This window comes from Podarcis erhardii (assembly GCF_964252035.2).
Source record: "Podarcis erhardii genome assembly, chromosome: 14".
In the NCBI taxonomy this organism is placed as follows: Eukaryota; Metazoa; Chordata; class Lepidosauria; order Squamata; family Lacertidae; genus Podarcis; species Podarcis erhardii.
Window position 1 is genome coordinate 10029934 of NC_138503.1, and position 140455 is coordinate 10170388.

Consider the following 140455-nt stretch of genomic DNA (forward strand, 5'->3'; position numbering starts at 1 on the left):
AGCATCCCTACATGAAGAAAACTAGCACATCAGGGAGATAAATTCTAGCTTAGCCTTCTCACTGCTTGCTTTCCGTGTACAGGGATTTTTTTCTTTTTTTAAAGGAGGAACATTTGCCTGAAGTACTGTCGGGGGGGGGGGGATAAAAAATTGTCCAGTAGAAGAAGAGTTTGGATTTGACATCCCGCTTTATCACTACTCGAAGGAGTCTCAAAGCGGCTAACGTTCTCCTTTCCCTTCCTCCCCCACAACAAACACTCTGTGAGGTGAGTGAGGCTGAGAGACTTCAAAGAAGTGTGACTGGCCCAAGGTCAACCAGCAGCTGCATGTTGAGGAGCGGGGAAGCGAACCCAGTTCACCAGATTACGAGTCTACCGCTCTTAACTACTACACCACACTGGCTCTCACAATTTAATTTAATTTAATTTAATTTAATTTAATTATTAAAAGTAGCATATTTAGTTTATTTTTTCCGACTGCATCAGACCAACACGGCTACCTACCAGAATCTGTTCTAGGCACTGCAGAGGATACTGATAAACAGAGCATGTCCAGAGGTGGGCAAGAAAGATGGCTAGAGGCCTGGAGACCAAGTCCTTCAAGGAAAGTTCAAAGGAGTTGGGCATCTCTAGCTGGAGAAGAGACAATTAAGATAGCCATCTTCAAATACTGTACTGGTTTAGAGTACTGGGCTGGGGCCTGGGAGACCAGGGTTCAAATTCCCTACTCAGCCGTGAAGTTCACTGAGTGACCTCGGGCCAGTCACAATCTCTCAACCTATCCTACCTCACGGTTGTTGTGAGGATTAAAATGGAGAGGAGGAGAACTGTGTGTGCCACCTTGCGCTGCAGAGAGGAAGTGAGAGATAGTCATGTAAAATAATAGAATCACAGAATTGTAAAGTTGGAAGGGGCCACAAGGGTCTTCTAATCCCACGCCCTGCAATACAGGGATCTTTTGCCCAATGTGGGGCTCAAATCCACGACCCTGAGTGTAAGAGTCTCATGCTCTACCAGCTGAGCTATCCACAATAATAATAATAATAATAATGGCAGAAGGCTGAACTAGTTGATTTTGAGGTTCCTTATACTGTAATTCCTTATGATTCTACCATTCAAGATTCAAGTTTATGAGCCCTTATGTGCAAGCTGAAGTAATACTTCCCCAACACAAATTCACCATTTCAGAGAGAATTGCTCATCATGTATACCTGAAGGGCATTTTACCTCTTGGTGATCAAGAGCTACAGATCATCTTCAAACCACATGGTCCCCCCATTCCCTTCACAAATTCGACCAACTTCTCTAATCCCAGAGCTTCAAGGATCATTACAGGGCACTGCCAGGCACACTCAATGGGAAGCAAGTTACCCCCTTCTTGTTGCTGCATTTGAAAGCAGGGCTCCCTGAATTTCTCAAGTCTGACTCCTCCGACTGATGAGCGAGATGAACAGAGGCCAAGCTGTTCCAACTGATTCCATCTGCTCAGAATGACAAAGCTGGCTTCCCATCTTTGAGAACAGGCCGGCCTTTGCAGTTTTTAACGAGAGAAACAGGCATGCACTGAGAAGGTGGGTGGACTTCTACAGGGATGCTTAAAAATAGCAGAGTTTAAAAACCCTTGCTGCTTCCCCCCTGCCCCACCAACACATACATTAACCCATTTCACAGAACCAACACAGGAGCAGGAAATATGCTCTTGTGAAGCAGGAGGAGGAAATTGCAGGTGATGGAGGTGAGGGGAGAAAAGGAAGTAAAAAGCTTCAAGAAGGGAGGAAAAGCTCATCACCACTCTGAACGAGTTTTGAAAGCATTCTTCTTTGGTGGTCTCTAATCCTACGGGATTAACCCACTTTTATTAGCTCTAACACAACAGAGGAAGAAGTTGCTGCAGGTAGCCAAAAAGAATGGCTGCCCATACAATAACTCCATTCTGGAGGACCCACCAAAATTAAGGTGAAAAGAATGTACCAAAAGTCTACATTAAGTTCTGAAGGCAGACAAGACTCCTTTAAGTGTCTCTGATTCAGTGGAACTGCCAACCTTTAATAAACCCTGAATGCACACACACACACTTGTGAGGCCGAACAGTAATGATCTAGCGACAGAGAACACAGCAAGGTAAGATGCAGGGGCAGAGGAAGGCATAAACATACTTCACAGCCACTTGAACCCCAGGGAATATCACATTCTCTTATTCAAAGCACACAATCCCATAAAGCAAACAAACAATAGCCCTGTTCAAGCAGCATGGGTACCAACCCACTTAATGAGCAAGGGGGTGAATATGGTGAACCCATCTCCCAAAAACTCCATCCTTATCCACTCAGTCCCTACATTCTTCCTGCGTTGACCTGGGAAGATCAGGAGGAGCCAAATGCAAGTAGAAGTCACCCACCAGACCTTTCCAGCTCAACATGAAAAGGTTGGGAACCGTGGGGAGGAGGGGCAGGGTCCATGGGGGGCATCGGGAGCAGGGCCTGCACACATGACCCTCTGCCTCCTACCTGGGTTATATTTCCTGTTCAGGTGTAGCACTGTATTTCATCATGGGAAGGACCATGAGTGTGGCAGAACACCTGCTTAGCATGCAGAAGGTCCCAGGTTGAACCCCCAGCATCTCCCAGTAGGGCTGGGAGAGACCCCTAGCTGATACCTTGGAGACTGGGAGTGGCTGCCAGTCAGTGTGGGCTATACTGAGCCAGTGAACCAATGGCCTGACTTGGTATGAACCAGCTTCCTATGTTCTGATGTTGGATATGATGGGGAAGAGGGTGTGTTGGCCAAGGAAACCAGAATGAGTTGCCATATTATTGGTTATTTTATTTTTATTAATTAAATTTACATGCTGCCCTTCCTCCATAGATCTCAGGGTGAGTTAAAATACAAGATAAAGTGAAAGTCTGCTCAGGATGAAGTAGAGGCTTCCATGTTCCGAAAAGCGTTTGTCTGTGTGTGGTGGCTCTTCACACAAGACAGCCTGTTGTAGACAAGCTTCACGTTAATTCCTATACAGAAGCACCTTCTGTGCCTGCATGTTTTTTTAAAAAAAACAAAAATCGATAAAGCAGCCTTGCGGCTCTGTGGAAACACTGATACAAATCAATGAAAATACAATTACTGGATGCTGGGCCTTCTGGCACCACCAGACAATTCAGAAACATTAGGAATTGTACTACAATGTTTCGGCCAAGGAAAGAAAAAACTCCATTCTTTATATTTAGTTGAGAATTGCCATGTATCAGTGAGCCAATGGAATTTGGAACGTTGTTCATAGAAGAAGAGGAGTTTGGATTTGATATCCCGCTTTATCACTACCCGAAGGAGTCTCAAAGCAGCTAACATTCTCCTTTCCCTTCCTCCCCCACAACAAACACTCTGTGAGGTGAGTGGGGCTGAGAGACTTCAGAGAAGTGTGACTAGCCCAAGGTCACCCAGCAGCTGCATGTGGAGGAGCGGAGACGCGAACCCGGTTCACCAGATTACGAGTCTACCGCTCTTAACCACTACACCACACTGGCTCTCATAGAATTGTAGTGTTTGAAGGATGCCAAGGGCCCTCTAGTCCAATCCCCTGCAATGTAGGAATCACTGCTAAAGCATCCATGACTGATGGCCATCCAACCTCTGCCTAAAAACCTCCAAGGAAGGACAGTCTACAACCTCCTGCGGGAGACCAGTCACACAGCTCTTGCTGTCAGAAAGTTTTTCTTGATGTGTAGTCGGAATTTCCTTTCATGTAACTTGAATCCAATTGTTTAAGTCCTGCCCACCAGAGCAGGAGAAAACAAGCTTGCTCCATCTTCCACGCAATAGTTCTTCAGATATTTGAATATGGCTATCATATCTCCTCTCAGTCTCCGTAAAATTATGAGGTCATGGAACCAATTGCCTGGTTGGGGGGAGGCTCTCGCTGACCAGAGGTCTTCGAGCACAAGTTGAACAACCACCAGTTGGCAATGCTCTACATCTGGGTTTGTGGCATCAAGCAGGGGCTTGAATTATATGGCCCACACAACAGGGGTGGGGAACCTCAGGCCTTTTGGCCCTTCCCCCAGGCAACACCCCTCACTTGACCCTGTTACTTACACACACACACACACACACACACACACACACACACTTTTCATGATTTTGCCTGGCTGGAATGTGTCATGAGCTCTGATTGAACTCTTGCTTGTCTAGATGGAAGGCAGAGAGAAACTAGCCTGCTATACAAAAGTAACACAGGCGTTCATAGCTCCACTTGGTTTTGCCTCTGGCCCTGCACACCTCCAGCACATGGCCCTCGAAAGCTTGTCCAGAAGGGAACAAGATCCTCTCCATAATTCTAGGTATGGGGCTTCTGGGGTTGGGGGCATGTTTGGAATGTGGTTCACACTGAACACAGAGGTCTGCTCCAGTTCAAACAGGGCAGCTCTACAGCACTGCTCATAACTTTGTTTTTTAAGTCACACACTAGCACTGCCTTCCTATCGATACATCGGAAGAGTAAATGGACTTGTTTATAATACCGCACGTTAAGGTAAGTGGTAACCTCTGGTGGATCAGCATGGAATGAAAAGGTTGAGCTCTGGTTTTGAGAGTGGAGAGAGAGTGTGAAAAAAGAGCAGGGTTTAAACGCTAAAAAGCCAGCAATGCCCTACGTCAGAAACATGCAGCCCCCCCCCCCTGGTGTTGGATTACTACGCCCATCATCTCTGACCATGCTGGCCAGGGCTGATGGGAGTTGGAGACCTTAACACCCAAAGGGTCACAGGCTCCCTAACCCTGTTCTATACAGTATAAGTTGCAAATAGCTGAGACAGAATGAACCCGACAAAGTTCTTGCAACAGGCAGCTATTGTGAACTGGGTTATTCATGAAACCCCCAGAGTGTCCCTTTAGTAGCTCTTGAATGTTTGGGCTCTCCACGCTCACCCCGGCTGATGCAGCTATAATATCATCTACCACCACAGTAAAATTTAAAAACCACCACTGTACATAGTTTCACAAAAGGGGGAGGGAGACCAGCACACACATGTACAGTCACTACAGCACGGCACAATAGTCCTGCATGTCAACGCAACAGCTTCTTCAGATTGGGGGGAGTGGGAGAGAGAGAACAAATTATCTCCAAGGACAATTATCCTAGAACAAAGTCAAAGGGTGGAGGAAGAATAACAATTTTGACATGCCTCCATCCCATCAAGGAGGCTATTATACAGCCAACCCTCCTATACAGTGGAATTTACATACACAGAGAAACACACACGCTCTCCTCCAGTTCTTCCTGCCCACTTCAAGTCACAACCCTCTCAGGTTCACATCTCACTCGGGAAGTTCTAGTTGGGTGGGGAAGGTCACACCTCACATGTCATTGGGGTAGTTATAGTTAGGAGTGGCCGAATACTGCGTCTCGTGTGGCATCATGGCTCCCTGGGCAGCACCGACCGCCACGTTCTGAGCTGCCTGCTGCACGTGGGGGTTCTTCCAGGCTCCCGTCGTCCACTCCTCTTGCGCTTTGCTGATACTCCCACCGCTTCCCCGGTAAAATTTATGGACCTGGAATGGGGGAAAGAAAAACAGGGTCGTTCATCACCTTTTTCAGTTGAGCCTTGGAAGGACAAACAAAGGAGTCAAGCTCACAGTTGTTTCTTTGGGGAAATCATGTAGCCATCTAACATCAGAAGAGCTCTGCGCGGTCAGGCCAAGGGCCCCTCTAGTTCAGCATCCTGCTTTCACCAGACCCCCATGGGAAGCCTGCAAGCAGGACCTGAGTGCAACAGCACTCTCCCCACTTCTGAATCCAAGCTACTAGTATTCTGAGTACCCATTGATAAGCCTTTATTCTCCATGAAACTGTGTAATACTCTTTTAATTCAAGTTGGTGATCATCCATAGTTTAACTGTGCACCATGTGAAAAAGTTCTTTCTTTTATCCGACCTGAATCTTGCTGGTGGCTGCCCAAGATTCTCCAAGTACGTGGACAGATACTTCTGAGGCACACATTAAATATATAGGTGTGAGATGCACACAGAAAAAAATGTAAAAGCAGCTTCTTGGTGACTGATATACACCAATCAAAATCCATGCATACTGCACGTCACTTGTGTGAACACAGTCATGTCAACTCTGGCCTTTGGAAACAGAAGGATCAGCCAACAGGAGTCTCCTGGGCATTCTCAGCCAATAGAGTGTGAGATATATCTATGTAGCATCCCCATGCAAAACCTTTCCCACATCTTACCATACTGAGGGCAATGAAGGAGAAGACAGACATGGCTGTGAACATGATGGTGGGGATGAGCATCACGACAGCCGACCCCACGTTCGTCCCAAAGAAAGATATTGCTGCAATCCAGCCACTGCAGAGAAACAATGAGAGTAAGAGGAAAGATTGTGAGGAAGCTATGGAGCTGCTACTGCCACCACTCAGAACCACTCCTTTGAGTCATAACCTGGAGAAAGGTCATAGTGCAGCGGCAGAGAGCCTGCTTTGCATGCAGAAGGTCCCAGGTTCCAAGCTCAGAAGGTGGCCTCTAGGTCGTTATATCAGTTATATTTGCCTTATAGGATTTCTCAGCTAAGGCCAGTTCTTGAGCCAAGCTTATTGGGTAGTTAATATTTTCAGAATCTTGTTCGAGCCCTTTAAGATGAGTTTACCAATGCAGAACAGTGGAAGGAGGAGGAATGGCCTCATCTAGAATTAACTCATTCAGCTCCCTCTTACCCCCCTCCTTTTGGAGAAAATAATGTGTGATTTTGCTCTGTCTCCTTCAGGGTTCTGGGGAGCTGATTAACGAATCTGGCATAATTCCCAGAACTTTGCAGTTCTTTCTAGTAAGTACCATAATAATTATGATTATTCTTCGGCAGTTTGCAGAAGTCAATTATCTCCATATGTGGTGGCCTTGAATTTATGAGTCCGGCGTCAGTGCCATCCAGCAGAAGGGAGCATTTTGGAGACTCTCTGCAGCTGCCACCTGGGCTCGATCATCCAACAGTTCTGATAATCAATATGTTTCTCTTCCTTAATTTATAACTAGTACAGTGGTACCTCGGGTTAAGTACTTAATTCGTTCCAGAGGTCCGTTCTTAACCTGAAACTGTTCTTAACCTGAAGCACCACTTTAGCTAATGGGGCCGCCGGAGCACGATTTCTGTTCTCATCCTGAAGCAAAGTTCTTAACCCAAGGTACTATTTCTGGGTTAGCAGAGTCTGTAACCTGAAGCGTCTGTAACCTGAAGTGTCTGTAACCCAAGGTATCACTGTATCTTGTAAACTTTGGCTCAACCTTGCGTTTGGCACAGTCTAGCAAAGTGCTCCAGCTTCATGCAGCCTCACAGTTTAGGGGAGTTAGAACAATAAAACAATGGGATAAAACAATAAATTAAAACAACAAAACGAAGCACTAAAAGGTATTAAGAAATAAAATGGAAGAGAGGATAAAAACAAATGCTATGGGTTGGTTATAGAGCAGAAACTTGCCTTACAGTTGACCTTAGAGCTCAAAACCCTGCCTCAAGCATTCAGCAGCCACCTTCCCCTCTCCTACACAGCAGGTATGAAGGACAGAAAGGGCATTCAATCCCCGGCATCTCCAGCTAACGAGATCATAGGGCAGTTCCCTATCCCTGATCTAGGCCATACAGTTAATTGCCTAAATATTTATTTTAAGTGGATGGCTGCTCTTGTTAACACCTTAGATGTCCAACTTACCAGACTCCCCAGCCGGGGATCCCGACTGCCTGGATGATGCTGATCACCAGCTGAGCCATGAAGGTGAAGAAGAAAGCCATGAAGCTGAAGGAGCTGTCTGTCCTACAAAAGAAAAGAGCCCATCATTGTTGTTTTCTCCACTGCTGTTACTGACAACCAGTCCAATCACTAGGCAGGTCTCCCACCAGCAGTCAAGACTTAAAAAGAAAGAGAGAGTGCTCTCCCGTACTTTGAAAAGAGACCTGTCACCAAACAAGGTGACCCAGCTAGCATGTAAGCAGCCTCCAGGAAAAGACAGGAGGGAAAGCACCTATTTATTGATGGCTGAACAGAGAAAGGATGACCAAGCTAGCATTAATTTGCAGTGCTAATTTTAAAAAGCTTTCCCCCATTTCTGCATGCCTAAGAACATCGAACACACACTGAAGATGACTAGGACTGCTTGGAAACGGAGAGGACATACTGCCACACTGCCTTTCCTTATAGTGATAGTGATCAGACACATGGCTTAAAGTCATGGGCGGGGGCAAGGATGGATAATAGAAGGAAGGGTGATGTGATTCGCAGGTGAGAACTACAGAAGCAGAAATGTGTGGTAGAAGCTGGAGACCACCATCGGTTATTCTCTGTGCACAGGAGAATAAAACAGCAACTAAGAAATGGGTGGATATGGAAGGGTTACTGAACGCAGTAGCAAAGGGGTGGGAAACCTGTGGCCTTCCAGATGTTGCCGGACTATAATGCCCATCATCCCACACTGTTGATCAGGCTAGATGGAGCTGATGGGAGTTGAGAGTCCAACAGCAAGTGGAAGCCATGGATTTCCCATCTGTGCAGTAGGACCTAGCCAAAAAAACTGAGGAGCACACTGGGGTGGGGCTGGAGAATGAGAGAGAGAGAGAAGCTGTGCCTATCACTTACTTGAAGGCTTTGTAAATGGGTCTAAACCAGCAGACATAGGAGCAAGGCGTAAAGAGAATGAGCCAGAGAATTGCCAGTCCAAAGTTAACTGCTCCACCACCTCCGATCATCCACGCAAGGCAACCAATCAGATTCACTGCCAAGGTGATGCTATTCACTGCAAACACATTTATCGAAAGAGACACACAGAGAGAGGAGCAAAAGTAGCAGATCACACAGCAAGAGCTGGACAAGCTGAGAATGGGAAAGATAAACGAGTTCAGAGCTTCAATGAAGAATAATAAGTGCCGCTTCCACGATTTTCCAGGGGTGTTTCCAGACCATAGCTATTTTCAGGTATGATTCAACCACATGCTGGCAAATTCAGGTTACGCAATTAAAGCTGAGTTAGAGGCCTTGCCCAACAAACCCACTTCTCCAAAATGACAGGAACCTAGCCTCCCAAACCTTTTACAAACCTTTTACAAACAAATCAGTATGAATGTTCTACAAACACACATCGTCTGGAAGTGCCCCTAGTCAGGTTTCTCATGTTCCCTTTGGGAAAGGCAAGGAAGAGAGACAAAGGAGTAGAACAACAAAAAGGAACCAAATAAATCTACCCTCTTAACAGTCAACAACTACCTACACTGTTGTTGTTTTAAATTGTTTTTATTAAATACTTTGAGACTACACTGACGACTGAGTTGGCCCTTGATGGAAACAGAAACCAGGAACAAAGATGAAGGCTGGGACTGGAAAACTGTTTCATGCTGGCCAAAACCTTTTGTCCAGATCTGAAGAATTAAGATTCTATCTGGACTTGGTTCCACACATATGTCTACAAATAATAACCTAGGATTGCCATATTTCAAAGGGTGTAAATCCAGACACAAAAGTTGTTGCCTTGGCCCAGTATACCTGAAGGAGCGTCTCCACCCCCATCGTTCAGCCCGGACACTGAGGTCCAACTCTGAGGGCCTTCTGGCGGTTCCCTCACTGCGAGAAGTGAAGTTACAGGGAACCAGGCAGAGGGCCTTCTTGGTAGTGGCCCCCACCCTGTGGAATGCCGTCCCATCAGATGTCAAGGAAATAAACAACTATCTGACTTTTAGAAGACATCTGAAGGCAGCTCTATTTAGGGAAGTTTTTAATGTCTGATGTCCCTTTTCTTAAATAGCAATTAAATAGCAAATGGCAGAGAGACTATTGACACCACATCACTCCAGTGCTTAAAATCTTGCAGACTGCCCATATGTTACCAGGCCAATGTCAAGTTCTTGTCTTAATTTACAAAACCTTTAACAACTTGAATCCAGGATGCCTTTAGGACCACCTGATGCCTTCAATATCCAGGGTCTTTCAGGGTATATCTGTTGGAGCCAAGGCTAAGATTGGCTCATATCTGCCAGGAGCCCCACATTCCGCATTGTGAGCCTAATTCTGCCTCTCTGGCCAAAAAAAATCTATCAATATTGAAAATAAATTAAAATTTTAAATTCAGATTTGTGGAAAGGGAAATGAAAGAGTGGGTCCCTTACTACTTCTGGTCCATGCTTCCCCACTTACACCCACTGGAATGCTGGCTTGCCCTTTTAACCCTCCAACCTCCACAACTTACACATCCAGAGGTAGTAAAGACGTTTGACTGTGGTTCGGTGTAGGGGTGGGATTTCCTCATCAAAATCCTGGTAAAAGCACGGTTTCAATGGGATGAAATGAGGGAGAGGAGGGAAATTGTTCATTCTTTCTGCAAGAAAAACAGAAGGCAAGTTGTTTCTTTTCCATTTCCCTCCGCAAGTAATATTCAGTATTTAAGCAGGGACGTTTCTGAATGGTTCAACACTTTTGTACACAATGATTGTATACAAAAGCTAGGCACAAAACCATGGCTTGCACTAACCATATTAAACAACAATGGCTTAGCAAAAACAAACCATGGTATTGCCATTATATCTGAACCCAGCATATATCTCTGCCACCCTCATAACAACCCTACTGTGAAAATACTATAGGCAAGGGATGGGCATTCTGTGGTTTCTCATATGTTGCTGAACTAGCATTCACATGGTCCTTGGCCACTGACCATGCTGGGGACAAATGGTGTTGGAGTCCAACAATATATAGAGCGCCAAGTTCCCAAGCCCTGTTATAAGCAAAAAGCAGAGATAGAACAGCTTGCCTTGAGTCACTCAGTGATTTCATATGTTCAGACTGAGGGACTTCCTGGTGTACAGCTGAGACTCTTGAACATTACAGCATTGCAACTTTCAACTAGCCATATTGCAGACCCTCTGAACTTACTTTGTCCATGAGAATGTGAGTGCAAATGTACAGTAGTTTGAAATGTGGTTCAGAAGTGACTGCATTTTTAAAAAAAGTACTGCCCATTCTGCTTCCAAGGACAGTTCCATTAATAATTTAGATACTTCTCTTTTGGTCTGTCCCCCATCCCCAATGTACACTTTACATACAGATAAAGTTAGCAGCCTCCTATGCACCTGTTCTGTGACAAAGATAACACAGAAGCTGATGCCCCAGACAGTGGGGGAGCAGAGAGAAGAGGACATTCTAACAAACCATTACTGGTCGCGATGACTAAATTAATTATTCAGAATCCCCAGACAATGAGCTGTGCGTCTTATTTGTGACAATTTGCTTGAGGTGAACAGGAGCAGTTCAACATGCAATCCTAAGAACATTTGCCTGGAGGTGAACCTGTGGAAAGAGGATTTATTCCTAAGAAGGGCCTGCCCAAGACAATTCAGCACTTTAGATATAAAATCTAAATGGCACTGTTTCATGCCATCACCTCCCAGCAGCAAAAATCCAATAATAAATTAAATGAATGACAATGATATCCCAGGTCTGAGTCAACAGCCCTTCTGCCTAATGGCAGATTTGGCTTAACTTCCAAGAAAATACATTTATGATCAACAGCATAACATATTGATTAGAGGGTAGGGAGGGCAGAGAAATGACAGAGGTCTATAGAACTATGTACAGCGAGAGGAACTGTTTCTCCCTCTCTTGGTGCTCTGGGGTTCGTGGGACTGATAACAGCCACAATAATATAAAAGGCTCATTTGGGTGACTTTCAGGTCAAGGGAGAAGGGCGACTGACATACAGAAAAGGGACCACTAGCATTCCAATGATGAGTGCCATTAAGAAGTCTGGAAGCCTTCCTTATGAAATAAAAATCCAGAGTGTATAATTGGGCTGATTTCCATCTACATCAAGGGTGGGGAACCTCTGGTTCACAGGCTACACCCCCTGGTACACCTGCCAGGGGTACCAGTTTGGCCTCTTCCCCCCTCCGCACCTGACATTATAGGTGATGTTAGGTGTGGGACTGGTATTTATATGGCTTCAAATGAACAGTTGGGAGCTGAAAATGAACTCCTGGTGGTTCCTTTGCTGGAGCAAGGCATGCTTCCACTGCCCCTGAATAGAGGAAGGAGAAGGAAGTGATTTCCACTGAAACACTTGCTAATATGGATAGGCCTTTCTTGTCCATTTTAACAGCATTTCCAATGGAAACTGCTTTCTGCTCCTGAAGCAAGGTTCCACACAGGGCTATTTGAAAGCCCTTTTGCAAGCAGCCCTTGCTGTAACTCTACATCACTGAGGAATTGTGGGTGGCTTCTGCCGTAGACCATTCTACATATCAGTGACAGCCAATGTAGCATCCCCCAGATGTCCTTGGCCTCCGGCTCCCATCAATCCCAGCTAACATGGTCAATGGCCAGGGATGATGGGGAGTCAACAACAATGGGAAGCATATACTCGTGGCAATCTCCTTATCTGAGTGTGGACTCTTGTGCAGTCAGAATAGCACCATCTACACACAAGAGAGAGGCATCAGCAGACTCAGTGGAACCCCAAGGTGTGTGGAAGTACAGACACACACACAAATCTACAAGAAAAGGGGGGGGATGGAGGAAGAGTCCCATAAGCATGCTCTGTGGGAATGGATTGTTGGCTGACTGTTGTGGTGGGGCAGAGGAAGAAGGAAATTGAATATCCTGAAAGAAGGCATGGCCAGCTGGCTGCCTTGAACAACAGGATTCAAGACTGCAACAAAATCTGTGTTTCCTGAAATTAACCAAATAAGAGCACAAAACTTATTACCTGTGCCCTACCTGACACTGCTAAGTATTTGGGGCAACCAGAACAAATAGAGTCAAAGCAAAAGTTGGCTTTTTAATGGCTGCGAGACTATTAATCTCTAAATACTGGAAATATCTGGAGGGCCACTCTATAGAGGCTTAGTATGAAAAGCTATTGGTATTGGCAGTTTCAGAGAAGATTATCTCTCAAGTACAATTATTTGGAGGACAAATCAAAGAAGCCAAGTTTTGCACCATTTGGTCAGGCTTCATTGATTATTTAGCTAAATTGAAAGATCCTAGTGGAATACCAAAATGGTTTGCATTCATATGGGGCCAATAATCTCCACTACGTATTCTTTTCAAAGTCCAGATACCTTTGATGGGTACAAGAAGTTGTGACTGGAGATTTCTGTGAAGCAACAGATGGGCATCTCTAGACTGGTCCCACTTATTGCTGTCTATCTTTGGCCATTGGCAGACCACTGACAGATCAACACTGTGAAAGTGGGAGCTCTGTCCATCAAAAGTTGTTGCTGTGTCAAACACAGGCATCTCAGGAGTACTGATGCCTGTCATCAAGTCTTGACTCACTTCAGCCTCCCAGTGCACCCTGGAACATGGGAATATACAAACTACTGTCCCAGGATAAAAAGTGTTGATCGAATCAGGCTTTGCTTAGAGCATCAATTCCTCACACAATGAAAGCATTTCCTCACACAAGGAAATCTTACTGTCATCTTACCTCCCATGATGTCGCCCAGTCTTTATTCCACAGATAGACAGAAGAACTTGTCACACCACCAATAAAGCTGAAAGAAATCAGGGAACAGTTATGTGGATAGCATCATTATATAGTTTTGCCACCAGATGACACTGGACTTATTTGTATCTGTTTGGAGCCACGCACTTTCTGCTTGTTTGAAAGAAACAATCAAGTACTGGGCTAGCTTTATGACTTGTGTGTGCTCCCAAGACTTCAATGACAACAGATATGATGTCAAAGGAAGAGACTAGGGATAAACATGTCCTTGACATGCAAGCCTTTCCACTTCTGATAGACCAGGCCTAATCATGCAATTTGCTTCCTTTGCTGGCTCAAAATCCAAGGGAACATTTGCAGTGTCTTGGCACCACTCGAAACAAAAGCATCACCACCTCAGTAAACATAAGAACAATGTAAATAAGGGGTGGGGAACTTTTTTTCCAGCTGAGGGCCACGTTACCTTCTGGGCAAGCTTCTTAGAGGCACAGGCCAGTGGTGGACAGGGCCAGACACAAATGTGGGTAGAGAAATGAATGCAAAGTTTATAGTTTGTACACACACTCCTCTCTAGTCTCCAGACAAACAAGAGGCATTATTCGAAGGACATATTCCAACCATGCAAAAACACTTGGGGGGCAAAGGAGGACCATTAAGGGGTACAGCATGGAGAGAATTCCCAGGGAACCAGATATAGAAGCCTGGAAGGCCACATTTATTTCCAAACCATTATATAAAGAGTAAGGCCTTCTTAGCTATTTTAAGCCTGATGTATTTGCCGCCCTGGGCTCCTTTGGGAGAAACAGGCAGGGGGAATATACATTTAACAGTACAATAATAATTGTGCTCATCTTCCTATTCTTTCCCAGTCAATTAGAATCCCTTTCCTAGGTAGATAAATTGGAAATGCACAAGATCTGACTAGCAACTGACAGGCAAAGCTGTTAGAGGCATCCATAGCCAGCGTCCAGCAGAAGCCTGTGTTGCTAAACAAACCAGCTTTAGCCTAAGAAGTTAAAAAAGGTTCGACAATGTAGGACAGACATACTTAGCCTCTGGCTCTTCCTGAGTAACCTATGAGTGACCTACATTGACCCACACTACTCTCTAATCCACAGATGCAGATCTGGACAGGAAGAGCCAGAATAGATCTACAAGGACAGCCAGCTTGACTTTAGTGGCACTACAGTCCCAGACTTTGGCTCATGTTTTCTGAAGGATGTATCCAAAAAATCCAAGCTTCTGCCTTATGACATCCAGATGAAAATACAGCAGAATGCATTGTTCCTCATAGAGGATTATCTCCCTGTTTTCTTGCAGGTATTGGTTTGGTGCATTCCCAAGGACTTAGAGCAGGTGACTCTATAGCTGCATACGCACCATATACTTAAAGCATGTGGCTTCCTCCAGAGAATATTGGGAACTGTAGTTTACCCACATAGAGCCACAATGCCTAGCACTTCCTGAACAAACTACAGTTCCCAGGATTCTTTGTTGGAACTATTGTATGTGCTTTAAATGTATGGTGCACAGACACACCTATGCTAAGCTTAGAGTCTTCTGCACAAGGTCTGCACAAACCAGGATTGCAAACCATGATTTGAATACTCTTTGCAAATCTATTGTTTCATTTGATTCCACTGATACCTCGTCTTTCTTCCAAGGAGCTCAAGGAGGTTACACAGCACTTTCTCCTTCTACAGTGGTACCTCGGGTTAAGTACTTAATTAGTTCCGGAGGTCCATTTTTAACCTGAAACTGTTCTTAACCTGAAGCACCACTTTAGCTAATGGGGTCTCCTGCTGCTGCCACGCTGCCGGAGCACGATTTCTGTTCTCATCCTGAAGCAAAGTTCTTAACCCGAGGTACTATTTCTGGGTTAGCGGAGTCTGTAACCTGAAGCGTATGTAACCTGAGGTACCACTGTATCTGTAGTCTCACAACAACCCTATGAGGTAAGCTAGGCTTAAAGACTGGCCAAAGGTTACCCCAAGCAGCTTCATGGCTAATCAGTTCATGGACATGGTGATAGCTCAGCACCCACCTCCAATTCTGTGTCTTGCGGAAAAATTGAGGTGCTGTGACACCTAAAGGTCCCAGATTGGCCTCCACCGTCTTACTGCCCAATGGCCCAGCTTGCTCCTCTGTAACATGTGCTTTGGGGAGTGCCAGGTCCTCCTCTGAAGAGGATTCGTCCAGTAGGCCGCATGACAGTTAACAATAACTTAAGAGGTACACAAATCAATGCCACTTTGAAAGGTTCGATCCACTATCTTGATTCAAAATAGCATTCAATAGTATTGAAATATATACCAAAAAACCTGCCCCTTGATCTCAGGAACCATCATGCCAAGATTGGTGACTACACCTCAAGAGGTGTCTGAATGTATAGAGAACAGACAGAGGGGCAAACAGCAACTTTCCAAAATATACACCAGAAGAAAAGAAGATACTGTGGGGGAGAGGGGGATGACAGAACCAAAATATGCAAATCCTGTATTTTTTCCATGTATAAGACTCCAAATTAAGGGGACTCCAAATTAAGAAAACACCCCTCAGCACTACCCGTGTATAAGACGAGCCCCAAATTTAAACCTAATTTTTTGGCAAAAAAAACCCTAGTCTTATACACGGAAAAATATGGTACTTATATGTGCTTATCCCATACTAAATGTTTTCAGAACTGGTTCTCAGATTTGAACTTATACATTACATTGATTAGCATGAAAAACCATTTACAGATCTTTCCAAGAACTAATGTTTCCGTTTCATTTATTTACTTAAATGTTTTAATGTCACACCCTACTTTGCAATTAACACTTAAAAACTAATGACAACCATATTAAAGCTAGCACAAAACCATAAGCGAAAACAAAAACAAAATTAGCATTAAGTGGCTTTTTTAAAAAGCCAGAGCAAACAAGGTCTTCTCTTGGTGGCAAAAGGATTTTAAATTCAGTGCCAGGGAAGTTTTCTTGGGGAGAGTGTTCCATAAATGCAACAAGGGAGGCTGTCCCAACCTGATACCAGCCCAGCATTTTGGACTAGAACCCAAGTGATGTGTCTTTTCTGAAAAATGTCAAAGCTGCATAGGGGAATTTTCAGTTTGCAGGAAATGATTCTGAGCAGGGGTGGGAACTGAATCTGACCAGTGGGGCAGATCCCCAGGCCACCTTTAGAAGATGGATTGGGCTGCAGCCCTGTCAATCACCTCCAATCATCTTATTAGGTGACAACTTTAGAGGGACTCACTAACCAACTGATTGGACCCCTTTGAAGATGTGCTAATCAGCTTATTTGGGTTGAGAGAATGCATTCAGTGAGGCTTGCTGTAACCCCGAAGCAGCTGATTGGCAGTTACGGTATGCCCTTTTAATGTCAGCTTACAGGGGTGATTTGTATCAAAATGCTCTTGCAAATGGACATTTTTCCTCCCCAAACTGGCAGTTGTAAAAACTTTCATGTGCTGGGCAGCACCAAGAGTAACTCCCATCAGCTGTGCTAGAAAGTTCCCAGTAGGAAACTCCCTAGTGCAGCCAATCCCAGCAGGTCTCACAGATCAGTGCTGTCAGTGAGTGCCACTCACCAAGAAATGGAATACAGGTGTTAAATCAATTCAAAACAAGACATGATCAGGAGGAAAGTTTAAGTTCCCAATTGCTCATTTGCAGCCAAATATTTACCTGCCCCACACCTGGCATCACATATGTAAGGTCTGGGACAGGTGAGTGTGGTTAGGGGGAAATGGCCTGGGGGATCCAACTGTGACCTTTGCTGGGTATAATTAGGCCAATAGGTTGGAGGTTCCTCAATGCTGCCCGAAGGAATGATCTACTCTAGCATGTCTATTCAAACTGCATTTAGTAAACAAAGCTAAACACTTTGAAACTGCCAAGTTTGTCTAACGAGGTATTTTCACTTAGAATCCATTCACTGTTACTAATACAGTGGTACCTCGGGTTACATAAGCTTCAGGTTACATACGCTTCAGGTTACAGACTCTGCTAACCCAGAAATAATACCTTGGGTTAAGAACTTTCCTTCAGGATGAGAACAGAAATCATGCTCCGGCGGCACAGCAGCAGCAGGAGGCCCCATTGGCTAAAGTGGTACCTCAGGTTAAGAACAGTTTCAGATTAAGAACGGACCTCTGGAACGAATTAAGTACTTAACCTGAGGTACCAAGGAAAAATAAAAGCACTGTGAAATTTTCTTCCCCACATCACTATTAGAACCGATCCCTTTTGACCATTAGCCCCGCTTGCTGCAACTGATGGGTTCAGGAATCCAACAACATATAGAGGACACCAGGTTGGGAAAGGCTGGAATAAATACCAAGCCTTGTGCAAATGGACATTTTCAGAATCTTAAAATGTGAATGATTCAGGCACAGTTATACAAGCTGCATAGGAAAGCTGCCTTATAACAAATCAGTGGCAGGCTCCTGTCCCAAAACATGGATGGCAACGACTCTTAATTGTAAGTGAGGAAGAGATAACTTCTCAGGCTAATAGTGGTAAAGGCTCAGCAGGAAGCAGGGGGTCCAGAGGTCAAGGTTCCAAGATACACAAACAAGGCAAGTGGTTCATAACCAAATGGAAACTACACAGATGTCCCAAGAGTTGACACATCCCTTGTGTCAAGTTATTAAAGAAAGGATGGGGTGAGCTCACTCAGGGGGGACTCTTGTCATACGAGGCTGCTGAGTGTGCATGAATCTGTTCTGAGTGGGTGCATCTAATCCCACCAAGGAAGGGGGTGCCTGGTTCTTGACAACAAAACTATCTCCTGCCCCTCTGCCTCCAACTCTGAAATCAACTCTGGCCATAAGAAGCTGCCTTATGGTGAGTCAGACCAATTGGTCCATCTAGCTCAGTATTGGCTCTCCAGGGTTTCAGGTAAGGAATCTTTCCCAGCCCGACTTAGAGATGCTGGGAATTGATTGAACCTGGGATTTCCTGTATGCAAGACAGGTGGCTACATCCCTTTCCTAAGGAAGTTTCTCCTGGAATTTAGCAAAAGTTGGCTTCCCTGCAATTTCCACTCATTAATTTTATGGATGTTATGGAACGAGAGTTAAGTTTTCTTTCTCATAACTCATAACTTTGTAAACCATAGTCATATTCCACTTAATATTCTTTCTCTTTAAGCTGGAAAGTCTCAACTTGCCTAACTGGAAACATGTTCTGCCATCTTAATCATTTGGATTGTGATTTCTGCACCTCTTCCAGCTCTACAATAGCTACAGCATAGAAACTTCCACATACATTCGCCACCACTCGAAAGTGTAAGACAATAATCTGCAAATGCCCACAAATTCTGCTGTTCTCATATTACAGGTGACAGCAGCCTCTCTGCTTCCAGCCAGGTCACTGGATTGGGAGCAGAGGAAGCTGCATTGAACAGTCAGTCCACTGATCCACTTAGCTCAGTACTGTCCATCCTGACGGTGGCTCTCCAGGGTTTCAGACAGCAGTCTTTCATGGCCCTATCCGGAGATGCCAGGGATTGAACCTCAGGTCATCTAAATGCTCTATGAAGAAGCTATGGCGCTTTGCCTGAGATGGTGCCACCAAGGAAGGACTTTGGGGCAGAAACACGTCCAGGGCCTGTCCAACAGAATAAGCAAGGGGGGTGCAAATGCAGCAGAACTGGTTTACTGTATTTTGAAATAAGTGAAGTAATACATATTGCCACTTAAAGAGCACCCACCCACACCCAAGTCCATTAACTCTAGGGTCTAAAATGCCAGCTGCACCACTGGGAGTAGACCCTATTTTGAGGAATGTGAAGGAACACCTGGTAGCCTTGTGTCAGAGAAATAATAAGAAAAGGCATTTCATTTTCCAGCTGAGAAAGACAGATTCTGCTGCTACCTAATTTCCAAATGCAATACCCCTAGGCTGGGTTTCAAACTGACTGATGCACACTCAACTGCTGTTCATCTCAGGAGGACAAGTAAACATGCAAAGGATTGGACTGAAGAGCTTGTGCATATTTTAGGACTTCAGTCCAACCCAAGCAGATATTTCAGCATTGGTTGGACCCAACACTTTTGACCTTATAAATAATAGAAGTCCCATCTTCATGCAAAACATTATCTGCCATTTGCAGATGAATGGAGCCTGAACATCTACCCTAAGGAGTTTATGGTTGTTCTCTCTCTGAGGGTTGCTCTCTGCTTATTACTATCTCTCTTTCTAATGCAAATAAATGCCCATACTTCTGGGAGATTAAATCTAGTTATAAAACAATGCCATTTTTGTTTTCTTTCTACATATACACAAGTACATTGATTCTCAAGTCAATTTTTGAAGTCCCCAGGAAACAATTGTTTATACTTTTGTGAGAATGGGTCCATCTGAATGACTTTCCCAAAGAAAACATCATCCTACACTAACCTTCCCCAACCTGGTGCCCTGCAAATGTTGCTTGGAAATGGGAGCTATAAGCATAGACCATGCCTAGAAAGTACGGAGATGTAAGTGCAGGTAAGCCTTGTGTTAGAAGTGCCAATGCTTGATTCAACACAAGGCAGCTACGTAGGTTTATTGACTTGTACTAGCTGGCGCGTTCAAGTCCCCCGCTCTGTACTAAATAACACTGTTAGACAGTTACAGTGGTACCTCGGGTTACATACGCTTCAGGTTACATACGCTTCAGGTTACAGACTCCGCTAACCCAGAAATAGTGCTTCAGGTTAAGAACTTTGCTTCAGAATGAGAACAGAAATCGTGCTCCGGTGGCGCGGCGGCAGCAGGAGGCCCCATTAGCTAAAGTGGTGCTTCGGGTTAAGAACAGTTTCAGGTTAAGAACGGACCTCCAGAACAAATTAAGTACTTAACCCGAGGTACCACTATATATCATTAATTATATTTATTTATTTCATAATTTTTGTACACTGCTTGATTGTGACAAACCAAACAAGTCTCAAAGTGGTTTACAAAAAGATAAAAACAAGAAAATCAAGGGGGGGAATACAATACTATAAACAGAAAATTAAAATACTAAAACAGATCAAAATTCACATAAGCATTTCTAAGCATCTGGATAGGCTTGCCTCGAACAACAATATGTTTAGGTTAGCCACAGATCCTAGGCCTCTGTTAGCAAAACGGAAGAATCAGCTTAAAAGAAATGAACCTCGTACTTGAGCAGCCAGATCATAAAGGTGACAAGATTATGTATCAAGTCCCTGGCTTTGGATGCATTTGCAGCCAAGATTCCAAGCGAGAAATGATGCATAAGAGAAGGTTAACACAGGCTGTGTACACACCAGACCTTTAAAGCACATCCGAAGCACACACATCGCAAAGAATCCTGAGAACTGTAGTTTGTTAAGGGTGCTAGGAATTGTAGCACAGTGAAGGGTAAACTACAATCCCCAGGATTCCTGAGGACAGGAGATGTGCTTTGAATGCATTTTAAAGGTATGGTGTAGGATGCTGCCTTATACTGAGGGCTCATCCTGACTTCCTTTTGCACTGTGCTTTCCAGGAACAGGTCCGTGCTTTAAAGCTCTGTATCTGACCAGGGTTTTGTTGTTATTTTTTTGTCCCAACACTTTCCCCAGGGAACCTCACATTTTACCACTGAATCAGACCAAATGGCAATCCACCGAAAATTTGAGTGCTGTTTGCTTCAATTCAGCGCCAAAATGTGAATTGTCCCAAGGAAAACACCAGGACAAAAAAATACCACTTGGACATTGAGCTTTAAAGTCCGGACCTGTGCCTAGAAACAAAAGGGAGTCTGGGTGAGCCCTGAGTCAACCATTGGTCCACCCAGCTCCATATTGCCTATGAGACTGGCAGAGGTTCTCCAAGGTTTCAGGCAGGGATGTCTTCTTCACCTACCTGGAGATGCCAGGGGCTGAACCTGCAAATTTCTGTATGCAAAGCTGAAGCTCTACCACTGAGCTGTGACCCTGGATAATACAGAATCTAGGTGATCTTATACAACTTCCTGCTCAGTTAAAGAATCCAGAGCTGAAGCATCTCCAGCAGATGACTGTTCTGCCTCTGCTTGAAGACCTCCAGCCATGGAGAACACACCTGCCCAGGTCATTGCTTTCATTGGTCAACTGCTCTTACCATCAAGAAGTTCCTCCTAATGTTCAACCAAAATCATTAGATCACACACACACACACACACACACACACACACACTTACTAAGGCCTTCTTAATGCATATAACTCCTCCCCAACACAAACCTGCCCTTAAACTCTCTGACAGCGCCATCCTATTATCTACCTATTGAAAGTAAATCTTGCTTATTTCTGTGGCGTTAACTGGCAGTCAATTGGTTTTGGCATAGTGGAGATGTAACCCACAAAATTTGGAATGTTCAGGGTTAACCGTGGAAGAGGACAACTGCCTTAGGGAAGATGCTGATTGGATGGAGTTCAGCAAAGCCCTTGGTTCTACAATACCATAGCTGAGGTCACTCTGCAAACACATTTTGTCTCTGTTGGAATATCTTTGCACACTCATGCACTCATTGAAGGAGGGGTGGGAAGAGAAGGAACTTACCGTTTTACATAAATATAACCCATATAGAGCAGAACAGTTTACACACACTAACCACAGACACATATCTACCGGAAGGCCTCAAAATGCAGGAACCCGCGCTCCCCACCAGCACCATCAATGTCAACAGCTTGCGGATGGAACCTGCACAGTCTTTTGCCCCTAATCCCTTTTCCCTTTTTGCACGGCGCTCCTGTTGTGGGAGGGAGCGGGGTCCAGTGCATGCATCTTGCAAAGGCTCGGAGAGAAAAGGGAAAGCCAAGAGGTAGCTCCCCTGATCCATGGTCCCCCCCCCCTTTATTTTTTTTGCAAGGGTGGAGTGCGGGGAATGAGGGGAAGAGATGCGCCGGGGAAAGGCTCCATTGCACGTACCCTCTCCAGGAAATCGCACTGAAGGCCACATTGCTCGGCCCCGGGGAAAGATAAGCACAACCCCGTCCCCATGTCCCCGAAGGCACCACGCTAACATAGCGCGGGGAGGGCAGCGGACTGGAAGGAGGAGGAGGCCTCTTTGCCCGGGCGTCCAACGGGCGAGGCCTCCGCCCTTCTCCATCCCCCGCTTTTAGGACTCACCGCTTCGCTGCCCCGGTCCTCGGGCCCCGCCGAACGTCTCCCCCGGATCCTGACCCGCAGCGCCCACCGGCGCCTCCTGCTGCAGCGGCCGCAGCTCTCGCGAGGCTCCTCCGATCCTCCTTCTCCTCCCCCCGCCCCGCACGCACCCAGGGCTGGGTGGCTCCGGCGGATGAGAGAGGGGCGGGGCGGGGCGGAGGCGGAGATGCTGCCGCTGTCCCCGGTGCTGAAACGTCTCTGGGTGCGGCGAGCAGCCGGAGAGGAGGAGCCAGGATGCAAGGCGGAGGAGATGCGAGGCTGCTGGTGCCTACAGTACCAGGAGGAAGACTTCAGGGCCTGCTCAGCGGAATGAGCAAGCCCCCCTCCAAGCAGAAGGGCTGGCTTAGCGCATTCTGACGTGCACATTTATTTATAAAACCATGCCCTCTTGTAAAATATCAGGGTGCAGTACAGCAATATAAGCACATTATTTTTAGAAAACATACACATTAAGATCAGTACAGAACACTCATTAAAATGACCGGCCACTTAAGAAAATGGTGAACTTTAAACAAGGTTTGAATGTTTTAAATGCTGCATACGACTGTCAACATGATATTAAAAATAAAACACCTGTTCAAGAGACACCTGGAAATCAAAAGTGAGGGTGCCTGCCACATCTCTGATGGAAGAGTGTTTGACAACATGGGACCAGCAACACTAAATGCCCAGCTTCTGGTTGAGGCTGGTCAGGACTCTATAACACAAGGGACAACGAACAGCGCTTATCTCTGTTACCAGACTGAGATTTAAGGGTTCATGTGGTCCTTAAGGTATCCTAGACCCAAGTTGTCCCAGGCTTTGTACAGTGACACAAGGGCCTTGAACCCGGCCCAGCTGCCTATGGGCATATGTTGCCATCTAACTGGAAGTCCATGAACTCCATTCAGGCTATCTTCAGAAAGGCTAAACTAAAGCTGAATATCCATTCTTTATCCTGCTTATGTTTTTTATGACTACAGAAACTGAGTCTGTTTTTTTAAAAAACCTGGGGTACATTTAGCAAACAGGCTAATGACAACTATATAGACCATGGGTAGGCAAACTAAGGCCCGGGGGCCAGATCCGGCCCAATCGCCTTCTAAATTTGGCCTGCGGATGGTCCGGGAATCAGTGTGTTTTTACATGAGAAGAATGTGTCCTTTTATTTAAAATGCATCTCTGGGCTGCCTGGTGTTTTTACATGAGTAGAATGTGTGCTTTTGATTAAAATGCATCTCTGGGTTATTTGTGCGGCATAGGAATTATAATTTTTTTCAAAATATAGTCTGGCCCCTCACAAGGTCTGAGGGACAGTGGACCGGCCCCCTGCTGAAAAAGTTTGCTGACCCTTGATGTAGACAGTGTGACAAACTTGAGCAGCACTGATTCCACAGTAAACCTCAATCTGTAAGCACCACATGTGGCAGTGGATCTACAGGATCTGAGACAGAGACATTTTCCCAGCCCTAGTGAAAGGTGCCAAGGTGCAAACTTTTCATACTCTCTAAGTATGTGTTCTACTATCACATTTGGATGTGTTGTCAACTGCGTATCTTTACCTCACAAGCTGGACCAGGAACAAGAACGTAAGAGCCTGCTGGATCAGGCCGCTGGCCCATCTAGTCAACCAGCCTGTTCTCAAAGTGGCCAACCAGATGTATTATAGATGACCTTTGCAAGCAACCAAAGCAGCTTCATTGAAAAGTAGACACACACATCTATGCAGAAGTAGTAATACTGAAACCATTGCTATTTGGCTTAAGTTCTAGTAATAGAACAGAAATCAAACAAATTTTTTGGTAGTTCTGAAATTATAAATTATTTACAGAATTTAACTGTTCAAATTCTAAAGTATCGTGCAGGACAAGACTTTCTAATGTAAAATTGGTAATCCTTTCAGGAGAAAATTCAGAGTAAAGCACATCTGGCAAAATTAAGAATGAGGATCACAAGGAAGAATATTCAGAGGCAGGGTGTGTTTGTTAAATGTTACTTATAACTTCCGTTTTAATTTTGATTTCCGATCAGAGAAAATACTTGTTTCATTTGGAATCCAGTATGCCAAGTAATCAGAGCAGCCAGGAATGAAATCCTGTATTTCTCCAAGGAATTTGTTCATCTCTTTAGCAGAAGGATAACCTGTGAAGTAAAGGTTTAAAAGGTACACATTTCACAATCTCAATATTGTTTTAAAAAACAGAAAGAAATGAGGCAAAACACAGAAAGAAATATTGGAAGGCCTTAAGTAGCTCAATTACAAAGCAATTTTTTTTGTTGGGGAACCCTTGTGTTTCCACTAATGGGACACAATTAGCAGCTTGAGAGAAGGTGATTTAAACAGCACAGAGGAACAGGGAAAGAGTTTTTAAAAAGCCCTCCACTAGCCCAACAATCCAATCCTACACACACCTGCTCTTAAAATAATGAAATTTTCAAAGAGAGACAGAAAATTCAGGGATAACTCTCTAGTGTCATATTCCATTTTGTCCTGATCCCCATATGGGACAGCTGCATATTCCTGCATTGCAGGGGGTTGGACTAGATGATCTGGCTGGGTCCCTTCCAAGTCTACAGTTCTATGATCTGATGTCATAACCCAAGGACAGAAATATGAAGAGAGAGATATATCATTAATTTAAATTGTGTGTATTTGCATGAATAAATGTAATATTATTTTGACTGCAGCTTTTTAAAAACTATTAAAACTGGATGAAAAGGATTGCTTCTGGATTGTAAATCCAATTCAATTTTAATATCTGAAATCAATAAGAAATTCACTTCAGCCCTTTCAGAAACTGTTGGCAAAACAGATGAAATGAAATGAATTGAACCATACTAACTAAACCCACACTTCACAGTTTAAAGGTACACTGAGATCCAGTCTTGTCACTAGAGATGGAGGTTATCTCTCTGGCATGGAGTGCCTTTCACCAGAAATGTCTGGCTTGCCAGCTATGACCACTTCTGGACAGTAATAGTGGTACCTCGGGTTAAGGACTTAATTCGTTCTGGAGGCCTGTTCTTAACCTGAAACTGTTCTTAACCTGAGGTACCACTTTAGCTAATGGGGCCTCTCGCTGCCGCTGCTCTGCCACCGCACAATTTCTATTCTCATCCTGAAAAAAAGTTCTTAACCTGAGGTACTATTTCTGGGTTAGCGGAGTCTGTAACCTGAAGAGCCTGTAACCTGAAGTGTCTGTAACCCGAGGTACCACAGTAATCTGGCTAGAGTGATGATTGGATTATTGCAATGGTTGGATTATTACAATGTGAGTTATGTGGGACCGCCCTTGCAGGAGGTTTGGGAGCTTCAGTTAGTAGAAAATCCACCCACATTACACCAATTCTAAAAAGATTAATTCTTTGCCTTTGCTCCTGGGCCCAATTCAAGATGCTGAACTTTACCTAACTAAACTGAGACCTGAGTTCCTAAAGAGGTAGCTGTCACAAAGGACTCTGGTCTCCTGCCATTTCTCTAAGCCAGGCTGTCCCATATCTCCCACCAGTTCTATTCAAATGCGCTTAAGGATGCATGCCTGTAGTGCAGTTTGTGGAGGGTGCTGGGGATTGTAGCTCTGTGAGCCATTAAGCATAGTTCTCAGAATTCTTTGGGAGAAAGAATGTCCCTTCAATTTGCTTTAAATGTATGGTGTGTACTGTGTACAGAGCCTGTGTCTCTAGGGAAACCAGGGGTTTAAATAGATTTTTAATTTATCTAACTGAGCATGATATAGTTTGCCATTCATTGATGAAGATCAGATTAAAATTTGCTGCTTTTAATCTTTGTTTTGTGTTTTATTGTATTGGCTTTATGCTGTCCTTAAAACTGAGGTCATGTGCATAATACTGTAGTGATAAATCCTAATAGTGATAAATCCTAAACTACGCTTTGTTCTTACCTATCACCATATTGCTTGCTGGATAATCTTGTAGTGGAATATATGCCATCTTCACTGTTTCTACTGTCCCTGGGATTTGATTGTCTTCACTGCAATTTCAGACAGAAATTTTGCTATTATTTACACTTTCAAAAGCCTTTTGTTTTTTACAACAATCAATATAACACCAGAGAAGTCTTTTAATTCCAGATTATTATTTTTGTTTTCCATCAGCTTGCTACTCAAGGGACAAGAATCTGTGCACTGCCCTGAAGAAAGAGATTTACAAGAGCATAAATTTTAACTTGTGCTGCTTTATATTATCTAGACCCAGACTCCAGCTATGGTTCATCAGACATTTATATTAATGAAGCAAACAGGTTGAAACTGTTAAAAGGCATCCTCTCTTCATAAATATTCTTGGAACTGTCAATTCCCTGGAATTACTTTGGTTGGAAGTCATGGGAGCTTCCATATGGGAGCTTACTACTGTGAACAGGTTGTGACTTCATATGGAACATACACTGAAAGCACATAATTTCCCCCAACAAATCCTGGGAACTGTGGTTTGTTAAGAGGGCTTTGAATTGTAGCTCTGATGTGAACTGCAGTTCCTATGAGTATTTTGGGCAGTCACATGCCAATAGATATCACTGGTGTACACAACCAGTGATATATTCTAAATGTGTTGCCAGAAACGGTTTTTTTAACTTACAGGATTTCCCCCAGAATGGGAAAATCAAGATGAAGTGGGGGAGCATACAAGCTGGCATTTTGATGCCAATAACATCTTGCAGACACAGAAAAGCAAAAAACAACAAACCTGCATTCATGAGGAGCACTATTCCAACAAACAAAACCTGTCCAGACGCATCATATGATAAAGTGGAATAAAACCAATATAACTGACTTCTAGTAGAGACTGCCCTGTATGACTTCTAGTATGCACTGCCCTGAGACCTCCAGGCAGTATATAAATTCAATAAATAAATAAAATAATAGGCCAAGGCAATGGAACAAAATGCATTAAGTAACCTGGTGTAGACATCTTTTCTGGCTGTGGGAGCTCATTTGGGCAGACTAACATTCTTTGGTTCAAATTACTTCCCTTCTGTGAGGGGAGCTAATTAATGCTTTCATATTGGGTATCCAAGCTCAACTTAGAGTAGACTCACTGATATTAATAGACTTAAGTTAATCATGTTAATTAATTCCAGTGATGATTAACTCTGGATACAACTCTGGGCATTGTTGATAAAATTACTGTTGGTGGAGTGATAATGATATTGGACATTTCCAGTAAAAAATTAAGAATTGAGAACTAGCTGTGAGAACTGACTTTAGCTAATCGACACTATCACTGAACACATGCCACCACCAGTGTATTTTAGCTACTGCATAAAACTACAGACATCCAACAATATCATCTGATACAAAATATACCTTTTATCCAACCCTCTCTTGGCCTTTGTCTCTTCTTCCACCCTGTGGCACTTTACATCAACAGGTTGACTGGGCTGTGGATATAAAAAAATGGCAGCTCTAAAGGAAGGAGGAAACTACATACCAAGTTCATGCTTTCAGCAAATTTCAGTTATTTCATTTTGGAGTACTATTCCATACTGTACATACAAATGCTGTATGTGAAAATCTAAAATAAAAAAGTTACAGACCAAAACAGATAACTAAATTAAAATCAAAATCATGTAATGTACATTCGATATTCTTCTTACCTGCAACTTCAGAGGGTTGGAAATCTGCTCCCATATAAAGCTGCCATTTTCCCCCCTAATTTCTGTCGGGATTACAAAAGGAAAAGAGAATCAGGCTTTCATTTGATGCAATGTAATGGCCATCACTTAACTAACAATGTTTGCCTTTGAAGTACTTCAAGGACCCATTTTAGTCAGGCAAAAGCACTTGAGGCAAAAGCACTTGAGGCAGGTGCTCAGCTGGGTTGGTGAGGGACCCCATGCCCACACACCCCATGCCCAAGGTTTCCAGCCCTGTCTTAAATAACAAGTTTAATATTGAAATGGGGGGGAAATACTTGTGCCCACACACCTTGCTGCAAGCAGGCAGGTAGAAGGAGGAAGTGCCCTAATGCTGTTGAGTTTTTTGTTTCAGAGTTGACACATGCCGTAAGATAAGAAGAATGAAAAACAGTGACTCTGTCTTCTAGATAATCTAAGCTCTGGTGTATTCTAGAGGAAGAGGAAAGGGGTTACAGAAATGAATATGAAACATCCAAACAATTGTTTTAATTACAGCTTTCAATTAACTCTCAAGCAGGACGAATTCCTCCAAAGATCAGCCAAGGTAGAGAGGATTTGGAGGCATCCTTAAATAGAATTAGTTTGTTTGTTGCTATTTTTTTTGCCACCACAAGGGAGTGCTGCTAGGATATTTTGCCTTGGCAGCAAAATGCCTTAGATCAGGAGTTCCCAAACTGTGGTCCATGAGCTTCATTCAGGTGTTCTGCAGCCTGTATGTGGATTTGTGGTTGGAGACGGCGCATCCAGCACATTAAATATTCATATTGAGTTTTAATTGCATTTGCATTGTTTATTTCCCACACTGTATTTAACAGTTTTCCAGTTTGAAGATAATGGAATTGAAATTGTAATACTATAAAATACATAAAACGATATAGCATCTAGCACAGGCAGCACATGACAATTGCTACAGTAATCCAGAAAAATCATTAAGTGGTCCACTAAAAGCCTCAGCAATTTTCATGTGCTAGTGGGGGGGCGGGAGAGTTTGGGAACCACAGCCTTACATCATCTCCATTCTCAGGTATATAGGCAATATAATCCACAATATATGCATATCCTCCATCCCCAAGCTATTAAATATCTGTGAGATACCTCTTGCATTTCCAATACAGAAGGATATTTTAAAGCTGATTTACATCCCAACACTTCTCCTTCCAGAAATTAAGCAGTAGAAGCAGAAGCTTCTAGTGTACAATGCCCAGACTTCAGACCATGTATGGTATTGATAAAAACTGAGCTATAAAGCCAGCTACAAAATATACCTTTTTGTGTCAGGGTGGGAAGCATCACTGCTGAACAGATAATCAGCAGCATCCTGGTTTGTGATCACTCCTCCTTCAGCAACTGCAGAAAAATGCCACAAGGGAATAATCTTTTTTCTTCAAAATATACTTACTCTTTGAAATATGGGTTTTGAAATTTGCAAACATGCATCCCTTGCATTGAACTGTTGTTGTTTACTAATTATTTATTAAACTTTTTTGAAGATGCAAATTAAAAATGAAGCCAATCAGAATCAAGGGGTGAGTTATTAGCATAACAGGCTTAAGGCAGCTTAATAACGAAACATAATGGTATTCTTAATACTTTCTCCTTTATGTTATCTTTACAGGAATTTCTTTACAGGGCGTTTCTTGACAGAGTCCAAGGTGAAGAGATAACTCAAAAGGTTCATAGCTTATATTGAGGGTTGCAGGGCCGACATTATTCTTTGCACTGGTATAGTCTCTCTTGCCTCCTTGCTAGGAGGGGAGATAACTCGGTTGCAACAGGGGAAAAAAATAATAATAATGGAAGAGGATTGGAAGAAGTTCAAAGAATACCTGCAAAAACATTGTAAAATGTTTGAATGTTAAAATGATGTTTGGATACAAAAATAACATGGCATTAGGAAATTGGCAAAAAGAAATATGCAAAAATGATGTGGAAAAGAAGGGGTAAGACCAGAGTATTATTATGTGGTGATTAAATAAATGATACAAGGGACTAAGTTATAATGAACATGCGATAACAGTGTTTAAAAGAGAAGGAAAGTAAATGCATAATAGGTTGAAATGTACAATATTGAACAAGATTGGAAAAAGGGTAGGAAATTGCTAAAATCGATTGTGTAAAGGAGAACACAGAAAAGGGAGATGTGAGGAAGTCAGGAAAGATGGTAATAGAAATAGTAAATGCAAGTAATAATTTTTTCTTTTTCTTTTATGTTGTGTTGTTTTTGACTTTGTATGTCTTTGATTCCTGTTTTGATTGTTGTTTTTGGTGTATTTTTTCTGATTTTTATTTGTTATGAAAAACTTCAATAAATATTTATTAAAAAAAGAAAAAAAAATGATCTGCCATGCTTTTTTGGCCTCCTGCCTCCATCGATTCATCTCTGACCGATCATAGACTTAGGGGACTCAGTCCCTTGGGCAGCAAAAGCCAACCACCCCTATTTTTTCTATACCAATAGATAGAAAGAAAGATAGATAAATGTTTGCTGTGCTGGAGCTCTCCGTCCCTTCAAAGCTAGCTGCTCCCACCAACCCCTCTCGATCCCATTTCCCATAGAAGCCAAAATAAAATATTTGAGGGAGCTTCCCCCTCCCCGCAAAAAGTATTTGGGCATTGTCATTTCAAATGATGTGAGTGCTCTGTGACATCGGATTGATTTTGCAAGTCAGGGCTTTCTTGCCCCCCCCCCACACAAAAAACCATTTTATTCAGTTTGGCACCCCTGCCTATTCCCTGCCCTCAGTGAAAACACAGAGTATGACTTTCACCCTCAACCTTCTCCTCAGGCTGAGGGATATAAAATCTCCCCTTTTCCTTCCTCAGAGTGTCGTGATTTCCCCTCACCCCAAAGGCCTTGGAGCTCATGGCTGACGCTTTGAGAAAACCAAGCGCTGCAGCCCCTGAACATCCTGATGTGAGGTAAAGGGTGGTCCTTACAGGCCTCCACTTTCCCGCCTTTTTTTTTTGATACAGTGAAACCAAAATCCTGCAGAGCGAAGGAGGGAGGAATATGTCTCCACCCTCTTTCCACAACTACATTTGACCAATATGTGCACTCGTTTTCCACAGTGTAATGAACACAAACGAGAGAAAACCCACAAAAAATATTGCATTTTTCCTCACAAGAGTTCTTGGCGTTTTGCACACAGAGGGTGTCCCAGGCAGTCTCTCCCCCACCCCAATATAGGCTATTTCGATGCTACTGACTTTCCAGCATTCCTGTCAGAATTCAAATCTACCAATTAATCGTGAACAAGGCCAAATCTAGGGTTTGAAGGCCTGTGCGCAAAGTCTCCATTGCTAGGCCCCTACCCTGTTGGTGGGCCTTGCTGGCACAGGTTGCAATAGTGTGAAAGAGGATTTCTGATATATTTTGGCTGCCAGTGCCCGTCTTGGTAGCATAAAGGGCAATAAAACGGGAAGCCTACTTGAAAACATCTTACAAATGGGGTCATGGTGAAATTAGGGACTTGATTTTCCACCGACAGTTATGTACATCTATCACAATAAGGGATGGATGAATCTGCCAGTTTCCCCAGTTTCTCATTTTTCCAATCTTACATTCAATTTTCCACATTTTTGCAGGAAATGTTTTAGGTTTTTTTATTTAAAAAAATCCTTATAGAAATTGATCAGCATTTTTGTGTGACTTTCTCCTTAAAAATAGCACCCTTCAACCCCAGCTAGCCCTGCAGTAGGGTAGTGTAATGAGTGCAAAACCTGTGTAAGCCAGATAATAATGGTCTACAGACACAAACATTTACCCTTTATTAAGACTATTATTTGAACTTTATTCAAGAGCCCAGCAGCACACTGTGAAATTGATATGAGTATTCTTTTTATTGGATTTCATCAAACAAATACAAAAGGACACACCAAAACATTTTTGTTGGGGAACAAGTTTTATCCCAGAGTTATTACTTATTAACCTTTGCTTCTGCTCATTGCCATTTCGAAGCTGAATATTTTTCTAATAAATATACATGTGGACAAATTTGTACATGTGCTAAACTTGTGCTACATTGTGAACTTGAGAGGGTTTTTTAAAAAAATAATAATAATAATTTTAATTTATTGCCTTTCAGGGGAAAAAAATATAATTAATCTCTCCTTACAAGTTTACAATTAGGAGTGGTTAGTGTAAGAATGCCGTAGGCCTCAACTGCGATGCCACTTTTAGGGACCTAGGTGGGATCCTGCTAACTTTTCAGGCATGGCAGGGCTGTGTAGCAGAATTGAAGCTGGACCACAGGAAGGGTCAGGATAGCTACCAGAGCAGGTCCCAATGATAGGGCCAGAGTTAAGTCCCAAAAGAAGTCCAGGGGCACCTGCTGTCCCCTTTCATTGACAATGGGATCTTAGCACCGGATCATGTGAGTTGTCTGTATCTAAATAGCTCAGGGTGAAAGAGATCTATTTTACACATAGTGCTCCTTCTCACCCTGGCTCTATAAGTGAAAAGCAACAAGTCTCAGGGGCTCACTGTTTTGTCCTGCGTCGTTCAGACATGGACAAAGGTATGGGTAGAGTTTCTCTGCAAAATTGTCCATGAAAGTGTAGATGTGAGACATATTGTCTGCATTATAAAAGGATACCTGACCACCCTCATAATCCAAGAACACCCCAATTCTAGAGGGAATTTTGGAGAGGGCCAGAGGTTTTGATTCCATGTCTATAGCTTTAAACTCATTCTTATTCCTTAGCTTTATAAGCCAGTGCCCCTCTTTGGGGGACAGTGGGTAGTTCCCTTTACGGTTAATGCTCTCTCTCACAACCCCCAAGGTCCATTTGGTCTTGTTCCATGTCTCCACTTCCCAGTAGTGTCTCCCAGTGGTGAACCCTTCAGACGCCAGGACAGAAACGCTGCAGTCAAATCTCTCTGGAACGTCCGGCAAAACTAGCTTTGTGTCAGTATGTCTCACGCAGGTCATCCTGTCGGAGAGAACCAAGTTTGGATGTGCGGTTTTGGGGTCCAGAGTCAGGAAGGAAATGTCTGGTGGGATCAAGAAAAACATGACTATTGTAGCATTGGAGACATTTAAGGACAATTGTAAAAGTGTAAATACACCCAATAAATAAGACCCGACTGTCAGAATGTGTTATGCAAAAAAATTGATTCCTCAATATATGATGTTCTCTTTAATGCACCAGCTAAGGTCTTAATTCAACAGCTTTGCTGAAGCTAAGCAAGTCTGGGTTTGGTGAATGTTGAGTTTGGAAACCACTAATAATTCTGTTAAGGCTGTCTTAAGTTCCATAGTGGAAGAAAAATGAGATATAAATACATGGAAAAACATTGAGAAAACTTTTTTCTAGATGTAAAGATATGCAAGTTATTCATGAAAACCTGCATTCCCTGTCCCAACAAAAAAGTAATATAATGTCATTTTAAATTTTGCCACTTTCATTTTAAAGTTTGCAGTCCAAATGCCACTTAACTCACTAATGCTGAACGGCGGTATCTTCAGCTACAGCACCTTTTAGTGTCTATTTATAGACTGTAGGCATTGAGTAACTATATATCTCCAATATTGCTAAAGGAAATAGTTGGATATTTGTGTAATGGTTCAGAAACTTGTTGATGAATGAATAGAGCATTCCATTCACCTCTATTCACTGAAAAGTTGCTTCAGCATCTATATGTAGTGATGAAGCAGAGATTTAAAATGGAGATTAATTCAGCAAAAAATGATGTTCCATGTATACTGGACTCCACAACACTTTTAGAGAAAGGAATTTGCTAGTTCAGGCAGATGCTGGTGATGTAACACTGAAAGCACCTCTTTGAGGTACCGTATTTTTCGCTCTATAAGACGCACCAGACCACAAGACTCATCTAGTTTTTGGAGGAGGAAAAGAAGGGGGGGGGATTCTGGCTTCTGGGATAGCTGCACAGCCTGCATTCGCTTCATAAGACGCACACACGTTTCCCCTTACTTTTTAGGAGGGAAAAAGTGAGTCTTATAGAGCAAAAAATACGGTATCTTCTTTTAGGTTAGAAATTATTGTTCATGTTAACTTTGTTTTGAAGAAACTGATTGGTAGATGTTTGCACTCTCTTAAATTATATTCCTGTGTTGTGGGGGGACTAACAGGAGACAACAACAAATGATCTTGCAAGCCCTTATTGTGGTGAGAAAGAGGAATTAGAACACTTATGTGAAGCTCAGTGACTACCTGTCTTTTCTCTTAAACCATTTTACAGCACGGTCCTATACAAATTTATGGTGCCTTTCCTGCCTTTGACCACAATGCAGTGCCAAATTTTCTAATGCCTTGCTGCATTAGAATTACTCAGAAGTTAGTTCAGTGGGGCTTACTCCCATGTGTGTACAGAGCTGCAGCTTTTGTTTGATTTAAAGATGAGTGAGTGGTACAGGACACAGCTTTACCTGGGCTGAGGATGGATTTCATTTCCTTCCATACGGCATAATGTATGGGCCCTTTGTAGTCCCCTGCATTCAGAGTTCCGATCACCAGTTCACCCAGAGATGAATTTTCTGTTTTCTGTTCCATCCTGCACAAATCATGAATTCACATTCCAGTTAGCAGGAAGCGATACTGCCTGAAAAAAAGGTTCTATAAACAACCACTGTAGTGGTTCATATATCAAAACAAATCTTCATTGCTTAGCCAAAGGCCATCAAAGCATTCAAAAGTATAATGACAATGTGGGATGCACTGTTCAAAATATACTTAAAACATGTTTGTATAAGATAATGCATTACTATATTCAGTATTGTTGACAGTGATTAAAAACTGTAAGAGGCATTGCAGAAATGGCTACAGTAGGACCCTATAAATGAATAAAAATAACAATAACAATAATGGTGCCGCAGTAGTTGGAGCAAGGGAGGAATGGAAAGATAATTTTTCAGCAGCATGTACTAGTATGCTTCATGTTCACATTAAGCCATAATTTGCCTTAAGATACATTTGTGACCAATTAAAATATAAGTTCACTATGTTTCTCATATTCCGAATATTAAATTCAGTTCTCCACATTTCTATAGCAATTTAATATTCTGTCCATCCCCCTGCCCCCTAAAAAAGTTCTTTAAAATTTGCCAGCATTTTTGGGTGCATTTCTCCTACTAAGCACACATTTGTATGGAGTTTTGACAAATGTACATATTTTTGCAATTACTGTAATGGCCCCTAATATAATGCTATTTTGCATGTTATTTTAACTAAAATGTACGTTTAATTTGGATGCAGAACTGCACTGAAAAATTCAGAGTAGTGCAAATTTTGACGGCTAGCTGTGTTTCAGTTCAGAAACTGTTTCATAAAATGTGAAATACTGAGGTAGTTTCTCCTCAAAATGCAAACAAAATCAAATTTCTCTTCCATCCCTACACTCTGACATATGCCAGCAGAAGAGAAGAGCACACGAGCCCAAGTCTCGTACTACCTCATTCCTGTAATATTAAATTATTCTACAGGCAACTCTCAACTTATGTGAGGCTTACGTTCCGGAGATAGCACACAATGCAAAAATTGAGTGTAGTCAAAAGACATTAGGTGCAATGGTGGGGGAAATTGCCAAAGGTTCCCCCCCCCCCCAAAAAAATCACCCACTTTCTACCCACTATGTGTTTCTGTGCCTGGAACCCAAGCCTCAATGTTCAAAAGTTAAATAGGTGTAAGTTATGAGTTACCTGTATAGTGTTATGTCTGAACCAGGCCCTACTCTTCTGTAATATGAAAGATGAAATATAGCCCTTAATTACATATGGTGAAACTTACAATATTTAGTCCTATTTAGCTATTTAGCATCCATGCAAGATACCAAGAACCAAGGTATCAAGAATGCATAGCCTGGTCCCATGGAGAACATCCTGCCACTGGAATATATGCCAACTTTCAAGGTCATGGCTAGTATACTCATTCCTGCTACCCACCCCATCACATTCACATTTGGTACCCACACCTGAATAAGGCTTGTCCCCTGACTGATTAAAGAAAGCCTGCCTTACTGTTTCGATAACACTTGCTCACAGACTTACACTTACTTTTCCATGAAAGCTTTTATTCCCTGTCAGAGGAAAGGAGAGAGAGGGAAAAAAGCAGTTATTTACTAATGGTCTTTGGGACACACTTTCAGCATATGTGGAACCTAGCAAACCCAAACAGGACAGGTGGTTCATTGCGCCGGAAACTAATCGATGCCCCTCACAGCCTGCCTGTCTCCTCTTCCAGAAGGTGTTTCTTTTCTCACAGATGTTCAAGGTGATCTAAAAAGTTGTTTTCACCAAATCTCTTTGCGAGGCTATAAAAACATATTGTTGCTGTATCCCACATTCCCTTCTTCTATTTTCAGCTTCCATTACTAAAGGGGCAAAACAACTCTATGTGGGGACAGGGAGGAAGGAAAGCAGTAGATTAACTGCTGCATCCTAAATCCTACCAGCCAACTAGCGTGAATTTCCTCCTAAATCTTTGCTATATCAGCTCCAGGCTAGCATAGGTATTAAGGCCTGAGTATCAAAGCCTTCTGGCAGCAGGCATTGTGGAGTAGTGAATTGGCACACAACACACACACACACACACACACACACACTCAAGGCCACTGCTCACCTCACTATTAGCTTGGCTGACTGGCTTCCTGCCTCACCTCCATGTAAGAGGGCCCAAATACGATTTGTGCTTTAGCTCATAGAAATTTAGGGCTTCTTCCTGTGCCACAAATTGCTGGACATTTTGCATCTCCCTGGTCAGGACCTTCAGAGCTCAAGTGATGCAGTCAAGGGGAAACACAGGGTAATGCAACTCAGAGCATCATTTCCTGGAGCTGGAAAACTCCCTTTTTTCATTAACATATCCCTTATTACTATGGGCTGTTTCCTTATACTAAGCACACAGTGACTGGGCTAGAAATCTCTGAAATAACCCATGGACAATAACCCAAACAATGCTGTACAGTTAGGTCCAAATTCCTTACTTTCAGGAAGCCAGCAGAATTCTGCTGGTACAGACGGGCCTGGATGCAGACCAGGGTATCCTTAGCGCTCTGTGTTTGGTCTTGGAGTTTGTTTAGATTTGCCTCCATTTCTTGGAGGAGAATTTCACCCTCTTCTTTCAACTGATTGATGTACATTTTCTCCTTGCCATGAAGAAACTGGTGCAGTTTTAGAAATTCCAAGGAAATGTGGTACTGAAATTGCAATCTGTTCTCCTGGAAAAAAATAATTTATCAGACAAAGCAAAGGGTACTCTAGTAGCTGATATAAGTATTTTTATAAATAAGTAAGATCTTCTCTTTTTTTGAAAACTGTTGTCTATTACTGCTTTGTAATATTTCAGTGACCCTTTCGCAGTATTAAGACCCCATCTGGAAGCACACAATTATTAAAATAGCAACATTATTGTTGGGGGGGATTCTCTAGATTTTCTTTTCCTCTTTAATAATAGGCAATCAAGAGCAAATTCGAAGTGCATCGAGTTACAACTCCAGACAAGCTTACTTTTATATCAGGGGTTTGCAGACTTCAGGCGTGTCCAATTTATTTTATTTATTTATTACTAAAATCACATGATCTGTCAACCAGACCTTGTGCAATTAAAGAACAAGGTATCTCTGAGTACATCCTGATATTAGAATTTGTTTTCAGTACCAGAACTGAACAGAGCTCAGTTAGCTTGGGCTAAGTTAGCTTGGGCTAGATTAAAACATAGTTGGGGCCTTTCCCCTCCACTGGGTTTCAAATGGCATTTGCACATCATTGATAATTATAATAATGATGATGGTGATAATTTCATTACATATTGTTAAGTGCCTCAGTATGGCTGGATGTGTTTCTAAGTAGCCTGGTGTCTGTTGACACCATTGGATGGAGAGAAGTTGCAGGCGTCTTGATATTGTTCAAATAAGATTGAAGCTACTTTGGGGGGAAATGCATCAAAACACAAAACTTCTCAAGAAACTACGGAACAGATGTGGATTGTGACTAACAGCATGTGTACATGGTTTCACAAACCAGTGGTGGGAGCACATTGGGTTCAGAGTAAACTGAAGTATGTGCACAGCATTCTAGTTAGTTAGTTAGTTAGCTTCCTTCATTCGATTGATTTAATGTAGGTATGGAAAACACTAGTGACAGGGAGCAGCCGCCGAGACCATATAACACCGGTCTTGAAAGACCTACATTGGCTCCCAGTACGTTTCCGAGCACAGTTCAAAGTGCTGGTGCTGACCTTTAAAGCCCTAAACGGCCTCGGTCCAGTATACCTGAAGGAGCGTCTCCACCCCCATCATTCTACCCGGACACTGAGGTCCAGCACCGAGGGCCTTATGGCGGTTCCCTCACTGCAAGAAGCCAAGTTACAGGGAACCAGGCAGAGGGCCTTCTCAGTAGTGGCACCCTCCCTGTGGAACGCCCTCCCACCAGATGTCAAAGAGAACAACAACTACCAGACTTTTAGAAGACATCTGAAGGCAGCCCTGTTTAGGGAAGCTTTTAATGTTTGATGTATTACAGTATTTTTTGGAAGCCGCCCAGAGTGGCTGGGGAAGCCCAGACAGATGGGTGGGGTATAAATAAATTATTATTATTATTATTATTATTATTATTATTATTATTATCCAGTTTAAAGTGGATTCAGTGCATTCCATGTGTGCCTGTTTTTCACACAATGTTATCCTCATCCAAGGGGCAGCCTATACTTTCCCTAATTATAATTTGAATTTTCCTGAACTATGGATTAAGCAGTGAAGCGGTGGGGTGGAATCTAATATAAAATCTCGTGTTACCCAATTGTGGGTGTACGGCAGTTCACTTTGCGGATGGATGGCCAAGTGGGGCATTTTTTACATGTATGAGATTTTTCTTGGTTGGTCCCATCTATTTCCACAAACCATTATGTCCAATGGTGAGGCACTCCTTAATGGCCTACTACTGGCGTGGCTAGGCTCACATGTACATTTTAAAAATTGCATAGCCTCCAACATTTCTCCGATGAAAATAGGTACGTCCCATTCCATAATGATCATTTTACTATTTATACATCATACATCTTACTGGGTTGCCCCAGCCACTCTAGGTGGCTTTCAACATATAATAAAACAAAATAAAACATTAACCATTAAAACAAAACAAAACAAAAAAAACCCTTCCCTATACAGTATTGCCTTCAGACAGCTCCATACCCTCCAACATTTCTCCAGTGAAAATAGGGACATCCTAAGGAAAAGCGGGACATTTCATGATCAAATCAGATACCGGGACAGCTTCTCTAAATCAAGGATGCCCCTGTTAAAATAGGGACACGGAGGATCTGAAATTGTTTGCCTCTTTTGTGCAAGTCTGGTATATCTGATGACGTGTACCTCAGAAATAAAAAATAGGTCATGCACAGGTAAACAAATACATGAAGGCATGCCCACTATGGTCCTCAGGCTTCCAGAACTCTGGGAGGGTTGGGAAGTGTTAACTGAAAGGAGAAGTCGGAAACTCATAATGCAAACACACCTCATTAAACACCACCCACAAGTGTGGATGGGAAAGCATTCAAACAGAAATCAATTGAAAGAGCTCGTGTGTGGACAAACATGCACCAAAGCTACAAGGAAAAAATCGGATCTGTGAGACCCACGTGTGCATTAACATTCTGGTGTATAGACAAAGTAATTTCACCGCTGCTATTCTTAAACACAAATTAATGCTACTCACTTTATGACTAGAAATCTTCTCCTCCTGAGCATTTTTCAACATCTCGAGTTTCATCATGATGGACCTCAGCTGCATTCTCATCATGAGCAGTTTTTCCTGGAGGGGGATAGGAATAATTCTATAATCCACAGAATAATTCTATAATTATAAAAAAATAATTCAGTCATTCTATATCCAAGGAAGGTGATCAGTCCCATTTAAGTTTGCTAGCCGCATTACCAGAGTTGCATGAAACTTTTCCATGGTGGTCACTGTATTTCACATCTTTCACAAGCATATTACTATATAGATAGGCACAGTGCTTTTTTTCTTTAAAAATGTTTAGGGGTACTCTCTTTTTCCTACTCATATTGAAATAAAAAGGTAAAGGTACCCCTGACCCTCAATGAGGCCAAACTTAGATTCACAAAATGTTTAGAGGTATGTGTACCCCTGTGTACCCCCCAGAAAAAAAAGCACTGGATAGGCATATACTGTAAATATTTGCTTCCTATAACTCTCTGCAACATGCAAGGAGTCCATGACAGAGAGGCAGACATTCCTTGGCAGATGAGTTAATCTGGAAAAGTGTTACTTTTAGTACAGCTAGAAATTTAGAAAATCACTGGCAGAATGCAAGCTGTTATGTTGGCACCATCTGTGTTCTTTTTGAGCTGTGCCAATCAGGAAGTATCTTTGCTTCATGGCTGAGATTCTTTGATGTAATAGTAATGCCATCTGCAACTAAAACCACTTAAATCGCAATACTAAGTAAGCCAACTTCCAAGTACTGTAAATATATGCACAGGATTGGGCAAGACCTGCATTTCCCGTTTTCATGCACTAGAGGGCAGCTTTAACTCACATGTCATCCATTCACCCCCGCAGAAAAAATTGAACTGAAGTCCTAGAAAGTCCTAGAACCACAGGGAGGGGAAGAATCATAGGAAGGGACCACAAGGGCCATCTAGTCCAACCCCTTAACGCAGGAATATTTTCCCCCAACGTGGGAACTCGAACCCTCAACTTCTTCAAGTGTTGTGATAAAGTTCTACAACCCAAAATGGTGTAAAAATATGTGCATATATGGGGAAAGCATACACAAAATTTAGTCAAAATAACATACAAAAATGCATGGTATTAAAGAAAATTGGTTGCAAAAATACATATACTAGACAAAAAATGTGTGTATCCGGAGAAATGTGCACTAAAATGCTGACGAATATTCATTGCAAACTGATGCAGATATATGGCAAACTAAATTTGCAACTGGAATAATCATATTTGACAGATTCATCCACATATAAAAAAAAGAGGAGAAATTCTTTTTAGAAATATTTTAAAATAGAAAAAAAAAATATGTTTTCTGACACAGATGCTGTTTTGCTCATCATCAGGGTGACATGGGTGTTACCCAACATGTGTTTGTGATACTCCACACTATTCTCCACAGGGCAGCCACAGTTGCAGTTGATACATCATCATGAGTGGCAATAGGCTGTCCTGGGTACATGGAATTTTCCTTCTGCACAAAATGCAACCATGGGAAAAGCAGTCCATGAAGCAACTACGGTAATCTGTGCCACTTATGTGTGATAAAGCTAATTGTTTGTTTGTTTTGTAAGGCTCTAAGCTGCATCCAGTTAGCAGAAAAGTCTATTTGAGCTAGAGGCCTGAATGGAAACATTTTAAAATGTTTGTACAGGATCATCTCCATCCATCGTTAAAACATTATCCAACCAGCCAGGAGGTTGTGGGTGCAGGGAGCAGGTGGCCCAAAAGCTGGATCTTTTGAGCTGGGCCCCCAATTTCCTGACGCTTCCACCTTAAAAAACAAAGCAAAAACTTTTAAAACAATGCTTATAGGGGAGCTGAGCATGCTGCAAAGCAAGGTGCTGGTGGGACCTCAACCACCCATCTTCATTTCCCCAGAGGAACACTATACATTCATGAAAATTTGTGTCACAGGTAGGTACTTTTAAGTCCTTAGCAACGCCCAGCTAGCTTTAAAACATATATACACACCTTTGATTTCAATGGACCTGATAAGTAGGTACTTAGGTGTTTCCCTTTGAAACCAGCATAGTTTTAAAAAGCTTGGGTTGTATTTAGCTAAGGGCTTGTCCACACTTACCTTTCCTCCACTCTTTCCAGGTAGGGGCGCATCCACTTTAAAACTCAGTGTTGAGCACCTCTTCTTCTTCTTCTTTTGTTCCTGAGATTTCCCCTCAAAAACCCGCTCATTAAAGCTGAATCAGAGCAAATGGCAACCTGCAGAAATCCTAAATTGCCATTTGCTCCAACTGAGCACCAAAGCGCAGTTTTTCGCTGGGAAATCTGGGGCGAAAATAAAACACTTGACACAGAGCTTTAAAGCACAGAACAGTGCCTGGGGCAAAAAGGTAAGTACAAATCAGCCCAGAGCCCTACTCCGAGTTGACCCACTGAAATTGAGAAATCCAAGTTAGTAGTGTCCATTAACTCCAGTGGACCTGCTCTGAGTAGGACTAGCATTGAATACTGCCACTTGAGTTTGGCTGGATCATTTCCCATGTTTTGATCCGGCCTTGGTAAGATGGTTACCGTATAAATCTGGACAGCATCTGGGATAAGGAGAAACTGGGTGCTTTGCTCTTTGGGCTGTTGAGTTTCTCGGCAGCTGAAGCAGGCTAGCTTTTCTTGCGGCTTCCAGTAGAGGGTGTATGGCTCGCTGTGTTCTATGCACTTCTGTTGCTGGCACCCTACATGAAAGGTCTTAATCCTTTCCGCCATTTTCTCCAGTGTTTTGTTTGCTATGAACTTTCGCTCTGGAACGCTCGCGTGGCATTGTGGACAGAAGACTCCCTTTTTCCCCCATACTGCCTCTAGACAATTTTTGCAGAAGTTATGGCCGCAGGGCAGAATGACAGGCTCCTTAAACAGCTCTAGACATATAGCACAGGATAACTCCTTGGTGAAATCATCTGCATGTATCTCCCAAGAGGTTTCAGAAGAACTGGCGCCGGCAGGTTGGGCTTCTTTTTCAGTTGTAGTAAATGAGGTAGTTGAAGGGTTTTTGCTTGCGGGTGCGGACATTATAGCAGAAAGATATGCCCTAAGGCAGCAGTCAAGATAGGGCCATCCTGTCAGATGAAAAAGGAGTTAAATGAGCTTATCATAAAGCATAATAACCAAGGCTGGGCGGCAGTTATGTGAGGACATCCTGCATTGTGGCAAAACTCTACTCGATGTGAGACCTTTCAGTAGTCTTCCCTCCAAGGGCAATATCATTGCTATTTGTACGTTTCTGAGAACAATTCAAAGTCTTGGGGCTGACCTTTAAAGCTCTAAACAGCCTCGGTCCTGTATACCTGAAGAAGCGTCTCCACCCCCATCGTTCAGCCTGGACACTGAGATCCAGCACCGAGGGCCTTCTGGCGGTTCCCTCATTGCGAGAAGTGAGGTTACAGGGAACAAGCCAGAGGGCCTTTTGGGTAGTGGCGCCCACCCTGTGGAACGCCCTCCCTTCAGATGTGAAGGAAATAAGCAGCTATCTTCTCTTTAAAAGACATCTGAAGGCAGCCCTGTTTAGGGAAGTTTTTAATATTTAATGCTGTATTGTTTTTAACACTTGATTGGAAGCCGCCCAGAGTGGCTGGGGAAACTCAGCCAGATGGGTGGGGTATAAATAATAAATAATAAATTATTATTATTATTATTATTATTATTATTATTATTATTATTTAGTTTGCCATGTGTTACCCAGTTAACTCCAAGTGACTTAAAGCAAAAGGAACAAGACAACTCCTATAGCAGCCACAGGAAGCTTTGGGGCATAGTAATAACAAACCGTATTGTCTTAGTCAATCAAAAGCCTGGGGGGAAATATAAGTCTTTAAATGATGCTGAAAAGATGTCACGAAAGGTACCAGGCACATAGCACCAATAGGGAGTCACAACTGAAAAGACCCTCTTCCTTGTCACCAGTATCCAAGCCTCCCTCAGAGGGGGTCCCTGGAGAAGAACCTCAGAGGAAGGTCTAAGGCAGGCATAAGCAAACTCGGCCCTCCAGATGTTTTATTTTTTTTATAATAATTTTTATTAGTTTTCCAACACAAATTAAAAACAAAACAGCTCACAAAACATAGACAAACAAAACATATAAACATGTATAATTTCAAAATCTCTTTTTCATAAACCTAACTTCCCAGACTTCCCCTTACCTCCCCTTTTCTGCATCCCTGTTTTAAAATTCCTTCAGCAACCCCTCACTTCAGTTAACTAATTACTTATTTTCTTTTTTTACCCTCTTCTCTTACTTAATCAATTACAGCTGTAATTTTATTTTTTCCTTTCCCTTGACATTTTAGCACTCATTAATTTTACAACAATTCTTAAGATATACTTTAAATTTCTTCCAATCTTCTTCCACCGTCTCTTTTCCTTGGTCACGGATTCTGCCAGTCATCTCCGCCAGTCCCATGTAGTCAATCACCTTCGTCTGTCACGAAGGCCCTCCAGATGTTTTGAGACTACAGTTCCCATCATCCCTGACCACTGGTCTTGTTAACTATGGATGATGGGAATTGTAGTCCCAAAACATCTGGAGGACCGAGTTTGCCTATGCCTGGTCAAAGGGTCCAGGTAGGTTTGTATCAGGAGAGATGTTCTAGAAGATACTGGGGTCCTGAGCCGTAAAGAGCTTTCAAGGTCAAAAACAGCAGTTTTAATGGGGCTCGGAAGCATATGGGGAACCAGTGTAGTGTTCACCTTGAGCCTGGTAACGGTCACCGCTAATGCTGCCAGGCAAGTGTGGGGCACAGAGGGTTCGTGGGGCTGCGATGCGCCACCTGCCTGCCTGCCCACGCAGGGGGAAGTCCAGCTGGCAAGTCAATGCAGCCTTTGGTGGGTGCATCCCTCCAACGCTGGGTGGGCGGCCATTCGGCGAGTGGTTCAGGAGCACTGTGGCAAGACCAGGCTGGGCTCTAGGGCCCAGAAGGAGGTCATCGTCTGGGCAGCCCAGGACATCCATCCACATTGCCCAGGCTTGTGGTTTGATTTCACCCTGGAGGCACACTCCATTACCTCTCAAGACAGGTGCCAGCAATAAGGTTACTGCTGCTGGGATGAATATAGCCTCTTCACACAAGGCGTATGGTTAACTCAATACATACACAGAATCGCCAGGAATTCTGTGTTGTTTGGGGAAAATAAAGCTTTTGTCAGTACCAACCTTCTATCTTTCCACACCAAAACCACTTTCCTGCTCTGGATCTCCCTTTCAAAATTACTGACAGATTGAGAGTGGCATTCTATATTAAAATAGCTTCCCATTGCCATCATTTTTCTAAGCGATTTATTCCCAACTCACCTATTTCCCAGAAACAATGCGTTTCAAGGAGCTATTGTTTCTCTTCCACCCTATCTCATTAGACAGCTTTGCCATCCTGGCTGATAACTGCCACTCACCAACTGTTTTCCTCTTCCAGAAGATTCCATCTGTGTTCCAGTGAAATTATTTGCTCTCAGATCCAGCCACCAGGCTCTGCAGATGAGATCAAAGCTTAACTTCCATCAAAACAGGCCTGTTTTTATTATTTCCTCACCGTTGCTGTCCAATTCCTTTATGCTGTATAACCAGAAATATCTCTCACATGGTATCCATAGTCAATAATTACTGATGTATGCTTCTCCATGGTCAATAATTACTGATGTATGCAGAAAAAAATCCACTTTTGCCTTGCATGTGATAAGGTGTTTGAAAAACATATTTATAAACTTGGTAAAATCAGTTGTTTACTATCAGTTTGATTCCTTCTCCACTCTGGAACTGTAGATGTTGGCCCAGAATATGCTTTTGTGGGTTATATGGTGTGTTAAAATGAGTCTTATGACACCTTAAAGGCTAACACATTTATTATGGTATAACATTACATGGTCTACAGTCTAGTTCATCAGATGATTCTGAGTAATAGGCGTATATATACACAAGCACACAGCAATTTCACATTGCAGTCTTCCTTTGATGTTCCTTTGTCCTAGGGTGGCTACATTTAGATCATATAGTGTCTCCTGGAAGGTAGACATGTTCCCCTACTTGCTTTTGAACACTGCCATTTCTGATTTTAGATTTGTGATCTTTCACAGAAGGAATGGTCTGTCATGAACAACTCAGAAGGGCATATAGCTTCTTGCTTGGGGTGTGTTTAGAAACCTGTGTCTGGAATTCAGCCTATTGCAAAAGGTAAAAATCCCATCCATTGCCCATCCCACATTTGCCCCTTCAGGACGATCAAAGTGTTTCTGATTGTCCTGCCTTCTTCTGGAAGAAGAGTTAATCCAGGGGTCAGCAACCTAAGGCCCGTGGGCCACAAGTGGCCCACGAGCCACCCCCAAACCAAGCGGCCTGCTTGGCTAAAGTGGCGCAACACAGCACAGCGACTTGCTTCCGCGGCACCGGAAATTGTGTTTGTGTGTGTGCCGGAAATCACATCTGTGCAGATGCAGATAATCGCAGGCACTCACACACACACACACACCCGTAATCACGGAGGGATCTCCACTGGATTGAACCGGCCCAAGCGAGGTAAACCTTGCCAACCCCTGAGTTAATCCTTTGCTGTCAGCTCCCCTCTTCTACAGGCCAAGAATTACGGTATTTATCATAAGCAGAAAGCAGTGAGACAGTTTGCTTTGTTCTGAGCTCTGCAGTTTGTTTTTAGTTTTGTTTTAATTATTTTTTTTAAAAGTTACAGCTTGTTACATATGGGCAACAAGCATCTTTTACTTATCTTCTTTTTCACAGACTCAAAGAGCTATCTGGGACCCCCCCCCCAAGTCATGCAACGCATTTTGAGACATTGGGATTTGAGTTCTGATACAGATATAATTTGAGGCCTATTTTGTGAAGGGAGTACAGTGTGATTTACAATCTCTCTCCTTATTTTGATTCTTAAAGCTCGCTTTTAACTGCAATTGTGTGATGAGGAGAAATATAACGCTCCTTATGATTAGAACATGTTTGTGAAGATCTGTTGACGGATGTAATCCTGCATTTTGTATGCAATCCTGTTTACACTTACTAGGGATAAGGCCTATTTAACGTAATAGGACTTACTTATGAATAAACATGCATGGAGGCGCCCTGGAAAACCAGTAAATCAAGGCCACCAACTGTTACAAAAGGAAATCTTGGTAGAAGTATTTTATTAAGAGTTTAATAAATGCCAATACTAATAGCATTACAAGTTACATTCCAGACAGGCCAAATGAGAAACTAATTCATAAGCAAAAAAGTGAAATATGTAAGATACTCAGAATAGATCCACTGAAATTAATGGACCAAAGTTACTCAAGTCCAATAACTTTAATGGCTCTATTCAACGTACAACTAGTACGTGATGCAACCCATAAGCCTTTCGACTTGCTTCTTTTTGGAAAGATTCAAATTCCGACAGTATAATGAGAAGGATGGGAAGGATTGTGTCGATGAACACTTTTATTGTGTAAATAATGTTGTCTTGTCTTTTCATCTTTTGATTTTTTTTTTACTTCGTATCTTTGTTATTTTAATTTTTTTCCTTTTCCTCTTTTTTGTTCCTTTAGAAATTTTCTATTCTCTACATAATTTTCTTTTTCTTCATATGTAAAGAGATAGCATGTGTTTGTATGTAAATTTTTAATCAATAAAGAACAATATTTTTAAAAAATTCCTGGAAGATTTCGCTGATAGAAGTATTTGAAAAATCAACAGGTTACTTTTTTTTTATGAAGCCACATTGCAAATCACTGAATGTTACAATAAAGGCATGACTGATCAGATTTCCAAGGCAATCTTCAATTGTCTGCTTGCAGTGGACACACATATATGAAAGCCCACATCATACACTTCAAAGTCTCAAGCACAGCCCATCAGCAGGTCTCATGGTAGAAAACTATCCAGAGAGCTACATAATCAGTAGAAAATCAGGAACAGTGCAGGAAGAATGCTCAAGGAGCAATAAAAGGCTCTTTGGACCTGGAGAGGAAAAACATAAAAACAACATTTATACTGACTCATATGTGGAAAAAAAAATCCAACAGTGGATCAAATGCTGCCAAACTACAATTAACCTCAATGTGGTCTTCAGCAACATTATTGCCTGTTAGTGGCAGGGGAAAGTGGGATATGTAGAAGAGCACTTTGAACAGTGAGAAGTATTGGGAGAGCTAGCTAAGGGCTGAGCTGCAAATCCAGAAATCTCTTGGTTCATCAGGAACTCACTGGGTGGCCTTGACTCCCTCTCCCTTAGTCTCAAGCCCCCCTCCACCCCAATATAGGAGGCAGTACTGATTTCAGAAGGGTTGGGGAGCATGTGGTGTAGTGGCTAGAGTGCTGGACTAGGGTCTGGCAGTTCAGGGTTCAAATTCCCAAATAAGCCAAGAGACTTGCTGGGTGACTTTGGGCTAGGCATTGGGCCTTCTGGTGGTTCCTTCACTGCAAAAAGTGAGGTTACAGGGGACCATGCAGAGGGCCTTCTCGGTAGTGGTGCCCGCTCTGTGGAACGCCCTCCCATCAGATGTCAAGGAAATAAGCAGCTATCTGAGTTTTAGAAGACATCTGAAGGCACCTGTTTAGGGACGTTTTTAATGTTGTATGTTTTATCGTGTTTTTAATATTGTGTTAGGAGATGCCCAGAGAGGCTGGGGAAACCCAGCCAGGTGGGTGGGGTATAAACAATAAATTATCATCATCATCATCCCAGCAGGATAAAATGGGATCAGAGGCAGAGAAGCATGCATGTTACCTTGCATTCCTTGGGTGGGGGGGGGGAGAGGTGGGATATACATGAAATAATAAAATAAAAATGGTACTGGACTTTAGGGGAGAAATTCATCCTTGCATGTATTTGTTTTCCTGTTCTCTTCGTATCATGCCTTTTTGTAGGTCTAGGCTGCTTTGCTGTTCTGTTGCAAACTATAAGGAGTGGCCTTTTTACACAGCGGGAAATGCTAGGTTTCATATACCCCCCCCCCCAAGGGAATGACACAGTGGTTGTAGATGGGGCCATAGGAAGTTCAGCACACATTCAATATAACCCTTGTGGTCGGTACATTTTATGGTTTGCATTCATTTTTAAAAACCAGTCTGTTCCTTATTGCTAAGAGTTATCTGTGTGCAGCTGTACAGTGGTGCCCCGCAAGACGAATGCCTCACTAAACGAAAAACCCGCAAGACGAAAGGGTTTTCCGATTTTTTAGCGGCTTCGCAAGACGAATTTCCCTATGGGCTTGCTTCGCAAGACGAAAGCCCATAGGGAAATCTCCGGGACAGCGGGGAACCCTCCTCCCACCGCAAGCCCCGGGAACAGAGGAGAAGCTGCGTGTCTTCCCCTCTGTTCCCGGACCTGTCCTGAAGGCTTGCGGCGGGAGGAGGGCTTTCCTCCCCACAGCCAACATTCAGAATGCTGTTCTGAATGTTGGCGGTGGGGAGGAAAAACCCTCCTCCCACCGCAAGCCCCGGGAAGAGAGGAGAAGCTGCGCGCCTTCCCCTCTGTTCCCGGACCTGTCCTGAAGGCTTGCGGTGGGAAGAAAAGCCCTTCTCCCGCCTCCAGCCTTCAGAAGAGTTCCCCGCAGGGCTCCCCAAGCTGTGAATGTCTGCCCCACGCGAGGGGCGCTCTTAAGCAGAGTGCCCCTCGTGCGGGGCAGCAGGCTGCTATCCGCAGCTTGGAGAGCCCTGTGGGGAAGTCCGGCAGGGCTCCCCAAGCTGCAGATGTCTGCCCCGCGTGAGGGGCGCTCTGCTTCAGAGCGTCCCTCGCACCGGGCAGCAGGCTGCTATTCGCAGCCTAGGCAGCCCTGCAGGAACTCTTCTGAAGGCTGGCGGCGGGAGAAGGGCTTTTCTTCCCACCGCCAGCCTTCAGAAGGCTGTTCTGAAGCCTGGCAGTGGGGAGAAAAGTCCTCCCCCCCCCCACCAGCCTTCAGAAGAGGTCCGGGGACAGACTGTCCCCGGACCTGGTCTGAAGGCGGTCTCCCTAGGAATGCATTAATTGATTTTCAATGCATTCCTATGGGAAACCGTGCTTCGCAAGACGAAAAACTCGCAAGACGAAAAAACTTGCAGAACGAATTAATTTCGTCTTGCGAGGCACCACTGTATATATAATTAAAATACAGCGGTACCTCTGGTTGCGAACGGGATCTGTTCCAGAGTCCCGTTCGCAACATGAGCAATACGCAACCAGTGTCTGCGCATGCACGTGACGTCATTTTACGTGTCTGTGCATGCGCGAGCAGCGAAACCCAGAAGTAACCCTTTCCGGTACTTCTGGGTTGCAGCAGGACACAACCTGAAAAAAATGTATCATGAAGCAAACGCAACACGAGGTATGACTGTAGTGTAATGTTGGCACACCATAACAGTAAATTATAATTTGTATGATGACGCTATAACCCACCAATGCTGATTTTTTAAAAATAGTTTGCTGCTGCCACACTCCCCAAAAAACCCACCAAAAGTTTCTGGTCATTATCAATACAGTTGCCAGTGAACAAAAAGTTATTTTTAAAGAAATCATTTAAAATCAACACTGAAAGGAGTTGGTTGGTACTGGCATCCATGTTGTGGCATGGCTGACCCAACTCACTGGGAGAAGTGAGGTTACAGGGAACCAGGCAGAGGGCCTTCTCAGTAGTGGTGCCCGCCCTGTGGAATGCCCTCCCAATCAGATGTCCAGGAATATACAGCTATCTGACTTTTAGAAGACATCTGAAGGCAACCCTGTATCGAGAAATTTTTAACGTCTAATGTTTTACCATTTTTTAATGTGCTGTAAGCCACCCAGAGTGACTGGGGAAACTCAGCTAGATGGGCGGGATAGAAATAATAAACTTATTATTAATTTTTTATTAGTAGTAGTAGTAGTAGTAGTAGTATACATGGGCAGGCTGAAAATTATGTGCTGTGGGAAGTACAACAAAATGGTTGCCTGCCATACTCCTCCTTCCTCCTATTGCATAAACAGGAAATGTGGTTGGGGAGGAGGGAGAGAGGGCAGCAGCAGAGGCAGTTGTATCGTGCCTCTCCCCGAGAAAGGACCAAGTCTGAGCTGGAGAGCATGAGATGCAAGGGAAAACTAGCTGCGTACAACCAGTGGTGGGTCAGGATGGGGAGGACAGTAAAGAGGAGTACATATGGTTGGGGGGAATAGAGTCATAGCCATCCTGCTTTGCATGCAGAATTCCCCAGGTTCAACCCCCGACATTTCCTGGCAGGGCTGGAGAAGACCCCTAGAGAACTGGTGCCAGTCAGTGTAAACGATGCTGAGGTAGATGGACCAATGGGATGACTCACTAAAAGGGTGCTTTCAGTTTTGCCCCAAGGGGGTATAATATGTTCAATAGGATATTCATCACAGTGGCTGCTCCCCCTGACCTGAATGCTGATTAAAAGACTTGAGGGTTCGCCCAGCACCTCAGAAGTTAAGAGAGAGGTCTGGGGCTCTGAGGGCTTCCCACATTGTCATTTACTCTGCCCAACAGATTTCAGATTCTCACAGCATTCTAAGGTGTTATGGCACTTCACCTTTCTTTCCTTATGATTGTAGCCAGGGGAAAAAATACTTTAGCAAAAAGCAATTCATTAAAACAACAACAAACAACAACCACAAAAGGTGGCACCCACAGCAAGAGTTCTAACAAATGTGTGCTGAGCTGTGATAGGTTCAGTTTCCTGATATACGTCCAAGACTGACTCTTGAATAAAAGTCAGAAGAGTGGCCCAAAGGGCATCTGCACTGGTGAATATTGTGTTACTCTTCTGTTCCTCCTGAAAAAAGTTGGGCTTTAGGCCCTTTGAGGAAAAAGAGCCATGGGGAAAATACAGAACAGCTATGACTGACTGGGTGCTGGTGGTGTGTGGATGCCTTGTATGAAGGGAAGAAACAAAGCACAGCAATTCCACACTAAGACTCCAATCTGAACTCTTTACTTGAGAGTAAGTCCCACTGAATTCAACAGGAGTTATTTCTGAGTATACATGGTTAGGATTACACTATAAATGCCTAACATGCAAGCACTGAAGAAGCCTTGTGCCCACCCCCAGCTAAAGTTAAGCTTTTGAACCCCCAGCATTTTGAAATAATTATTATATATTAAAATGTGTTGTATTCAGCTTTTTATTTAACTCACCGAGTAGCTACACTGAAATAGCTACGGCTAACTTTGCTCCATGAATTTGAATGGCTCCACTCTTAAGTAAAAGCTAGCTGAATAGAACTATTTTATTAATTTATGAATCACCTTTCATGGGAGTTTCAAGGTGACTAATGGAACAGCTAAAAACAGATTCAAAAGCAATACAATACCCCCTCACACACTACAAAGACATATTTTTAAAGAATGTGAGGAAAGGGGGCAACAATAGTCTTTGATCTCTCCACAAATCCCATCATCGCTCGAAGGCAGAGTTCTGGAAAAAACTGGTATTGCAAATTTGTGGAGAATCTGGCATTACATGGCACCGACTGGCTAGTACCTCAGATGTCACAAACCTACCTACCCTCAATCTCTAGAGCAGTTTGGCCATCTGAAAAAGCTTCCATATTTCCTCAATTCAGACCAACCAACCCCCTCCGACAAATAAATGTCTGGATGGCAATTCAATTTTTAAAAATTAAAATTAAAAAAGGTAAAAAGCCCACTGGAATAGTGAAGTAGGGCAGATGGTGGGCCAAACCAAAGACCGATTCGCTGTCAGGTACATCCATCACAGTAATTGCAGCTGGGAGTAAAAGATATGGCTCAAGAATTAGGTGCAAGTTCCTTTTCATATTATATCTGTTTTCACCCACAGTTTATAACTAGTCCAACACAAAATTGATTGATTTGTCCCTTATGAGAGAAAGGAAAGGTATTTCTTTAAAAAAATAAAAAATCACATTATCATTCATTCACTTTTGTAAAAAGTGATGATTAAATTAAATAATCATCATCTATATCTTACCTTTCCTGCTGAGGGGTCATTTGGTTATTACTCTTGCTCTGTAGAAGAAGAAAACAAGGTAAGTGTCTCTCGGACATAAATTGGTCCAATATTTTATGACAGCGTTAATCTGAAGCGCCTACAAATTTCTTGCAACTTGCTGTAAGATTATGGTCAATGAATGTCTACTGCTCTTGCAAAGGATGACTAGTTGTTCATGACAACTTGTAGCAACGTACAGATGCAAATCTTAGCCTCTGAATGTCATCTGAAGATAGGTGTTTTCTGAAGGGACTACAGATGGTACAGCTGTTCATGTTTCAAGACTTGGCAAGAAAAAGAAAGGGAAGAGAAAGAAGACCACAGTGGCAGATACTCACCCCATTTGACAACTTTTGGTCCAGCAAGGGTGCTGTGTTCCACTCTGCAGGCGACATCTTCCCCATCTGGAGTGACCTCGGCATAGACAAGGCGATTGAAGGCCCAGGTTTTATCAAAAGAAAGGTCAGACTGCTTCACATCTTCAAGTGGCTTCCCGCCCTTCTCAATTGTGATGTTGATTTTGGGAGGGTGGAAGTTGTCCACATAGCAATTCACAATGTTTTTTTTGCCCTTCTCCACAGGATAGCGGGAATAAACTTGTACGTTGGGAGTTCCTGTAGGAATGGGTGAAAGAGGTAAAAAGGCAAGGTTTAGGGATACAGGTTATCATCTGCCATGCTTTATTAGCTGTGCACTCAAGGGCTATATCCGACCTAGGAGATAAATTTCCTACCTGGACATTGCTTCCATACAAGAAGCTGCATGTATACAGTGGTACCTCGGTTTACAGACGCTTCAGGTTACAGACTCCGCTAACCCAGAAATAGTACCTCGGGTTAAGAACTTTGCTTCAGGATGAGAACAGAAATCGTGCTCCGGTGGCGCAGCAGCAGCGGAAGGCCCCATTAGCTAAAGTGGTACTTCAGGTTAAGAACAGTTTCAGGTTAAGAACGGACCTCCAGAACAAATTAAGTTCTTAACCCGAGGTACCACTGTATTTTAAATATTACCTGAAAATGAGCGAGGTCCCAACCAAAGAAGACTGGCAACTTAAGTTGACAGAATATACAACTACAGTGGTACCTCGGGTTACATACGCTTCAGGTTACATACGCTTCAGGTTACAGACTCCGCTAACCCAGAAATAGTGCTTCAGGTTAAGAACTTTGCTTCAGGATGAGAACAGAAATCGTGCTCCGGCGGCGTGGTGGGAGTGGTGCTTCAGGTTAAGAACAGTTTCAGGTTAAGAAGGGACCTCCAGAACGAATTAAGTACTTAACCCGAGGTACCACTGTACTGTCAAGAGACTGAAATAGCCCATGTGCCCATTTTGCTACATACACATAGATCAGAAGCCCACTAGTCTAAGGTGATACCTGGTTTTCAACATCTAAACATCATGGTTTAATGATATATCACTATGTTTGAAAGAAGGGTGGAGAAGTAGAGTCATTGGCTGGCTTAACGGATTTCCCCACATAGTGATTTTTTTGCTGGTGCCTGCTCCTGTGATTTGCTGCCCCCTGCATGTATTTGACTTTCTGTGGATACATACAAGTGTCTTTCTAGCCTTACCTGTCCTGGAGGTGCCATGCATTGAATGTAGAATGTTCAGCATGCAAAGCAGAACTGCCCTGCCGCCCTTCTCCAAACCTGTAAAATCTGTGGTCCTCTAGATTTTGTTGGACTACAACTCCAATCAAGCTGGATCACTAGCCATTGCTAGCTGGGGCTGATGGGAACTGGAGTCCTACAACACATGGAGGGCCACAAGTTGCCTATTCCTGCTCTATGCCATTCATCTTCCCCTACTGGGTTGCAGCCTAAACTAAAAGTGGTTCACAACTGGTAGTATACTCTACCAGTATACTAATATACAATAAAAAGAGGGGGTCCCCAAATGCATGTTTTGGGGCTAAACTAAAGATGTCCTAAAGGTAGATTCCGGGCCTGAAAAACCAGAAGATTACTGCGTAAGTACTAGAAGGGAAATAAAAAGTGAAAGCAACATTTGATCTGCACTCATAAAAGACCAAGATGCCATTTCACTTGCTTTTCTAGCTGCATGTGATAGTAATGAAAACAGAACTGGTCAAAGGCCAATGACTAGTCAGAAAGTCCCTGGAAATGAGCCAGCAAGGGGCAATGGATAAATTATATGTTAATACGCCACCTTGAGTTCCACCACAGAAGAAGTAGCAGATATAAATGTAAGTCTCCACTGTTTAGGTATCTGAAATTAAAGGAACAATCTGGTGTGTGTTTAACTCCTTCCCTGCTGGCCACCTCCGTGCCACTGCCTTTCACTCCCCGCCCTTCCCAGTGTTCCAGATGAATGTTTTACACATCTGGAAACTTAAAAAGCAAAGCAGCTTGGGGCAAGGATTAAGACACACCCCGCCCTCAACCCTAGGCCACAAAGTGCAATGGATCACCCACCCTTCATTTTCAGACAACGGCTTCAACTGCTGAGTGGAAGGACAATTTCAGGGACAAGATTTCTAATTGTCCGTCTACTCTGAGGCAAAAGTGGACCAGGAAGTAGTATCCAGGAACTTGGTCCATTAGTGCAGGGATTTCCATTTGCACAACTTCCCCTCCATTCCCACACTATGGCACACCCTTCCCAAATCCACTGCAGAGGGTTGAAGTAACCCACATAACAGATTTAGTTCAGATCCACAAGCATAAGCGCTTAGGCACACTTCCATTTGTCCCATGCCTATAAAGCACAGATCTGAGCAGTTTTTCCTTTGCCTCGCTGCCTTCCCACTTCCAATCTTTAGTGCTAAATCCAAACAAACCGTGATCTGCAGAAAACTCGACTGCCGTTTGTTCCAATTTGATACTAAAGGTCAGGTTTCCCCGGGGGAAAGCAGTGGTGCAAAATGAGGTGCGGATATACCCTTAATCTTTGTTCTACCAGAACAAGTTACTTAGTGCTGTTAGATACAACCCACCATTATTTTGACATAAAAGCAGCTGCGAGTGTGCTCAATTTTCATCAAAGCAGCAGTGACTAAGGGGGTGTTTTCTGGTCCAAGTGTCCTCTCCTCAAACTACTATTAGCTGTGGCAGAGGCTTCAAAGGGGTGCTGCGATGGGAAAACAATGTCAGGCCAGAGCCTCAATCTAAAGCACTCCTGCACTGGCTGCTTTTAAGTAAAAATGAAAGCACTGGGAGTTCTTGTGGCAGACTTCCTGAGACTTGTGTAGCTTGGCCCTGTGAGTCTCTTTTTAAGTTTTCCACTATTGCCCTGGCAGCATTTCCAGCTTTCAACACAAGCTTATCAAGGGTTTTTTTATGACAGTACTCACTGGTGCAGAGTACGGCCAACTCTCTCTCTCTCTTTTTCTTCGCCCACAGCCGCCATTTTGTGATGGCACCCATGACACTTTTATCAACATAAAAGTACTGGGACTTCATTTTTGATCCCTAAAAGTTCTAAAGCTGACCCTTTGCGCATACATGCGCTGGAAACCCAAAACGGGAAGGAGATTTTCAGGAAAGCAGTAGGGGGAATTGAAATGGCCCCCAAAACAAGGGTTAACACATGTGGGCTTCCTTCTCCTGAGGAATATCGCTGGGGGAAGAGAGCATCATGTAGGTGCTGTCACTATGTGGGGGCGAGATTGGGCACAGAGGGCAGCAGCTTTTGGGGGAGGCGGGTGTTAGCTAGCTCAAATACTCCCCCTTCTTTCCCCTAGGGAGATGGTGAATATGAGCTCTCACTTTCCCACAAAATGGTCATGGGGTATGTGTGTGCATGAATTTACCTGTAAACTGCCTAAATTCACATTTTAGAAATTCTATTCTCTTGAGTTTAACAGCTGTAAAATCCTCTAGTCTGCAGTAAAGGGAGGAGGAGGAAGGGAAGGGAAGGAAGCACTTCAAACATAGCTTACAAAGACGGCACCACATAACAAAAAGTGTTCCTTCTATCAGGATGTTACTGTCTCATTGGAATCAGAAGGTACCTTGAGCTCCAAAAAATCCCACTGAACAGACATACTTCCACCCTTCCTCTTCTCAAGTCAACTCCCATTTTGCACTCTAGAGCTAAGGCAGCATTTGTTGGGGAGCCCTGCACTTGTGGTTTGGGCCGGAAGTGTAACAAAGGAACCAACGATGTTTTAAGAAGTTAGAAGCACAAAGGAAGACGAAAAAAGCTTATCAGGTGCAGGGAAGCCATCATGAGCCTTTGTTGTTTTCTACTGACTCACTCAGGTCAGCTGCTTCCTTCTGCCCCATCAGCTTTGGCAAAACACGGATTAGCCCCCCCCCCCAAAACCCCCACAAAATATCACTCTTAACTCTTTTAATCACCCCAATTACCCAACAGGATGAACTAAAACAACACAACCTATACGTGTTTACTCAGAAGTAAAACAACATAGATCAGTTGGTTAGGGAAAAAGCATACTTAGGTATACAGGCATATATGAAGGTTGTAGGTTCGATCCCTTAAGGGACAACTGAATATGCCTGCATTGCAGGGGGTCGGTCTAGATGATCCTCAGGGTCTCTTATAACTCTATGAAAAGCCCAGTTGTGTTCGAAAGCGCTTGCTTAATCTGATATTTAGGATTACAAACACTAAGGAACACTGTAGCACCTTTAAAAGCTCAGGCGGAAATCCTATACAGGAGTAGGACCACAGTGGGACTTAGGGGGGAAAGCGTAATTAGGTTTGTTCGCCAAGGTCGCCATCCTTATTTCAGAGTAAACACACTTAGAACTGCGGTTTAACAAATTCAGAATAGCACAAGGTTTCTTAGTCGAAAGCCTGCTCGACATATTTCCACGTCTGCCCCTATGGATCTTTTAATTCTTTAGCAGTGCAATGCTACATACGCGCCCACCGCGTATATAATTCAAACCCACCGAGTTTCACGGTGCTAAATTTTGGGCCAGTGGGCACAGGGCGAGGTAACCCGTGTCAAGCTACTCGTGAGAACGCGCGCCTCTTAACCCGTCCACCCCTGGAAGACAGCCGAAGCGGGTTGGGCGGGCTGCAACACAGCCTTACTTACTTGGAGTGGCCTCTAGGATGCCGACCAGGAGCACGAGCGCCAAGCACGACAGCAGGAGAGCCTTCGCCATGGCAAAAAGGGACTCGCAGCGTCCGCTTCGGAGTCTGGAAACTCGGCGACTGAGGCGGCAGAGTTCGGCCGAGGAAACTTCACGCCCAGAAATCGCTCCTCGCTGGCCAATCACAATAACGCACAGGTCACGCATCACTAGTAGCCGGGGAGATGTCTCAGCGCAAGCCGGCTGAAAGGCCGCGGGGACTTTCCAGCACATGCGCACTCCCGCCGATCGCTGATTTTTTTATTTTTTATTTTTTGTATACTGTATTTTACTTTCAGTTTCCGTTGCTTGAAAGGCAGGCCAATTCCGAGAAATGGGAGAAGCGCCGCTGCGGCAACAAGATAACAATTGAACCAGGGCCAGAGTGCAAGATGTTATTATTATTATTATTATTATTATTATTATTAATGTTCCACAGGTTCTGATAAAGCCTGATACCTGTTCAGAACCTGTGGCAAATTAATAATAATAATAATAATAATAATAATAATAATAATAATAATTGGTAGCACAGAGGTGCTGTGATGGGGCTCCCTTTGAGGAAAGGTTGCAACGTTTGAGACTTTTTAGTTTAGAGAAAAAGTAACTACAGTAGTACCTCAGGTTACATACACTTCAGGTTACAGGCTCTGCTAACCCAGAAATATTACCTCGGGTTAAGAACCTTGCTTCAGGATGAGAACAGAAATCGTGCTCCGGCAGTGCGGCAGCAGCGGGAAGCCCCATTAGCTAGGGTGGTATCTGAGGTTAAAAACAGTTTCAGGTTAAGTACGGACCTCCGGAACAAATTAAGTACTTAACCCGAGGTACCACTGTAAAGGGTGACATGATTTGTTGTTATTGTTTAGTTGTGTCCAACTCTTCGTCTTCCACTGCCTCCCACAGTTTGGTCAAATTCATAGCTTCGAAAACACCATCCAACCATCTCGTCCTCTGTCGTCCCCTTCTCCTTGTGCCCTCCATCTTTCCCAACATCAGGGTCTTTTCCAGGGAGTCTTCTCTTCTCATGAGGTGGCCAAAGGATTGGAGCCTCAGCTTCAGGATCTGTCCTTCCAGTGAGCACTCAGGGCTGATTTCCTTCAGAATGGATACGTTTGATCTTGCAGTCCATGGGACTCTCAAGAGTCTCCTCCAGCACCATAATTCAAAAGCCTCAATTCTTCGGCGATCAGCCTTCTTTATGGTCCAGCTCTCACTTCCATACATCACTACTGGGAAAACCATAGCTTTAACTATACCGGGGTAGGCAACCTAAGGGCTGTGGACCTTCTCAATCTGGTCCATGGACGGTCCAGGAATCAGCATGTTTTTTACATGAGTAGAATGTGTGCTTTTATTTAAAATGCATCTCTGGGTTATTTGTGGGGCATAGGAATTTGTTCCTTCCCCCCCCCCAAAAAAATATAGCCTGGCCCCCCACAAGGTCTGAGGAATGGTGGACTAGCCCACGGCTGAAAAAGGTTGCTGACCCCTGAACTATACGGACCTTTGTCGGCAAGGTGACATGATAGAAGTCTATAAAATTACTGTATTCATGGCGTGGATAAAATAGATGTAGATGAACTCATGAACATCTAACGAAAATGAATGTTGGAAGATTCAGGAAAGAGAAAAGAAATTTCTTATCCAACGAAACTGAATGTTGGAAGATTCAGGAAAGAGAAAAGAAATTTCTTATTCATGTAGCACATTGTTAAACTGTGGAACTCACTCCCACAAGATGGTTAGAGGCAGTATTGCTTCTGAATACCAGTAAGAGGAGGATGCTGGACTAGATGAGCCCATTGGCCTGATCCACAAGGCTCTTCTTGTCCTCTTACCGAAGGTGGATGCAATGCAGCTGAAAAAAGGGAGTATGTACAGATGTTGCAAAAATGGCAGGTGGCGAGATTTATATACCACAATAATAATTAAAAAGCTGTTTACATACAATAGCATGAAATATTCATTAAAATAGCAATGAAACCAGACATTCAAAATTGTAAAATTACCAAATACAGATAAAACCAACAGCTTTAAAATATACATACTAAAATATGTCATAGTGGATAGTTCAGTGAATGTGTCGAGCCAGTGCCTAGCAAGTGTGAAAAATGAGAATTCCATAGGGATCATAAGGAATTGAAAAGACAAGCTGCCAATATAATGCCATTAGGCGAATCTATGTTGTGACTGTGTTTTAAATACAGGGTGCAATTCTGCATGCAGCACCACAAAAGCCTGGGAAAGTTTCCAAGCAGGGCAGCCAAAATGTTCCAAGAAACTGGGGCGACTTCCCTGAGGACAGCTTTACTATATTAATAATAAATAAATATTTATACCCCGCCCATCTGGCTGGGTTTCCCCAACCACTCTGGGCAGCTCCCAACAGAATAGTAAAAACACAGTAAAACATCAAACATTAAAAACTTCCCTAAACTAGACTGCCTTCAGATGTCTTCTAAAAGTCAGATAGTTCCTTATTTCCGTGACATTTGATGGCGTTTGACATTTGGCGTTCAACTCTCTTCTTTTGGCACAGGATGCCCTACAGAATCATCGAATGGTAGAGTTGCAAGGGACACCCTGAGGATCATCTAGTCCAGCCCCCTGCAGTGCAAGAAATCTGGGGCTCGAACCTGCAACCTGGATCTTATCAGCTGGTTTGGCTCTCCTTTTATTCCGTACAGGGGCTTTTCGTTTTTGCATTTTTATGTTGCGGACGCAATAAACGACAAGAGTGGGAAGATTTCGCCCGGAGCCAAAAAGATAAATAAGCGATGGTGCCAACCAAGAGGCGAGTTTCGCAAACAGCAACTATAGCGGTATATTTTTAAATGAAGCCCAGCAGCTGCTGCCCCTCCCTTAACGAGGCCGCTTCAAAAAGAGGCAGGAATGGGAGACGCCGTCGAGGGAAACGCGCGTCCCCGATGGCGGAGGGAGGGGAAGCGGCGGCCGGGGCCGCGCAGGATCTGGTAAGCTATTGGTGCCCGAGGGATCTCCGGCCTCTGTTGGCGGCCTGGAGCTCCACCTCCTCCTTGCTTTCTGTGTTTGCAGCTCCTTGAGAGCCGGAGGGAGAGAGTCCCTGCTGGAGCCGCGTTCAGACGTTCCACCACCTGCTCTGCCCTTCCTTCGCCCTCCCTCTCTCGGGAAGCGACACGCGTGTTTCGCCTGGATGCTTAATATTGTTATTATTTCGGGGCAGCGGAAGGCGAAAAGCATCGGGCGGTTTAAGCACGCTTGTTTTAACGAGTTTTTTTTTGGGGGGGTCGGGCGGGATGAGTCCAGTGGGGTTTACACGCGTTGTACACGCGCACGTCGGCATGAGCCTCGCTTGAACACGGAGGTGGGGTAAAGGCTGGAGCTGCAAATCCCAGCGAGGTGTTTCGAGGATGGGGGAGGCCCCTGCTCAGTCACTTCTCTCTAGGACTCACCAGGGTGCTCTTTATTTTTATTTAATAATAATCAATTTTATTTATACCCCGCCCTCCCCAACCAAGACCTCAGGGAGGCTAACACCAGGTATAAAAACAATTGATTAAAAGACAACTTAAAAACAAAACTAAAGTACAACATTCAAATGCAGTCTCAATTCAGTAGAAACTCAAAAACTTTTTGGGGATGAAAACGTCAAATCTTCACCAAGGCCAACTATCTAGACTGGTCCTACGCGGGCCAGAAAAAAGCCACACCACGCAGCCTGATTATTACCTGAAACCAGTGCTCGCTTTCTGGGGGGATGCAGGGGGACGCATACCCCTAAATATTTTGTGGATCTAAGTTTGGCATCATTGAGGGTCAGTATTTCAATATGAGTAGGAAAATGAGAGTACCCCTAAACATTTTGTTTAGAAAAAAAGCACTGCCTGAAACACCGTGTATGGGGGGGTTCCCTTAAAATCCCTGCAGGCTTACTGTAGTAAAAGCCTTCCTGCCACATTCAAATCTGCTAGCTTTTAACAATGCAAGTCTACTCAGAAGCAAGTCAGGTAGAGTTCCGCAGGTGTTCTTGATAGTTGGCTGTACATTCTTGTAGCTTTGGCTTATTTAATTAACAAGATTTGCACGTTGCTTGATGGTAAGAAAACCTGAGCAGTTTACAAAAACACAAAATGAAACACAAGTTCTCAGTAGAAACAGGTCCTTTAAAACATTCAAAAGAACTTTGGCAGGTAACATGCCTATAAACAGTCAAAGGGAACAAGGGTAGGGTTTTCTTGGACTGGCCGCCTTTGGAAATGACCCAAGGCTGTGTAGGAAATGGTAAGGGGTGTGTGTGTGTGTTTAATTAAATAATAAATTTCTATAGCATTCTTCATCCGATGATCACAAGGTGGTTTACAATATAAAAAGTGACCAAGATGGTTTAAAGAGAGAAATTCTGGCTGGGTGGTGGGGTCATAGAAAATGTTATGTTGGTTATTATAACTAGATGTTTGAGAGGAACTAATGCAAACTGAACTTGTATTGCCATATTTCAAAACAGTGAAAATCTAGACAGAAATTTTGTTTTTTGCTTGTTTTATTTTGTTCAAAACTGTGTGTTTTTGATATTTTTGTTTTCCCTTTTTTGGTGTATTATTTGTTTCTTTTTTGTGATATTTACGTTTGTATTAAATTGGAAACCCTAATAAATATTTATTAAAAAAAAAGAAATTTTGTTTTTTGCAAAGTTGTTTAGCTGGGGGGGGGATCCCAAGAGGAGTTGAGCTTTTTTTGGCAAGGTCACAAATTGTTGTTTTGTAGCTATTTTAAGGGGAAATCGTCACTGCTGGCATGGGCTACCATACGTCCAGATTTCCCCGGGCATTTGACCAATACAGTAATTGTGGAGCTTCTGTTTCCCCAAAATCCTCCTCCTTGAGATTAATAAGTCTCAAGCCTCAAGTCAGGGAGGGATACTTAACAGGTGACCTGAGTCTAAATATGGGTGGGTTAGAAACCCAATGTACCGGTACTTGCTGTGTTCACATCACAGTAAACCATAGATAATGATTTACCATGAATGCATAGATGGCTCCTTTCCCACCCTAGTGTGAACAGAGGCAAGAAAAAACAATCTCTAGCTGAATGTTGTGTTGTGTCTGAACAGGAAAATGTTTTAGTTCCAAACTGTGGTGTGAAGCCAGCGTTTCTTACCAATCACGGTTTGTTTGAAGTGAAACAAACCCTGATTCTGTTCTAACACTAAGCCAGGGATTGTGGTTTGTTGATTCTTATAGGAGAGGATGATGCTGGAGCCATTCTTGCATTCATGGTTCATAGTTTACCATGACTGCAGGAACAAGTTGGCTTTGGTTTGTGTACTTAGTTTTGGAAGAGGTTTCGATACTGTCCATCGATTTCTCCCACAAGGGAGTTGACAGCAGGATGAGTCCCTTATTGTTTCTCCATCTCCAACTAGATCCTGGAGGATTACTTTATGACGGAAGAAGAACCTTTGGGTGACAAGACAGCTGAAGAGGAAGAAATTGATCTTTACGTTAACTTGACGTTCACTTCAACAGGTAAGAAAATATTTAAACTGTTCTGGAAATAATAGTATATTCCAACAAAAGCAAAGCCATATTTTCAGTTTTTAAAACTCAAAGTCCCCTCAATGCAATTCAAAAAAGCGACATTTCACTTGAATAAAAAGCTGCATACACCCCACGCATTTAGTGCAACCCCAAATCCTGAAAACTAGTTCATCGCTCGCAGAACTACCATTCCTAGCACCAGGGCCATCTTAAGTATATCCGGCTCTGTGGTGCAAATATCCCTCCGATGCCCCCCCCCCATTTCCTTCGCCCAGCCTCTGCCTCTTCCCTGGCGCCTGTGCCACGGTGGCCACGGCAGGTGGGGGCTCTGGGCGTGGAGCTGCTTCGGTGCAGCATGGCGGAGGCGGGCGAGATCAGCAAGCTGATGCCGGGAGGCGTAGCGTCTAGCCTCCACCTCTTCCCTGGCGCCCTTCAGAACTTGGACGCCCTGGCACCCCACACCACTTGCCTCTATGGGCAAGACGCCCCTGCCTAGCATCTTTAGCAAACTACAGTTCCTACTATCCTTTGGGCGGGGAATATTCTTTAAATGTCTGGTGTGTTCACAACCAAAACAAAATTCCAAAAGAATCTACCAAGAGTGACAATGGCAGTGGTGTGTCTCTTCTAAAGTGTGGGATTTTTTTGGCTGTCTAAGACATGGGTAGGCAAATTAAGGCCCGGGGGCCGGATTCGGGCCAATCGCCTTCTAAATCCGGCCCATGGACAGTCCAGGAATCAATGCGTTTTTACATGAGTAGAATGTGCCCTTTTATTTAAAATGCATCTCTAGGTTATTTGTTGGGCCTGCCTGGTGTTTTTACATGAGTAGAATGTGTCCTTTTATTTAAAATGCATCTCTGGGTTATTTGTGGGGCAAAGGAATTAGTTCAGTTTCCCCTCCCAAAATATAGTCTGGCCCCCCACGAGGTCTGAGGGACAGTGGACCAGCCCCCTGCTGAAAAAGTTTGCTGACCCCTGGTCTAAGGGCCTGCTTCCTGCATTGTAGTTGATTCGCTGTGGCAGGTAAAATGTTGCTGCCCTCTTCCTAAGATCCCTCCTGCTGCTGATCTGTTCCCCTCACTTCTAAAGCTTACCTGGAGCAGACTAGAGGGAAAGTCCTGGAGACAGATGCAGAGCAGGCTCATGTGGATGGATTTGAGGAGGTGATGGTGACTGTTGGGGAAGAGAAATCTGAAGTTACTGAGGCAGAACCCATGCTAGAAGATGCGGCAGAGAATGAAAGCCTTCCCACTGAGCCACAACATGCTTATGATGATCATGATGAAGAAGAAGAGGAGGAAGGGGAAGAGGAGGAGGAAGTAGCAATGGCTGATCAAGATGAGGAACCTGCATTGGAGAAGGATCATAAAAGCAAGGAAGCTGGAGAGCCAAACAACCTGGGAGACCCAGCAGTTATGAGAGCTGTGCGTGGCCAACGTACGTTGGAGGTAAGATAGACTTAAGGTGTGCCACACAAGACTTCTCTTACAGTCTTGCCAGTCTCTTCTGTTCATTTGGTATTTGCAACCAAACGGGCAGAAGGTTTGTTAAAAGGGTTGGATTGTATGACTTGGGGTCCCTAATATGGATAGGGTGAGCATGTGACGTTTAAAGTGTTTTGAGAGTAGGTGTCAGCTGGGGCTGCTGATTAATGATCTATGTAAAATATAAATTGCCCTTTGGGTGTCTTGTACTTTGAGAAAGCTGGATAACTTGAGGACAGCAATATGGAGCCGATTCTGTCATTGTGACTTTTGTTATGTAGGAATTTACTTAGTAACCCAGCCCAGCAGCTATAGAGGGCACCATTTTGAAAATGGCTGGTGTGTTGTTTTCACTGCCACATAGAATGAGCTTACATCCCAGGTGCATAAATCTGTGTCACAAAGAAGTAGTACAGTGGTACCTCAGGTTATGAACTTAATTCATTCCGGAGGTCCGTTCTTAACCCAAAACCATTCTTAACTTGGGGCGTGCTTTCGCGAATGGGGCCGCTGGCGTGCGATTTCCGCTTTCACCCAGGGGCAAAGTTCGCAACCCAAGGTACTACTTCCGGGTTAGCGGAGTTTGTAACCCGAAGCGTTTGTAACCCGAGGTACCATTGTAGTATTGCTATTAATTTATATACCACTTACATGGCAGCATGCAGTTAATCATAAAATCCATACGTAATTAAAATACACCATAAAACACGTCCATTAAAGCATTAAACATCCATATTTAAAATAAACAAAAAAACAAGCCCATTCAAAAATATGCATGTAAAAACAGCTGGATAAAAAAGTTCAAGTTCAGGGCACTGCTTACCTGCCTGAATAGGTGTGTCTTCAAGAGCCAGCAGAATGGCGGTACAAATCGAACCCATCATATTTCTTCTCTAGCTTTATGTGTTCTTGGACGGAAGAGATAGCGGTGGGGAAATGAGTTTTCCTGCCTGGCTCACAGCCAGATAACCCTCCCCATACTGAGAAACTAGAGTTCTGTCTTTTTGAAAGTCCAACCTCCTGCGACTAGTATCAATTGCAGGTAAAAGTCAGATCTTTGTATGTGCTCCTGATATGACAGGCTTTGGCTGCAAAGGGTAATAAGAACTTCAAGTCTTGCCTAAATCTACATCCCCTGGCCTCTGAAACCTTTGCATATTTTTAGAAGTGCTCATAATTAAAGACTAGTCACTTTCTAGTTAAAAATGAGACGAGATGAGGATTTTCAGGCCTCACCAAGTCCCAACTTGCTTCAGTGGCACTCCCAGCCTTTCTCAACCTGTGGGTCCCCAGATGTTGTTGAACTACAACTCCCATCACCCCTAGCTAGCAAGGCCAGAGCTCAGGGATGATGGGAGTTGTAGTCCAACAACATCTGGGGACCCACAGGTTGAGAACCGCTATGTAATATTTTAGATATTCTCTTTAGGCTCATTTTTTGTTTGTTTTGCTTTGCAGAGAGAAGATTCTGCTGTCCTAGATAGCAGAGTTGCCAACGACCTCTCAGATTATCGTACTGATTTCTTGGTAAGACTGCTCCCCGCCCCCCTTTAGGATACAGCCTCTTGTACATTCATTTTATCAGTGTTTTCTGATACATCAGCTGCAGCCATATTGGGATAGCATGGCTACTGTAGTCCATGCACTTTTAACCTCAAGACCGGAGTGTGCTCTCTTGTGGGCCTGATCTGGAAACTCCAGGCAATGCAAAATGCAGTAGCTAGACTGCTGGCGGGTGCAGACAAGTGACAGCCTGTGGCACCTCTGCTAAAACATCTGTATTTTACTGGGTTGGGTTCAAGCTTCTCATACTAATGTACAAATCCCTGAGCATCCTGGGTCCAGGATACCTTAGACTGCCTGAGCCCTGAGATCCAAGCTCGGTCACTGGGATAATCTGATAGAACACATAGTTTTAGCAGCCCAGCTGGCTTCAACTGCGTCATGCTTAACAGCCTATTGCAATCCTTTCAATGTGCTGAAATTGGGTTTGAATTACTCAGTCATTATGATTAATCATAATTGCTTGCTTGCTTCTTTTCCTTGCTCGTTTTGCTTAATTTCATTGAACGAATCTCTCTGATCAAGGGGTAGGCAACCTAAGGCCCAGGGGCCGGATGCGGCCCAATCGCCTTCTCTTTTTTTAAAAAAAACATTTTTATTAATTTTCCAGCCTGTCGTTTGAAATTTGAAATTTTGGCCCAATCACCTTCTCAATCTGGTCCACGGATGGTCTGGGAATCAGCGTATTTTTACATGAGCAAAATGTGTCCTTTTATTTAAAATGCATCTCTGGGTTATTTGTGGGGCATAGGAATTTGTTCATATTTTTTTTTCAAAATATAATCCGGCCCACCACATGGTCTGAAGGACGGTGGACCGGCCCACGGCTGAAAAAGATTACTGACCCCTGCAGTCTGATCCCTTTCAGACAGCTTCAAAACCTTCCATGTGGAATTCTACCCGGAGGAGAGTCCAGTCGCTGTCTATGATGGAGGTAAGGCTCATTCTACACCATTTTTGCCCAGCAAAGGGAATGATATCAGCACTGTCTTTACCACAGAATCAGCTTAGGGTCAAGTCTGAGGTATCCAATGGCATCTTGCCTCTACTCATATTTGATCCTTTGGGACACTCAGCACTGACGTCTCACAACAAATGCCAGTGATATGTAAGAAAGCTTGTACAACCTGAAAAAAGAGACAAGGCATGTACTTCTGTAAACCAATAAAATAATTACTGTAATAAAAATAAATTTTAAAAAGAAAGACAAACTAAAGACCAGCCTTTCTAAGGCTACAAGTTCTTGAAACCAATAAACCAATTAACTCCTGAACCGTATCTCACACCTGTGTAAGCAATTAGGCTTCTCTGGTAGGTTTCTGGAACATTCTCCACTTCCAGTTAACAGAAGCTTACTCACGCAAACAGTTTTCTGCAAAACGAAAGATCAGTCCCCAAACACTTTAGGCCAGTACCTGCTTCCATGTACCGTGTCACTTAAAATCTGAGTTGGGAGTCGCTTCAGAGCATGAACTGAGAGCAAACCAGAAATTCACCAAAAATAGAAATTTCTCTAGCTACTGAGATGGTGCAATGCGCTTCACCACAATATCCATGGGGGATTAATTTTGGATTTAAAGGTGAATCTACCAAACACACTGCTTCTGTAACAATACATGAGGAAAGCACAATCACCCATTGAAATTTAATTCTCTAACCAGGTAATGTGTACAAAACTGTATTTGCTAGGGTAGTGTTTGTTTGTTTGTTTGTTTGTTTGTTTGTTTATACATTACCCCACCCATCTGGCTGGGTTTCCCCAGCCACTCTGGGTGGCTCCCAACAGAATGTTTAAAATGTGATAAAACATCAGACACTAGTGTGCATAAAAATGCATACATGAGTGAAACTAACATGGGAAAATTCAGTTATAATTAGGAAAATTGCTTTGTAAAAGTGTGTATATGGGCATGAGGGCATGAAAATGTATGTTAGAAATTTGCATGAAAGCGCTGATGAATTTTCATGAAGACTTTCTAACAAGCAAATTGTGAACTGCGGGAAGTGGAGAGCTTAACCCAGGAAAAAATGAGAAACCAAAATTGACAGATTTGTCCCATCCCTAACCACAGTATAATTGTATCAAATATTACTGTTGCCTCTTATGCCTCAGGCGTTGGACAGGGCTTCTATGTCCCGGGTCAACCTAGATCTTTTGGCCTCACCGGCGCAGAGAAGCTATCTAGACACATCTGGCCTGGAGCGTTCAGGCTTCCGTGGGAGAACCTTCAAGCCCTCTTCTCAGCGCTTCATGCGACAGGTAAGCTGGCTACATCACCTGACCCTGTCTCACTTCCGCCCCCGATCCTCAAACCCTCGATCTCGCTACTGTCATTCTGTGCTATGCAGAGCTAATTTTCCAATTGCTTGTGTCAGAACGACAAAGCAGTTGTCTGGGTTTACTAGTCTGGAGTAACAGTTCTATACAGTATGCAGAACATGCACCTAAAGCCTAGGGATACCTGAGCTGCTGTAGATATGCCCACGCTGTGGAACAACCTCCCGTCAAGTGCCAAGGAAAGAAACAGCTATCAGACATTTAGAAGACACCTGAAAGCAGCCCTGTATAGGGAAGTTCTTAATGTTTGATGGTTTACTGTGTTTGATGTCATACCGTATTTTTCGTTCTATAAGATGTACCAGACCATAAGACGCACCTAGTTTCTGCAGAAGGAAAAGAAGAAAAAAAATGTTCTGAATCCCAGAAGCCAGAACAGCAAGAGGGATAGCTGCGCAGTGAAAGCAGCAATCCCTCTTGCTGTTCTGGCTTCTGGGATAGCTGTGCAGCCTGCATTTGCTCCATAAGACACACACACATTTCCCCTTACTTTTTAGGAGGAAAAAAGTGAGTCTTATAGAGCAAAAAATATGGTAATTTGTTGAAAGCTGTCCAGAGTGGCTGGGGCAACCCAGTCAGATGAATGGAATAATAATAATAATAATAATAATAATAATAATAATAATAATAATTAATAATAAATATTTTTTAAAATTGTCTTTGCTACTGTCCTGTCTCACAGCAATCTCCCACGATGTCTGGCTCTATGAGATCGCCTTACCTGTTCACTCCACCCCGCAGAACACGGCGTGTACTTGGCCTTAATCAGGTAATGTCATGTGTCGTGTCGCCTGTGTAGGTTGCCAAGTTGTTACCAGGTCAATTTCAAGGTATTACTATTGATAAAGAAAGCCTTGACTGGCTTGGGACCAGTTTACTGGTGGGGTTACCTTAGACAATATGTGCTCACTTGTTCACTTTGATCTACAGAACTTTCACTGTTATAGGTTACATATATTAATTGTTCCACAATTGTAAAAAAGAAAAAAAGGGGGATATTTCAGTGTGGCAGCACCTACACTTTGAAACTCCTGGCTTATTGGCACCTGTTTAAAATTCTTTGTTTAGGCAAACCTGTCCAGATGCATAGGTGTTGATGTGTTTTAATCTATTTTACTATTTTAATCATGTCTTTAACTGCTCTTTATTGATTTTTCTTTTTTAAAAAAATATATTCCTTGTAAATGGCTTTAGAGTTCTTCAACAGTCCAGTGGCATATGAATTTTGTGAAATAGATAAAAACAAATGTGTAGCTTAGCTCCGTTCTCACAGGAAACTATTCCACCTGCACTTCCTCTTTTAAGTTTAGATGTGCCATGACTTGTGATTTCCTTTCACGCAACCCAAGGCACAAGATTGCAGTTAGTATATAATACTAATGGACATCTCACTTCTGAGTGCTGGCCCAGATGTAACCGAAACATCACTACCCACCCATAAGGGCAGAGTTGGTAGACTTTGCAGGGGATCCCAAGGTTTGCAGAAAGAAATATTTAGAAAAACCCCTGGGGTTGGGGAAAACTCAAAATGTGTCGGTGAAGACTGAGCATGCCCAGTGACAGTGGAATGCTGGCTCAGGGCGAGGGATGGAATGGAGTATCCTGGAGCAGGTCATCAGCAGGAGTATCCCACAGGGCAAACATTTTGTTGCAGTTTCCACTTGTTTTCTTTTCTTTTCAAATCATCTTTATTAGTTTTTCAATTAGATACTCCACATACACATATTGTATTACATTTTACATTTATACTTGCTCTTCAGAGCTGACTTCCCTCCTTCCTTCTTCTGGTTTTTTATATCGCATATAATTTTATCGCATTATTTTCTTCCATTTTGTATATTGTTATTCATTTTCCATATTTGTCCATAGTATAAGGTAAAGGTAAAGGGATCCCTGACCATTAGGTCCAGTCACGGACGACTCTGGGGTTGCGGCGCTCATCTCACTTTACTGGCCAAGGGAGCCGGCATACAGCTTCTGGGTCATGTGGCCAGCATGACTAAGCCGCTTCTGGCGAACCAGACCAGCGCACGGAAACGACGTTTACCTTCCCGCCAGAGACCTATTAATGTACTTGCACTTTGACGTGCTTTCGAACTGCTAGGTTGGCAGGAGCAGGGACCGAGCAACGGGAGCTCACCCCGTCATGGGGATTCGAACTGCTGATCTTCTGATTGGCAAGTCCTAGGCTCTGTGGCTTAACCCACAGCGCCACCCGCGTCCCTTGTCCATAGTATATCCATAAACAAATAAGTCCTCGTGTTTATACAATTATTGTTGTCTATATTCATTTACAACTACTGTTAGTTATATTTGTTTCCTTGTTTTCACCTGAGAGCGAAGTACGGATTTCTTTGACCAAATGCTAACTGGCTCCAAACATTTGTCTCAAACCGTATCAAGAGGTTTCAAAGTCATTGGCAAAGAATTCTTGGCATTCAGAGCAGCCCTGTGTTATCTCTCGCCAACAGGGGGACACTTTACATTCACTGGGAGATGGGAGTCCCCACTTCTTCTTCTTCTTCTTCTTCTTATTATTATTATTATTATTATTACTACAGAGAGCGGTATTTTGATGGCAGAGGGCATGGCAAGTCCTCAAGGGTTTTAAAAGGGAGGGTTACGGAAAGCTGATCAGGAAAGGGTCAGTTGCTAATGCTTTACTGTGTATAGGAGGGAATTTCTCCTGAACGGGATTTAACAGTTCAAGTGTAGGTTTTGAAAAGTCAGAATTCACAACTTGTTTCCTGTGTGTCCTGGCCACAGGAAACTGAACATATACAAAGCGGCAGCCAAGTTGTTAAGAACAGTGCTTTTTCTTCCTGGGGGTACGCAGGGGTACGCATACCCCTAAACATTTTGTGAATCTTTGTGCTTTTGTCCATTTACTGTATTTATTTTCCCCGATCTGAACTATAAAATGATGGTTTTCTTGAGTCAAAATGGGAGTACCCCTAAACATTTTTTTTAAAAAAGCACTGGTTAAGAATATATAGATATTTAACTGTAAAGTATCAAGCTAAACCTTAGATATGCAGGCAACGTATGCCTTTTTTTGGTCTCCAGGTAAGAGCAAGTTATTTGCTTGCAAGACTCCTCCTTCCATTAGCTGCTATTAGGATGCAAAGTAGAGAGAATTGTCAAGCAGAGGACTAGAATGCCCCCAAGTGGTTAGATGTGGCCGGGGAGCTGCATTTTCTCAATCGCCAGTTATAGTTGCCTATCAGAAACCACCAGAAGTTGCTTCATGAGCACTGTTAACAGATGTCACATACCCGTAGTTTTCGCTCTATAAGATGCACTAGACCACAAGACGCACCTAGTTTTTGGAGGAGGAAAAGAAGAAAAAAAATATTCTGAATCTCAGAAGCCAGAACAGCAAGAGGGATCGCTGCGCAGTGAAAGCAGCAATCCCTCTTGCTGTTCTGGCTTCTGGGATAGCTGCGCAGCCTGCATTCGCTCCATAAGACGCACACACATTTCCCCTTACTTTTTAGGAGGGAAAAAGTGAGTCTTATAGAGCAAAAAAATACAGTATTTGTTCTGCATCTGTAAGAGAAAGATCTTTAAGTGACAGCATCCGAACTTTGGAACTCCCTGCCTGTTGACATCAGGTTGGCACCTTCACTGTACTTTTTTCCAGCTTCTGCTAAAAACACTTTTGTTTAGGCAAGCCTAGCCTGATATGTAGAATATTAACACATTTAAAAATGTAAAACCAGCGAGAAACTAAAAACAAATGTTTTAAATTGTTGGTTTTTTTATCAATAGTTTTATTGTTTTGGTTTTTTGGTTCAACTGCTTTGACATTTTTTACAATCAAGGGGAATATCAAACTTAATAATAATAAAAATCTCCTTTCCTCCCTCTTCTCTCCAGACATCTGCCTATGCGTCTCCACCTCCATATAGGCCCTTTTTCCCAAATGTCAATAGCCCAAGCTGGGCTATGGCCCATAATCTTGATCCTCCACTCTTCAGTCCAACATCTGGCAACCAGCAGAAGTTCAGGTACAGAAAGCATGGGTGAGATCACCTTGTGTTTGAGAGGATGCAGCCCTTTCAGGAGTCCATCTCCATCTACGGTTTAGTACGTGGGATTAGAGCAGTGGCGTAGCGTGGGGGTGCAGGGGGGGCCAGCCGCACCGGGGACAACATCTGGGGGGGGCGCGCTCGCCGCCTCCAGAGTCGCCGAAGAGCCTCAGGCGCAGGCTGTAGCAGAGCCCCATGTCTCGCGGAACCGACGAGCTGTGCGCGCGTCCGGGCTGAAGGCGTCCGGCAGGCAGCGGCTCTCAGCGCTCCCCGTGCGTCAGGGCCGCGGAGGGCGCGCCAGGCAGCCCCTCCTCACAGCCCCGTCGCCGCCGCCGCTGCTGCTGCAGCTGCTGGGCCATGTTGCATTTTCCTCGCCTCTCTGCCCTCCTCCTCCTCCGGGCAAGCGGCGTCGTTTGGGCGGCAGCGCCAGTGGCAACTCGTCTCAGATCACCTGACCCGCCGTCGTTGCCGTGGCTACCTTACCGTAAATACCCCAGCCCAGGCAGCAGCAAGAAGAAGCTGGCAGCGGTGGCAGATTAGGGGTTAGGGGCGCAAATTACTTGCCTTGCCCCGGGTGCTGACAACCCACGCTACGCTGCTGGATTAGAGTTGTGACGGGGTTATTTTGACTAGCTTGGAGAACTATAATCACAAGAGTTTCTTGGCATGCTCTTGGATCCCTGCTATGACACCTGATTGATTGATTGATTGATTGAGGGCATCCGTGTGTCTCAAGAGACGATGGAGTGCACCTCCGGGTGAGAAGTCAAACCACCGCGTTAGCAGCCCCAAAGTGACCTCTCTGGGATACAAGCTGGACAAGTGGGTATGGAGGTGCTGGGCCACCCAGATGGCAAGACGCCCCTCTTGGGCTTGCTGATGGGGTCCAAAGGAGAGCAGAGCAATACGTTTGGCACCAGCTTGGCTACAGGAGTTGCCGGAAGGAGGTGTACAAGGCGCCATCCAACCATCTATGGGACTCCACTCTGAATTTGAGTATTTATTATTACAGTCACAAACCAGTTCCGGCTCACTTACAATATCAGAAAAATCATAAAACACAACAGGAATACATTGAATTGCAACTGGGTTTAACAGAGACAATTCAGATATAACAGCAGTTAAAAATATACATTAAATCTTGATCACTAAAATATAACCTAAAACTGACCACTGTTAATTTGTGTAGGGTTTTTTCCTTAGCCTTTTCTTCTCCCGAAGATACCCTGCAAGGCAGCGGAGGTTTAAGATCAGAGTTTTCCTTCTAGATGGGCTACCTTCCAAGGTGATTGAGCCCCACCTGCCCCTCACTTCCCTCCAGGGCACAGGCAGATACCTCCTCCTTGACTACTGCACCCCACTTGCTAGTCCCAGGCAGATAGCACAGCCAAGTGCTCAAAAGGCTTTCTAGAATCCCTGGTTCAGCGCAGACTACAGATTTGGAGTGTTGATCGTGATCTGCAGGCTTTGTTTGTCATCTGTTAATTCAAATACAGTGGTACCTCTGGATGCGAACGGGATCTGTTCCGGAGCCCCGTTCACATCCTGAGTAGAGCGTAACCCGCGACTGCGCATCTGCAATTCACCACTTCCGCGCATGCATGTGACATCATTTTGAGCGTCTGTGCAAGCTGTGAAACCCAGAAGTAATGCGCTCCATTACTTCCAGGTCGCCGCGGAGCGCAACTCGAAAATACTTAACCTGAAGCTACTTCAACCCGAAGTATGACTGTAGTATTTGGGGGAAAGAGGACAGCCAGCAAATAAGTTTGATCAGGGTTGTTGCCTTTAATTGAGACTTAACTTTGGAGTAGGGAACTTGGCATGCAGACTAACCTATTGAATATTTGAGAATTGTGGGCAAGATTAGTTGCTGACAAACGATTTATTCCGTACTTGCAATTTGGGATGAGGAGAAAATCAATTCAGTTACCATTTAATGGTGACTTGCTTTAAGTCAGGGGCAGAGGAAGGGTGGTGCAGTGGGGGCACGCCATCCCGGGTGTCACCACTGAGGGGGTGACAAAATGCCGGGCGGCACTCACCGTAGGGCCAGCAGAACGCCCGAGCCATGCGTTTCTCCTGGAAGTGACACAGTGGCTTGGGCGCCCGCAGGCTCCCCGCTGCCCCGAACGGTCCACCCGCTGCCTCCCCCCCCCCAGCTGTAGGGTGGCTGAGTGGGAGGAGGCAGGCAGACTCCTTGGACGCCCCGCGGAGTGTCCTGCCCCAGCTGCCACCGCCCCTGGACGCAGGGCACGCGTACCGCCCAAGGCGCCCAATCGGCTTCTTCCGCCGCTGCTTTAACTCACACTTTCTGCCACAATATGAAAACCAAACACAGCCCATCTTCGAAATAGCAGTTCTCAGTTTTTCAAACTAGTTCTGCAGCCAAGCAATGTGCACAGAAGAATGTATATTGAGATAAAGTGCACATAAAAATAGCATGTTAGTAGTAACAAACACACTATATTAGGGGAAGTTGCTTTGCAAAAATGTATTTAAAAGGTCCTAAAAGCATGGGAGACAGATCCTGGTACCTCACCTTTGTCCTCTGTTTTATTACAGTGTTCCCAGTGCCATGACGCAACTTCACCCCCTGCATCAACGGATCCTGACCCAAAGACAGCGAGGGCAAGAAAGGAGGTAAGTGAGGGCAAATGAAGACAATAGGAACATTGCTACAATCTTTATGTATTTATTTATTACATTTATATGCAACCTTTTTTCCTCCAAGGAGCTCAAAGTGGCATGCACACGTCTCCCCCCTCTCCATTTTATCCTCACAACAACCCTGTGAGGTAGGTTACACGAAGAGGCAATGACTGGCCCAAGGTCACCCAGTGAACTTCATGGCTAGTTTTGAACCCTGCTCTCCTAGGTCCTAGTCTATCACTCTTAACCACTGCGCCCCGCTGGCCCTCATGGGATCGTTTGGTGACTCAGTACAGTACCTATTATAATGGCAAAATTAACTTGTTATATGAAGGAAAGGTAAAGGTAAAGGTAAAGGGACCCCTGACCATTATGTCCAGTCATGGCCGACTCTGGGGTTGCGGTGCTCATCTCACTTTATAGGCCGAGGGAGCCGGCATACAGCTTCCGGGTCATGTGGCCAGCATGACTAAGCCACTTCTGGAAAACCAGAGCAGCGCACGGAAACGCCATTTACCTTCCCGTCAGAGCGGTACCTATTTATCTACTTGCACTTTGACGTGCTTTGGAACTGCTAGGTTGGCAGGAGCAGGGACCGAGCAACGGGAGCTCACCCCATTGCGGGGATTCGAACCGCTGACCTTCTGATCGGCAAGTCCTAGGCTCTGTGGTTTAACCCACAGCGCCACCCGCGTCCCATGAAGGAACGTAATACACATCATTTTTTTGTGTTAAAATGGATTAAGATTGTGGATTACTATAGACAATGTTGGCTATTTTCTGAGGGCTAGTTACAGATTTTCAATGTTTTGATGCGCATTGGAGATAATTTAGTGTTTTTCTTTTCTCCTCTCCTCCCCCCCACCCCAAACTTTTTGGTACGGTATGGAATATTGAATGAAATAACTAAACTGGAAAAATACAATGAAAGCACCAACTTCATTCAGACTTCTAAAACTTAGACAAGCTTCAATTCTGAATTATTGAAGGTATTCAAGTTTGGTGCTGTTACCCTAGATGAGACTGCCAGTTTTCATTTCTTAGTGCAGAAAGTATGGATCTGATGTGTAGAGATTTTTCCTATTCTGATTAGTTCAGGAGGATTCTGTAAGGTTTATTTCTATATGAGAGAAACAGAGAGAAGGTTTCTGATGTTTTGTTTATTTCTCTGGGAAGCTGATTATAGCTGGTTTAAACTGGTTTTGTTATGTTTCTTTCAAGGCCATGCAGACTATAATAATAAGGCCAGCAGGAGCCTGACTTTCACTTTCTCTTTCTCTTTGTTCTGGTGGTCTGTTCTGTATGCTGTTAAGGTTTAAGTCTTATTATAAAGTTTGTAAGTTTTATTTTAAGTGCTGCAACTGGATTTTTATGAACTGTGCCAATCCTGATTGTATTGGATTTGTGACCATTATGCTCATTTGCCTTCAGCAGCACTAAAGCTCTGCTGGATGAAGTACAATTGCCTCTGGTCCATTTTTTGGAAACTCTGCTTCCAGCCCTGACGTGACAGAGCCCTTTTTAAAAGCAGTTCAGAAGAAAGAATACAGTCATACCTTTGTTTTCAAACGGCTTAGTTCTCAAAACATTTTGGCTCCCAAACACCGCAAATCCGGGAGTGAGTATTTTGGTTTGTGAACTATTTCTGGTAGCCGAACATCTGACGGAGCTTCCGATTGGCTTTCAAGAGCTTCCTGCAGCCAATCAGAAGCCGCGCTTTGGTTTTGGAAGTCGAACGGACTTCTGGAACAGATTCCTTTTGACTTCCAAGGTACGACTGTATGTGACCACAGCAAGGCGTTGGTGGCATTCTGGACCAGTGCAGAAGCCTTTTCGTAAGCAAATTTCTTCTTCTCTTAAAGAATTCCCCGTATGAAGCGCCAGCCGCCAAAGGAGGATCCCTATGCTGTGCTCATGACTCCGGTAGAAAAAGAGTGGGTGATAAAGGTGCAAATGTTGCAGCTTCAGAGTGACAACCTTCACAGGGATGACTATTATTACCAGGTAAGTGTTGTTGTTTAGTCATATCCGACTCTTTGTGACCCCCTGGACCAGAGCACGCCAGGCATTCCTGTCTTCCACTGCCTCCCGCAGTTTGGTCAAACTCATGTTAGCAGCTTTGAGAACACTGTCCCACCATCTCGTCCTCTGTCATCCCCTTCTCCTTGTGCCCTCCATCTTTCCCAACATCAGGGTCTTTTCCAGGGAGTCTTCTCTTCTCACGACGTGGCCAAAGTATTGGAGTCTCAGCTTCAGGATCTGTCCTTCCAGTGAGCACTCAGGGCTGATTTCCTTCAGAATGGAGAGGTTTGATCTTCTTGCAGTCCATGGGACTCTCAAGAGTCTCCTCCAGCACCAGAATTCAAAAGCATCAATTCTTTGGGGATCAGCCTTTTATATGGTCCAGCTCTCACTTCCATACATCGCTACTGGGAAAACCATCGCTTTAACTATACAGAGCTTTGTTCACACTTTTCCGTTCCAGCCAAGTAATGTTTATGATACATATGCCTATATAACATGTGCAGTAAAAATTCACATATTACTGGAAATATTATACAGAAATGCTTTGTACTGGGGGAAATCTACTTTGTGAAGAATACATATATTGGATGTAATTGCATACAAGGGAGTATATTGGGATAAATTAGCACTACAATGCTGGACCTCCCTCCCTGAAGAAGGCAGACTAGCTCCTGACTTGTCCTTCCATGGACAGGTAAAGACCTCCTTGTTCCAATGTGCTTTGGGGAACCGGCTGCTTTTAATGAAAAGGGTGGTGCCATGCTGTTTTTATTGTAATTATTTGTAGGTTTTAAACAGATTTCATATATGTATTGAGTTTGAATTCTATTGGGGTTTTTAAAATTAATTTTTCTATGTTTTTAGTGCTTTTATTTCGAGACTTTGAGTCCCATTAGGGAAAATGTTGGGGTATAAATGACAATAATTAATAATGATGATGCTGATGCTGATGAACTGTTTTTAGGATATCAGAATGTGGAGAACTGAACTTAAGAAGCAAAAAATGAGAAACTGCCACTGATAGGTTCACCCACCCCTAAGCAAGAATACTAAACCGCTCTTGAGAGGGTGGGCATAGCCTTCCAGTCACAAGGCTTGGGTCTGGGTCAGTTCTGTCTCTTGCAACTGCAGACCTGCTCTCATATGATGGGCTGCATTCTGACAACCATATTCTCCACCCCATGGTGGAGCTCCTTCCCTTGGGCTCTGTTAGGTTCGCCCAGGAAACGGAGAACTATAGTTCAAAAGGCACACATTAATCACTGTCTGTCGAGAATGGCTCAGTGAGAATTGCCGTCTTGACAGTTTTGGATGCTGGAGTTGGGGTGAGTGGGGAGCAACAGAAGTGTTGTGTGCTTCCATTGCTTTTGGTACTGAGCTGTCCTGTCCTCCCCACCCCCCAGGAATATTATCGCAAGCTGGAGCGCAAACAGGCAGAGAAGGGGCTTCTTGGAGGGTGCAAGACTGAAGTCCCCAAGCTAGTGACACCGTATATCCAGAAAGTGGAGGCATACGAATCTGGTAAGCGCTCTGCAGAAAAGAGGCTCTTCCCTAGATGTTAGAGATGCTAGGCACCTCCTGACAATCGTTTCCTCCTTCTAGTGGTGCGGATACCGGGCTCCCTGGGCCAAGTGGCAGTGTCTACGTGCTACAGTCCCCGCAGGGCTATTGATGCCGTGCACAACATCCCACTGGAACAGGTAATGCACCTGTCCTGTTGCCTCTGGCTTGCCAGAAGCTGGGACTCGACTCCACCGATTTGCTGCATGTGAACCTGAAGTCTCTTCCATATATATCATCAGTGGGACCTTCCAACCCATGGGCCTTGTCTCGCCAGGCCATTTGGGCTAACCATGCCTGATTTCCTGGGCCTTGGAGTCCCATGAATGCTGGGCATGGGGAAGTTTGAGGAAAGTTCTTCATTTGCAGTTGTCACCAGAATTCAAGTTGGGTTGCAAAGGAAGAATCTTCTCTGCAGCTGCTGCTAGAACCGCCTGACACGTGACACAAGATGATTTATGGTTGGGCGGCCCTGTTCACCTGTCAGTGGTCCACAGCGGATGGTTGTTCCCCACCCCCTAATAAGTAGGGCATGTTATTAACTGGCGGGTGGACGGTATATTCTATCGGCTTTTTCCTCCTGTTTTTCACACCACTTCTAATTGACCAGTGGAATTCTGGCCGCCTTGTTGTATTCCGTAAACGGAAACGGCCCCACTGGAAACTGTATTGCAGAGCCCCCTGAACTGTTAATGTAGCATCCAGGGATGCCAAGCTGGTGCTGGTTGCTCTGCTGTTGAAAACTAACACATGTTCCCCCTCCCTTTTTTTATCCATCTTCTGAAGGCTGTGGGTAATCAGCGACTGCAAGTGCTATATGAAATTGAGAAGGTGAGTCACTGAGATAGCTTTGGAAGGCAGTTCTGTGTTTGTTTGGTTTTTAAGCCAGTGTCCTTGGAGTGCGGCAAGGCCAGTACCAGAAGCATTATTGTTGATTAACTCTTGTTTGGCTTTGTATTTATGTATTTAAACATTGATTTGGGGGGGGGGGGTGTTTGGTAATACAGTGGTACCTTGGTTCCCGAACGGCTTAGTTGTCGAACAAATCGGCTCCCGAATGCCACAAACCCGGAAGTAAGTGTTCTGGTTTGCGAACGTTTTTTGTTTTTTTGTTTTTTTAAATAATATTTATTCAAATTTTAAAGATTACAAAGAGAAAATTAGAAAAAAACAAAAAATAAAAATAAAAAAGTACAAAAAATACAATACAAAAATACAAACAAATCGAAAAAAGAAAAAAGAGAAGAAAAAACAGCTCAAACTTTTACATAACTTTCTTTCCTTTGCTTATTTCCTTGACCTCCTCACACCTCCCTTTTTTGTATTCTGGTTCAATTAGATATTTCAGCAAATCCTTTCTAGCTTTGTTTTTATCCTAATAATTTATATTAATATACTGTAATTTTACATTCTCGTCTTCCTCCAATTAAAAAATCAATTTTTACCTAATCCTTTATATCATTTCTGCTAAAACCACATGGTTTGCGAACGTTTTTTGGAAGCCGAATGTCCAACGTGGCTTCAGCGGCTTCCATTTGAATGCAGGTATCTCCTGCAGCCAATCAGACGCCCCGCCTTGGTTTTCAAATGGTTTCAGGAGTTGAACGGACTCCCGGAACGGATTAAGTTCAAGAATTGTATTGATATATTCTGCATTTGTTGAATTGTTTATTTTTGTCATTCGAATTTACTAACATGTTCTGTATTTTGTATGTTTGTATTTTCAATGTTTTGATGCATTTGAATGTTTGCTGCAAGCTGCTTTGGGTACAGCTTATTGTGCAAAAGCAGCATATTAGTAAACTCCATCAGTCTCTATTCAGAAAGGCAGTGTGTGCTCTTCTTCCTCCAGTCACATACCCACCCCCTTTGTCCCCACAACAAAGAGCTTGACAATATGAAACTCAGGATCATGGCATTCCAGTGGAGCAGATTCCTAGTGTGGTGTATCCAACACAGGCAATGTCATGACTACAGATGATGATGATGATGCCTAGAAACTCTTGCAGAGTTGTTAGCAAATAGCTCTGATCAGCTAGAACTCTGCACATGCCTCCAGAACTGAGTGCTTTGGCTGAGTTAATGAAATAGTCATAGAATATGAGAAAAGCCCCTACAGTGTGAACCAGTCACAAGTACAGTGGTACCTCTGGTTACGAACTTAATTCGTTCCGGAGGTCCGTTCTTAACCTGAAACCCGAGGTACCACTTTAGCTAATGGCATAGCTGTCAACTTTCAGATTTGAAAAATAAGGGATCAGCAGCCTCGAAAATAAGGGATCAGCAGCCTCACCTGTCCCGGGGACAGTCTACGGGATATCTAACAATCCGGGATAGCAGCGGGAAACGGTGCTGGAATAAGGGAATTTCCCGCAAAAAAGGGAAGGTTGACAGCTATGGCTAATGGGGCTTCCCGCTGCCGCCGCATCGCCACCGCACAATTTCCTTTCTTATCCTGGGGCAAGTTCTTAACCCGGTACTACTACTGGGTTAGCGGAGTCTGTAACCCGAAGTGTTTGTAACCCGAGGTGTTTGTAACCCGAGATACCACTGTGGTAGATTGCAATTGCCTAATTGATGGGAGTTGTAATCCAGCCACATCAGTTTGCAGGTTGCTGGACAAAACTGCTACCTGCCCCCTAGTGACCCTGCCAAAAGATTTTACATTGCAAAAGTAAAAACTAACTAAAGCATAATTCCTTGGCGCGGGGTGTACATGTACATGCCTGTGGTGCCTGAGCATGTGATCCTTAATGCTAGCACCAAATTAAGGGTTTGAACACTGTTTGGAGAATAGTTGATTCATGCTCCTGAACTTGTGGCTTTGTGACACTGCTGGCCCTAAACAAGTTTAGGAGACTCCGTGGAAAATGGAGGCATGGATTTCTCTACAGTTCCGATGAACTCTAGGTAAGAAAATACCATCTGCTGCCTTCCCTTTGCCCCCCCCAAAAAAATTGGCAGATGGGAGATAACAGGGGAAACAGCAACCACCTAGAGAGCACAGCTAGACGCTCAGCAAATATACCGTATTTTTCGCTCTATAAGACGCACTTTTTCCCTCCTAAAAAGAAAGGGAAAATGTGAGTGCGTCCTATGGAGCGAATGCAGGCTGCGCGGCTAAGCCAGAAGCCAGAACAGGGAGAGGGAGTGCTGTGCAGCGCTCTGTCTCGCTGTTCTAGCTTCAGGGTTAGCGGCGCAAAGCCTTCACAGGGCAGCGGGGTGCCTTCATCCTGCTGCCCTCCGGAGGCTTCATGGACTGTCCCAGAAGCCTCCGCAGGGCACGGGGATGAAGGCTCCTGCGGAGGCTTCATGCAAAGCTAGACCAGCTAGAGGGAGCACTGCGCAGCCCTCCCTCTAGCTATTCTGGCTTTTGGATGACCCTGCGAAGCTATCCCAGCTATCCCAGCGGCTATCCCAGAAGCCAGAACAGCAAGAGGCGATCCCAGAAGCCAGATCCCTCTTGCTGTTCTGGCTTCTGGGATTCAGATTTTTTTTTTTCTTGTTTCCTCCCCCCCAAACTAGGTGTGTCCTATTGTCTGGTGCGTCCTATAGAGCAAAAAATACGGTAGTTGGCTAAAGAGCTGCCCTGTCAAAGACGGTGGTTTTATGGATCTTGTTGGTGTGTTCCTGAAACAGATGTACCTGCAGCTGCTGGATATAGAAGATGGTCAGCGGAAACTGGAGCAGGTGCCAGAGGAGGAGCACCTCCACTTCTGTGAGAAATTTGCGCGTGAGCTGGGACATATCTATCAAGCCCTAAGAATCGGAGAGCAGAATTCGGAAAAGTGAGTCCAGGGGGAATATTTGCGGCAGTGATGGTACATGAGATGGGTGTTAGGATGAAGAAGATGATGATTATTCTGGCCACGTGTCTGTGGACCCACCTCTATCCATCAGGCCAGCTGCCTACTTAGGTTATCAGGCCGCTGGCAATTTCTACTGGTTCATACCATCCTCCCTCTCTAGCGGAAGAGCCAGGAGATGTATAGGGCTGTATAAAGATCTGCTGGAAGAATACTCAACACAGATAAGCAAAGAACTTGAGCCAATCAAAAATTTTCTCTTGGAATGTTTGGGCCTGCTTACTTCCCTGACTGAGCTAATTAGGAGAAAAGAAGGCTGCCGTCCCCATAAAGCAGTCGACAACAAGCCAAATGGAAATATAATCCAGTCAGGCACGAAAAACAGAAAAACAACTAGAACTAAACCAGGCCAGGTGGAAAAACCACTTGCCCCCAAGAAATCGTCCTTAAAGGGAAAGTGTTCAATGCACAAGAAGAAGAAAGAGCCAGGAGATGTTCTGTTCTGTTAAACAGCCAGGTCTGAAGTCCAGACAGCACTAGGTAGAACATAACCATGGGCCTTTATGTTTACGCATTGGGTATGTTTTAGGCCCCTTTCTAGACTCTCATGGTGCTTTGGCAGTGAGATACATGTGTGGACCAACTGGTCTTTTCCTTCCAGGGAAGCCAAAGATGAGTTCTTTCAGATCCTGCTTGTGGGAAAAGGCAGGAGGCTGGTGGCCCGTCTGTTGCCACACTTGTCGCAGGAGCAGGCCAAGCAGGTCCTTGTCAGCATCACCCAGCACCTACCGTTTCTCCTTCAGAAGGACATGATGGATGAGGTATCTGTCCTGTGTGTTCCACTTCTCCCTAAAACCATCTGCATCATTGATGACCTTGTTATGAGGCTCCCATTATAAATTGACTTTTGGGGTGCAAAAAGGGCTTGCACTAAAATAAGACATTTAAATTGGGTTGTGGGGGGAGCTAAACTGCATTGCTTGCACAATTTAATTTACACCAGATTTTCTTGCATAACCAGACCCAAGTAGGGCAGTGAAGCCTTGCCCCAAGCCAACAGAAAACTGAAATATGTGCACAGCTTTGTGGAAGCTGAAATGTGTAAGATGGGCTGTGTCTTTACTGAATGAACCGAAAATGTTGCTTGAATCCTGTTAGGCTGAGAGTCAGACTGCAGAATTTTTCAGAGAGTAGCCAGTAACCCTTGCTTGATAGGTTGTAAGGGTTTGGGTTAAATTTATCAAGCCCATCCTGTTCTGGGAGTAGAAACTTCATTTCTCTTAACAGGCTCAGTTTATAGAAATAAAGACCTATAACTCTTAACACTACTTCCTTTGGTGTTAAGAGTTCTCTATCCCATAGATTAGGTTTATTAACTCTTAAAGGACAAGCAAGCTTGATATTAACATTTATCCTTTCAATTTACTCCTTCCATGTTCTGTGGACTTGGTAGTCTCTGCCCATTCTCTACGGTCCTCTCTGTGATGTCATTGAGCAGTTGACCTTCAGTGAGATGATAGACCTCTTACAGGAGCTAACCAGATTGCAGCCAGAGTCTGTCCAGCAATCGCTTGCTATGGTGTTTGGGAACAAGGTAAGTTTGGGGACAGGGCTTTGAAACTTTCCTGGGGGTCCTTAGTATTTGCCAGTATCGGTGTGGTTTTATGCCACCTTAACCTCGAGGTTGGCATTGAGTGAGGTGGGTTCTATTGCTGCTGTTCCCTTGCTAACATTTCATGCTGTGCCCTCTTCTCTCCTTGCCTCTCCAAGTTTGCCATCTCACTTCTATACCTTCTGCTGAGTCACGGGGAGAGATGTCTCTCCTCCGGAATGCCCCTGAACCCCCGCAACGGAGACTTTGAAAAATGGTGAGGTGGCATCTGTTGGGCAGGGTAGTCCCAAGTAATTTGTGTCTGCAGACACCAAGCCTCTTAACCATCTCCGTCCTTTTTTTTTCTCTCCTCCCCCTCTTCCCTTTTCTTCCCCTTAGGGTGGATATAGTGCTCCTTGTTGCTAGGGAGCTGTCTCAGGTACCCAAGGCATCGATGGTAGAGCCATTTCACCTCCCCAGCAACCTCCTTTTTCTCTTCTGCCGCTATGTAGACAAAGACATGGCAAACCACTTAGATGCCAAGATGGAGTAAGTTTTGGGCATTGACAGAGAGCAGGTAGATAAGTACTTGGAGGAGTGGGGGAAGAGCATGTCATGTAGAGTGGTTGGGGAAACCCAGCCAGATGGGTGGGGTATTTATTCTTATTCTTATTCTTATTCTTATTCTTATTCTTATTTCAAGTGAACTCTTACATACAGTGGAGACGGTATTAGTTTGAATGGGGTACTGTCCCACCAATCTCATCTCAGTCAGGCGACTGCCTGTCTCCTTAAAACCACCCAGTGGGGTAGCCCTGGCTGTCAGGTTCCTCCTCACTCCGTTTTGCCATTTGTTAATTCGGCAGCGAGAGTGATGGGGGGGGGGGCCAAACGAGAACCAGCTGGTCCCCTGTCTCATTGGCTCTGGCTTCATCTACTGCTGGTCTCCCTGTCTCTCCACCCCGCCAGTCCAAATGAGCACCAGTGACCACCGCTGACACAAATAACATGTCAGAACCCAGATGTAAGGCAAACTGCAAATTGGAGCATAGCAGGCGACTGGAGAGAAAATTCTCCTACAGGAACATGTCCTTTTCTAGCTATTTGCTTTTGGTCTCATCTCATGGTGGATCCCTGTATATGATGGCTTGTTGCTCTTGGAAATGAAGGGCCCATTATGGGCAATATGAGTTCATTGTTTTCCCTGCCAGAAAACTCACTGCTTTCACTATGCTTATTTTCATGTTCAACATGCTACACTGCACTGATAGACCACTGGCCCCATTAGCTCAGTATTGTCTACCTTGACTGCCAGAGGTAGTCTCGGGTTTCAGATTATGGCTTCTCCCAGACCTACCAGGAGATGCCTGGGACCATCTGCTCTACCACTGACCACTGTCCTCTTAACATTGAAGGACCCTTGCTATTGTTTACATTTACTTGTTGCCACCTCCTGACACAGCCAAGAGATTGCATATATTGATATGTGAGATACTTTGGGGGCCTTTAGGCTGCTGTGAGCACCATACATTTTTGGATAGCGATGCTGTTCTCAGCAGAACTCTTCCACATTGTAATTTCTTTTAGGTGGGCTTCCTTTGACTACCTGGCTGAGAACCTTGATTTCTGAGTAGCAGAATGAGAGATGTGGAATGGCAGCAAGCCCTGGCCAAAGCAGGCTGGGGAAAGCTATAAGAGCCCTTGCTCAAGTGCTTCCTGTTTAACATCCTTGTATGGTTCACATTCTATGCATGCAAATGGTGGACCCATTATGAGCTGCTTTGCTAAATAAAAATGGGAGGCAGGGTAGTAGCTAATGCCTGGGTGGCCAGAAACCTGTGTAAGCTTCATGTTTTGCAAATATAATTGTGGAACGGTTCCTTGTAGTTGGTAAAATTGGATAAAAGGAGATTGGAGAGAGCTCTTCACTGGGGCTGCCACAGAATAGCTGAAGCCTTGCAGCAGGCATAGCCAAAGTGGTGTCCTCTCAATGTTTTGTACTACAACTCCTCTAATCTCTTGACCATTAGCTACACTGGCTGGGGCTGATGAGAGATGTGTTGCAAAACAATATGCAGAGCACTACATTGGCTAACCCTGCTTTATAGAACGCAGTTGGCCACTGATGGGAACTAATTTTCCCCTTTGATTCCTGATTTGCTTTCCTTTATGTTTCAGGTGATTGGTTTCTGCCTTCATGAGCTTTCGCAACACTTAGAGCCTCCTTTGTTGCTGCAGCGTGATCTTCGGTGGTAGTATCAGTCTTCGAGAGGCCTGGCTGTAGCTAGAACACAGTGGTTGTTTAAAGAAAACGATTATTTAATTCACAAATTCTGCTTTTGTTTGTGGTATGACGTGGTTCCCCCCCCCCCAAGTGCTCTGTGCTAATTGTAGATATTCAGTGCTAGCTCAGCACATAAACTGAGCCTGAAATGAGTGAACACAGGCTTGCCTGTACAGTAAATACTAGGTTGTGGGGGATGAACTTTGATTTTTACAATATCTTGTGTACAGCACTTATACAATAAAAGCAAATAAAACTAGTTTGAAATATTGGATCTTGCAGGTGAGGGGGCGCATAGTTGCCCTAAGAAAGATTGTGCATCTTTTCTTTGTTAATATTTAACTTTTCCTACAGATGTGGGTGAGACCTTTGAAGGCGGTGGAACTCCTGCCACTGCCTTGAACAGGATGCTAATTGTATCACTTGAAGTTCCATGTTTCATTTTTTTTCCAGTCTTTTCATTAGGACTGTGCGTGGGTTAACCATTTCCTCCCCCATTGTAGTCCCTATTAAATTGCCTCTACGCTGCTATGAAGGCCAGTGGCAGCTTTCACCTGGGACTATCATAGTGCGGGAGGAAAGGTTCAACCTTCTTGCAGTCCCCTCCACCTTTTTTTCTTTTAATAAAAATGAAAATGCAATTTCCCCTTCTTTTCTGCTCCTTTTTTCTCCCGACCCCCGTCCTGGCCTGTTAATAGTAGAAGAGAGAGAAGACATTTAATTTCAAGGGCTGTGTTTTTCAGTATTGTATGTAAGTTGGTCCTTTATATTACATGAACTGCAAGCACTGGGAGAGATCTGGCTTGATGCTACATCAGAATGAGTTGTTGATCTTCAGAGATTGTTAGTGTCTGTAACTGGAGCTAGATGACCACTCTTTTTCAGAATAGAAAGGGCTTGCTGCTTTCAAATGTACAAACACACCCAATTTTTATCTCTGTTAAACAGACTTTTTTCCAAAAAGTACAGACACTTGTGTGCTGCTGTCTGGTTCTGGTATATGCGGTGGGTCCTAAATTCATTCATTCTCTCTCTCTCTCTCTCTCTCTCTCTCACTCACACACACACACACACACACACACAGAGAGAGAGAGAGAGAGAGAGAGAGAGAGAGAGAGAGAGAGAGAGAGAGAGAGACCTTGAAAATTGCTGGATGTTTTGGAACACTGCTTTATGTTGTTGCAATTATTAATATGCTATGCCAGATGCTGTAGGATATTTCAGTGTATTTTTAATGCTGCTGTTATTTATTACATATTTCATTTCATTGTTTTGCAAATAGAACTGCAGTACAGTTAGAATATACAAAATAAAAGCAGCAATAAAAATGCAATATCATTATTCAGTGTGATAAATGTGCTGCTTCTTGTCTTCAACTACAGATTCACAGACACAGTATGGTAACTCCTTCAATCCTGGCCACTGCAAGCTACTGTAGTCTGTATACTTGTGTATTTACAATGTGGCTTTCTCCTGTACATTATCGTCGTTCCTGAACTCCTCGGACAAGAGAATTCCCCCTAAGCAGTTTTGAATTTATCCACTGAGCTAGAAGTCGCACCATCTCAGCCTCTGTATTACTAACTAAACATGACATTGTACTCTCTGCCATCTCAGTGCTACGAAAAGCTAGTCAGAATTTACCTACAGTTGCAAGCAATGGACCAGTGTAGAATTCAGTCTTTTTCATTTCCTGTGGTAGCCCTCTGAGCCTAAGAGGTAGAATGCTGAACCACATAGTCTTAATACTTTGTCAAACGAAAGTGCTTTCAGCTCCAAGTAAGTGTTAGCTTTGTTGTCTGTGTTTAGTAAGCATCAGACCAACTGTGTTAAGGCTGTCCCAGTGCAGTTGGTGCCAGATCCTTGCAGAGGTGGGGCAGCCAGGTACACTTGCTCTGGGACCAACTTTTTTTGTTGAGTTTATAACTTTATTCTAGCAAGACTCCTGCCCCAGGCCTCAATCAAGCTCTGCACGGGCCTGGTTGGTGTTCTATCCTTGTGCTAAGTAACTGTAAGGATGAAAATGGGTTGGAATGGGTAAGCTTCTACAAATGCTATAAGATACCTTAGTACTAAATACACCCAAAGTATTTTTCTATAAACAGTTTCTTGCTATAACTGCCCACTTCCATCATGGCTACAGTTACTGTATAGGAAATCATGTGGTAGTACACCCATTTACTGGTGAGTACAGAAAGAGGAGAGGGTTTTGTCTTTGGCTGGGCATGAAGCCATTTCTGTTAGAGCCAACCACCACTAAAGAATTTCCTTTGCCAGCTAAAAGGCAAGCCTATCAGCTAACTTCATAATGGGATGAAGTAGCTATACTGCTGTAAGTAACCTAGGTGTTCTAGTGTTACCAAGTACTAGATCAATAAAGATTAAATCTCGTGTCTAGCATGGCAACAGTTTAGTGGGATCAAATGCTGCTTTATATAACAAAAGGCTTGACATCAGTATTTGGCAATCTGCAAAACCAGGGTGGAATAAAATTTCCTTCTACTCTTTCCCACCCCCTACACCCCGCTCTGCCCCAAATAGAAGGCAGATGATCTCTTTTTGTAGAAATGAGAAGAGGCAGAGTAGTAATCAAATCCTAGACTAATACAACACATAAAATACTATTGATTTATAAAATGCATTTATGCATACCGTGTAGTGGTTAGAATCTCGGACTAGGACCTGGGAGACCAGGATTCAAATCCCGCCTCTGCCATGAAGCTCATGACTGGGCCAGTCACCCTCTCTCCGCCTAACCTACCTTGCAATGTTGTTGGGATTAAATGGGTCCATGTATGCAACCTTGAACTCTTTGAGGGAGGGATATAAATGCAATAGATAATAAATATACAATGTGCATTATCGGGGTGCCAACTTGAATAAAACACTGTAGGGGCTCAGGTAAGCCCTGTTGTTTAGTCGTTTAGTCATATCCGACTCTTCGTGACCCTATGGACCAGAGCACGCCAGTGTCTTCCACTGCCTCCCGCAAACTCATGCTGGTAGTTTCGAGAACACTGTCCAACCATCTCGTCCTCTTGTCGTCCCCTTCTCCTTGTGCCCTCCATCTTTCCCAACATCAGGGTCTTTTCCAGGGAGTCTTCTCTTCTCATGAGGTGGCCAAATTATTGGAGCCTCAGCTTCAGGATCTGTCCTTCCAGTGAGCACTCAGGGCTGATTTCCTTCAGAATGGAGAGGTTGGATCTTCTTGCAGTCCACGGGACTCTCAAGAGTCTTCTCTAGCACCATAATTTAAAAGCCCCGCATAATTGGTCACATGATGCAGTGCACACACCATTTCAATGGGAATGCCTATTAACTGCGTGGGAGTGGCCCCCTCAAATATTTTATTGTGGGGGCCGAAGCCCCCACGTCCCCTAGGGGTTGGCCTCTACGTGCATTATACAAAGTAGCAAAGCGCAAATTTGCACATTCATAAGTTTGTGTGTGCATGTGAAATATACTCGGAGTCGCAAAGTGATTTCATGCTCTTTATTCAGCTCATAGTGGTGAGGAGGAATGAATGAAAGTCCCCTCAAAGTATCTGCCTTATATACATTATTTACACAATGGGCTGCACATGATTGGCTAATTCCGGAATTGTACTGTAAACCAATCAGGTTGTGGATTCACTTCAATCTGGAGCATGATTGGGTGGTTCCTGCCAACCAATCATACTGCTGCATTGTTCTAGGACCAATCAGACTGCTGCATTCTGAATCCTATTGTTCTAGGACCAATCAGACTGCTGCCTTTTGGATCCTATTGTTCTAGGACCAATCAGACTGCTGCAGTTTGGATCCTATTCGACTCAGTACATAACACCATGTGACAAATTCGGGAGGGGCCATCCCGTTAGATTGTAATGCACTGCTTTTTGGGGGGAGTGGGGAGGAATCCCCCCCCTAACCTCCCCACCCTGTCCTGTATTTTGCCAGAACCAGGTGGCAACCCTACGTGACGGAAGAGGCAGGATCTGTTGCCCCTGAGTGTCTTGACATTGCCTCAAGCGAGCCGTGTAGTAGGCCGCCTTGCGCTCCTTGGAAAAGCAAGGCGGAGCCAGCTGCCCAGCCCCAAGCATGCGCCTACTCGGGAGTAAGCCCCCCGCTCAATCCCACGGAAGCCAAGCGAGGTGAGACCAGGCGTGGGCGAGGAGGATGCCAAGAGGCCACGCCCTGCTCCTCGCTCCCCGCGCTCCGATTGGCTGCCCACCTCCGTCCCCCTCTCCTCCTCCCTCCTCCCTCTTTCCCAGGGGCGGCTCCGGCTCCGCCCCTTTTTCCCCTCTCCGAGGCCCCGCCCCCTCTCCGTCCTGGCGCCGCCGCGGGCTCCCCTCTCCCCATAAGCCGCCTGTTGCCGCTTCCGGCGGGGCTGTGCGGGAGCCGGAAGTGGCCTCCGCGGGTGGCGGCGGCGGCGGCGGCGACATGGCGTCGGGAGGCTCCCCTGTGGACCGGCTGCCTCCGCCTTTCCCCGCGGCGGAGCCTGCGGGCGTCCCGGAGGCGGGCAGCGACTCGGACGGGGAGGACATTTTCACCGGCAGCTCCGTGAGTGGCTTCCTCGGGGCGGGGGGGGGGAGGCGCCCTGCTGGGACCCGCGCCCTGTCAGTCGTCGCCCTCCTTCCCCTCAGCGCCGCCTTGAGAAGTTTCTGCGGACTTGGCCAAGGGCGAGGAGGGGCCACGGCCGGTCCGGTGCTGCCGTGCATCGTCTCGCTCGAAGCGGAGCCTTGCAGGGTTCAGTGGGGCTTTGCTACCCCGGAAATTGTGTGTGTGTGGAGCAGAAAATATTAAGAATAAATTTAAGGAACCGCAGAAAGAGGGAGGGGGAGGGAGTCAAGTTTCGAAAGGTTAAAATGACTGTAAACTCATTGAAATGCGTAAAACTGAAAATCATTATTATATTATATTATTAATTATATTATATTATATTATATTATATTATATTATATTATATTATATTATATTATATTATATTATATTATATTATATTATTATATTATATTATATTATATTATATTATATTATATTATATTCACACACACACACACACACATATATATATATAATATATATATATATATGGATTGCAAACTTAATGGCAGTGCAAGCTTTCGGAAACGGGCTGCAAACTGCCCACTTCTTTAGTTTCCACGAAGTTGTTCAGCAAAGGTGTGGGTGTATCTTTCCGTGCATGCGAGTGGGAAGGTGCGGTTGGTCTGCTTGTGTTGTTTTCGTCGTGCATTTTGTGTTGTGCTTCTGTGTTGTAAGGCGCCCTGTGACCTTCCAGTGAAAGATGGTGTACGAATTCCATAAAGAATCATGCATGTGGGGCTGGAAAGGCTAAATGGCGAATATCTTACCCATTTCCCCTCCCCTTTCCTGTATAGGCACCTGCCTTCCGAGGGTAGCCCATTTATGCAGTCTTCCTGTACTCTGTTACTTGAAGATGTGTTGTGATAAACCTGGTGGCATTTAAAGTGCCACAAGGTTCTTTATTGGTTTTCCTGCAATAGAGTGGGCATGGCTTCCTCTCAGAATGCTGCAGATTGATTGATTGATTGTAAGGATATGGTGATGGGAAATCAAATCTTGGGCTTATGTTTTGAATCTGTTGCATGGTGGAGGCTTGGAAGCAGTTTAAATCTAGAACATAAAATCATCTTTGCCCCCTCTTTTGGATGGCTGGAGGTCCCACTGGTGTTGACTGTTTGATCAAAGTTCTAGACTTGGGTTGAGTTCAGGTCTAGGTTTCAATTCAACCGCCCTGAGCCTGGGGAGGGCGGGGTATAAATAAATTATTATTATTATTATTATTAATTCCCAGTTTTGTCCATTGCATTAAAGCAGCAGCCTAATATGTTACCTCTCTGTAGCTACTTAATCTATTATATTTTCTCTGTTTCACAGCCTTTCTTTGCTAATAAGACTTCATAGGAGGCTCTCTAAATCCCATGCTGCATAAGTGCATATATTTTGTATTCTTCCTAAGAGTTGCTGCTACTGCTTGTCTTAAAATGAATTTTGTTTACTTTGAGGCTTGTTTTATGTTACACTTCTGCTGGAATACTAGGTCATACACCTGAATAGTCTTTAAACACTCGTCTGTCACTTTTGCATCCTGAGTCAGTGGTATGTTTTCCACTGAACAGTTATCCTCTCCATTAGTCTGAAAGGACTTGAATTTACTTTATGTTTAATTGCTCAAAAGGAGGATAACTTTAATCTACTGATTCACATTCTTACTGTTGCTGATAATGACAATTTTTACCTGTTCTTATCAACAACATCCTGAAAAGCCTTTCTTACTGCATGCAAAAAACTGTGCCCATGTTCATTCAACCATCCTTTGACCAGTCCTGGGGATGTTCATCGTGTGATGGAATATAATTGATGTGATGGGGAAAGTTTGGTGCATTTAAGTTTTTAGCAAAATTGTCCTATCCTGATTCCTTTTTTAGAAGTTTAGAACTTAAGTTAATGTGAAGGTAACTTCTAAACTGCAAACAGGGCATAGAATTCTGCTTGAGGAGCCCCTTTTTTGCAGTGGATGTCCTATCTTATCTAGATGCAGCTAATTGGCCAAGAGTCATAGTTAGTCAATGTTTACCAGGTCTTATGTTTCCAGAAAGAAATGTTTCTTTCAGGTAACAGTCTGTGGGATAAACTGCAAAACCTAAAAAGTGAATGGTTTTGAGATACCCACATAAAAGGAGATGAACTTGAAATTCAGATTCCTGGTAAGGGGATGAGGAAGAACTCTGTGGCACCAATTGACTGGAAAGAATCAGTAAGCATGATGCCGGAAGTTGCTCAATCTCTGTAGAAATCATGCAAAACTTGCAAAACTTCACCAAAATGACTAGAGCTGTTGGAAAGGCTAGCTTTACTCTGCTCAGTATTGGTAACTTTCTAAGAATTCTCCATGGATAATAGTATATCTACAGTGGTGCCTCGCAAGACGAAAAGAATCCATTCCGCGAGTCTCTTCGTCTAGCGGTTTTTTCGTCTTGCGAAGCAAGCCCATTGACGGCTTAGCGGATTAGCGCTATTAGCGGTTTAGCAGCTTTTAGCGGATAAGCGGCTTAGCGGCTTAGAAAAAGGGGGGGAAGGGGGGGAAAACCGCAGGAACTCGCAAGACATTTTCATCTTGCGAAGCAAGCCCATAGGAAATTCGTTTTGCGAAGCACCTCCAAAACGGAAAACTCTTTCGTCTAGCGAGTTTTCCGTCTTGCGAGGCATTCGTCTTGGGTTGCACCACTGTACTTCTGATCTAATTCCCCGCCCCCTACAGTACCATATTTCTAGCTCTTACTGATACAGAAATGCAAGTACCAAAGCAGAAGAATGGACTAAGGCTCACAACACTGTATTTTGGGGAACAATACAGCCTTATTTAACTGTAGGGCCACATGTTGCCATGAGCTGTGCCTTTTCATACAGAATAAAAGAGTGCAGAAACTTGCAGCCTCAAACTTCCAATCAAGTTTCTGCAACTTAGAACTTCAGGGAGCACAGAAAACATAAGAGCTTCCTTCTGAAGCAGTATGGCTCTGGCAGAGCTGCAGGGGGCTGAAGCCTTCCAAGGATTTGTTTGTCGTCAGCAAGCCTTGCTCCTGCAGCTCATTGCTCTGGCAACAAAGAGTCTGACTTCTAGCCTCAACAGCTCTGTCCATGGTGCCTCTTGGGGTCTGTGACCCCGTTCATGCTGCTATTTTATTTATTTATTTTGAAATTAGCAACTCAGCCGTGCAAACAGTGTCAGTGCTGTCTCCAGATACCAGAGCATTGTGTCTTCAGAAAGCTGTTGGGAAACAGTGGGCCTTTATAAGCCAGCACTACAATGACAGAATAGTGTAAAATGCACCAATGTATGCATTATTAATTCCGCCCCAAAGAAGCTTTTTTTGACTTTTATTCTTGATAGCTGCTGAGAAGAAACATACTCAATGTACTGAAATAGGAAGGTTTTTTTTAAAAAAGTAAGGGTTTGAAAAACATTGGGTTTGCAAAATAACTTTACCTTTGGTAAAGTTGGCAGAGTTTTGTGAAACCGGTGGCATCCATGTGGCTGAAGGCATGCAATATATTTTTTTCAGGCTTCTGTGGGCATATACTTCAATAACAGATTTAACTTTGTAACATGTATAATAACTGTTATCTGTTCTTATTAGAGCAAGCCAATGTCGCCTAAGAAAGAGTCGCCTGTACCAGTAAGAACTACCTCCACAGAAAATGGTGTTCAGGAGGAACAGGATGATCAGGACCTATTCGCAGGTATGTCTTCTTACCAGGTGTGATGGTGTAAGTTCTTAAGAAAGCATGCACTGCTGTGGATTCTCCAGTTGCACAGGAGAAGACGTGCTTTGTGTTAAGGTGTTACAAAGTTGCTAGAAACAAACACCTTGACTTTGCAAGCAAGCCTGTCTGCTGATATTCTTCTGCTAAAACCCACGCACCACTTACAGCAGTCTTTTGCTGTTAACCCTTTGGCAGAAATGGGGCTTTAGATCTCTCCTATAGAAAATCTCTGGACATGAGCTCAAAAGTTGTGCTGTAGTGGCACTGCAGATCAAGAAATCTCCAGTTTTAATTTTGCTTTCACCACAAGCTCAAAGTAGGTGATCTCAGCCTCCGTGCCCTCATCTGCAACATGGGGTGGGTGGGAAGTAATAATACAGAGTTATTTTACATGGTTGTAAGACTTACAGCACAGCGCACGTGAACATTTGTATGACCATTTATATGAACACTAAGTAGATAATATTAGATGGTGATAATATTAGACACGTAAATCTGAGCCAAGGAGGATCATTGGAGATTTAAAACCAGGTAGAGGTATTTAACTAGCTGAAAGCTAGTTGGAACAAATGTATGGTATTTCTAATTCTGGTAATTCTATATGTTCAAATTAGGACAGTTTTGTGATAATTGCATGTTCTCCAAGGAGTGCTTATGCCCAGGCTAGTAGCCGCTCTGTGTTTAGGTTAATTAAAGGAAGTGAAATTAGCAGGCCCTCAAGTCTTTGTACTAAACTATACTTGAAACATGAAAGCTCCCAAACAGGAAACCCAACCACCTCATCTGTCATACGTGTGCCTAGATATGTCCCTAGGTCCAGACCACAATTTACATGTGTTCCTCTTCTTTTTAAACTGACAACTGGCCATTTGTTTTCAGATAGTTTGGGAACTGATGGGACCTGTTTGCTAACAAGATGAAGTTTATGCAAAATGAAGCTTATTCTTGTTTTGGTATTTTGAAAAGGTCAATAAAATAAGGAGAAGAAAACAAAGTTTATAATAACCTAAATGACAGCTTTCAGGTGGCTTCTCAGTGCAGTCCTGACCTCTACTGCTGAAGGCTGCATACTTCTAGATGACCGTTGTTTGGACCTGCAGGAGGGGAAATTGCTGTTGTGCTCAGGTCCTGCTTGCAGTCTTCCTTGGGGCACTGTGAAAACAGGATACTGAACTAAATGGACCATTGGCCTGATCCAGGGGGCTATTATGTTCTTATGGTATGCAGTATGACTTAGGCAATTATTTCACTATAAATCCATCCAGAAAGAGCAGGAATTGGTGTTGTGGCCTAGTACAAAGAAGGAGTGCAGCAGCGTTATAGTTGCATATTTATATTCCTTGATCAGATTTGATTGCCAAAGATTACGGCGAATCTCTAACTTGAATGCCTGCCACACAGGCTGGAATTGGGGAGGATAATGTCTAGTAGCTCTTCCTGATACATTTCTTCTGGCCTAGAAAAACTCAACATCTTTCCTGATTCCTAAACCATTCCGGTTCTCTGCCCCCAGTTATAAATCTTATCCACTTTCAGATGCCACTGTAGAATTGTCTCTTGATAGCACACAAAACAACCAGAAGAAAGAGATGGCTACTGTGATCAGCCCTGTCCCTTCTTTAGAGAAAACAGCAAATTTGCCTTCTAAGCCACAGTCAAAAACCTATGAGGAGGTAAGTGTTTCTGTGATTGTCTAGTCATATAAAGGTAAAGGTACCCCTGCCCGTACGGGCCAGTCGTGTCCGACTCTAGGGTTGTGCACCTATCTCACTTAAGAGACACTTCCGAGTCACGTGGCCAGCGTGACGAAGCTGCTCTGGCGAGCCAGCACCAGCGCAGCACACGGAAACGCCGTTTACCTTCCCGCTATAAAGCGGTACCTATTTATCTACTTGCACTTAAGGGTGCTTTCAAACTGCTAGGTGGGCAGGAGCTGGGACTGAAAGACGGGAGCTCACCCCGCTGCGGGGATTCGAACCGCCGACCATGCGATCAACAAGCCCTAGGCACTGAGGTTTTACCCACAGCACCACCCGCATCCCTCCAAGATTCACCCTTCCCAGGTGAATATACAATATATAACTGACTATATGTCTAGTCATATAGTCAGTTATATATTGTATATTCACCTGGGAAGGGTGAATCTTGGTGACTATTGTGAATAGCCTGCTACATCCCTAAGCTAATTTCATACCCACATCTAACAGGTAATATTTAAAATACAGTGGTACCTCGGGTTAAGAACTTAATTCATTCTGGAGGTCTGTTCTTAACCTGAAACTGTTCTTAACCTGAAGCACCACTTTAGCTAATGGGGCCTCCCACTGCTGCTGCGCTGCCGGAGCACGATTTCTGTTCTTATCCTGAAGCAAAGTTCTTAACCCGAGGTAATATTTCTGGGTTAGCGGAGTCTGTAACCTGAAGCGTATGCAACCTGAAGCGTATGTAACCCGAGGTACCACTGTACATATATCCTGCCTTGCAACTTTAAAGCTTACAACATTTACTATTTTGTCAATTATATATAAATATTTGGGGGGGGGGAACCCTATTGAACCTGACAAATAGAAAAAAACTTACAAAAATGAGTTTTTTAGGAGACAATTTTTTAGGAAACAGTAGGTTCCATAGAAATGCTTTTGGAGAGGATACTTCAGAGCTGTGGTACTATGTTAGAAATTATGTTTTTATGTATTGAACATGAATGAGCTCTACATGCTGAAGCCTTCAGTCTACCCCCTAACTCTTTTAATATTCACACAATATTTAAATATGCACACAAATGTGAATATTATGTTGTGCCTGATACACGTCCTGACAGAAGTCCCTGGGTTAACCTACTTGAATGTACTTCTCTTACAGTTGGAAGAAGAGGAACAGGAAGACAAATTTGAACTTTCAGTGGAAGTGAGTGATCCTGAGAAAATTGGTGAGTCACTATGAAATGGAAATTACTTGACATAATTAAAGGGGAAAGCTGCATGGGTATGTGTTTTGCCTTCCGGTCTGAGGCAAGGCTGGTAATAAAGTTCTGCTTTCGGTGGTGGAGCTCAGAACTGCACTGATTGAACTGTCAACCCCCATCACTTACTGTTATGGATCAGCTTCAATACTTTGCTCTTGCTTCTTGCATAGAACGGCAGTGCAAGATTCTGCAAAAGCTTCTTGTTTATGAAGTTTTTCCTGTTGCCAGAAATGTGATAGAAGAGTACTGTCAAGGGGAAAACTGATTACTGTGTTAACTTCCCACTCCCCTTCTGTGCCATTGTGGGTGATAGTTGGCTAGTAACAGCATAAATCACCTGGGTTTCTTAACTTATATATGTTCAAGTGTAATACAATAGATGCCCATTCTGAAGCTGGATGGTCTCATATATTGTGTTCTTGACCATAAGCTTAAGGCAATTGTGTTCTGTTACTGCAGGTGCTGAAGTCATTGCTTTGAGCTTGTTTTCCAAGCAACAGATGATCCTTTTAAGTTATACTTTGTGTCTGTTGAGTAATTAATAACCTGAATATTTAGATTTTAATCTGATTCTATAGAGGCTTTTGACTGATGCACAGCTCTATAGAGGGGTGAAGCAGCAGTACAGCAGTTTGTTCAGCATCATCCCTCTCACTCCTGAATTTCTGTGGTGCTCTTTAAACTGCTCAACATTTTTAAAAGTCTTTGTGCTTTAAAAAGCAACTTGGGCCCTGAATACAAGAGCTTGCCTAAAACAATACCTGCACTTCAGCTACTCTTGTGCCCTGATTCCCAAAAATGCTACTTAAATGAGAGATAGCAGTTTGTTGGGAGCTGGTGTACAGGAACCTTAAAATTCAAATGTACACATGGAAGGTGTGCTGGCTTGCTCCTTCTTGCAGCTGTTGGCTGAATGCACACGACCGTTCTCCAAAGTCCTGACTTAATACAACCAGCTTCTAATTTGCAGGCATTCAAAGCATGCGCACCATTTCCACCTAGCAACACCAGGAGTTGACTTCTTGGAGAGGAATATTTCAAGACCAGCTGAGATGCAGCTATTTTGCATAATAGATAATTTGGCACGTATCTTTTATTGCAGCTGCACAGATCCTGCAGATTTTAATACAGGAAAGGATTCTGCAAAAAGAATTCTGTATCTATTTATGCTACTTGCTTTTAGACTTTCTATGCTCTGAAAAGCAAGCCGTGTGCAGTGAAGGGATTCTTTGGCCAGCATCCTGTGTGTGTTCTTTAAAAAAAAAAATGCCTTCAGTGCCATAACAGCCACTTAATTGTTCCGCCTGGGGCAGATGTGCAGAGCTCTCCCAGATCCTAGCAGTATAACAAGTCACTAATTATTATGTTAGGCTCATCTTTGTAGGAAGTAGAGACAGTACTTGGCACCACTGAGGAGCCACTATTGTGTAAGCTTCAGCTGTCAGCATCCTGTAGCTTGTATGGTTGGAGAGCTGAAGGAGACCTCCTGGATCATCTGAACCACCTCCATACATGGGGGATGACTAGCAAGATGGAAAAATACTCAAGTGGGGCTTATTTATTCAGTGAAATGGGAAATGTTCAGAATGTATCATCTTTGACAGCTTAACTATTTTCTTCTTTGCTTGCTTGCCAGATCTAACACTCTGTTTTTAGTAAACTTTACTTACAGTATTACAAACTACCATGCTTTTCTAAAATCTTCATTGCAAACTTGTTTCTGGAGTCTTCTATGGTTCACTGTTCCCCCCCCACACACACACACACACTCCACAACAAAATCAGCTGATGCACATATTATTCCAGCAGTAGCCTATTGAATTCCAAATGTTTTTGATATAGGAAACATGAGATGCAGCCCAGAATTCTGCATGCCTTTGTTATAACATCACATGGCTCAGCTTGTGATTCACTCTGCTGCCCGGAAACTTCTCGGCCAGAGCTATTGCTTAACAATCTCACTTTTAAATTGATTCATTGTTTAGCGCAAACTTTTCACTTGCTGCCATTTTTAGCTTCACATCCCTTTTTCTATACTTGCTAGTTTGGTAAGTTTACGTTCAGCTTCAGGTAAATTGTGTCACCTTGCTAGGCTGAAATATAGTTGCCCAGCCATTATGGAAGTGTGAGTTGTTGCAGGTAATGTAGAATTCAATATTGGAGGATTGTCTTCCTGACAGTTTTCTAAAAAGCAAAATTCTAGGGTTTCACCCAATAGAATAGCATAAGCCATTTGGGAGCTAAGCAGGACTTCTGGGAAGGTGGATACTGGTCTACACTGCCTATTACAGCTTTTTCCAACCCTGCCCCCCCCCAAAAAACAACCCTGATTCTTAATTTCTCGAGGTCACTTCATGCCTTGAAATGGTATGGAGTTCAGTATACTTCAAATGTGCTTTGAGCACATGTAAACACCATGATTGCACTAAGAACCTTGCGTAAGGTACACAGGCTAATCCACAGCCATGTGATAAGATCAAAGCTAGTTTGCAATACGTGGCATGACCCTCAAACAATCAGCAGAGATTCTTCAGCTATCCTGGGCAACAGCCTCCGTTAATCAGTTTACCAAGAGCCCACTAGGAGGAGGCATCCCCACAGTATGGCAGTTTGCTAGAGACAACTAATTTTTCCCTTCCTTTCTCCTCCTTTCCATAGGAGATGGTATGAATGCCTATGTGGCCTACAAGGTGTCAACACAGGTATGTCTTACACTCTTTCTTGGTAGCACCAAGTCCAATTAATGCAAAGTTCCTTTCAGTTGGCTTTCTGCTTAAATTGCCTTTCCGTTGGTATTGCACTGCAAACCTTGGGTAGTCAATGCACTTTTCAATTGACTGATTACACACCAGTTTCTTTTCTTAGGGTAGCGCAGTCATTTCCCTTCCTACCCTTCCTATATTGATTGGTGCTGGCCTTACAGGGAAGCAGCAGAGGAGTCAGACTCCTGTGGCTTCCAGAGAGTACATTCTGAAGGAAAATACAGAAAACACAGTAAGATGCATCAAAAAGTTCAGAGGAAAGGCCTTCTCCCAACCCCAACCCCAGACACACATATCAAAGCATGATATAGAAAAACTGAACTTCTTAATAATAATAAAAATATTTTTGCATGATTGGAAACTATTTTAATAGGGGTGTGCAACCTCTTACACGAGTCTCTTCTTCAGCATGACAACATTCCAGTTAATGGCTAAGAAATAGAACTTTAATACCTAGTTACACCAGCAGACTGTTCAACTACAGCTTTGCTTTGCTCAGCTAAGGCCAACTTAAATTTCTGGAGCTGAGAGTTAAAGGACTTTTTTATGCTCACTTGGTTCTGGGTAAATCTCAGTAAGAGGGAAGCTCCTAACAGAAAGCTTTTCTTAATATTTTCCATGAATATCTCGAAGCGTCCGCTCTGGAATCTTTAGTCACATGCACATTTACTCAGTTTGGTTGATCAGTTAAAAGGCAATGAGTTGGTGAGTTAAATCTGCTCATCCTTTTGCAGCCCAGCCACAGTGCTGGTGGTTTCTGTTTCCAACCTGTGTTTCTCCTGTTCCTGCAAATGAGTAAACATATACTGGGCAGGATCCAAAGAGTTTCATGAGAGTCTTTGCTTCTGAACATAACTTCTTCATGCTGCATGGCAAACCATTTTTACAAGTTTTCTGGGGTGGAGGACAGTTTCATATGGTATACTCAAAGGGAAAGAAAGTGGCATACACCAGGTCACAGCCTTATCTCAGTAGAATTATTGTATCCTGACCATGCCTGGGAACCTCTGGAGAGCAGTAGCTTCATCTCCATCATTGTCATTTTGTCTGAGTAAAAAATCAAGAAATATATAATTAATAATGTGAACTGTTCATTACCTTTACTATATGTAGTGCCTTTCATATTCTTATGGTACAATCCTAAGTATGTTTTACTCAGAGTTCAGTCCTCTTGTCTTCAAAGCAGTTTACTCCCAGGTAAGCAGTCAAAGGACTGCAGCATGTAAAATTCATGCTTGCCAATGTTGTGTGTTTTTCAGTTCTTTCAAAAAAAAAAGGGGGGGTGTGGTGGCAGCACAGCAGTGGCAAAGAATAGTTTATTTTTATAGCTTCAAGAATTCTGCAAGCAAAGCATCTCTATGCTTGTGTTTGTAAGATATAACTTGATACAGGATGCTCCATGTTAACGTGATGTCATTGTGTCCTCCTCAGACCACTTTGCCAATGTTCAGGAATAAGCAGTTCTCTGTGAAGAGGAGATTCAGCGACTTCCTGGGCTTGTATGAGAAGCTATCAGAGAAGCACGCACAAAATGGATTCATCGTCCCCCCACCTCCTGAGAAGAGTTTGATAGGTGAGGTTGGTCAGTCGCTCTGCCAGCAACAACTCTGCAGACCTCTGTTCTCTGTTTTCAGTGCATCGTTGTAATTGAGGTGCCCTTGATACTGTGATCTTAACCTTTCCAAGGTTATTAACACTTAAAACAATGGACTTTTAAAAGCATAACACTGTGCAACAAGAAAGCATCATCAGCCCACCTTGTCCTTGTGCGTGTAATTGTTGGTTGCTCTTTGTTTTGCAGAGAGCGATAAACACATAAGGCATACCTGACTTCCTTCCTAATATTGCATCTCTGATACTGGTGAAGTTTCACTGCCTGCTTCAGTTTGCAGTTCTCTACTACTCTGCTCCAATACTCCATGTGCCTCTCTCAGCCTCTTGTAGCACTTCTGCCTTTGGGCCCTACACAGAATGTTGTGGCCTTCTATAGAGAGCAATGCCCTTCTGGACACACAGTGTTCATGTGACCTGTGCTGTTGTCATAATGCCTTTCTGGCTCTTTGACTTGCTCTGCAAGCACTGTTGGAGCCAGTTGCGCACAGTGCTTGCAGAGTGGAGAGCAGTTTTCTTCACATGGGTGCTCAGGTGCTGCACCGAGGACATGTTTGTCCTATTAAATCCACAGCGAGAGCAAGCTGAAGGTGCAGCACAGGTACAGCTGACCATATTGCTTCATTCTTGTTCCAGGAATGACCAAAGTAAAAGTTGGGAAAGAAGATTCTTCCTCCACAGAATTCCTAGAAAAACGTCGAGCTGCCTTAGAAAGGTAATCACTCCATGCATGTAACTGTCTGCTGTAGTTGACCGTTGTCAAAGGCCACAGTAAGCTGTTCACTTGGCCGACTCTGCTATGTAAAACTCTTTACTGAGGAAAAACCGCCATATATGGAGTCAGTTCATTGGTCCCTCTAGTATTCTCTGAATGGCAACAGCTCTCTCAATCCCCAAGCAGAGATCGCTCTGAGCCTTCCTAGCCATATGCCTAGGTGGGGTGATGGAAGTTGCCACCCAAAATATCTGGAGGGCACTAGGTTGGGGAAGGCAGCTATTGGGCTTTGACCCTTCTCCTTTGTGTTGTCAGAGGAGCAAATATTGAAAGCTTTGGAAGAAGTGCCTGAAATAATTCATAATACAAAACGCAGCCTCCTTTTCATTCTTGACCTCTGAGAAGAAATCCTCTGACTTCAACCTAATAAAGAAAATATCTCCTTTGCTTTCAAGCTGACTTTAACAAAGCATGCTTTTTCTTAAAATTCCTCAGGGTCATCATCCTGTGAATTTCCATCAGTTATAAAACATTCTCAGTAACCATACCTAAACAAACAAACAAACAAACCTCTTCTAGCATGATCCTACTAGCTGAAGTTAAATTCTGATAAAAACAGGGGCTGGTAAAGATAATTAAAATCGAAAGCAGGTTCAGGTATCTCTCATCGGATAGGGAAGTGAGAGAGGAAGCAGGCACCGTTCCAGTTCTTGTTCTGCTTTGTTACACTTTTGCTATCAGTGATGCAGACTGCAAAAGGGTCACCTTCCTTTAATACATCACATGTTTTGCTCTATTACCTTTCCTTATCTAGGAGTGTGCCTCTCAAATGAGTTGGAGAGCAAACCTGCTAGCCAGCAGTTTTGGAGAGGCTGCACCCCATAGTCTTTCCCTGAATAAGTTACCTCTCTTGATGTTGGGAGTGGAGATGGCTAGAGCTTGGCTTCTGAAATTCAGCTCCAAAATGTCACCCTTGCACATCTTGCCTGATGCAGTGCTTTCACCAGCATTGCTGCTCCCCCAGTCTTCTGTCTCCCCCGCCAAGAGAAATCACACAGCTTGATTCCATCACCTGATTCTAAACCCAGAATCCCGCTGCTTGGCATCTAAAGAGCCGTTTTCAAGCTGAAACAGGCATCTTGCCCATCATGCCAACCTAAACATCCCTGTCATTCAAGTCTCCTTCTCCATTAACAGCTGCTGCCACCACACATTCCAAACCATACTCCCTTAGTTGTGGATCCCGGCAAAATGCAAATTCCACACATTCCAATTGTCCTGAATGTTGTGATGTCAATGTGCATTCCCCGCCCCCTTTTAAAAAAATAAATGCTAAATGAAGGGAGCCTGGCCTCATACTTTCCTCTCCCGCAGGTATCTTCAAAGAACGGTCAACCATCCAACCATGCTGCAGGACCCAGATGTCAGGGAATTCTTGGAAAAAGATGAGGTTGGTTTGCTGCCGTACCTGAGTGCACAATACTTGTCTGCAAAGTGTTTCTGCACTTGGGGCCTGGTTTATTTATCCAACATAGTTTATTTGGTAAAACGCTTGAGGAATTCGTTTTGTAGATGTTCTCAGTCGGAACGAACTTCTACTCTCGGACACATTGGTGAGCTGCAGAGGAGGCAGAAAGGCACAAACCTCTTCTCACAGCTTCTCTGTCAAAACAGAGAAACCACTTGAGTGTTCTCCCTCTGGTCAGCTGCTCTTGGGCCACTCAGTCTTGCAGCAATTTGATGAGCGACATGTGACACCTGATACAGATTGACTGGGACTTACTCCATGCCACTTCAGACTGTTCTTCCTGGAGTGGGGCTGAGGAGTTTCTGATGGCATAGGGATTGCTAGATGCATAAACACTGAGGGGAGGTTGTTGTTTTTTTAATGGTCTTGTGCTCCAGCCCTAAGCTCTTGAGGTCCCTTCCTTATGCAAGCCTTGTGATTCATTTTTGTCAGTATTCTTTGGGTGGTATTCAGCAAAGTTTACTTGGAGCACAGCCATTGAAATGAATGGAGCTAACTTAGTTAACTTTCTCCTTTTGCAGTTGTGTAGGGCTAATATGGGACACAGGTGGTGCTGTGGGTTAAACCACAGAGCCTAGGGTTTGCTGATCAGAAGGTCGGCGGTTCGAATCCCATGACAGGGTGAGCTCCCGTTGCTCGGTCCCTGCTCCTGCCAACCTAGCAGTTCGAAAGCACATCAAAGTGCAAGTAGATAAATAGGTACCGCTCCAGCGGGAAGATTAACGGTGTTTCTGTGCGCTGCTCTGGTTCGCCAGAAGCGGCTCAGTCATGCTGGCCACATGACCCGGAAGCTGTATGCCGGCTCCCTTGGCCAATAAAGCAAGATGAGCATCGCAACCCCAGAGTTGTCCGTGACTGGTCCTAATGGTCAGGGGCCCCTTTACCTTTACTAGGGCTAATATTAGACACTTCAATGCATAGCATGGCCACAGCTTCTTCTCTTTGTTGCTCTCTGTAGTCGTAACCAACTTCTCAGCAAATAGGCTTAGTTTCAATCCTCTGGTTTCGTGCTGAGGCATCATGGCTTGTTTCTGCTTTCCTTCCCCACTGGTTCTGGTTTGAAATTAGGCTTTCCGGTCAATGTGTGGTTTTTTGGTGAATTCTCACCACAAAAGTTGCCTAGTTGTATCATGTTCTCCTTTTTTTAAAAAAAGGAAAGAAAGCAAGTTCTAGTCTCTATACACAGTTCACAAATCATAAATAAGTACCCATATGTTCAGGGAACACTTGGAATGTGTTCTAGGAATGGGACTGTAACAATATCCCTCCATTGCTTCCAAGTCATGGGCTTGTATTCCTAGCAGCTCCGGAAGCATGATTTATTATTAGGTCTACTGGTTTTACTTGTTTCCCAAAGGCATTTGGGCCACTTGGGGTTTACCTATATACCTGAAGGAGCGTCACCGCTCCATCGTTCAGCCTGGACACTGAGGTCCAGCTCCAAGTGCCTTCTGGAGGTTCCATCAATGCAAGAAGTGAAGTTACAGGGAACCAGGCAGAGGGCCTTCTCAGTAGTGGCACCCACCCTATGGAACACCCTCCCATTAGATGTCAAACAGATAAATAAATATACCACTTTCCATAGACATCTGAAGGCAGCCCTGCATTGGGAAGCTTTTAATGTCTGGTATATTTTGTGTTCTTTTATACAGTGGTGCCTCGCAAGACGAAAAGAATCCATTCCACGATTCTCTTCGTCTAGCAGTTTTTTCGTCTTGCGAAGCAAGCCCATTGACAGCTTAGCGGATTAGCACTATTAGCGGCTTAGCGGCTTAGCGGATAAGCGGTTTAGCGGCTTAGAAGAAGGGGGGAAAACCCGCAGGAACTCGCAAGACATTTTCGTCTTGCGAAGCAAGCCCATAGGGAAATTCGTTTTGCAAAGCGCCTCCAAAACGGAAAACCCTTTCGTCTAGCGGGTTTTCCGTCTTGCGAGGCATTCGTCTTGCGGGGCACCACTGTACTCTGTTTGTAAGCCGCCCAGAGTGGCTGGGTCACCCCAGTCAGATGGATGGGGTACAAGCAATTACTATTACTATGATTGTTACTGGGTTGTTCACTGAGCAGCCTTATTGGAGGAGGATGCTAATCTTTAGCAGGCGATTGGATCAGATGAGGTCTTGATGCCTTCTTGTACTCTGAGAGGCCTCCTCAGCTGTTGGGCCCAGCTATCATGAAACTGGAAGAGAACAAGATTAGAACCTTATAAGATTTCAAGAGCTACTCCCGTGTCCAGCACAATATGACATGTTAGCAGCTGCACAATAAACCCCTCTTCCCACCTGGTGGTCCATCCCAGCTGACTAGTACGTAGCATGGAAAGAAAACAGCAAGTGGGCCAGACAGTCTCTTTCCAAAGCAGGGACCCAGTCCCAGGAGGCAGTTTCTATATGGGAAGAAACACCATTCACAACTGATGGGTCTCGGAGCTCCTTTTCTGTTTTACAAGAGGCTTTTCCTAGTGCAGAATACAGGCTGATGCTTCCATTTTCTGAACTGTATGGAACTCAGGGATATTTTCTGCCAAACATTGCTGCCTGCCTCTGTTTGGAATCTCTCTGGTACCCATTTACACTTCATGCTTCTTTCATGGCCTCTTAATATAAGACTTCAAGTAGCTCAGTTTGTCAGTGCTGTAGATCAAGGGTAGGCAACCTAAGGCCCGGGGGCCGGATGCAGCCCAATCGCCTTCTTAGTCTGGCCTGTGGACGGGCTGGGAATCAGTGTGTTTCTACATGAGAAGAATGTGTCCTCAGTTAAAATGCATCTCTGGGTTATTTGTGGTGCATAGGAATTCGTTCATTTCCCCCCAAAAGATATAGTTCGGCCCTCCACAAGGTCTGAGGGACAGTGGACCAGCCCACGACTGAAAAAGGTTGCTGACCCCTGCTGTAGATGATCAAGCTCTACTCTCCCTACAGTTGCCACGAGCAGTTGGCACTCAGACCCTGAGTGGAGCTGGACTTCTGAAGATGTTCAACAGAGCTACTGATGCCGTCAGCAAAATGACCATCAAGATGAATGAGTCGGACATCGTAAGTTTTTAACAGCTGTATGTTTGACATAAATGTATTTCTTTGGGGAGTGTTTGTGGAAGTGAATACCTATCTCAGGGGTTGCCAACATGGCGGCTTCCAGATGTTGGCGGACCACAACTTGCACCATCCCCGAGTATACCATGCTAACTGGGGCTCATGGGAGTTTAACAGCATCTGGAGGGCACCACACTGGTGTTTCCAGGCCTAGCTGGATATTGCATTGACTTCCCTTAAAATGAGACCTTGATGGTTTTACCTCTTTCAGTGGTTTGAAGAGAAGCTTCAGGAGGTAGAATGTGAGGAGCAGCGCCTGCGGAAGCTACATGCTGTTGTAGAACTGCTAGTTAATCACAGGAAAGGTAACGTCGCAATTCACTGTCATGGACTGGTTGGGCGCAGGTGGGAGGAACCAGTTGGGGAACCACCAAGCAGAGAAGGTGGTGGGACAATAATGAGTGGTCAGAAGGAAGAAGACTGAGAAGAGGTAACAGGACGTGGTGAGCTGACAGGCTGTGGCAGAGAGCAGTCCAGAATCAGAGGCAGAAGCTGAAGCAGGGGAGGAGGGAGTCCAGGAGGCAGAGATGAGTCAGGCTCATGAAGAGTCACAAGTGTTTCCCCCTCCTGCTGCAACAAGCTTCCCCCCATCTCCTAGAACCAGAAGAGGCAGGAAAAGGGCAGAGGAGAGGTTGGATTCACACAGGCACAGTCTCTAATTGCTTGGGGAAAACCCTGGAGAGGAGGGCACCTAGGCAGCCGTGAAGAGGTGGGGACTTTCAGTCTCTGCAACTGACCATAGGGCAAGATCTACCAGGGATGAACTGCTGTGCTCATGAGGCCTGATGCTCCGCCAAGTTTGTGCAGATCATATTTTTGCTAATAAAGAGTTAACTCCATCTTGCACAGTGTGATTACGGTGGGCTCGCTCCTGGCACCTGCTTTGTAAAGCTGAAAAACTATGCAAGACTTCTATAGATCTCTGTGCAGCATCTTGAGCATGCAAATCACAGCTCAGCAACCTTTTTTCAATCCAAACTTGCACATTCCCTTCTGGGCAACCTTCCAGGGGCTACTGAAGGCAAAGAGCTTCCAGGAGCATGGGAAGCTGCCACGTGGCAAATGGCAACATGCAATTATTGGCATAACATGTGGCAAACTGTAATCCAGGTCCTTACTTTCTGTAGCATCTTCAGTCTCCAGCTGCGGCATATCCCAAAATACCAAACGGTGAGGTGCAGGCCAGTGGATTGTGTAACCAATTGCTGCATCTCCAGCAGTGATCTTTGGCTGGCTTAGTTTCTCACGTTTCCTGCTGCGCTTAATGCTTTCTGTTCCACCCACCAGAACTGTCAATGAATACGGGTCAGTTTGCCAAGAGTTTAGCCATGCTGGGGAGTTCAGAGGACAACACCGCCATGTCCCGGGCGCTCTCCCAGCTGGCTGAGGTGGAAGAGAAGATTGAACAGCTGCACCAAGAACAGGCCAACAGTGACTTCTTCCTCCTGGCTGAGCTCCTGAGTGACTACATTCGCCTTCTTTCTGTTGTGAGGGTGAGAATGCTTTGACAAGAAGCTTAAATGTGTTGATGTGTAATGCCTATGTTCCCTGTCATGGGCTTGAGAGCCCCAGTCCTGCTGCATTCAGAATGCTTCCAGGCCTGGCCCCAGAATCTTGAGATACAAACAATAAGTCTGTGCTCTGAATAAACCCAGGTGTGTCGTTGTACACAAGTTAGGACCAGGCAGAGGGCCTTCTCGGTAGTGGCACCTGCCCTGTGGAACGCCCTTCCGTCAGATGTCAAAGAAATAAACAACTATCTGACTTTTAGAAGGCATTTGAAGGCAGCCCTGTTTAGGGAAGTTTTAAATGTTTGATTCTATTTTTAATATTATGTTGGGAGCCACCCAAAGTGGCTGGGAAAACCCAGCCAGGTGGGTGGGGCATAAATAATAAATTATTGTTACTGTTAATTAATTAATTAGCTGCCTTTGCAATGCTACTGTTCTTGACTGGGCTGTTCAGCGAGCTAATATTAAACAAGGGCATTTTAAATTGTCTCTAGCCATTCCCATGATCCCTTCATTCAGATTCCAGAATAGCAATGAGTCTGTGGGTAATCAAACCAACAACTCTCTGCTATTCTGGCATTGATGACTGTGGAACACCCAGGTCTCATCCTGCTGTTCCACAGATCACAACATGTGTTGGAGGTGGAGGGAGGTACCAATTTTTATTTTTATTTTTCAAATTTATAACAAAACAGTGCCAAATTAAAACTAATAATCATCATCAACCTTTATTACGGTCCAGAGACCCAACAAAAACACATTTTTATCAAAAACGGGCTTCCCATTCTCTCAGATATTTCTATTATTTCCCCTTTTAAATGCTGCTTATTTTCCAGATTTATCTCTAATTAACATCCTTTTTTAAGCAAATTTCTCAACCATCAGCTGTCTCATTACCGACTCCTGCATATAGATAAAACAAAAGTATATCAGATAACAACAAGTGAGGTTATAGTAATTTAAATCTTTCATTTTTCTTTCTAAGTTTCATGTAACTGCATTTTCTTACCCCGAAAGTTACTGTCCTCTGCCTGCTTGCACAGTCATTCCCACAGAAACTCTTCTTTTCCATCTTAATTTATATGCAAACTCAATTCTTTCCTTTTCAACGTGTTTTCATTTGAGTTACCAGCCTCCCAAGGCCATTTCTTACATTCCACTGAAGATGCAGCATTTACAGCCGGCCATTGTCTCGGAATTGTACCATACGTTGGAGGGTCTTTTGATGCTCTGATTTAACCTATTGTTGTGTGTGGTGTTGCCTGGTGGAGGAGAGACTCGTTCTGAAGGTGTGCCCTTCCCTGCCAACAGGGTGCCTTTGACCAGCGGATGAAGACCTGGCAACGCTGGCAGGATGCCCAGATCATGCTGCAGAAGAAACGAGAAACGGAGGCTCGGCTGCTGTGGGCCAACAAACCCGACAAGCTTCAGCAAGCCAAAGAGGAGATCTCAGAGGTGAGAGGGACACCCAAACCTGACGGGTCTCCTCTCTCCATCCCTGCTGGTGTGTGTCTCCCTATCCTAATAAGCCCCGAGGAACCCAGAAGGGTTATTTGAACCAAATCTTCATCTGTAAGCAAGGAGAGACGGCATGGTTCTTTCTGAGATGAGCCCCTCCAGTGAGCGGGGAAACCCGATGGTTTTAACAAAAGCCTTATCTTTATATATCTGCTTACATGTCTGTTCTAGGGTGTTGTGTAGTGGCAGGTTGTGTGTAATGAAGATGTACACACACACTTCTGCATCATGACAATCTGTCCTTTTCACATTTCTGCAGTGGGAATCTCGTGTGACGCAATATGAGCGAGACTTTGAACGAATATCTGCAGTTCTCCGGAAGGAGGTGTTGCGGTTTGAGGTATAGAACTTGCATTAAGCGCATTGGAACCCCTTTAACTTGACAGTTTAACACGGCGCTGGCAGACCGGGGAACTGGTTTCCTACCACTCTGAACTGAGATATTGCTGGGTGGGGGAAGTTGAGAGGTCTCATAACTAGGTTTGACTTGGATGCTGCTTTCATTGCCCTTAATTTGATAAACTTTGCCCTAAAGCAGATACACAGTAGTTGGTAGTCTCTGTGTCAAGGAAAGCTAAAGATTTGGATATGACTCAATGCTTTAACATGGAGGTTTCAGTTTCCATTGCAAAGCAGCTCCAGGAAATGCTGGTCAGTTTTCCCGTGATCGCTTGTGAGACTGGGCTGCAGGTATTTAGGTGGCTTCAGAATCTAGCGTGAAACAGACCTGTTGGCTTGATTTTGCTGGGCAAAACTGCAACAGGCAACAGCTAGGTGTGAATCTATTGTTGGATCTTTTGGTGATTCTGCAGTAGATAAGCTAAGGTTTCTGGTTTACGTTTAGCAGGAGCAACAGCAAAAAGCCTTTTTCTAGATTGGGCTGCTTTAAAAGAACAGCACTGCTTTGGGGAGAAGCTGGTGTAGATGCTGCAGTGTAAGTTCCGAGCTTCAGTACTAGTACTAAAAACCAGTTCCTCGGCAGGCACCCTACTAGTTCTGAGTACATATCTGCCTCCTTATCTAATTGCTATTGTGCACCTGCCTTTGGTGCAAGGTTTTGGCTAGAAATCAGGTAGATCTGCAAACCGTATGCCTGCCTGTTCCTGCTGCTGTTCTGTTACAGTAAGATAATTTCTGTAGCATCTTGGGGGTTGATTGGTTTTGTGGCATCAATAGGCAAAGCTTGTTTTTGTTTGTTTAATTGGGCATGCAGCTGTTTACAAAGCAGGATGCCTTCAGTATCAAGCCAAATCCTAGTGCCTGATATCTCATAAGGGACTCGCTACAACCTCTTGTTGGGATGGTTAAGTCTTCATTATTATTATTCTTTTACATCCTTTGTCTACAGAAAGAGAAAACAAAAGATTTCAAAACTCATGTGACCAAATACCTGGAGACGCTGTTACATTCGCAGCAACAGGTGAGGGAGCAATCAGCCATGTACATCTTCCCTTGCCTTTCATCATTTGCCGGCTATTTATCCCAGGAGACACCTTGCAGAACAACGCAACCCAGTGAAATGCTCATCTGTCTTGTTAGAGTTGCCCTGCTTTTGCTCCTATCCAGTACATAATGCAAGTGGGATCCCATATGAGAACGAAATCCAGTGGACCACAAAGTATAGCTGCCCTGTGGCCCTTCAATACAGACTCTCTCCAGTGCATTACACAAGGCAGAGCACAGCTGTATGTTCTTGCCTAAAGAAAGATGTCCCAGCAGCTTGCAGGGCCATGTTGATTACCCACATAAAAAGAATTAAGGAAGGGAACAAAGCCCTTCAGTGGCCAAAGTCCTTGGTGGGTGGTAAAAGCGGGTGGCGGCGTTACCAGATACTTTTAGATGAGCAGCTTGTGTTTTCCTTTGCTGACATTTCCTCCTCTTTCTTGTGTCCTGTGCAGTTTGTGAAGTACTGGGATGCATTCCTACCGGAGGCAAAGGCCATCTCCTAACCAGGCCAAGCAAACTCATGCAACCTGGACTGATTCTGCCTTTACTACATTATACCTCTTGGCCTTTCAGATGGATCCTGCAGAGCTGATAGACTCCACAAGCAAAGCAGCAGTTTCCCCAGCTAGTAACTCTTCTTCTAACTGTATATTTTTTCATTTAGGTTCATATATATACACACACACACAAACAAACACACACACATATATATATTTTCCTATTGAAGAGACTAGTCCCCTGCTTAACAAGCCAAGACCCGCTGTAGGGAGCGGAGAATGGGCAGGGGTTATTGTGTATTTTTTGGACTTTGGTATTGGACCCAGGAATGCTTCCTGCGACTCCTGTGGTGCCATGACGACTATGTAATAAAACTTAAAATCAGGGCTAATCTGTTTCTTATTTCTGCATTGTGGTAGCTCCTGGCAAGGAGGTGCAATGGAACAAATGTTACTATCGACTGGAATAGCTGTGTTCTGGGGAAAGCAGTCATCTGCCAGAATCTGCCTGTCGCTTGGTGCCACAAGCAAAGCCCTGACATTCTGCAGCAGGAGCTGGCAGGAGCCTTCAAATGACTCGTGCTTTGTTGATGGTGTGTGTGAATTGTGAATATTCAGTCTTACGTACTTTTCAGTCTACCTACACTTTCCCTTTTTCTCTGTATCCACCAGCCTCATTTTATCCCAGGTTGCAAACTCTCCAAACCTTTCATGCACTTCTAGCGCAAGAGCTGCTTCTGCCTGAGCAGCTTGTTTTGAGAGGCTCACTGTTTGAATCAATCCTGGCGCTTTGGGGAAGAGCCATAGCTCAGTGACAAAACAGATGCCTTGCGTGCAGACGGTCCCCTGGTTCCATCCCCAGTAACATCTCTGGGTAAGGCTGGGAAGGTCCTCTTTGGAGACATTACTGAGCTAGATTAACCCTATGGTCTTGACTCTGTTTGAATGCAGCTTCCTAGATTCCCTTGATTTGCAGGTGGGGAAGAGAAGATTGCTGGCCAGTCTCTCATCATCCTTGGAAAAACCTGATTTAAATACTAGCAGCCAAACATTGTCTGGTGCTTGCTAATATTCTAGTGTGTAGTTTTTTGTTAAGCTGAAAACACTTGATTTCTTGCCTGCTCAGAGTCCGTGCTTTGATTTTGTTCTCCCCCACTCTGAGACATTGGTGCTAAAGATTCGAAATTAGCTTGACCACAACCATGCCCTTAAAAGCCTTATATGCATTTTTATTTGCCTTATGCTTTCAGTTCTAATAAGCTGGGGCTAGAAGTCTCTGCAAACTAAATACCAACTGATATTAAAGAAGGAACCTGAAAGTCTTTTGTTTCTATGCTATCCCATTAAATCTGTATCTGAAAAGATTCCCTGTTCCTTGCTCATCCACGTAGCCTGCAGAGCAGCAGTGGGTACTTCATCCCTTTTGCAAATATATATTTCTGTTTTGTTCTTGTTGGCATAGACTCAGATTGGGGAAGTGGGTTATAAATCCCGCAGATGTTCTGTGGACTCAGCACAAGGAACCATGAGGTAGTGTCACTTAAGCCAAAATGATGGGTTTCCCCGGGGGGGGGGGATAGGTGAAAACTGTATTGAGCCCCCAAGGTATTTGTTCCAGACTCCTATACCTGAGAGAGGAGAAACTGGAGCAAGAGTTACGCAGAAGTCCTTCTGTTCATTCAGCCACTAATTATCAGTTCCATTCGCAGGCTGTGCAGTGTATGGCAAACTGATAAACTGGGTGGCGCCCCTGGACCTACAGGGCGTGGAAAAACAACCACAGATGCCACTGAGCACACTTGCCCAAGTATGTTGTATTTGGGTTGGTCAGCCATTATTATGGTCAATAGGTCAAAGTAGAAGCCATTACAAATTCAGATAAAATTTGCTATACAGTGGTACCTCGGTTTACGAACTTAATCCGTTCCGGAAGTCCGTTCTTAAACCAAAACCGTTCTTAAACCAAGGCATGCTTTCCCTAATGAGGCCTCCCGCCGCTGGTGCCCTTCTACCGTTCGGCTTCCATTCTTAGACCAAGGTAAAGTTCGCAAACCGGGACACTACTTCCGGTTTTGCGCCGTTCTTAAACTGAATCGTTTGTAAACAGGGCTGTTCTTAAACCGAGGTACCACTGTATAGAAGAAGAAAATACAGCAGTGGTACCAGGGCATGAGGGAACATAAATACCCCCCAAAAAGGTTGTTTATTGCCCTGAAGCAGGGTATATGCTGTGCTGTGCCCCCTCTTTTTAGCAATCCCCCCCAACTTGCTTGCTTTGGATAATTCTTCTGTTTTCAGTTGATGAGTGAGAAATAACTGCAGTATCATTTTGAGGGGGAAAGGCCTATCCCTTGGAGCAGAGATGGAGAGTCTTTGGTCCTCCAGATATAACCGGACTCAACTCTTGTCAGTCTGAGCCAAGCATGGCCAATGGTGTGACCTCTGGAGAGCCACCAGTTTTCTTTAACAGAAAGACAAAATGCAGGGAGGGAAAGGGAGAACACTGGCATTGTTATTGGCCCATGATAAATAACTTTGCCCATGATAAATTGATGTCTTTAGGGGGCTGAAACACTCCTTGTTTTGTAACTGGCAGTGACACTCCAAGGTCTTGCCAGAGAGAAGCATTTCCTATTGCTCTGTCATCTAATCTGGAGATGCCAAGGCCAGCTTGGGGAGAGGGGTCTCCTCCACCATATAAATATCATTGTTGACTTTATAACTAGTCTATACCATTGGCTCTTGTAGTAAATATTTAAAAGAGGGGAAGTTAAAGCAATCCAACTGCTGAGTAACTTCTTATCTGTGAAATGCCTGAGTATTCAACTGGAAGTCTATAATACATCCCCAATCTTGAGAGAAGATAACAAAGATTAAGGCTAGCTCATTTCAAGTGCCAGGAATCTGAATCACACACTGGCAAGCAACTAGGGGCTCATTCATGCTGTTGCTTAGCATGGCTAAGTAAGCTTTCTGTCATTCCATTAATTATCCACGGTCCATACTATATTCTCTCCAGATTGCGGCTTCCCTGCACTTTCCCCTCCCTCTGGCCATTATTATTACTATTATTATTATTTATTTGTATACTGTGCTATAGCTGCAGATCTCAGGGCAGTTGCGACATAAAATCACAATATTAAAACCACAAAATAGACAATAAAAACAAAAACAACCCAATAACCCTCCCCTCCCCAACACATTTTAAAAGAGAATTGGATGTCAACCAACCAAAGAACTGGTTAAAGAGGAACTTTTTCCCAGATGAAAAGAGTTTAATGAAGGCGCCAGGCAAATCTCCCTGGGGGGAGAGCATTCCTCAAAGGGAAAGCCATTGCAGAAAAGGCCCATTCTCAAGTTGTCACCCTCCAGATCTCTCCTGGAGGAAGAAATATAATAATCTTTTAATACCCCCCCCATTTTTTTCTAATATTTCTAGATCATTTAATAAGTTCTCATTTAATCTCCATCTCGTTGGGAAATTTTGCCCTGTTCTTAATTCCACAATAATAGAGTTGTGATCTGATAACGTTCCGGGTAAAAATTCTACCTTCTTTATCTTAATGTACAAATCTCTAGAAAGCCATACAGAGTCCATTCCGCTCGCAGAATGATCCGCGCTAGCATAAAATGTGAATGGTGGAGGAAGAAAAGGGAGCGGGTAAGAGGAAAGTCGGATAGAGGAAAGTTTGGGAAGGAGGAGGGGAGCGGACAACAAGAGAGAAGTTTGCTCTCCACTTTACGCGCAGCGCGCACGAGCCCTCCGAAGCGGCGGCGCTTAGGAACTGCGCGGCTGGAGCGCGCAAAGGCGGCGGGACCCGACGGGGCGGATCTCCTCCGCAGAGGGCGGAGCGGTTTCAACAAGCTCTGAATGAGTCCGCGGGGGCGGCTAGTCTCGGCTCCGAGGAGGCGGCATGCAGCTGCAGGTCGCGGTGCCCTCGGTGGGGTTGCAGCTGTCCGAGGGCGACCAGAGCCCGGAGAAGGCGCGCACGGTGAGTGGCGGCGGCGGCAGCCCGTCGGGTTTCTCCCGGAGCGGGGCTTGGGCTCTTTTGCAGCCGCGGGGCCGGGAGGGAGAGCCCGTCCGCCGGTGCCTCTGGCGGGCTGGAGGGGAGAGCGGCTTCCAAGGCAGCGGGTGCCCCGTCGGGGCTCGAGGCCAGCCTGCAAGCGCCTTTGGCAGGGAGAAAGGGGGCGCTGAACTTGCTGGTGGGGCTTTGCAGAGGCCGGGCGAGCGAGGGAGGGGGTCCTTTGCGGCGTCCACCAAGGGAAATGAAGGAAGGAGCCCGACACGTGTAGCCTGGGGACCCTTCAGAAGTGAGGAGGAGCGCGAACAGTCTGCTTCTGGCGTCTCCAAGGGACGCGAGACGCGATTGTAATTCTTCCAACACCGCCGCCTTTTTGAGTCTGGTGAAAAAGAAGAAAGCTGGAAGAAGAGACGCTTGGAGGAAGGACGGACCTCGAGACTCCCTTTAGCGATTGAATGACTCGAGTCTGTGTCCTGTGTCCTCCAACAAGCGCGCACCCCACCGCTCAGAAGGGGGGGGGGGTATTACAGCCTCTGTAGACCAGAGAGGTGGGATATGGCAGGTATAGATAAAAAGAAAAATGTTAGCAGTGAGGGCGGAGAAGAATGAAATATAGACCCTGATAATTGTGCCTAAGGTTAAAAGTGTCCCAAACAAGTACAGTGCCCCCATCACATGGCAGAGTTGGTGAGACCACCAGCCTCCTGGCAGAGCCGTAGCTATGGAGCGGGGGGGGGGGCAGCCAGGTTTTTTGCCCCAGGTGAAGCCTCCAGCAGGGCGCTATTGAGGCTCCCAGTCGTGTGTGTGTGTGTGTGTGTGTGTGTGTGTGCAAATGCACATGAGGGAGCATGAAATTGGGTCTTTGACCTGGGTGAAATAAAGCCTAGTTTTGCCTCTGCCTCCTGGCACTGATGAGCTAATGAACAACTGCAGTGCGATTTAAAAAAAAACACCTTATCTCAATTCAAGGCCACAGGTGATAGAACCAAACTTCAAAATACTTCCTTCTCTGGGAAGAAAGTGCACACTATGGAAAGCACTTGATTAAATATATCCTCCTTGTTTCACTGTTTAAGCGGAGTTCCCATTGGCATCATCAGGCAGCAGTTTCTTATAAGATGGGAATCCTGTCACATACACAAACACACACCAGAAGTTGTTTGACTACAATTCCCATCATCGCTGATGCGGACCATGCTGGCTGGGCCTGATGGAGTCAGTCTCACAACGTCTAGATGGCAACAGGTTCCGTGTTCCCCAAGAAGGCTTCCAAAAATGGGGTAGCTGGAAACACATTCATTCCATGACGTTTCTCAGTGTCTCTGTTCTGTTAAAAGATAAGAGCTGGCATGGGAAGCCTGTCGGCCTCTAGATAATTATGGAGTCCATCAATATCTGGAGAACCAGCCGTTTCCTACCCCTGACTTAAAGTAATGTTTATGCTGCTTTAAAGTATACCGGTTGAGACAATAATACACAGAATACGGGAATAATGTGTTTTATTAAAATGATGCATATTGTTCCAGTAACCTGCCCCCCCCCATGTTTGGGGGGAGGGAACAGCCACTCCTCACACTGTTGCCACAATAACACACACACAAACACATACCTACCCTGTAGGATTGGGCAGAATGGCAGTTGTCGTGCCTCTGCTCCTTGCAGAACCAGAAGAAACTAGGAGGTTGCTAAGATCTGTAAGGCAAGATCTATTTCACTCACATCCACACACTTTTTTAAAAATCCTTCCGGCCACAAGGAGCCAGAAGGCACAGAGTAACTGCCACCAGTACATTTTGGCACCTGAGGCAGACCCCAAAATTGCACCTCCCCTCCTCACCAGGAAAGAAAACCTACATCCAGAACCTACACCCTCCCCACCAGGAAAGAAAACCTACATCCAGAACAAGGGGGGGGGGGGCAGAGGAAAATTGGCACTGGGATCTACTGCCCCAGTGGATCCCTTTGCCTGAGTCAGTCACCTCATCTTGCCGCATGGGTGGGCCAGCCTTGAGTGCAGTACTTAGAGATGACAGATTCTCATGTGGCACCACTGTAGGTCATTCTGGGGTACTGGGGGTGGGAAACTAGTTAACCCGAGAGTGGGGTGGGAGTCGGTATGGGGTAGTGGTTAGAGCATCGGATTAGGACTTGGGAGATCGGGGTTCACATCCCAACTCGACCACGGAGCTCACAAGACAACCTTGAGCCGGTCACAGTCTCTCCATCTGAAATACCTCACAGGGTGGTTTAAAAATGAAGAGACAGGAGAACCATATACAGTGGTACCTTGGGTTACAGACACTTCAGGTTACAGACTCCGCTAACCCAGAAATAGTACCTCGGGTTAAGAACTTTGCTTCAGGATGAGAACAGAAATCGTGCAGCAGCAGCAGGAGGCCCCATTAGCAAAGGTGGTGCTTCAGGTTAAGAACAGTTTCAGGTTAAGAATGGACGTCCAGAACGAATTACGGTAAGTTCTTAACCCGAGGTACCACTATACACCACTTTGAGCTCCTTAGAGGAAAGGTGGGGGCATACATCTAATAATCAGGGCCGTCCCTCCCACAAAGCAAGGTGAGGCGACTTCCTTTGGTGGCAGGATCCACAAGTGCAGCAGAACCCAGTAGAGATCTTTATTCCCCACTCCTTCATGATGTAGATCTTCACTCACCCCTTCTTTCCTGGTGGGGAGGCATGCCTCGGGTGCTAAAAGGTCTTGGGATGGTCCTGGTAATAATACATAAATAAACTCTATTGTGTGGCTATAGAATGACTTGGGCCTTTGGATTCCTCTAGGCCAGTATGATAGACTTTGACTGGCAGCAGAGTTTTTTCCAGCGTCTTGGACAGAGGTGATCCCTTGCCCTAAAATATGAGATCCTTTTAAACTGGAGGCAGAAGAAGAGCCTGTTGGATCAATTCAATGGCCCATCTAGTTCAGCATACTGTTTTCGCATGAACTGGACTAATCCTCTTTTAAAACCATCCAAATTGTTGCCCATCACTGCCTCCTGTGGCAATGAGTTCCATGGTCTAACTGTGCATTGCATGAATAAGTCCTTTCTTCTTCTTTTGCCAATTAATTTTTATTAACATTCTAATTTGTTAACAAATTAACAACAAATTAATTCAATTTAAAAGTTGAGTTTCCACCCCACCCTTCCAAGATGCTTCTTTCCCCTCCCTCCTTTGTTGCTAACAATAAAACACTTTATCTTAATTTTGCATCCTTTTGCATCCATTCTCTATTTCCATTGACTGTTTATGTTCAATTCCTGCTTAGGCCTTTATTTACTCTTTTGCCAGCTAATCGAATAGAGTTAATCTTTTATCAAGCCATGTAAATCATTCATCATAATTTTAAATCACCTGTCCTCCAATACGACTTATTTATCATGGCTTTATTTTATCCATCCTGAATCTTCCAACATTCAGCTTCACTTGAATGCCCATGAGTTCTAGGGTCTAGAGATGTGAAGGTTTCAACCTGGGAGTTTCTGTGTCCCAAAGCATGTGCTATGGGAAATCTGAGAAGCCCACATAGATCAGATTTCTGTCGTGCATCTAGCAGTGCTAATGCCAAGAAGCCCAAGCCAAATTAAGAGCAGACACTTAAGACAGGATTCTGGTAAATTGGGACATCAGCTGTGGAATAACCAGCCTTGTTTTCATGGAGGGAAGTGAACTTAGAGTGGCCTGTCTCCAGCGCACATTGAGCGAAGCATAAACATCAGGCATGGCATCTCTTGGGCACAGAGTTTCCCGGTTTCCTTATTGGTTGGCAATTCTCTCTGTTTAGTTAAGCTGGGTGTGGTGACCGTGGTTCTGTATTCCAGCTGGAAGGAGCTTACTTTGCTTGTGCCTTTATGGGGAAACTATGATTGGAACATAAAATGCCTTATGTGGCAGGATATTTTTGGCCCTAGGAACCTAAGAAACCACCTACCAGCCATTGGTCCTTCCAGCTCAGGCAGCAACTGTCCGAGTCAGAGGTCTCTTCTAGCCCTACGGAGAGATGCTACGTGGAACTGAACATGGGGGGAGCTGAACATGTCGGATTCTATCACTCAGCCATGACTTTTCACTAATGAATCTGATTTTTTCCTTTTTAAAAAGCAAGCTTCTAGACCTCATGGGAAGCAATGATAGGCTGGAAGGCACGTGATCGGGACCTCGTGTAATTTCAGGAAGCAGAGGAGGAGTGATGCAGCGATCCCACTGGCCAGAGGGTTAGACTTCAGTGCCCTGCATCGCTTCTTCCCTCCCCAACCCTATTCCACAGTTGTGGGAAGGAAAGAGAATAAAGGATATGCATGCATATTGGTTTAAAGTAGATCACAATATGATTTTTTAGTTGCCAAGTGCTCCCACTGCTGGCACAGCAGGGCTCTTGTATGTGTGCCTAGATGAGGAAGAGAAAGCAGCGTATACTAAAAATAGCAGTGTGTGTACACACACACACACACACACACACACACAACCTGCTACTGTCACTACACAAACCTTCTGTGAGTAGACTGATTTTGACATTCTGGGGGTGCTCCAATTCTATTTTTTATCCTTGTCTTTTCCTCATTTCATTTTAAATTCATATACCATCTTTTTCCATTGCTGACCCCAAGACAGTTTGCAGCCCAAGGTGAGGATTGTAGCATGTGCTTCCTCCCCCCCCCAAAAAAATATTTGGATCTATGTGCAGAGGAGAGTCTGTTGCTGCAGCTGCAATTCGTGGTGACCAGAAGTGAGTGTTGGATGTGTGAATAGTTGCTTCAGCTGGGTAAACTGAGGCCTGGGCCCAGGGACTTTGGTTTGTTTCCCCCCCAAGGAGCTGGCCCGTTTGGTCTCCTTTTCTCTCTCCTGAACAACTAAGTACACAAAACCTGTGTGGCACCTCTGCTACATCTACTGGAGCATCTGGGCACAAACCCTTCAAGAGGAGATATGAGCTGCATTGCAATCTGTGCTTTACTGGAGTTGTCCGAAGTGTATTCACCGCACTTCAACTGCACACATTCCTCAGGCCCGACACAAAGTCTTCTGCTGGGTGTTCTTTTATGCAGAGCCGAGTTTATTCAGTATCCCTGCCCCTGCCCCCCTGCTCCCATTTGGCACTTTTGAGAAGCGAAGCCAAAGGCTGATTTCAAAGAGGCTTTTGTCAAGCAGTGTTTGCTTTGGGGAGAGACTGGACTGCGGTGCATTGTGGGGGAAGAAAGCAAGATGACCGCCCTGCTATTGCAGAGAGTTAAGACAGATCTCATCTGTTCAGCAGCAGCAGAGCTGTTTTGTGGTGTGGGTGGGGCATGTCCGGGTGAAACTGACGAGCTTGTGCCTAACCTTTCAGGTGTTCAAGGTGGAAATCCTGTGGAACGGGAGGAAACATTGCATTGAGAAGCGCTACAGCGAGTTCCATGCCCTCCATAAAAGGGTAAGGTGGGTGCATGAGAGTCGGGGGGGGTGGCGAGCTTGTGGCCCTGCTGGGTGTCATTGGGCTACAAATCCCATCATCCTCGACAACTGCCCATGCCGGCTGGGACTGATGGGTGTTGGAGTCCCACCCACTAAAGAAGAATGGAGAAGTAAGGGGATGGATTGTGCAGAACTGGCAAAGTACGTTACGCTAAAATAAGTAAACAAGGTTTTATGGAAGACTGCAAACCCTTTTCGGATTACAGTGGTACCTCTGGTTATGTACTTAATTCATTCCAGAGGTCCATTCTTTACCTGAAACTGTTCTTAACCTGAAGCACCACTTTAGCTAATGGGGCCTCCTGCTGCTGCCGCGCCGCCGGAGCACGATTTCTGTTCTCATCCTGAAGCAAAGTTCTTAACCCGAGGTACTATTTCTGGGCTAGCGGAGTCTGTAACCTGAAGCATCTGTAACCCGAGGTACCACTGTACTTAACCTGAGGTACCACTGTTTATGTAACTGTGAACCTGAAATACAGCTTAGGTTTTCGGTTTCCTGGAGTGTCACATGAAATTTTGCTGCTTTGGGCATATGTCTCTGCTCAAGGGAAGTTCAAGAGCCCTCGGCTTCCATGTTGTGTCTGTTTGTTTTTGGAGGGGCAATGGAGGAGTTGAAGAAGGGCGGCCCCATATTACTGCCTATGGCCATAGACACTGCACACACCACACATTTAAAGCACACGCACCCTAAAAAGAATCCTGGGAACTGTAGTTCTGTAGAACTGTATACTGTAGTTCTGTAGAACTGTATACGGTTAGATACACGGTTTTCCCAGCCATAGTATCTGTGAGCAAGATTAGAGGGGAATGTAGAAAGGGAAGCCCTGTTTGACTGTTGCTTTCAACAGTGTGTGGCAGGAAATTTCCCACTGCTATCTCTCTTTTTTAAGTTAATTTAGGCACTGTTCATTGGGTGTGCTAATGCAAGGAAAGTCTTGCTCAATCACCATGTCTTCCTTGCAAGTGTTCTGATGAAAATAACATGCAAATAAATCTTTGAATTTGCTTGAGTACCATATTTGTGCCATCTTGAGGATGCTCTGCTGAATTCTCTCCCTCCCCCGCCAGTCAATACCTCAGTCCAAATGCTTTTAGGGTGGGTGTGGAGGGAGACTTTATATATATATATATAAAGTAAAATGAATGCAGTGTGGTTTTTTGCTTACTGAGTATGGGTCAAATAAACATGCCAGATCATATACCCATGGGTTTTGGGCAGTGGCAGCAAACTGGTACCCCTAAATGTTTTTGGATTCCAGATGTTGTTGGACTTTCAGGCCAGCAACATCTGGAGGGCAGGCACCATGTTTCAAATGCCTGCCCTTGCTTTCGGGGCAATGGATTTTTCCTCCTGGGCATTGGATAATTCTATATTCCATATTTTCTGTAAAGCCCACATTGCAGGTCTTGACCGAAGACTTCCAGACTTCCAGTTGGGGCTGACCCAGACTGCTTGCTACCTTGACGCAGAGGACAAGATGGTTCTCCCTCTATCCATGCCCTGTTAGGGTGGGGGACTGTTTGGGCCCCAACAGGCCAGATCCTTACCTCCCCAAAACCCACTGCCCAACTTGGACAGGTGTGCAATCCACCCATCTGTCAGAGCTGACCCATGTGGGAAAGGATCCGCTTTGCCAACGCATTTCCTGCAGGAAATGCACTGGCAAAGCACTGCCTGGAAGGATTGAGTTCTACTCACCAGCCGATGAACAGAGGGTTCGATCCTGCTCTCTGCTTAGGTCTGCTTCGCCGGCATGTTCCCAACAGGGAACAAAATGACCAAGCGGTACCCAGCAGGATTGCTATCGCCCAGTGACGTTAGCTGATTGGCAGATGGGCATGGTTTGGGGAAGCAGTTTTGTGGGCTGAATTTGACCCCTGGTGGGACAAGATTGCCCCACAGGCCATAAGTTTCCAACACCCGATGCACAGAAATGGACCCTGCTGGCAACTGAGCCTGACTTCAACACTCTCAGCGGAGAGCTGGCTAGTTTTGGGGTTGTAGGACACAGCACCTCTTCTCCCAGTGCCTCTCTGACATTCAGCATCCACTGCCAGAAGCAGCGGCTTCCCTCTGCCTAACAGTAGGACCGGCCGTGGGCCTGGTGGATCCTGGAGCTCCTTTGATGTCCACACTGCTTCTCTGCTCTCTCCCAACCCCCACAGATCAAGAAGAGATGCAGAGTCCCAGACTTCCCACCCAGGCGTGTCCCCAACTGGATGACGAAAGTCCTGGAGCAGCGGCGGCAGGGCCTAGAAGCTTACCTCCAGGTAAGGATGCGAGGCTGGCAGCCAAGTTGAAAACAGCCTCCCTTCCTCCCCAGCCTGCTCTCACTGATCGTGGTTCATCTGTCTCCTGCAGGGCATTTTGCTATGCAATACAGAGCTTCCCAAGGAGCTTCTAGACTTCCTGAAACTCTGGCAGTTTGAGCAAGAGCACAAGGCAGATCTTGGGTGAGTGTCTGGGTGAGCCGGGGGGGGGGAGGAGATTGAGCAGGAGCAACACTTTCCCCCTTTGTGCCACCGTCTGGCGCAGGTGGGGAGAACCTTTGACCCTCCAGATGTTTCTCCAAACACCTCCGTAATCCAAACACCATGATGAGAATGCCAGGGCTAATTACCTCCATATCAGCCCTGAATTACCGGCACGGCTGGGGTCCGGTCATGGGGGAGTCCGCCATTTCCCACCGCCGGAAACAGGAAGCTCCTGGCCCTCCAGATGTTTCTCAACTGCAATCCCATCTGCTACAGCCAGTGGGTTGTCAGGGCCCAGGGCAAGGCAGGTATTGCGCCCCCCCTAACCCATGGTTCCTGCCAGGGCCAGGTGGCAATGGGGGTGGGGAAGGGTCTTACCAGCTGGGAGAGACAATCTGTGCCAGCGGTCACTTATTTTATTTTTTATTTAATGAAAAATTTACATGGCTTGATTTAAAACAAAACAAAACACACCCTCCAAACAGTCTTTCTTTTGAAATTTTGCATGCCCCCCCCCAAAAAGTTTGTGCAACAACCCCTCTGCCCCCCCCATGCTATGCCACTGGCTACAGCAAGTGTGCCCAGGGGCAAGAGGGAGTAGGAATTGTGGTTCATTAACACCTGGAGGGCTGAAGGCTCCCTATACCTGTTAGAACTCGACAGCAGCATAGTAGTTTGAGACTGACTGTAGTTTTGTGATTCTTCCAGGACTACTCTACTTTCTTCTTTACAAAAAGCGCGGGGTATCTCACAATAACAGAATCTGATGCAATGCAAAATATAATGCCCTGATTTTCTTTCTTCATTGTAAGTTATACGTACTGTGCTTTTCTCAAACATCCCTTTCCCTGCAAAATCCAGCGTGGCAGGTAAACTCTTGTTAGAGAGGGATGGGTAGCTGGTCTCTTTTTGACATTGTCCAGGCGCTTTCCTCCCGAAGGAGCTGCAGTCAAAACGCCAACTCACACACACTGCCCTTGTGTTGATTTACAGACTTTTTGGGGCCTGGGCAATTGACAGCTAAGACCACATCTGCACTGCACATTTAAAGCACTTGTATTCCACCTTGACAGTCAAAGAATCTTGAGAACTGTAGTTTGTTAAGGGCGCGGAGAGTTATCAGGGGACTCTCATTTCTCCTTGCAAAGCTAAAATTCCCAGAGATCTTCAGGGAAGAGGGATTGATTGTTAAACCACTTGTGAGATTTGTAGATCAGTGAGGGAAATTGTTGGGTGGGTGGGTGTGTCCTAACAAACAACAGTTTGTTTTACCATAGAATTGTAGAGTTGGAAGGGACCACGGGGGTCATCTAGTCCAACCCCCTGCAATGCAGGAATATTTTGCCCAACGTGGAGCTCGAACCCACAACCCTGAGATCATGAGCCGCGTGCTCTACCAAGTGAGGTCATGACTGTCAAAGCGCTCTAGGTATGCTTGAAGTGCATGATGTAGGTGCAGTTTGAATCTCAAGTACAGTGGTACCTTGGTTTAAGAACAGCTTAGTTTATGAACAACTTGGATTAAGAACGCTCCAAACCCGGAAGTGTTTTGGTTTGTGAACTTTGCCTCAGAAGCAGAACATGTTTCGCTTCCTGTTGAGTGTGTTCCATTTGTAAATTGAGTCCCCCGCTGCTATGGGAAAGCACGCCTTGGTTTGAGAATGCTTTGGTTGAAGAATGGACTTCCGGAACGGATTAGGTTCGTAAACCATGATACCACTGTAGAACCTGGGGTAGATTAGGGTTGTGTTGGTTCCAGCTGCCATCAGCCAGCATGGTCTGGGATGATGGGAGTCCTGCAATATTTGGAGGGCCACATGTTCCCCATCCCTGCCTTATAAGCTCCGAGAGCCACCCGTTTCCACACACCAGCTTCTGTATGGAAAGGCTGCCTTTGTTACCTCCACTGTTTGTGAACAGCCTGTCCTGCCGCACCCAATGTTCTTCCCTGGGCGACTTTTCCTCGCAGGACACAAGACAAGTGCTTCACTGCCCCAGTGCTTTGTTTCCACCGGTGGGAGGGAGTCAAAATAGTCCCAACAACAGAAGGGTCCAGCCTTTGTCTACTTACTCCCCAGGGGATAAATGTGCTCATCCAGCCATGGAGGCTGGCATTTACTTTCTCGCTCCAGGGGAATGGGCACTCCCTGTGGCTTGCTTGCTGCTACAAGCGGCAGGGAATGCTCTCCAAAGGGTCTGCTTTGTGCTCTTGCTGGCCAAGTTGCAAGTGCCTGTTCCTTTTGCAGAAACACAGAGCGCACCATCTTCCGGCACTGCAGCATAGTGGTAGAGCACCTGCTTTGTGTACAGATGGTCTCAGGCTCAATCCCCAGGTAGGGTTGGCCTGGAGAAAGGCTGCTGGTAGGCATTATTGACTCAGTATAAGACAACTTCCTATGATCCTTTGTTCAGAGCAGCAGCATCTGCCCGATACAGAGTTAGGCCATTGGTCCAGTGTGGGGTGAGGCTCTCCTGTTTATTGCATTTTTAGCTTTCCTCTCCCTCTTAGGTTCAGGGTGGTGCATGTTGATCCTCCCTTCCGCACATGCATTTTATTCTCACAACCACCTTGCGAAGTAGGCTAGGAGCTGAAATGGACAGATTCTAACCCAAACGGTGGGGCTCAATTCTCTTTGCAGCCCCGGTTACCTGCTGTCCCACCGGCCGGTCATAAGTTTCCAAAGTGATCCATACATCCTCCCGGCTTCCACAGGTAACGGCTTCCTAGTAAGGTTTTTGGAGTGGTGATGGAGGGGAGCAGAGCTCTGGGCTGGTTAAGGTCTGTTATCAAGCAAGGGTCTGGGCTGCATGTCAACACTTTACCCGATACAGAAACAATTTGTCATGTAGTTTTCGATATGGGTGACAAGAGAGGCGGGGGTCCCTCACCTGCCATCCTGGACTGGCAGGATTGGGGGAGCGGATGGAAAGCAGTTGTTTTGCTGAAAGGCACCTGTGCAAAAACCATTGCAGTGTTAAAGGTAAAGGTAAAGGGACCCCTGACCATTAGGTCCAGTCTTGGCTGACTCTGGGGTTGCGGCACTCATCTCACTTTATTGGCCAAGGGAGCTGGTGTACAGCTTCCGGGTCATGCAGCCAGCATGACTAAGCCGCTTCTGGCGAACCAGAGCAGTGCACGAAAACGCCATTTACCTTCCCGCTGGAGTGGTACCTATTTATCTACTTGCACTTTGACGTGCTTTCGAACTGCTAGGTTGGCAGGAGCAGGGACCGAGCAACGGGAGCTCACCCTGTCACGGGGATTGAACTGCCGACCTTCTGATTGGCAAGTCCTAGGTTCTGTGGTTTAATCCACAGCGCCACCCGTGTCCCCTTATTGCAGTGTTAGAGATGCCCAAACACTCAGGTTTGGGGTAGTTAAGCAGCGTCTCCTGCAACAGGAGGAAGCGGTGGATGCTGAAATGATGAAACACGGGATCGCAGAGTCCTAACATGAGCCACTTTTGTGCTCTGGAACTGAACCGTGTGCTAGATCTTATCTGAATGCCAGGTTGAAGATGCCCCTTTGCCCTCTGCTGGGGGCGGCATTGTCCGTCGGCCCATCTCAGGGGGCTTAGCTTCCTAGGCCAGAAAGGGAAGACAGGAAGAGGCCTCGGGGGCTGCTTTCTGCTCCCACCTTTTAAGGGTTGATTGAATGGGTTGCCACCGTTAATTCCCTCCTCTCCCTCTCAGACTTGCTTCCCGACGTGATCCTGAGTGGAGTGCTGCAGGGTTTCTATGCACCCCGGAGGAACTTCTGCCTGCAGTCAAAGCTCTTTGCGGCTCTGCCACCCACCGACTTGACATCCTCTCCTTTGCAACCGGCCTAGGGAACGCTCAGAGGATCAAGTGCAGCTCTGTTCGTTTGTGGAAAAGCAACCGCCGGCTTCCTCCTTGCGTCGTACGTTGGAAAGAAAGGGGTTGGGGACAAGAAAGAAGTTGGGGGAGCCACTTCTTGAGGCAGGCAGTGGGAAGGAAATGCAGTAGGTTGCTTTGTTAGTCTGCTGAGCTCCAGTAGAGTGCAGCTAACACGGGCAGGGCTTGTTGCCACTTCTGGCAAGAGCTGTGGCTCTCAGGTGTTTCCAGGTGACAGCTCTTGTCAGCCCATGTGAGTGAGAAGCAGCTGCAAGTCAGGGAGGTACGCATGCCTTCCTCCAAGCTTCATGGGCTGGAAGCAAGAGCAGCACAACAGCAGCAGCTGGGGGCAGGTACTGACTCAGGTCAGGTGCTGACAATGCAAGATGCTCCTAGTGTTTGTGTGCACAGTGACGCCACATTGATAGTCTCCCAGCCTTCTGTCTAGTCCAAAGGGAGGCAGCAACTGCTCCCTCACCGCAGCGGCAAGAAACCACTGCCAACTTGGCATGGATCTGGTCCAGTTGGCACTTTAATGCAGGTGTAGCCAACGTGGTGCCATTCAGCTGCCAACAGCCCCCCAACTCCCATCAGCCCCAACCGGCTGTGGTCTAACAACACCCAGAGTGTAACAGCTTGGGGAAAGCTGCAATGATGTGACACAGGTAGCAGAGCCCTCCCAGAGGAGTCCGGGTTTTTCTACAGCATGGCGGGAAACCAGCAGCTCCTCTAAGCTATCCCAATAGTTTGGGTTATTCCTGCTGAAGATAACTGCTTTCTCAGTGAGGTAGATGGTCTACTTTAACAAAAATGGCTATGCAATAAAAACACTTCCACTACAAATATTGAGTTGGTTTTGAAACTGCTGTAATTTGAGGGAGGGGGTGGAGGGGAGAAGAAGACAGTTTCTGACATTGCCAGTGGGCTGGTTTGTGGACAAAGCTTCTTAAACCATGGTTTACTCTTACAGTGAATCAGTATGCTAGTGCTTGGGGGGTGGGGGGGTGGAGCTGAGCCAAATCATGGTTTAGTTGCAAGAGAGGCTTTGTCCTTCCTGCTCAGTTTGTGTTTGCGATGGCTTGGAATAAGCCCCTTTATAAACATACCCACCTTTCATGGGATGCTAGGATTGAACAGCCACTTGCCTTTGTGTTCCAAACAGGGAAGCAAAGAGCTTTCTGAACGAATTTGGCAATGGCTAACTTTCCTTGGGGAAGTAGTAAATTTGTGACATTTGCAATCTAGAATACCGCTCTGAATAAATGCTGGAAGTTTATGGTTGGGGTGGGAGCTTTACTAGCTGTAGCTAATAAAAACAACAACCAGGCAGTACTACAAAAACACAATGGACGCGTTTATTGGTCCATGTGCTTTCTTACAAAACGGAATGGGACACCCATTGCCCCCCACCCCACCCCTCATAGCCACTTGGGTGACCAGTGGCTGATGGAATGAGTTGTTAACAGGATGGAGACCCCACCCCCCCACCCCGAAGCATGTAGCTGGGGGAAGGGTGGACAGAAAGGGAGCAGCAGTGGCGGCAGTTCACCTGCTGTGGGACAGTGATGATGCGAGGCCTCCGTGAGTGTGTAGCCCCCTCGCAGCCCTTTGCAAGCCAGAGTCTGACCCTCCAGCGGCCTCCCGGTTATTCTTTGACAATGGCAAATGGCTTCTCCACCTCGATGACGTTGCAGTCGGCAATGGTGACATCTTTGAGAGGTTTGTCCCGACTATCGGTCTTTGTGTTCTCCACTTTTCGCACTACATCCTAAGAAAGGGAAGCAGGAATAAGAAGGGAGGAATGTTGGAAGTTAGCCAGGGGGCATTTTGCTTCTGGTGTGGGTCCAACTGCAGCCACATGGAGATCTCTGGATGCCAGGTTCCTGACTGACATCTCCACCTGGCTGGCCCCTCCAGCTTTCTTAAGCAGGTAAGCAGAAGAGCTTATTCACTGCATTTAAATCCCACCTTTTCTTCCAAGAAGTACATGGTTCACCCCTCCCCTGGTTAATCTCTACAACAACCCGGTGAGGTAGGTTAAGAGGCTGTGACTGTCCCAAGGTCCCCCAGTGAGGATTTGAATCCTGATATCCCACGTCCTAGTCCGACACTCTAGCCACTACACCACACTGGCTTCCTACACTTCTTCTGCTATGGGGCAGCTACATAAATTAAGTAGGTAAATAAAAACGGGGAAAGCAAAATGTCACTGAGAGAAGGTTCTGAAATACTTTCCTCGAAGCCTAAATTTATTTTATTCTGGATTGTTTTATTTGGTGTTTTCATATAGAGTTGGAAGGGACCCGAGGGCCATCTAGTCCTACCCCCTGCAATGCAGGAATCTTGGCTAAAGCATCCATGACACGTCATCCAACCTCTGCTTAAAAACCTCCAAGGAAGGAGAGTCTGCAACCTCCCATTTTAATGTTGCAAACTGCCTTGAGATTTTTTCCCCTTTAAAATATAAAGTAGGAGAGAAATTAAATAGTCATAATGATAAATCTCGTTTTTTAAAAAAGGTGCCTAGACATTCCATTGTGGTGACTATAAGCTAGGTTTAAGGTGCCATTTGGCGATTTGCTTATATATCTGAGTTTCTAGCACTGATGACACGTTATACCCGTGGAGGGCACTTGGCAATGCCCATCGCATGGGCATTTCTAGCTGCCCCATTTTGCCCTGTAATGCAGCCTGGAGAATGGCAATACAGTTGTACCTTTGAAGTCAAACGGAATCCATTCCGGAAATCCGTTCAACTTCCAAATCACGGCTTCTGATTGGCTGCAGGAAGCTCCTGCAGCCAATCGGAACCCCGTCAGACATTTGGCTTCCAAAAGAACATTCAAAAACCTGAACAGTCATTTCCGGGTTTCAATTGTTCGGGAGCCAAAACATCCAAATTCAGGGGGTTCAACAACCAATGTACAACTGTATGGGGTTCCTGTAGTAAGCTCTTTATATATATTCACTCTTAGGCACTAGTTATGCCAATCACTAGGTGCGCAGAGCTGTTTCCCATACACAGAGGGAGGCAAGACGTTGTCAAACTCCCAGCTTCCATCAGCTCCAGGCAGCATAGCGGATAGTCAGGGGTGATGGAAGTTGTGGTCCCACTTCACTGGGAGGGCCCAAGGTTCTCCACCCCTGCAGTTCAATGGTCAAAATTGGCATTACCAGATAAAAATTCAAGTCCACCACAGAAATCTAAAAAGCCCAGGAAGCTGCACAGATTTGTGCCCAATGTCAAAAGAGACAAAGAACTCAGCACCAGGCAAAACTATTGTTGAGGGGCTCCAAACTTGGGCACCACCCCAGAAAAAGCCCCCCCCCCGCCCTTCCTACAGCAGCGGGATCTGGAAAAGAGCCTCCTTAGGCCCATGAACTGCCATGACAACAATCTAGGAGGCAGTGAAATTTTAATATGCTCCATTTGCTTGGTCCTGGTCAAGTTCCCATTATTTGGAACCAACAACTGCATTAGAAATCCAAGTAAGGGCTCAGGTGACGCTATGCACAACACACACACACAAAATATCGCTCACCATCCCTTCCAGGACTTTGCCGAAGACAACATGCTTGCCATCCAGCCATGACGTCTTGACGGTGGTGATGAAGAACTGAGAGCCGTTGGTGTCCTTGCCAGCGTTGGCCATGCTCACCCAGCCAGGCCCATAGTGCTTCAACTTGAAGTTCTCGTCGGGGAAACGGTCCCCGTAGATGCTTTTACCTGGCAGTGAACAAAAGGGAGAGAATAACACCGTCTTCCAGCGTCCAGCTTTGTTTTTTGAGGGTTACTCCTGCCCAGAGAGGGACGCGGGTGGCGCTGTGGGTAAAACCTCAGTGCCTAGGACTTGCCGATCGTATGGTCGGCGGTTCGAATCCCCGCGGCGGGGTGAGCTCCCGTCTTTCGGTCCCAGCTCCTGCCCACCTAGCAGTTCGAAAGCACCCTTAAAAAAGTGCAAGTAGATAAATAGGTACCGCTTTATAGCAGGAAGGTAAACGGCGTTTCCGTGTGCTGCGCTGGTGCTGGCTCGCCAGCTGCAGCTTCGTCACGCTGGCCACGTGACCCGGAAGTGTCTTCGGACGGCGCCGGCTCACGAACTCTTGAGCGAGATGAGCACGCAACCCTAGAGTCGGACACGACTGGCCCTGACGGTCAGGGGTACCTTTTTTTACCTGCCCAGAGAAGGATCCTTGTCCAACCCCATCCAGAAGAGACAGAATTGACTCGGCCCTCACCTCCTGTTCCATCTCCCCGGGTGAAGTCTCCTCCCTGGATCATGAAATCCTTGATCACACGGTGAAACTTGCTGCCTTTGTAGCCAAACCCTTTCTGAAAAGGAAGGGAGTTTGGTAAGAGTGAGGAGAGTTTGCAGCACCACTCTGGGCAAGACTTGGTTTTAAGTCCTTTCCTGAGCAATCTAGAACCAGACAATTTCGGAGCATCAGCTGTAACCTCTCCCATCGGTGGGCAGAAGAGAGTCACGACTGGTGGAAAAGGGACCGAGATACTGGGGAAAGCAGAATACTTTGCTGCTGCAATGCAAGTGAGGCCTCAGCAATTTCTCCTCCACCATCACCAACCCCCCACTGCCTGCAAACCCTAATGGGAGTCCAAATGCTTAAGGCTTTAGCCTCCAGCGGGTTAGCCCATTACTTGAGCAATAAACTTCTTAATGGGCTCAGCTCTTGCTAATCACTAGCAATCCCTTGTGGTTCCAACTACTAAAAGGGCCCCATCATGGGGATCAGCAGGGTTGGGTTTTTCCCCCCTGGGCGGGGGCAAATTAAAACACTGAAAGAGTAGAGCGGGCTAGTTTCTCAGAAAGAAAATAAGAACGGTCCCTATACACTTTTGTTGCATTTCAAAGGCAACACAAATGCTGGAAACTTCTAAAAAATATAAATGAAAGCTGGAAATCTGAGATGATGGTACATCCAGAGATTTTTTGAGGGGGGAATGACTGCCCCAATGTGCCACCCTTCCCTGGTGGAAGCCCAGCGGCCCAATGAAACATCTGGATTCACAACACCTGATCCAGTGCAGAAGTACATGGGAATTCACGTAAGTAACTTGACGGTCAAATATTGAAAGTTAAAAGCAGCAGTGAGAGGGCAGAAGCTTAATCTTGGCAGAACCTCATCTTTTTCTCTGTTCTTAGCTTAGAGAGAACATTCCCTCTCCAGCAGATCTTCACTCAGTTTCCAAATATTTGTGCAATTCGGCCAGCAGCAGCAGCAGCAGCAAATGGAGCGCACTGGAGGCAAATCCTGACATGCACCAGTCAGGATTCCTTCTCCCAAAGGCCAGCAAAAGCAAAAGGCTGTAGCACCCAGACTTTGGCCTTAAGGGTTTTCCAGCCTCTCTCCACACCAAGGCTCTTTAGATGAGCAATATTATTATTTCACTTATTCAAAATGGGGTAAGCCAGCCCTCCTGCGTTTGGGGTCCTTCCTGTTGTGTGGGCCTCTGGATGCGTGCCCCACAGTCACCCCACTTGGCAGCCTTCCTTCCGCACCCTTGTAAGCAGACTGACCTACTGAGGACTCTGGCCCAACATTTGAACTCACTTCTCCCGTGGACAAGGCGACAAAATTCTCAACTGTCTTCGGAACTGTCTTTCCAAAGAGGCCGATGACCACTCGCCCCACGTCTTCATCCCCGATCCGCAGATCAAAATACACCTGGTGAGCAAAACAGGCTGCATCATGGAACAGCTGCAGAGTGGAGCCCCCTTCCTGTTCTGACATCAGCCTCAATATCCAAGAGTCCAATGCCTGCGGGGAGTTAGGCTGTCTGCAGCAACGCTTATACGTAAGGAGCCAGCCATGGAACCGTACTGCTAGTTTTATTGGGATAATCCTCAGGTTATGCTCCATTCAAGTAGGAGGGGGAGAACCACATCCTTGGGAGAAAAAGGTGGGGCATAAATTCAATAAATAGAATATTTGTCCACCTAGACAGGTACAGTGGTGCCTCGCAAGACGAAATTAATCCATTCCGTGAGGCTCTTCGTATAGCGGTTTTTTCGTCTTGCGAAGCAAGCCCATTGACAGCTTAGCGGATTAGCGCTATTAGGGTTTAGCGGCTTTTAGCGGATCACCTGATAAGCGGCTTATCAGCGGATCACCTGATAAGCGGCTTAGCGGCTTAGGAAAAGGGGGGGGGAAGGGGGAAAAACCCGCAGGAACTCGCAAGGCATTTTCGTCTTGCGAAGCAAGCCCATAGGGAAATTCGTTTTGCGAAGCGCCTCCAAAACGGAAAACCCTTTCGTCTAGCGGGTTTTCCGTCTTGCGAGGCGTTCGTCTTGCGGGGCACCACTGTATTGTCTTTTCTGACCAGGAGTCCTTCACTCTCTCTCTCTCCCCAAGGCATAAGCAAAGGTCTCAACCTTGCAATTTGATTCCACCACCCCCAGGCTGCACCAACACCAGCAGTGCTCTGAACTCTCCCCAAATGCTTTCTCCAGGCTGCAATGCATTTCAGACAATGCCTAGTGCTTGCTTGAACTGAAAGGTCTGTGTGCACTAGAAACCTCTGGGATATATGTGGCTGAAATATAGCCCACTGTACAAAGTAGAGAGACGTATCTATTGCCCCACCCACACCAGAATGTGTCTCCCAAAGGTTTTCAGGCTGCACACTCTTCCTCCTCCCTGCTTTTGAAGTATGGCAAGTGGGCTCTGCCTGACAGTTCATGTTTGCTGGTCTGGAGTGGGATTCTCACTTTTTGCAAGTACATCCTGGGTTCAATTCTCAGACAAGTCCATGCTCCAGAGAGGGGTGGGGGGAATCTTAAAGGGGAAGGTCATTGGTTCAATTCCTCACACCTGCAGCTTGAAAATGATCTCCTCCCTGGTACAGAGGAGAGATGTTACCAGCTGCAATAGGAAACATCCTTGATCCCTTCCCTTCCCTTCCCTTCCCAGGAGTTTGAGGAAGGGAAGGGGCCAGAATGCACAGACAGAGAATACTTTGTATGTCTGCGGTTCCAGGCTGAGTCTCTGGCATCTCCAGCTGAAAGGCTCTTGAGCAGCAATAGCTAGTGGTGCTGTCAGGACAAGTCTTTGGGTTCGGCCAAAGGAGGGAGGGACCCCAAACACAGGAGGGCTTTTAAAGGAAGCAACATAGTACAAACTGTTTTGGAGCACATATAGACCATTAAGTCCAGAGCCTGAAATTTCCCACTGGCTCCACCTCTCTGGAATGCATTGCCAAGACTCCCAAACCCACCTGCAGCGTTCTAAACTCCCGTTGTTCCAGGTGCATTTTGCGCCAGGGAATTTCATTAGCACGAGCAGTTTCTGAGCTCTGGGCGCAGTACTGCGCCTGAGATTTCAGATTAAAACTGCAGAGTGGAAGGAACGGAGGACCTTTTTTCTGCCTCCCCACTTCCAGCTACTCTCTGAAGACTGGAGAAGAGACCCTCTTAAGAATATTAGGGGGGTGGGCAGGGGGAGGGGTAGACCATGTGAAAAATGAATTATTTTAGCTGAAGTTCATTCATTTTCAGCTTTGTATTCTTGTTATAAAAAAGTGCATCTAGACATTCCATTGTTGCGTCCATAGCCTAGGTTTAAGGTGACATTTAGCTCCTAGCTTTCATATCTCAGTTTCTAACACTGCCCATCTGCTCTCACTGGCCTTTGCTTCAGATCACACGTTGCTTTGTAAGGTTCTTATTTTAGTTTTTGGCCGGCCGGCTGTTTTTCTTTCACTTTATGAAGTATCCTTTGGTGTCTGTAATATTACAAGCTATTTTAGGAGGGCTTTTGCTCTGAAAGACGGCCAGGACAAATTTTTAAGCCAAGAAACTCAAACAACAAAGCGTTCAGTGGCACCATCAGATTCCTTGTGACGTAAGAATGCATGTTAGTCTGTTAGTCTCTAACGTTGCCGCAAGACACTCTGCTAATTTTGGAAGTTGTCTGATAAAATGATACAGTAACAGAAAAAAACCAAAGGTCTGGCTCAGCATAAGGCTGCTTTGTAGAATGTGGGATCTCTTATCCTGGCCAAGGGTTAGTCACAAAACCTAACCCTTTCTGCAGACATCTCTTTTCAATATGCATGACAACTGTCCTAATTTACCAGGGGCAGCCCCTAATTTCTGACCCTCCCTAAATCTCTCTCCTTTCCTAGCCCTGTGCCTATGAATACTTTATCACTTTGGGACACCCCCCCCCCCAAGTCAAGGCTCCAAATACCTAAGTCTAAGCACACATACCAGGAAGTTCTGTTACGCTCAGTTGTACTTCCTATTGAGTAATAACACATCAGATGCAACAAAAGCACAGCCTGTGTTAAACTTGTTGGCCTTTAAAGGAGCCGTAAGATATTTCTGCAGTGTGAGACAAGACATGGCTGCCCCACTAGGGCCTCCAAGCAATAACCACCATGCTTGGAATCAATCATGTTAAGAATGAACAACTGTTTAATTTTTATTTGCTGATGTTTTGAGAGTTAATTCTATTGTGTACTATTCTAATAGATTGCTGAATATTACTTTACTTGATATAAGTGGCTCCATTTTAAAGTTACGTTTTAGTATGAATTTTTGACCTGGATCTGATCATTATAAGGCGCGTGTTCCTTGCTGCATATTTTTTTTGCTGCAAATCGCCTTGCTTATAGCAACATAGAAAGGCGGCATAGAAATTAAAAGCCAAATGAAATGAAGCCATGCATGCTCGGAAGGGTCTCTCCATCGCGCATGACTTTATCGCCTGGCCAGCTAAGACCCCACCCTAAGCCTCCCAATGCTTCTTTCCGCCCCTCCTTGCACACCACATCCCGATATAAAACAAGACTATGGTCTATTGAAGCCTTTGCCATACAGTGGTACCTCAGGTTACATATGCTTCAGGTTACAGACTCCGCTAACCCAGAAATAGTACCTCGGGTTAAGAACTTTGCTTCAGGATGAGAACAGAAATCGTGCTCTGGGGGCGTGGCGGCAGCGGGAGGCCCCATTAGCTAAAGTGGTGCCTCAGGTTAAGAACAGTTTCAGGTTAAGAACGGACCTCCAGAATGAATTAAGTACTTAACCCGAGGTACCACTGTATAGTCTTTCAAGGAGCACAGCAGGGGACGAGGTTCAGCTCTGAACGGCTTGCTAAGAGAAGAAAAATCGCCTCCCCGCTGCCTGGGTGCACTGGCCATAAATCGCCTTTTAGGCTTTTTCAGCAATTATCATGTTAAGATAAATCAAATAAATTCTTATTACTATTATTATTATTATTGCACAGAATCGGGCTAGAGGGCTTCTGCTGCTGCAGAACAGAGGGGTGCAATTGCAACAGGGGGGACGCCCCCCCTGCAGAGAAGTGCTATGGGGGAGGGGCTGCAAATAAGCCCCCCTCCCCCCCCCGCTCACCTTGGCCGTGACCTTGGGCCCCTTCTTGCGCTCCTCCGCGTGAGCAGCCGGGAAGAGCAGCAGCAGCAGAGAGCCGCCCAGGCCCAGCAAGGCCGCGGCCGCCAGCAGCTTCATCTTCCTCCGCTCGCAGCCCCAGCAGCGCCAAGCCGGCCACAGAGCCCGCATCCGCCCCCTGCCCCTCTCGCTCGTCCTCCCCTCCCGCCTCCCCCGCGCGCAATGGTACAGCCCCGAGCCGGGCGGAGCGGAGTCCTGGGCGAGAGGGATTGGCCGCTTCCATCTCAGGAGAGGGGGAGGGAGGCCGTTCCCCACCCCCACCCCGGGGGGCGTCGGCGGCTCCTGCGACAAAGGAATGCCACGTTTCCAGCTTCCGATTGGGCGGCGAGCTCGGCCAATGGGAAGCGGGCACGAGAGGAGCCGGCGGCGGCGGCTGCGCGCCGGTTGGGCCAAGGGGCAGACAAAGGAGAGGAAGGACGCGCGGAGCGAGGACTACATTACCCAGCGAGCAGTGCGCGGCCGCCGGCGTCGCGCTCTTCGCTGAAGTTGCCGCCCTTCGCCTGTAGGGGGCAGTGCAACCATCTGCATAGGATGGAGGAGGGTGTTCTGTTTGTAGCCCTTTGGAAAAATGGTTGCGTGTTAAAGGATCAGACGTGTATAATTCCCATCCATAGCCAGATTTCCAGGGATCTGGCCCTGTTATGCTGCAGTCTTGTACACACTTTGTTGTTGTTGTTGTTTAGTCGTGTCCATCTCTTTGTGACCCCATGGACCAGAGCACACCAGGCACTCCTGTCTTCCACTGCCTCCCCCAGTTTGGTCAAACTCATGCTGGTAGCTTCGAGAACACTGTCCAACCATCTCGTCCTCTGCCGTCCCCTTCTCCTTGTGCCCTCCATCTTACCCAACATCAGGGTTTTTTCCAGGGAGTCTTCTCTTCTCATGAGGTGGCCAAAGTCTTGGAGCCTCAGCTTCAGGATCTGTCCTTCCAGTGAGCACTCAGGGCTGATTCCCTTCAGAATGGAGGTTTGATCTTCTTGCAGTCCATGGGACTCTGAAGAGTCTCCTCCAGCACCAGAATTCAAAAGCATCAATTCTTCGGCAATCCGCCTTCTTTCTGGTCCAGTTCTCACTTCCATACATCACTACTGGGAAAACCATAACTTTAACTATACGGACCTTTGTTGTACACACTTACCTGCTGCTTAGTGTGGCGTACTGCTACACACACAATGTATTTGCTCAATTCGGTGCAAACGGAGAAGCATGGAGCTATTAGATGCAAACTGGGTTTATGACTTACTTTGGCTTAAGACACTTGGCACACGGAGAAAGCAAAGGTATTAAAAAGCAAAGCAAAACATCTCAAAGATCCAGCTTATAAAAGGGTAAAGGCACCCCTGACCATTACGTCCAGTCGTGGCCAACTCTGGGGTTGCGGCGCTCATCTCGCTTTACTGGCCGAGGGAGCCGGAGTACAGCTTCCAGGTCATGTGGCCAGCATGACTAAGCCGCTTCTGGCCAACCAGAACAGCACACGGAAATTCGGTTTACCTTCCCGCCAGAGTGGTACTTCTTTATCTACTTGCACTTTGACGTGCTTTCGAACAGCTAGGTTGGCAGGAGCAGGGACTGAGCAATGAGAGCTCACCCCATCGCGGGGATTCGAACTGCCGACCTTCTGATCAGCAAGTCCTAGGCTCTGTGGTTTAACCCACAGTGCCACCCACGTCCCTTCTTATAAAAGGTTATGCCCTAATAAAATCTGCCATAGCTATCCCTCAGGACTTGGAACAGGTTCACACTTCAGAGGATACGCCAGTCGTCCTTAATTAAGCAACAAAAATAAATAAATGCCCGTGTGATCGTGACACAAACTCCCACTCACTAACACTAGGCAAGAGAATGAAAGAACCATGTCCCCCATCTCTCCTTCCCCGCCCCCCCAGCAACAAGGTATCTATGACAAAAGTGTCTCTCACTAAATGTAAACCAACTGAAGAAGTGTGAATCTGAAGAAGTGTGCATGCACACAAAAGCTCATACCAATAACAAACTTAGTTGGTCTCTAAGGTGCTACTGAAAGGATTTTTTTATTTTTTATTTTGTTTTAAACAAACTGTGAAAGACTATGAATTGAAAGTGGAGGTGATAGATGCACCTTTCCCCTGTTTATCTGTTTCGTAACACAAAAAATCCTAAATGAAAACTATTTTTTAAAAAACTTATAGTGTGCTTAAGCTGTTTTGAGCTACACCTTTCATCAGCCCCAAGTACTGGAATCATGTTTATAGCAGAAAAAGTTGGCATTTTGAGTGAGTTATGGAGTGACCTTTTTGTAAACATGACTAAATTTTGACTAGCAGCAATGATGAATGGATCAGTGTATTTTTCTAGTATTGCTTTTGCACACGTTTACTCATAAGACTATTCCAGACCATTTCTGCATGAATCTGCAAATTGTTTTTTTAAAAAACCAAAACATTTTACATGTGAATGTGCATTTTTAAAAATATACAGTCATACCTC

At 44.9% G+C, this 140455-nt stretch overlaps 8 protein-coding genes and 1 long non-coding RNA gene across 16 annotated transcripts; 4 read left to right on the forward strand and 5 right to left on the reverse strand.

Moving 5' to 3' along the window:
* Positions 1-2889: 2889 nt before the first annotated feature.
* SCAMP5 (secretory carrier membrane protein 5) lies at positions 2890-22874 on the reverse strand. Its single transcript, XM_081839324.1, has 7 exons — positions 22578-22874; positions 13458-13524; positions 10224-10352; positions 8624-8780; positions 7703-7804; positions 6230-6347; positions 2890-5543 (listed from the first exon to the last, which is right to left on the reverse strand). The coding sequence occupies exons 2-7, from the start codon at positions 13462-13464 to the stop codon at positions 5349-5351; spliced, it is 708 nt and encodes a 235-aa protein (XP_081695450.1). The 5' UTR covers positions 13465-13524; positions 22578-22874; the 3' UTR covers positions 2890-5348.
* Positions 22875-24571: 1697 nt separating this feature from the next.
* Positions 24572-31930, reverse strand: TERB2 (telomere repeat binding bouquet formation protein 2). 5 transcript variants are annotated; one of them, XM_081839329.1, is made up of 7 exons: positions 31810-31930; positions 29514-29595; positions 28538-28677; positions 28207-28268; positions 27917-27990; positions 26495-26583; positions 24572-24734 (listed from the first exon to the last, which is right to left on the reverse strand). In XM_081839329.1, the coding sequence occupies exons 1-7, from the start codon at positions 31823-31825 to the stop codon at positions 24589-24591; spliced, it is 609 nt and encodes a 202-aa protein (XP_081695455.1). In that variant the 5' UTR covers positions 31826-31930; the 3' UTR covers positions 24572-24588. The 5 variants fall into 5 exon arrangements, with proteins under 5 accessions (XP_081695455.1, XP_081695456.1, XP_081695454.1 ...); XM_081839330.1 differs by lacking the exon at positions 31810-31930 and adding an exon at positions 31677-31701; XM_081839328.1 differs by lacking the exon at positions 31810-31930 and adding an exon at positions 31093-31295.
* A 139-nt stretch (positions 31931-32069) lies between these two features.
* Positions 32070-45376, reverse strand: TRIM69 (tripartite motif containing 69). Its single transcript, XM_081839074.1, has 7 exons — positions 45250-45376; positions 42483-43021; positions 39921-40016; positions 37193-37426; positions 36264-36286; positions 34641-34765; positions 32070-33241 (listed from the first exon to the last, which is right to left on the reverse strand). The coding sequence occupies exons 2-7, from the start codon at positions 42972-42974 to the stop codon at positions 32697-32699; spliced, it is 1515 nt and encodes a 504-aa protein (XP_081695200.1). The 5' UTR covers positions 42975-43021; positions 45250-45376; the 3' UTR covers positions 32070-32696.
* A 1678-nt stretch (positions 45377-47054) lies between these two features.
* B2M (beta-2-microglobulin) lies at positions 47055-58131 on the reverse strand. The gene is made up of 4 exons (XM_081839375.1): positions 57912-58131; positions 53217-53492; positions 52858-52895; positions 47055-47895 (listed from the first exon to the last, which is right to left on the reverse strand). Exons 1-3 carry the CDS (start codon positions 58114-58116, stop codon positions 52885-52887), a joined length of 492 nt encoding a protein of 163 aa, XP_081695501.1. The 5' UTR covers positions 58117-58131; the 3' UTR covers positions 47055-47895; positions 52858-52884.
* LOC309329027 lies at positions 48630-52172 on the forward strand. Its single transcript, XR_014151030.1, has 2 exons — positions 48630-49033; positions 50002-52172. It is a non-coding gene; the product is annotated as an uncharacterized lncRNA (long non-coding RNA).
* A 2627-nt stretch (positions 58132-60758) lies between the features above and the next one.
* On the forward strand, positions 60759-87071 carry PATL2 (PAT1 homolog 2; the record flags this gene model as incomplete). 4 transcript variants are annotated; one of them, XM_081838885.1, is made up of 19 exons in its annotated part: positions 60816-60923; positions 63353-63455; positions 64560-64918; positions 66413-66481; positions 67371-67451; positions 68631-68777; positions 69538-69624; positions 72735-72865; positions 75452-75529; positions 77401-77542; positions 78967-79084; positions 79166-79263; positions 79910-79954; positions 82763-82911; positions 83591-83750; positions 84383-84523; positions 84700-84797; positions 84920-85069; positions 86699-87071. In XM_081838885.1, the coding sequence occupies exons 1-19, from the start codon at positions 60879-60881 to the stop codon at positions 86700-86702; spliced, it is 2205 nt and encodes a 734-aa protein (XP_081695011.1). In that variant the 5' UTR covers positions 60816-60878. The 4 variants fall into 4 exon arrangements, with proteins under 4 accessions (XP_081695012.1, XP_081695011.1, XP_081695010.1 ...); XM_081838884.1 differs by lacking the exon at positions 60816-60923 and adding an exon at positions 60949-61294 and having other exon boundaries at positions 67386-67451; XM_081838887.1 differs by lacking the exon at positions 60816-60923 and adding an exon at positions 61886-61951.
* Positions 87072-91185: 4114 nt separating this feature from the next.
* SNX1 (sorting nexin 1) lies at positions 91186-113129 on the forward strand. Its single transcript, XM_081839042.1, has 15 exons — positions 91186-91345; positions 94969-95071; positions 96632-96768; positions 97958-98024; positions 100719-100762; positions 102254-102395; positions 103070-103148; positions 104523-104598; positions 107595-107708; positions 107977-108070; positions 109053-109258; positions 110588-110731; positions 111054-111134; positions 112143-112214; positions 112693-113129. The coding sequence occupies exons 1-15, from the start codon at positions 91226-91228 to the stop codon at positions 112741-112743; spliced, it is 1530 nt and encodes a 509-aa protein (XP_081695168.1). The 5' UTR covers positions 91186-91225; the 3' UTR covers positions 112744-113129.
* Positions 113130-116573: 3444 nt separating this feature from the next.
* SNX22 (sorting nexin 22) lies at positions 116574-129398 on the forward strand. The gene is made up of 6 exons (XM_081839363.1): positions 116574-116729; positions 122101-122184; positions 124392-124496; positions 124588-124679; positions 127340-127413; positions 128394-129398. Exons 1-6 carry the CDS (start codon positions 116652-116654, stop codon positions 128528-128530), a joined length of 570 nt encoding a protein of 189 aa, XP_081695489.1. The 5' UTR covers positions 116574-116651; the 3' UTR covers positions 128531-129398.
* A 490-nt stretch (positions 129399-129888) lies between these two features.
* PPIB (peptidylprolyl isomerase B) lies at positions 129889-138112 on the reverse strand. Its single transcript, XM_081839332.1, has 5 exons — positions 137933-138112; positions 134127-134240; positions 132795-132888; positions 132098-132282; positions 129889-130323 (listed from the first exon to the last, which is right to left on the reverse strand). The coding sequence occupies exons 1-5, from the start codon at positions 138095-138097 to the stop codon at positions 130201-130203; spliced, it is 681 nt and encodes a 226-aa protein (XP_081695458.1). The 5' UTR covers positions 138098-138112; the 3' UTR covers positions 129889-130200.
* Positions 138113-140455: the final 2343 nt, after the last annotated feature.

Excerpts from the sequence above, each read along its gene's own strand:
- TERB2 (XM_081839326.1), bottom strand. The coding sequence starts at position 31,113 with ATGAGCTCCAAGGCCTTTGGGGTGAGGGGAAATCACGACACTCTGAGG. Across the intron at positions 26,584-27,916 it reads AAGAGAGGGTTGGATAAAAG|TGAAGACAATCAAATCCCAG; the intron begins GTATATTTTGTA and ends CTGAAATTGCAG. Across the intron at positions 24,735-26,494 it reads AGCAAGCAATATGGTGATAG|GTTATCCTTCTGCTAAAGAG; the intron begins GTAAGAACAAAG and ends TTTACTTCACAG.
- SNX1 (XM_081839042.1), top strand. The coding sequence starts at position 91,226 with ATGGCGTCGGGAGGCTCCCCTGTGGACCGGCTGCCTCCGCCTTTCCCC. Across the intron at positions 98,025-100,718 it reads GAGTGATCCTGAGAAAATTG|GAGATGGTATGAATGCCTAT; the intron begins GTGAGTCACTAT and ends TCCTTTCCATAG. Across the intron at positions 107,709-107,976 it reads AGATGAATGAGTCGGACATC|TGGTTTGAAGAGAAGCTTCA; the intron begins GTAAGTTTTTAA and ends TACCTCTTTCAG.
- B2M (XM_081839375.1), bottom strand. The coding sequence starts at position 58,116 with ATGCGTGACCTGTGCGTTATTGTGATTGGCCAGCGAGGAGCGATTTCT. Across the intron at positions 53,493-57,911 it reads CATCCTAGAGGCCACTCCAA|GAACTCCCAACGTACAAGTT; the intron begins GTAAGTAAGGCT and ends CCATTCCTACAG.
- SNX22 (XM_081839363.1), top strand. The coding sequence starts at position 116,652 with ATGCAGCTGCAGGTCGCGGTGCCCTCGGTGGGGTTGCAGCTGTCCGAG. Across the intron at positions 116,730-122,100 it reads GCCCGGAGAAGGCGCGCACG|GTGTTCAAGGTGGAAATCCT; the intron begins GTGAGTGGCGGC and ends CTAACCTTTCAG. Across the intron at positions 127,414-128,393 it reads CATCCTCCCGGCTTCCACAG|ACTTGCTTCCCGACGTGATC; the intron begins GTAACGGCTTCC and ends TCTCCCTCTCAG.
- SCAMP5 (XM_081839324.1), bottom strand. Across the intron at positions 8,781-10,223 it reads TCTTTACTACCTCTGGATGT|TGAATAGCATCACCTTGGCA; the intron begins GTAAGTTGTGGA and ends ATGTGTTTGCAG. Across the intron at positions 6,348-7,702 it reads ATCCCCGGCTGGGGAGTCTG|TGGCTGGATTGCAGCAATAT; the intron begins GTAAGTTGGACA and ends GTTTCTCTGCAG.
- TRIM69 (XM_081839074.1), bottom strand. The coding sequence starts at position 42,974 with ATGTCCGCACCCGCAAGCAAAAACCCTTCAACTACCTCATTTACTACA. Across the intron at positions 37,427-39,920 it reads AGAAGATTTCTAGTCATAAA|GAGAACAGATTGCAATTTCA; the intron begins GTGAGTAGCATT and ends ATTTTTTTCCAG. Across the intron at positions 34,766-36,263 it reads ATAAAAGCTTTCATGGAAAA|GATGGAACAGAAAACAGAAA; the intron begins GTAAGTGTAAGT and ends TGATTTGTGCAG.
- PPIB (XM_081839332.1), bottom strand. The coding sequence starts at position 138,097 with ATGCGGGCTCTGTGGCCGGCTTGGCGCTGCTGGGGCTGCGAGCGGAGG. Across the intron at positions 134,241-137,932 it reads GGCCCAAGGTCACGGCCAAG|GTGTATTTTGATCTGCGGAT; the intron begins GTGAGCGGGGGG and ends TTTGCTCACCAG. Across the intron at positions 132,889-134,126 it reads TCGCCTTGTCCACGGGAGAA|AAAGGGTTTGGCTACAAAGG; the intron begins GTGAGTTCAAAT and ends CTTCCTTTTCAG.